Source organism: Tiliqua scincoides, chromosome 2 (assembly GCF_035046505.1).
Source record: "Tiliqua scincoides isolate rTilSci1 chromosome 2, rTilSci1.hap2, whole genome shotgun sequence".
NCBI lineage: Eukaryota > Metazoa > Chordata > Lepidosauria > Squamata > Scincidae > Tiliqua > Tiliqua scincoides.
In genome coordinates, this window is record NC_089822.1 from 5,800,514 (window position 1) to 5,928,468 (window position 127,955).

Here is a 127,955-nt window from a genome sequence, read left to right on the forward strand (position 1 = left end):
CAGTGGCTCTGCTTCTCAGGTGACCCACTGCCTTGCTCTCCCAGCTGTTGGCCCCACTCAAAAGATTGTGTCTTTTTGTTGTGGTAGCTTGATGGCCTTTTCCATATGCCAGAGAATGTCTGGTTTGTGTTTCTTAAGGGTACCGTTGCTTTGTTTTAGATATGGCTTGTTGGCTGGTATGCTTCCCTTTTCTGTTGGCACAGATAGGCAGCAGGAAGGAACTATCTTTTTATGGGATTGAAATAATCTCCAAATCAGATTTGACTCGGGGTCACTGGAAGTTGAAATAATTTTCCCTTTCGCCTCTCGTCTGAGGCTCTTCCCGCCCCCGCCCCGCAATCAAATGTAGGTCACTCTCATCACACTCTACTGTCTCCTTTGTCTCAGTTGAGACATGAACTGGATCCACAGCTGCTGCAAAATGTGAAGTGGGAGAGCCCTGGGATGGCAGAACTGTGGTCAGATTGTGGCTGGAAATTCAGGTTTGAAACCTCACTCGAATTTGAATTCCGAGAACCTTTATTGGCATACAGAAACCTCACTCACAGGGGGGGTTGTGAGGACAAAAAGGAGGGGAGCAGCTGTGTACACTGCCCTGAGCCCTTTGGAGGAAGGGCGGTATAAAAATGTGAAAAAGTAAAAATAAAAAGAATAAAGATCACTGACTAAGCCACCATACCTCACAGGCTTGTTGTGGGGATCAAGGCAAAGGGGGCCAAGAAGAGTTGACCCATCCATGCAGTCACCTAATGCAGGTTGCATCAGTGGCAGATTGGAACATGTCGGGGGGGGGGGGATGTGAGGATTTGCACTGTCTCTGTAGATGAAACCAGCAGTCTCATATTTCTTGATTTCAGGGAATCGTGGCAAGTTTTTGAGGGGTTGTTGGTTTTTTTGTAGTGCAGAAACAGCAGACCCTAAGTGGTGTCTGGTGGTGTTCCAGGTCGTTCCGCCCTGTGCCCATGAACACAGGCCTGGTCAACTGGGAAGAAAGGTGGGCTAAAAATGTTGCAGATGCCACTTTCAAATTCTCCTACCCTGGAGAACTCCCTCCAAGCAGAAAACTTGTATGGGAGGAGGGGAGCTATGCCAAAGCTTTTGCTTTGAATTTGATAAGTTCTGTTTTTCATTTTGTACTGAGGTTTTGTTTTGCTTTTTAAGGGGAGAATGTTACAAAGCAAAACAAAACTGGACACCCCCGCCCCACGCCCCCCACACGCAATCTAAAGCGATGCAGTCCCTTCTCCCCTCATTTCACTGCAAACAGGTCTGGAGCTGAACCAGGACTATGTGCAACGCCCAAGCATTCTGTGGCCATACAACTTCTGACCCGGAGTCATTCTGCAACCAGCACACATTAGTATATAAATTGTTGGGGGTGATGGGCAGGCCCAAGGAACTATTCCGGGTACTGAAGGCTCACCCCTTGCTAGCTGGAGATTTTCTCCAGTTCCTGAAATGCACCAGATTTGCTGAGAAGCACATTTCTTCAACCTCAAAGATATAAAATGAATTCAAGACAGCTCACCATAACAAATTCTAATTATGCATCATAAGTGCTAATTTTCAAGGGTGAAATATAAATGTGATTATTAATGTGGCTCTGTCTAGTACCATTCATTTTTAGTACATGTAATCCCCCTTCCTGTGATCCATCTTCCAGGTGACTTGCCCAGTCCATGGTTGAACTGCCTGGACAGGCTTGTTGACTCCCTGTGCCACACAGCAGGTGGCTCTGTCAATGCCCTGCCTGTTGTTCAGCAATTTGGGCAGGACGCTTCACCTGCCAAGCCAAGCTCCACGTGGGCCTTGTGATTTTGGGTGGTGGGCCAGAGTCCGGCCTGCTGGCTGTAGGTTTCTGGCTCCCAGTCTGTGTTGACCACCAGCAGCTCTCCAGGGTTTTGGACACCAAGAGGTCTTTCGCAGCCCTCCCTGCAGAGATTGAACCAGGAAATTTCTGCACACCCAGTGTGTGCTCTCCCACTGAGCTGCAGCCCTTACTTTAAATGGGTTAAGCAAGTCACCTGGAAGGGGTCACAGCCACATGTACAAAAACAAAGAAAGGACTGTGCTAGATGTTCTGCACAGCTGCTTCACCAAATGTCTAGAGGCTGTTCTGAGGCTTTTGGGAGGCCTTAGAAGGTCATTTCCAGTTTATCATAAAGACCAGAAGTGACGTTTAAAAGCCGTAAAAGGCCTTCAGGAGGCTGGGGAGGGCCACAACTATACTCTGGTTGCCTCTGGAGGGTCCATGTTGGACCAATCCCACAGGTTCGAGACCCACGGATAGTGAAATCTGCGGGTTCCGAATCCGCTGATACAGCGGGCCCACTGTGTATTTAAATATTTCCTTATGTGTAGAAGTGTTTGAAAACTGTATTATTTACCTTACTCAGAAGTAAGCCCATTGTGTTAAGTAAGAACTAGACTGTAATCCTATCTTGCTCTCTGGAAACATACACCTCCTTCAGTGTATGGTTTCGATGTGCTTTTCAGTCCCCAGACTCTTATGTATCAAATCTCTGCAACTGATGAACTGGCTGCCAAGAGTCCTTCTGTCGATATCTTTACCCCATTATGAGCAGAACTGTGGCACAGGTGCAGCAATGGGGTACTTACCTGGCTAATATGCTTTGACTGCAGCTGTGCATTGCCTTCAGCAAGCTGCTAGTGTGGTAGTGCTACCAGGCAGATGACCAGCTGGCTCCAGAGGCGGGTCACAGACCAGTAGATCAGCACTTCAGACCCCCAGTTCCTTCCCAGACCAGTGGAGGAGGCAGTCACTGGGTTTGCCATATTGGAGTCCTCTGCTGTGCTTCCTATTTATAACATTGTGGCCTGAATTTCTTATTAATATAAACTCACTAGATGGCGCCAAAGGTAGCCACAAAGTTTAAAAACCTAAACTGAAACCTGCAGTACAAGAGCTAGCTTCCCAGTAACCACAGGAGCACTGGAATTCCAAACATGTTTAGAGCACTGTTTCTCAAACTGTGGGACAGGACCCACTAGGTGGAGCCATTCATTTCCATATTTTGTTTTTAGTATATTAGACTTGATGGCACCATGGTATGTGACTGCATTTGGGGAGATCTGTACTTTTAACAGACTACAATGTATATGCTTTCAACAATGGTAGTCAGTGGAGCTTGCTTCTGGGTAAGTGTTGATGGAATTGCAGCCTAGGATTGTTAAAAAATTTTCCTGCTTTATGATGTTACTTCCAGCTATGACATCACTTCAAGGTTAATGACATCACTTCCGGTGGGTCCCGACAGATTATCATTCTAAAAAGTGGGTCCTGGGCTAAAAAGTTTGAGAGAGTCGAGCCCACCTCAGCTCAGTAAGGAGAGTGACTGTAAGAAGATTGATATTCCTCTCAATCAATAATATAATGCTGGACAGAGGCTTCTGGCTGTGCACACATTTATTTATTTATTAGATTTGTATTCAACCTTTCTCCCCTAAGGGCACCCAAGGCAGCTAACAATCAATTTAAAATACAAACAAATGCATTTAATTGCCCTGTAGTTATTGCTGGTCCAACAGCTTCTGCAGGTTTCTGTAGAGCTATGGAAACTTGCTGAATGTGTTTGACCAAAAACGAGAGTAGGACAAAAAAACACATGTGCATGCCACCAGTATGAAGAGATGACAGACTCCAGAATGACACTTCTGTACTTATATCTAGCCATCATCAGCTTAATGATGTCACTTCCAGCCCTCAGCAAACACCATGAATGGTATTTGGCCCACTGTACGTAATGCATTTGACACCCCTGTTTTAAATCATTGCAACCCATTCTAAGAGTTTGAGCTAAAATAGTGATGTCACTCAAGGAAGAAATTCACTCAAATGAAGATGCTTGAGGTTCATTGTTGTGTGGTCTAGTTTGAGTGAGGTGTGGCTCAGAAAGGTGTCACAGTGAGCTCCTCTAGCACTTCAGAATTGCCCACTGCTGGTTGGCCAATGTGGGAAGCAAAGTCTTAGACAAGATGGGCTGATCCAACAGGCTCTTTTAACCTTCCTCTGCATTTCTACAAGTGGGGAAAGATATTTAAAAAAACAGTTTGGCCATACCATTCAGTTCACCTGCATATCTGATGCGAGAGGCCAGCCCTAATAAGTCAAGGCGAGTTGGCCTGTAGTTTGGCCTCAGTTCTTAGTATCTGATCCCAGATAGACTGTGGGCCCAATCCTATGCCTGTCTACTCAGAAGTAAGTCCCATTATTGTCAATGGATATTACTCTCAGGAAAGTGTGGATAGGATTGCAATCTATGGGGATCAAAATAAAGAAATGCATTGTACTGTAAGTCCTATTACCAAAGGAGAAGGGGAAAATGTGCAAAGTCTGCTTTAGGCGTCATGGGCCTATTGAGGACTCTGTTAAGCAGGGGATGGGGCAAAGGACAGACACCTGATGGTGAGGGCTTTTAAATGCTTCCTCCCTAGGCATGAGTTTGCTGTTCAAGGAGGGGCATCCCCCAGATGAAAACATCTGCTCAGCTTCAAATTACACATGATATTCAGCATCAGCTCAGGCTTTTTTTTTTTTAATCAGTTGCAAGGGGGGAGGGAATTGGACTGGGACCTTAGGGAGGGGGTTGTCCCACAGGTGTAACTAGGGTGGAGTCTGAGGGGGGCATCTGCCCTAGAGCTTATGCCAAAGTGGGCACATGACTGCCCCTCATGCTCTGTCCTAGGTACAGAGGAGGCACTGGCAGCTTCACGCCCCCCCCCCCCCATTCTTTCTCCTTCCAAGGGGATCTTCCACAGGAGAAGACATGGAGGCATGGAGAAAGAGAAGCTGGTGGCTTCATACACACACACACACACACACACACACACCCATTCCTTGGCCTGTGGAGGCTCCCCTTCAAGGAGCTGCAACAGCAAGCATTCCCGCCTCTCGGGAGAACCCAGAAGTGACATTATGATGATGTGACATCACTGCCGCGGGTGCTGGGGCATTGATTTACATCTCTGGGTTGCAATCCCAACTCTTTCCTGATGCAGTCTCAATTCAAATCAGTCCGCACTCCCCCATCACCACCACACACAGTTGCTTATTGTCAGTGGCACGGAAAAGAACACCCTGCACCCCACCTCTCCTTATTTAACACCCTTGAGGAGATCAGGGGATGCCGTCTAAAACCCCTCAGCTTTCAATCTACTCTCCCAAGCCTCTCTAGGAGATAAAGCTCTCTGAGCGCAGGGACTGACCGGATCCTGACTGGAGGGCACTTACGTGTTTCATGCGAGTGCAACATTACTGCCTGTCACATCACATCCTGTAGCCAGTGAGGCTCATTTTGGACAGCTGACAACGTCATGTTGGAAAATAATCTGTTCACTAGCAAGACTTGCATCCTTTGTCACAGCTCTCTTTTCACCTCTGGGCTCTTGTGGGATGTGACAGCAATGTGCAGGTGTTTCTGCAAGTGCTGAGACCAAATGCACACTGGTTCAGCCTAGCTAGCTACGTTTATGCTACTGGGGTGTGTGTGAAGGAATCAATCTTAAACTGTTCTGATTGGCTACTCAAAAGCAGGAAGCTTAACCCAGGCCACTGGATCTCCCCTTGTCCACAGCCAGATAAATGGACTTGACCGACAGGAGTAAAACTCAATGAGGTACCGGTGTTTTCTGCTTGGCCCTGTGTACCAGGGATGTGCAGTGGGTGGGGAGGCAGGTGAAGCAGATCCTCCCCACTGGAGTCCTTCGAAAAGCACTGCCACTATGTGCAGTGTCCAAGCACTCACAACCCATGCATGGGAGCGCGGAAGGAGAAGGGGGGAGCAGGAACAGATGAGTTGTTGCGGTGGCGCTTTTTGAAGCAGGGAGGCTCTGCCTCACTTGCCTCCACACCCACCACACATCCCTGCTGTACTAATGGAGCCAGGTGCCAGCCACACTGGCACACCCAATAAACACCCAAGTTCTATACTCATCCTTCCTGATCAACGTGCGGGTTCCTGGCCTCTTAATGTTAGGCTGCACTCACTTATTAAGGCAAGCCAGCTCCATGTGACTATCACACAAAAGCTTCTCTATTGGGGTGATAAGCCCCTGTTCCCCACAGTTTGGACAGGGGTGGGGGTGGAGTGAGATTCTTTCACATGGTTTTGCTTACGAGAAAATGTATCATTTTATAACTGAATGACTTCTTTTTAGTTCCTGCATTCTCAGTTACTGTTATGTTTAATTGAAAGCTAGACATGGGATCTAATAAAGCACCCAACTAGTTCCACACCCCCAAATGGGGCTTAGCCTTTGTGAACTTAAGAACATAAGGTGAGCCCTGCTGGATCAGACCGTGGGTCCATCTATTCCAGCTCCCTGAATCTAACAGTGGCCCACCAGGTGCCTCCGGGAGCATTCAGGACATCTAGATACTGGTATCCTGTTGCCACTGCCTTCCACCTGGCATTCAGAGGTAGGCTACCTCTAAAACCTGGAGGGTGCGTACAGTCATTATAGCTTGTAACCTGTGATGGAATTTTCCCCCCATAAATCTGTGAACAGATTTCACAAAGACATCTAGGCCAAGGGCCATCACAATCCCCTCTGGCTAGGATTTCCACATATTAATTATGCACTGGGTGAAGAAATATTTTCTTCTGTCTGTTCTAAGGCTCCTAATATGCCATTTTAGTGGACACCCCCTGATTCTGGTATTGTGCGAGAAGGGAAAGAACTTCCCTTTATCCACTCTACCCACCCCCTGCATCATTTTGTATGTCTCAATCATGTCCCCCTCAGGCACCTTCTCTCTAGAGAGCCCCAAACACTGCAGCCTTTCCTAGTCAGGGAGGTTCTCCAGCCCACTCATTATTTTGACCACCCTTTTCTGCACGTGCTTCTTGAACAGCTGCCTCTCCTGCCAGTTGTAGCCAAGGCCTTTTGAAACTGAGGGGGCTTTCAGAAGCTGTTTGTGACATCGCATGCTGGGTGGCCAAGGGTCATAGACAGACATTATGTGGTAAGGGGGGCCTAAAGGGGCAAGGAATTGTTGCAGAATTGCTAGAATGTGAAAACAAGATTCAAGTCATTTAAATGGTATTTTTTCAAGGTCCAGCTTGGACTATGTTGGCCATGTCCTTTGGGAATCTGTCCACCCCTGTGGGTGCTGGGTGGCCCAGCAGAGAAGACTGTTCAGAGATGGATGCAGGTTCAGATACATTGCTGAAGCTTGGACGAGGGATAAAGTCAAGATCATGCCAAGATCACAAGGGCACCGCCTACATGTTCTGCCATGCACAGGTGGAGCATGGGCCAGAACAAGGGGCAACATCAAGGAACAGATCATCTGGTGGGTGGTTTTGTTCCTGGAGATAGGGGAGGCCCAACCGGATCTGTTGCCGGAAGCCACTGCTGACTTGCCACCACTGCATGTCGGCTCTCCTCAGAATACCAGGAAAGAAAAATGCATCAATCCTTTTTGACAAAACAGGAAGTGCAGGTTATATTGGGAGGAACCAGGGTGTCCTGCACCTCCTGTTTTATTTAATAAGAGAACAAGGAAGGAGAGAGCTGAGTGGATAGGGCAACAGATCATCTCTGCCTTGGCAGGGACATGGCAGCAGTGATCCGCTTCTCTACCCACTCACCTAGCTCTTTCCCTGAACAGTTCCTTAATTTAAAGCAGTGTTTCCAACCTGGGGGTTGTAACCCCCCAGTGCAGGCATGAATGTTCGCTTTTGGGACACAGCCCCCTTAAGGAGGATAGCGACCAGACCAGGGACCCACAGGTGCTGTTTTCAGCACTTCCGGGTTTCACCACCACTGCAAACACTAAGGAAGTAAAGAAATAAAGGTAAGCAAAGAAGGTGGGGTTTGTTTTACTTACCCCGGATCACTGGTGGCGGCAGTGAAACTTGGTAGTGCTGTGTTAATTGCACCTACGGGTCCCTGGTCAGGACACTACCCTCCTTAAGGGATAGTGCCTGCCTGACCAAAGGTTGGGAACCACTAATTTAAAGGGACCACACACAAGGAAGGAGCAAGGTGAGTGGGTAGAGAAGTAGAAGAACCATAAGGTGGAAGATCCAGAAATGGATCCATAAAGACTATCCATTTCTTTTAGATTGTGAGCCCTTTTGGGACAGGGAGCCATTTAGTTATTTGATTTTTTTTTCTGCAAACCACTTTGGGAACCTTTTTTTTAAGTGCTATGTAAATGTTCTTAAAAATAATAAGGTGAATCAATGTGGCTTTGTATGTGATGGGCTGGAAGGAGGTGGCAAGGGTGCATCCAACTAGTGTATGTTGCAGACACCGCCCTGCATGGCTCCAATGGCGAGTGGGAGGGGCTGCTTACACAGCGCATTGTGGCACTTGCAATACTTGCTGTGCCATCCTATCCTGTTGCTACACTGCTAGGTGCACCCCTGCCTCTTGCCACTTGGCATAAGCCACAGCATCTGCATCATGGGTGGGCCAGCCACAGAGGAGGGAAAGAGAACCCAGGGGCATTCTGAACCCCTTTTCCTCTCCTCTCTGACCTGAGATGTGTGAGTGGGTTAGCCAGGGGCAGTATTACTTCTTAATGGGAAGTTGGTGAGAATCTTGCTTCTATGTGCTTCCTTCTGTCTCCATGAGTAAGAGGACTTCTGTCCTTAAAAAAAAAGAAAAAGAAAAAGACAGAGTTGAAATACAGAGAGTGGCCTGGAATATTTTTGGCTGGATCTACTCCACCCACTCAAACAGGCTGTGAAATCCCCTGGAGTTCAGTGGGCGTAAATGAACCAATGCAGATTATTAAATTGCTTAACTCCTCCATTCACACCAACGTGAATGAAAAATGCTGAACGCCGGCTGGCTTCTACTCCGTTCCCCCCTCCCCAAGAGAACTGGAGAATATAACCACAAAATTTTTCAGAAGAACAATTCAGGCTCCCACTTCCATTTATTTCTTCTTGGTGACCACAGCTCCCGACGTGGCAGTTTCATGACAGCAGCCGCACCCAGACAGCAGCAAACCAGCACTTGGGCTGTAAGAATGCAGGCTCGCTGTGTTCCATACGGATTTCTTGCAAGCTCCATCGCATTGATTTAATTTCCGGGAGTGAATCTCAAAAAAGCAGCCATTTATTCTGAGCCACTTGCCCTGGCCAGGCTGAGGCGAGACGGAATAATTCCCCCTCCAAAGACAGCTGCAAGCTCTGTAACATATCCCAGTGTATAAGGAACATAAAGAAATTTGATTCCGAGTTGCAAGAAATCTATTGGAAATCTGTTCCAACAGCATATCCACTTTCAGCCACAGAAAGAGCCCCTCTGAGGACATTTTCTGTTTACCCTTTGTGTTTGCCTGGGCTGCAGTTTTTCCAGGATGGAGAGTGTCTCTCCCCCCCCCCCCCCCCAGCCAGCTGAAGCAAAAGGCTCCTAGAACCTGGTAATTCCTACAATGATGCAGGGGGTGGTTCTAATATTTTAAGACATTGGCTATGTTATCTACTCTGGAAACTCTGCCCTCTAATCCTAACTAAGCAGGACCACTCTGTGATTATTTTGGAAGTGTGAGAAGGTGGCACTCTGCATTTGCCCAGGGGCACTGCTTTCCTTCTTTATTGAGTATTTAAAAAAAAAAAAAAAAGCATGCCAACTTTCTGCTCTAGTTCGCATGCAATGCAGGTCAACAAAATCTCATAAGAGTCAATAAAATGAAAATATAAAATAGCAACAAAAATGAAACTGCTGCGGGACCCCATATCAGTGGATCCCGTATCTGCAGTTTCACTTACTCATGTTTCTGCAGAGGACAAGTGCTACTTCTTCCAGTCTTCTTTCAATGTAGCAAGACTGCTTCACATTTATAGAGAAATTCAAAATGCTTCAAAAACACAGTGCTTGCACCAACTCTGTAAGGCAGATCAGTATTTTTATTTCAGGTTTTGAGAGTGTGTGGCCTCCCTGAGCCTCAGATCACCCTCCGTATGTGACTGGAGCACAGCTCTGGTCGTGTTTAGAGGGGGGCGAAGGGCGGCCCTGGAAGTTGTGCCCCAGGGCAGCCCACCTTCCAGCTACACCACTGGGGGTAGTTGAGGCTGGAGGACAGCAGCTTCCCCACCTCACGGATTCACAGCATAGGTGAGATTTGGATCAGGGACTTCCTGGCTCATTACTTAGGGCTCAATCCTAACAGACTGCTGGGCCATTGGCACTCATGTTTAGGTGGCACAGCAACCTCTCTGGTGTTGCAAAATGTTATGTGCTATCGCGTGTAACCAGGCCACTACTGGAAATGGCAAGCGGCAGTGGCCTTCCAGGATGTTTCAGATCTGACAAAATTTGTTCCTTTGTACTGGTCTCAGTCAACAGTCAAGAAGTTGGGGATCTGAAAGACCCTCTAGACACAACATGAGCATTTCTTGATGGGCACTCCTGACAGCTGCAGGTGTGTCAATTTGGGGTTGGGGCTGTGGTCTGTGGGGACTGGGCCTCCATCTTTTGTTCCATGCCACAGACCTAATTTGCGATTAGGTATGGAGAAGAAACTTGTCAGCACAAAACTACCTGATGATTTCTCCTCTAAAGAAAACATAGTTCTACAAACCCCCCCTCCCCCATTTTTAAAGTTGCCGAGGATGTTTGAATGAATTGGCTTCCTTCAATGCCATGGATTCTTCTTGAGGAAGATGCTGGAATCCACATATAAGGGGGCTACGCCATACCCCCAAAACTAGAACTAATCGGGCAAAACCAACATCATTTTTCAATTCAGCATCCCAAATATACGCAAGAATGGGTATAACTTTTAAGGCAGCAAAATGTTGTAGGCCTGTAATGACAGCAGCTTCAGGTGGGGGTGTATACCTCTGGAAATTGGCATGAAATTTCCTCCCTCTTGGCTGCCAAACCCAAACTGCCTTTCCCCCAGCTACATTTTGAAAAAGATGTTGGGAGTTCCAATCATGGACAGTCCAGCATCAATACTTTTGAAAAGAGAAGGAGAACAAGAACTGTGTTCCCAAGAGGCTGTTTTCCTTTTCATCTGAGCAGTGCACAGATACTTTGTGTCAAGATAGAACTCTGTAAAGTTTGCAAGGAACGTATATCAGGCCCCTGCACTTCAGTCAGTAGAATCTAACTGCTTTCCACTTGATTGACTGTTTTGTCACCTGAAATCCTATCAAGCCAGCTCAGGTTCAAGTGAAGTTGGGTCAGAAGTTGGGTAAGGGGCAAGCAGCACAAATACCATTAAAAATATGTTAGGCACTTTTTGTTCATGTTGTACCCCGTCAATTTGCCTGTCAGGCAAATCATGAAAAAAGCTCTGCTTTGATTTGTTCAAGATGGTCTTAAAAAGAACGAAAAGTGGAAATTTGTACTCCATGAACCCTGCAGTCATACAAGAAATTTCCAGCAGTTATTAATATATAACAACCTTTGAGGTGGAAAAAAACAAAACATTTGAAACACCGCTAAGCAGCCATTGCAGGGGGAAAGCGAAGAAGGGAGGGGAAAATCCATTTCTAATTAAAATTGTTGTGGAATTCCAAGGAGGCAAAATTTAATTATATAAACTGGATACTATCCAGGCATTCAGCCTAAATGCCTCTAACCTAGTGAAATGTGTCTTGGACTTTTTAATCACAGCCATGAGGACTTTGGGGCAGGACCCAAAAAGCCGCAGGTAGTTGCTTCTGACCACAGATCAGGGAGTCAGGGTGCTGGCTTCTGAAATAAAGCACTCTGGTCCCTGGGGTAGAACCTAGAGTGGGTCCAGTGGTGGAGCCTGGAGGTAGAGCCTCTTAGATTTTGGCAACTTCCTGGCAGGAGTCTGGAGTGAAAGCAGCCTGTCCACTTAATGTGCGCAGAGACACAAAAATGTGTAAGAGGGAAAATCTGACCTTACTCTGTGCTTTTCTGGTAATTGGGTTGCAAGCAAAAAGACAAAAACCAGCCTGGTGCCTATCTTTCTGGTCAGTTTTTGGGAAGTTGGACAAGTCTTCTTAATGCTTCCACATGTTTGAAATAGGACTGACCTGAAATATCCCCACTCCATTTTGCCACCTGGTTTCAGGTGGTGAAAATGGAGGGTATATCAGGGACATGCCAAGGGGGAGGAGACAGGTGAGGCAGAGCCTCCCCACAGAGTCCTTCGAAAAGCGCCACCCCCATGTGAGGTGCTCAAGCACTCACAACCCATGCCTCTGCGCTTTTCAAAGGGCTCCAGTGGCGAGGCTCTGCCTCACCTGCCTCCCCACCCGCCACAATTCCCAGTGGTATATTACTACCAACTGTGTTGCTCTGCATGGCTGGCGGCCACCATGTTAACTTCCCAATGCCACTGATGCTATTTCTCCTGCCAATGATGCTATGTGTCAATGTAGCATCATTCTCAAGGGACTTATAGACAGCCACCAACCACCAAATGTGCCCCACACCGTCACAAAATTTGCAACTGCAAACAAAAATGATCAGAAGGTGGTGGTTTCAGGGCAATCTGCTCCCCCCCCAAATGAAAAGCCAAAAGTTCTCAACAGAGAATATTGGCATGATTACGGTTTGATACACTTTTCAATGTTTTGGAGGAATCTGGACACATAAGAGCATTAGGAAGACTCCTGTAATGCTACATGCCAGAAATCCTCTTGTAGGCAGTGACAGATCTAACTTCCATGCATGTTCTATTCCCTGTTTCAACCAGTTACAATCACACCTTGCAACAATGAATGCCATTAGTAACCTATGTGTTGTGTGAACAAATACTTCCTTCTGTTCCTACCTGAGCTGTTAGCAATCCTGAGACTGTCCATCATTTTATATACCCCCATCTCATCACCAGGGATGGGAAAATTCAGCGGGGCTTGACTCGAGTGGAGTCTAGAGTCAGTACCCCCGTCCCGCGTGACTCAACTTGAAAAAGAGTCATAATGGGGGCCCTTTCTAAGTCGCCCTTTAGTGACTCTAAAGGACTTGAGTTTCCCCCACCTTAAAAAGCCCACCACAGAAAAAATGGGGCTGCTGCTGGGCTGTGTGTGTGGGGTGTGTGTGTGTTAATTTTAAAGACTCCCCTGTAGTTTTCATCCAGAACATACTGACTGCTCTTTCTTCTCCTGCTCTGCAGCATCTTTTTTGAGATGGAGTAATGCAAACTTATTGAAATGTTCTAAATGTGGGCCCATATAGGGGGGAAGACATAGCTCAGTAGTGAAGTGTATGCCTTTGCATGCAGAAGGTCCCACATTCAATCTTCAGGCCAAAAGATCTCAGGAGCAAGGATGGGAAAGCATTCCTGCCTGTGACCTTGGAAAACCACTGCCAGACAGAGTGGCCAATACTGGGCTGAATGGAGCAGTGGTGTTTCTCAGGATAAAGCATTATGATCCCACAAGGCATTTTGTCTTCCACCTCTTGGGACTTACTCCCAGGACAGTGTGTATAGGACTGCAGCCTTTGTTTCCCTGGTATGGAAGAGGTCAATGATTTCTATATTGCTCTTCAAAGCAGTGCACAACCATAAAAATACAATATAAAATGCAATTAATAAAAACATGAAATAAAACCGATTAAAACAATGAACAGTTGTTCATTGTCCACCCACTTCCCAGCGTGTCGGGCCTCTCTTTATCTTATTTGCAAGAGTTCAAGCTGTGTTCACGCTGAATTCGGATGGCTTCCAAAAGAGGCGAGCTTTTCCAGCCACTGTCAGACACAGCCTCACTCTTGCAGGGTGAGCAGGGCTGCCGAAGGAACTACTCAGGGCTAATTTTAAACTAAATCTGTGCCTTTGGCATCTGACCGAAATTGAACGCTATGTTGATGGATCGGGTTGCTGACGAAAAGCATGCACAGATGAACCTGGAAAAAAAAAACCCTGAGAAAGACACCCAAGACAACTGACGCGCAACAAGAGGGTATCTGAAGTCACCAAGAGGCACGAGCTCCTGGCAGTTGGTCATTAAGGAAGGGCGAAGGGCTGTGATCGAGCCCAACATGTGTCATTAGGCATCTGAGGAGAGACAAGTGCTCAAATGTGTCAAAAGCAGCTGTGAAGGATGATGTGGCCAGCAAGTGCAGGACGCAGCAACGGTGTCCGGAAGGAGGCTGTTGAGACTCTGGATGGCCTTAGAAACAAGCAGTGGTGTAGCTTGAGGGGGTGCAAAGCACTCAATTTTGCAGGGAGCAGCACCACAGTATGCAAAGCGCCCCTTCTCCTCCCCTTTGGAGCCAGGCATGGGGGGCCACTTGCACACTGCAGTGAGGCTCCCTGCAAAACTTAGTGCTTTGCACCCCCTCTAGCTATGCCACTGGCACAGGATGCTGCCAGAACTCAGCGGGGTGGCTGGGAGTTCTGCTCCATGAAATGTCAGAAGCACCTGCCCAAATGGTGCTAGTTTCTGTCCTCTCTAACAGCCTGATACTGTTCCCCCCAGCAGCACAGCACAGATACTGTTCCCCCCAGCCAAAAAGAAGCATGCTGCATCTTATGGGGGGAGGGGTGAGCAGACGCCTACAGGAAGTAAGTAGAAACTTTGATACTTACCTTCTGATAGGCTGCCCAATTGCCAATGGGTCTCCTCGGACATACGCCACCTAAGAAGGAAGTTCTGAAAAGGAGGAGATAAGATCTGGCATGGACCATTGCCACTTGTTCCACTGCCTCCTCCCTGCTCCTGGTTCTTCCCCTTCCCTGCCCAGAAAAGCCCCCGTTTCACCCACTCCCTCACCTGTCCCTTCCACCTCCTATCTCCACGACTGCCTTACCTGTCCAGGCAGACAGCGGCCTCACTACCGGTCCATGTGTGTGACTGCCAGTGACTGCACTGGTGGTATGGTGTCAGCAAGTGTGCAGGTGTGGTATCACTTGTGGTGTTGGCAGGTGTGAAGGTGTTACATGACACATCCCAGGATCCAGGCACCTCTGCTGCTGGGAAATGTCTTCCACCCATGGCACATGGGCTGTTATTGGGCTGTTAGTCTGTTTGGGCTTACAGCTTCCATAAGCAAATACTCGGAACTTACTGCCCTGTAAGTGAGGCGAAACAGAAGGGCCAACAGAATGGCTTCCTTACCCCATGTTCGATGACCTGAGAACCCATACACACTTGCCAATGGTTAATACCACCCCCACCACCATTAAGCACCTAAATAACCAGGCATTATACTGCCAATAGAGAATTCTGAAACAATGGACTATGCTGCAGGTTCCCAAGCTTGTGTGTTTTCCAGTCACAAAGAAGGAAATTTTTAATACCTAATGATAATGCAGGTAAGCCTAGCATAGGGGGTGGATTGTGATGGAAAGGAGGGGGTTGAATGGGGCAGGGGAAGGGCGGAGAGGAGATGGGGGTCAAGCCCAGGAAGGAGGCAGGTTTGGTGGCAGATTCCGAATCCCAGCCCCCTTCCTAGGCCTGACCCACGTGCACAGATTAATGCAGACTTGTGCAAGCGATATCACGGGTGATACCAGGTTTACCCATTACACCATTACAGGTGCTTGCGCTCACCCCGGAGCAAGGAGACAAATGTCCCCTTACGCCAAGGAGAACTCCAGCAGCCAAAAATCCCCCACAGATGCAGCGTAGCCCACACATGGTGTCACTGCATTGCCTTGCAGGGATTTAGGTAGGATTGGGCTGTAAGTGGGTCACACTTCTGAAAAATAAACTAGGCGAGATTTTAAACATATTGTTTAATCCTATGAGTTTGTAGTTAATTTTTTATTCTTGTAGATAGCAGTTGTGGAGTACAGATCTAGTATAGAACTATAGTGCGGGAGGAAGAGGAGGGGTATTTAACTCTTTGTCCCCACCATGATCCTGATCAGATTGAGCCCCCCCCCCCCCAAATGGCTGCAAGCACACACAGGATTGAGTGATTTGTTGAAACTAAGTCCCATCTAGTCTGACCTTAAGTAAACCTTCTTGGGATTGAGCTGCATTCCTTCCTTCCTTCCTTCCTTCCTTTTTCTTCGCAGTAGAAAATAATCAGGTGCATTTGGGATAATTGGGATAGTTGTCCACAGCAGCAGAGCATCAATATGTTGAATATTGAACCTAGCAGATTACCCCAGCATCCTGCTCCTGCTCCATTTCTGCCTGATGCAGCCCTCCATTTCTGCAGGCAGTAAAGCAGACAAGCCCAGCTCCCTAGAGCGGGGAGGAATCCAAGAGTTGCGTTTGGATGTGCCTCAAAAGACTGCAATCCCAAGCTGTACACCTAGAAAACTGTAGAACATCTGGAATTTATCTCCAGTGGAAATTGTTTTTATGAGGTAATAATCTCCTGTGGAGATCTCCTGTGGGGTGTGTAGAACGTAGTGATATAAAGTAGGAACTCCATGAGGAGTAGGATGTAGGGCTTCCATGAGGGGGGTAACCGTTCTGGGGAAAACTTCATAAGGAAGAACAAATCCAAGTGCAACGGTTTTGTTATTATGTGAGCCCTATGCAGATGTTGCTACACATGTACAGGGCATGCGGGGGGGGGGGATGGATGGACAGAAGAATTGCACCAGGTGGGCTCCCCAAGTACCTACATGTCAACCTGCATTTCTGCATAAGAGTCTCTAGGGCAGTAAAACTGTACAAAGCCCCATGTACTCTGAAAACTACAGGCTTACACTCTCTCAATCCTCTTGCCACCTCTTTCATGATGACGAAGAGAGGGCAAACTTTTACATCAGCTTTGAAGTATACTGTAGTTCTGTGTCATGTCCAAATTCAGGAACAATGGCTTCTTTCCAACCTCAGTTAGGAAAACAAACAAACCAGGATCAAGTTGTGCTTTCAGATTATGTGTTATTGCCTAACAGTGACTGAAGGAAATCAGTTCCCAAGTTTGGCTGAAATGTGGAACTGTGGTTTACTTAAAGCAGAAGTAACAGCTTTTCCTCTCCTCCTCTCATGAACAAGGAGGAAAGTGGAGGGGGAACACACAATGCTGTGGCTCACAGTCTTGGCCACATAGAGAGAAACCGTGGGATCCTCTGAAGTGGGCCCTCTCTGTGTACAATTTTTTTAAAACTGCAGCAGCAGACGTCACACAAACTCCTTATCTTTGCAATAGCGTCACACTCCCTTTTTACTGGTGTTAGACCAGTATTTTTCAAACTGTGGGTTGGGACCCACTGGGTGGGTTGCATGCCAATTTCAGGTGGGTCCCCATTCATTTCAATGTTTTATTTTTAATATACTAGACTTGAGGCTACCATGTTTTGTGATTGCATTTGGGGAAATGTTACAGATCTGTACTTTTAATAGGCTATTATGTATATGCTTTTAACAATGATAGTCAATGGGGCTTACTCCTGGGTAAGCCTGGATAGGATTGTAGCCTTGGATTGTCAAAAATTTTCCTGCTTGATGATGTCACATCTGGCCATGACAACACTTCCTGATTAATGAAATCATTCCTGATGGGTCCCAACATTCTAAAAAGTGGGTCCCAGTTCTAAAACGTTTGAGATGAGTTAGACCATATGAGCACTCCCAACATCTGGTGCCGTCTGAAGTACGGATGGCGGCCGCATTTCACTCACCTACTCACTTTGGAAGCATTTTCCTCCTCTCAGAGATCCGACAGACTTATACTTCAATTACATTATGAATGTTCTTGTCCCTGAAAACAGCAAATCACAATGGATGCTCATCCTTTCCAAACCTAAAACTGATTTAAAGCAGATTACGCATCTACAAATTACAGACAAGTCAGTTCTTAGCCTCTGAATAGAAACTCGGACATTTGTGAGGAAGTGGGTTTTTTTTTTCCCTGCTGAGTGCTATGTAGCAAGGTTTAATCATCCTGAATTGGCAAATTCTCCCTTTTTTCATATTAAGATCAAGGAAAAAAAAATAATCCAGATTAAACCATCCACACTGCACATGTGTTAGGCTGCACTATTTAAATCTATCAGATATAGCCAGATGCATTATGGATAAACTAAGCATGGATTAAAGGCATTCTCCAAGTGATCTATGAGGAAGACAACAACAGGAACAGATGATTGGTGCAAGTTAAGAGAAAGCAGAAGGGGAAGGAAAGAAGACAGCCATCTTGGCATGCCACAAATGCAGATTCCTGCAGTCATTATAGTCTTTGCATCAGTGATCTCCAGTCCCCTCTATGCTTTCCATCTGTGTCTCTGGATCAGTACTGCAGTTCACCAGTCAGAATTCAGCCAGAATTCTCCACACTTGTGGATCAAATGGGCAGGCGGCAGCAGGTTTAAGGCAAAAGGACATTCTCCACCAGTGTGGAACTCACTGCCACAGGGTGTGGTGAGGAGCATGTGATATCTGAAATGGTAGGCTGCGTATAAAGAGGCAGCACCAGATGCTGAAGATTAAGGGAGGGATATCACCAAAATGCTCAAGCTTGCGCAGCCTGAGGATGTGGACAGAGTCCTTTGTAGCGAGTGGCTGCTGGATCCTAGATCTGGAAACTATCCTCAGTGCTGATCACTCTGTGTTTGCATACAGTATTGCTGGGCAGGATCAGGTCATCAATTTCAAGCAACATCATCCTAATAATAATATGGATGAAAAAGGGACAGATTAAGGGAAAGATTAAAAGTCCCTCTGCCACTGGTGCAGGACTGATGGCTGAATGATAAGAATGAAAATCCACAGTGATGTTTTAGGCCTTTTGGGGTTGCTTGTGGCTGCTGGGTGGTTTACCTCATGCAAAGTGAACTAGAAGGGGTGGGGGCACTTCAGGATGCTGTCTCTGCCCAGTTTTTCTACCATAAAGACAAATTGCTTTAGCTTCGCTTAGATTTTAAACAACACAGAAGTCAAATCTTCAGTGTTCCACTGCAGACCCTTCAAGTGCCCCCCTTTATTAGGGATTGTTCCTATTTTCAGGTACCTGCCCCCAGTATATGACCTCATTACCACATATGTAAACCGGGTCCGATTTGTTTAATCTGACAAATCAACTATTGGTTGCATTTGCAGACTGGTAATTAGTTTTGAAGGAAGAAGTTCAGTTCCTTTTTTTAAAAAGATGTTCTATAAGAGAAGACAGCTTCAGAAGAGACATTATCTCCCCAAGCATGGCTGGCCTAAGACCTCCTGATGTTAGAGCAGGGGTGCCCAAACCCCGGCCCGGGGGCCACTTGCAGCCCTCGAGGCCTCTCAGTGTGGCCCTCAGGGAGCCCCAAGTCTCCAATGAGCCTCTGGCCCTCCAGAGATTTGTTGGAGCCCACACTGGCCTGACGCAACTGCTATCAGCATGAGGGCGACTGTTTGACCTCTCGTGTGAGCTGTGGGATGAGGGCTCCCTCCACTGCTTGTTGTTTCACATCTATGATGCAGTAGCGGCAGCAAAGGAAAGGCCAGCCTTACTTTGTGCAAGGCCTTTTATAGGGCTTGAGCTATTGCAAGACCTTCATTCATTCATATAAGTTCATCTTTAATATATTCATTTATGTAAACTTATTTAAATTTTAAATGTAAATTGATTCTTTTTTCCCCTGGCCCCCGACACAGTGTCAGAGAGATGATGTGGCCCTCCTGCCAAAAACTTTGGACACCCCTGTGTTAGAGGCACCATGCCAGATGGTGTCCCCCCTTACTCAATGATGTGCCAGCCTCTGCTCTTCCCACTCTCCAATGTTCTAGCTGAACACACGCCTCCCCTCCATTTTTCCTCTTCCTCTCTATCCCGGTCTTCCTTTTTCCAAACCAGGAAGTGGAAGCAGAAAAAGGAGCAGTGGAGGCAAGTCAGTAGACAGAGATAAGCACCCCTACCACCAGTCTGCTACCTGAAGCAACCACTTCAGTTGGCCTCATGGACTCTGCTCCTGAATAAGAGAATGGGGGAAGGCCTCTTTCAAGATCACACTGTTGCCTTCCGCAAAAGCACTTGCTGAAATACAAGTACTTGTATTTGTCAAAAGGAACTGCTGCCCACTTAATTGCAGGTGCCTTTTTAGTTGATCTTTCCTTTAAAAAGAGCTTGCCCCATTGCACAGTACTTTTCTTGGCACAGTACTTCAGCTGGGGTCTTGTTCGATGTGTTGTTTTATGTCACCATCTCCCACGCATCTGTGAGTCTGTCCACTTTCTCCCTCTGAACCGCACTGCCCATGAGCAGAAGTACAGACTGCAAGCTGAGAGGGAGGCTCAGGGGGAGGTAATGCCAAGTTCTAGCTGCCATGGAGATAAAGTTCTGCAAGCAGCTTTAGTGGCTGAATTTCTGCATTCCAGTTTGCTGTTAAAAATACAGAAGCACAGCCAGTTTAAAAAAAAGAAAAGGTGACAACCCTCAGTGCCATGTTGGACTCTCTGCTGAGGGCTGCAGGATACTGGGCTAGATGGGCCCTCAATTGGTGGTGCAGTAGGACTCTTCCGATGCCCTTTTGGACTTCTCCACTGAGCAATCAGTGAGGAGAACTGCATTCTTGTCTCCATCTGTTACTTCCATCCAGATAGCCCAGACAGACATCTGGTCAGACCTCAAAAGTCTATCTAATTGCCTGCTCTGTTTGCAAGAGTGATGAACTGCGTGCCTCTGAGAAGCTCTCAAGCAAGGCCTGAAAGTGGGGGCCATCACCTTTTGCTCTGGTAATCAAAGGTATACTGCATCTAAACTTGGAAGTTCCATTTCACTATCACGGTTAATAGCCACTGATAATGTAGCCTCCGTGAGTTCTGTAGACTTTAAAGATACAGAAAATGTTGGTAATCCTAACTCTGGTCTCTTTTTAAGGCAAACTTGCACACATAACTGGTGCTCTTGATCCCACCCCCCTCCCATAGCAGCTGCTGGGACTTACCCGGGGCAAAGGAACAAACATCCCCTTACCCTGAGGAGACCACCAAGAGCCAAAACTGCCCCACATAAGAAGAGCCCCGCTGGATCAGGCCAAATGTCCACCTAGTCCAGCTTCCTGTATCTCACAGTGGCCCACCAAATGCTTCAGGGAGCACACAAGACACAACCTGCGTCCTGATGCCCTCCCCTGCATCTGGCATTCTGAGATGGCCTACCTCTAAAACCAAGAGCTTGCACATACCTACCATGACTTGTAACCTGTGAAGAACTTTTCCTCCAGAAATTTGTCCAATCCCCTCTTAAAGGCATCTAGGCAAGATGCCATCACTACTTCCTGTGGCAAGGAGTTCCACAGACAGGGTATCCCATAGGATACAGTGGAGGCCTATTCTGCATAGGATACACTGCAGAATAGGGAGTTAGGATTGGGCTGTAAATTGTGTATTCTGAAATACACATGGATAGTGCGAGCTGTGTCAGACCCCGTCTGTGTGCACTTATGGGCACATTCATGCATCTTTCCCCAGTCATTCACCTCTCTTCTCCACAAAATGGCTAATATTATAATGTCGTTGCACAAATCGATGGTAAGGCCACACCTGGAGTATTGTGTCCAGTTCTGGTCGCCGCATCTCAAAAAAGACATAGTGGAAATGGAAAAGGTGCAAAAGAGAGTGACTAAGATGATTACGGGGCTGGGGCACCTTCCTTATGAGGAAAGGCTACAGCGTTTGGGCCTCTTCAGCCTAGAAAAGAGGCGCCTGAGGGGGGACATGATTGAGACATACAAAATTATGCACAGGAAGGACAGAGTGGATAGAGAGATGCTCTTTACACTCTCACATAACACCAGAACCAGGGGACATCCACTAAAATTGAGTGTTGGGAGAGTTAGTACAGACAAAAGAAAATATTTCTTTACTCAGCATGTGGTTGGTCTGTGGAACTCCTTACCACAGGATGTGGTGATGGCATCTGGCCTGGATGCCTTTAAAAGGGGATTGGACAAGTTTCTGGAGGAAAAATCCATTACTGGTTACAAGCCATGATGTGTGTGTGCAACCTCCTGATTTTAGAAATGGGCTATGTCAGAATGCCAGATGCAAGGGAGGGCACCGGGATGCAGGTCTCTAGTTATCTGGTGTGCTCCCTGGGGTATTTGGTGGGCCGCTGTGAGATACAGGAAGCTGGACTAGATGGGCCTATGGCCTGATCCAGCGGGGCTGTTCTTATGTTCATGGTGTTCGTCTGTGCTTGTCTTTTGGTGCGTGTTTTGTCACTTGCTGGTGTGCCCTTTGCACGCAAGGCTGTGTGCCCACTGTGCGCTTGCACAAACCAGCCTGGGTGCCTCTCCGCCTGCCACATCCTTGTGTGTCCTTTCTGCACGTACACGCGTGTGTGCTTCCCTTCTGCTCTGGCTCTTCAGCCCCTATGTGTGAACGCCGAAGCCCAGCCTCCAGTGGGTGTCTGATCTCCTTGTTTGGAGGCTGCTGTGGTGGGGGAGGCTGCTGCAGCCCCTCCTGCTCGGGCCTCCTCCCTGCCGGGGCTGAGATGATATAAGGGCGGAGAGGCGCTGGGGGTGGGGTGGAGGAAGAGAAAGGCGAAGCAGCCGGCCCGGCCCGGCCCAGCCCAGCCCAGGCCCGCCTCCCATTGGCTGCCCGTCTCTTTGTGTGCAGGGCAGCTGCAGGCTCAGCTCCACATTTGAATGTATAGAGGGGCTTGGAAGGGAACCATTTCCATGGGCCATCTGTCTGCCTGGAGCCCGCAGCAGCAGCCTCAGCCTCCCCAGCAGCCTCCCCAGCAGCAGGCAGCCCACGCAGGGAGCGGCGGCGGCGCGGCGGCCGGCCAGGATGGTCTTGGTGCACGTCGGCTATCTTGTTCTTCCAGTGTTTGGCTCTGTGCGAAACAGAGGTATCTCTTTCTCTCCCTCTTTCGGGCAGGCAGGCAGGACCGCAGCGCGCCCCGGCTCGCCGCTGGGGCTGCTGCTGCGGTGGTGGGGATGCCGAGCAGGAGAGGATGCCCGGGAGGAAGAGGCAGGCAGGCTGGGGGGTCAAAGGCGCCTGGACAGAAGAGGCTCCCCTGGGTGGCGTAGCTGGGGGGGGGCGAAGCACTAAGTTTTGCGGGCAGCCTCCCCGCAGCCGCAAAGCGCCAGGCTGCGATCCTATTCGGACTTACCTGGGAGTAAGCCTCATAGGCTACAGTGGGACTTACTTCTGAGTAGGCATGCCTAGGATTGGGCTGTGAGTCTTGCCGACGCCTCCGTTTTGCTCCCCCCGCCCGGGATGGCTCCGAAAGGGAGAGGGAGGGGGCCGCTCGCACGCTGCGGGGAGGCGCCCCGCAAGACTTAGCGCTTCGCCCCCCTTCTAGCTACGCCACTGGCGGAGGAGAGCGAGGATTCACCCTGAACGGGGGGGGGAGGCAGAGGAGTGAGGATCCGAGGATCGCAGGCAGGGCTTCCCAGGGAGAAAGGAGACCCGGTGGGGGGCGAGGGGGGTGATGACCCTGGCAGCCCAAAGGCCACCCGGAGGGGGAGAAACGCACCAGGCAGCGAAGGGGGGGCATCTTTGCATTGTCTTTTAGGAGATCGGATTCCCCTTTGGAGACCCCCCTTCTCTTTTGGATGTAGAATAGCTTCTCCCTGCCTCCCACCCCCTTCCCCCCACTCTCTGGTTAACTCCACTGCAGCCCCTCTGGCCCCCCCGCCCCCCTTTGCCCTCCCCACCCTTCCACCTGACTACCCCCCTTTGGCTTGGCCGAAGAGGAGGAGGAGGCTGGCGAGCAATCGAGCCCCCTCTTAAGGTGGGCATCATTGTTCTCCATGATCCAGGGCAGCCTGGCTCCCCAGCTCGTGGGTCTCCCCCTCCCCCTTCTGAGCTCTGTCCACCCTCCTCTACCTCCTCCTCCTCCTCTCTCTCTTTCTTTTTTCACAGTTGCTTGTCCACTGTGGAGGGCTGTTGAGCGGCCCCCCCAACCCACCCCCCTTTTTTGTTTGGTGTTGAGGCTTGAGAGGGGGTGTGTGCCTTTTTCTCTGCTGTCCCCTTCCACCTCCCCCACCTCTTTGGGCATTTTCTCAGTTTGCAATATTCAATCAAACAACTTATTGGTTCTGATCAGTCTTTTGATTCAAGATGCACCAGAAATTGACTAGAGATCAACCCAACCATAAATCTCAAAATACTGACAATGAGACTTTTTTTTTGCCGATCAGATCTTTAATATGGGATGTGTATGGCCATTGCATTTTTTTATTTTCCCTACATCCCCCTATTCTCACCCATCCCCATTCTCTGCCACCAACAGTGGAAATGAACCTTTTGAACCCCCACCTTTTTAAAATGTTGCCCTCCTTCCTCATTCCTTCAGTTTTCTTTCTATCAGATTCCGGATGCATTTCAGTGTCATGTTTTGTTTGCTTTTTGATAGCCTTTCTTGCCTTCTCTGTAGAATGTTCTCCCCCCCCCCCCCACTTCCTCTGGCCCAGGGTTGATCACACCCCACAACATAATACAGATCAGTCCACTGAAATTTGCAAGAATCAAACAATGTATTTGGTTTTTGTGTTCTCCTCTCTACTGAGATGTGAACCATCCAAGGCCTACTGAAAGATGGTTTAAAATCTGGGCTAGTAGCCTACATATTCTGCTTACACAGGAATAAGCCCTATGGGTTTTTCAATAGGAATTGCCCCCCCTAAACATGTTGCATAATTGCATTTTAGGGCCAAATTCTGGTCTCTGTTAAACACAGGTGAGAAATGTGGAGGGACTTCATTGCCTGCCCTGGAGGATTTCCAAGACACCTGGGTGAAACAGACATCCATGCATTGCCAGCTCTTCTTGCTTTTGCTTTCTCCTGTCATTCAACTGCTCTTACCTTTTTCCTTTGCCCCCCCCCAGCCCTGCTTCCCCTCCCTACTGTCCATGTATAACATAACAGCTTAGTTTGGCTCATTGTGGCATTCTCTTTCCTTTAACTGCAGTCTCTTCTAGTGTGATGATGGGATGATGGACATTTTTGCATTGATCAAAAATCTTTTTTTATTTTGTTTTTTTTATTTGTTTTGTTTCCTCATTGTGTAGATCAGTGAATGGTCAACCTGCTGCCCTGTGGCTTGTAGTTCTCTGCATTTAGCTCTAATGTTGACACCCCACCCTTCTCTTTAACCATTTCCTGTATTCATCTGAGGAAGGCACTGGCATTTAAGCCAAAGTATCCTCTTTCCATCTGCTGCCAGTCAATTAGAAACTGGGGGTGGTGGTCTTGGAAGAAGGGGGAATTTAAGAGATTTTAAACTGGGATGCTGGTGGCCTCCCTCCCTTTCACCTGCTCAGTTATTTTTACAAGATCTGAAAATGCAGGGGATTAAAAATATAAAAAAAAGCAAGTGCACCATTACTCAAAAATTATGCACCTTGTGAAATACAATGATACTGATGAAGTCATGATCTTCATCAAGATTTTAAAGCAACTTGGCAGGGTGTAGTTGGAAATTCAGGTGCCATAAGAAAGGAGGGGGGAAATAGTTGTTTTCTGTTGTTAGCAGAAACACCAGAACAATAGATCTGACCTCTCTTTGGGTTTTATTGGCTGCAGAACACACCCAATGAGAAACTATGATCCTGGGTAGGAGGCATTTGATCTGTTAAAAGGAGACCTTAAAAAGCCACCTGAGACTTTCTGAGAGAGGATACTCAGGCTTAAAACTGAAGTCCTAAACCACCAATCTTCTTGTGAAAAGAAAAGAAAAAAGACAGAGAAAAATGGCAGACAGATTGTATGCTCAAACCTGTTTCTCTTTAGCTTCATTGTAGTAGTCTAGGAAAAAAAAACAGGCCATTTCCAAATATAGCTCTAGTTTTATAACGCCATTTTTGTATCTTCATCCTGTTTAGCTAAATACATTTGCACTGTAAATTCCTGTTAAGTGGATTCATTTTGCTTTAGTTGTGTAGAGGATGCAGTACCTTGGGGTTCACACACCCTCTCACCACCCAAAACTCCACCCTAGCCCCAATTAATGGATCTTGGTTTCCCGTTCAAATTACCGTTGGTGATTTTAAAAAATCCATGCAATTAAAAAAATAATAATAATAACCTGCGAGAAGGCTCTGACAATGGTCACTTTGTTTCTTTGGGGGACCCCAAACCCATCCATGAGTGAATATATTCTTCCAACGGTTAAAGATTATGCCAAAGCTTGGCGACATGCATAAAAGGGTACTGCATCTTTGTACATTGCATATTGCACGGACACACACTACATACACACACCCTCTTTTCTCTCTCCTGGCCAAAACTGCACCCTCTCCAACAGTTGGCCTCCATCTGTTTTCTTTGAAAGCTGAACCAAACCCAGCATCTCCAGCTGCCTATTAGAAACCAGCCGATCCAAACATCTTTCTCTAAACCCAAAATTAGACCAGAAACACTTGGCCACCAATTAACACACCTCTCGGCTGGCGATTTTGATTCAGTCCTGGTGGGGGCGGGGAAGTCGACATGACACCAAAATAGGTCTCCAGAGCGAGCAGATGATGCTCAGTAGCAAAATGGTTTTCCATTCAACAGGGATAACATTTCTTTTCTGCTGTGCTGAATTTTTTACTTCCTGTTCTTATTTTGTGGGTAAATTTTTTTCTGTATCGAATATCCTTTGGTTGTGTATTTCTTCACCTTTTTTCTTGTACTAAAACTGAAGCATGGTCTGTATTTTTTTACATTACCTAGTTTCTGATGTAAATCTCTCTGTAGAGACATACCCGGCTGAAATGTAATGTGCAGTAGCCTATACATCTACTCATTGTATGCTGCTTCTGTTCTGTTGCCCCTCCACGGCATGGTGGGCCTGTGCCTCTTGTATTGTGTGCATGACCAACATTGTTACAACACAGTTCCACTAATACTAATATACAATCTCTCAATAAAGAAACTAGTTTTCCTATATTAACCTAGTGTGCTTTTTCTATTGCTGTTTTTCCCCCATTTATTGTTGTATTCCTGCTGTTTTAGATTATTTTTCCCCTGCTTTCCTGCCCCCAACCCACCCCTTCCCCCATTTGAATGAATGACATTTTTTTTTGGTGACACCGATATGGGGCGGGGGGGACTGTTCAGTGTTCTCTATCCCATATCTACCTTCCAACATTAGCCTGTGAATATCCACTCTCTAGATACACATCCTATATTATCATCACTGTATCTATGTGGAGATGAATCTCGATTCCTGTTTTGACTGTTGCAAAAGAAATATATAATATATCAATAATACACACACTGATGTCAATTCCAAAATGTTAAACAATGGAAAAGATTTGCTGTTTATTGCATTCCTGTTAAAGGTTACATGTTGATCATAACAGCAGGCTGCTAGAGAGGGCAGATAGCACCCAAAATGCACAGGGATGAAAAAGTCATGTTTTTAACAGGAAAAAAGCCGCGGATCCTTGAAAGATCTTGATTTTGCCTTTTCCTGAACCCAAACTCTTTTGGTCTGACTGAGCTTGATTGCCCAGTCTTGTAGATGAGAATGCTTAAGTGCCGGTCTCTAACAATGACCTTGGAAAGACAGTTGGAGGGTGTGTGCTTGCATGGGGATGTATGCACGTATGGGGGAGAGTGGTTTGCAAATGGTTCTGTCAGATGCTGAAGTTTGCGTCCCTGCTCTGTCATACATAGCCATAGCCAACATCTCACAGCCCACGTCCTTTCAACCAGCTGATAGGGAGAGAAGCAACTAACTTGCTTTTAAATCTAGATGTGCGCACAGTCTTCTCTACGTTTGCCACTGAACCAGCTTTTAGTCAACTGGGTTTGGTGTTTTAATAAAAATGCAGGTGCTAGGAAATGATTGTACAGATCTGGACTCTCTCTCTTCAAAGCCCCTTTAGCAGGCTGTATTCCAGACATTTAGTGGCAGCCGAGGAGCATCATTATATAATACTTTGAACATGCTAGCATTGCGCTGCCTGCAAGCCAGAAAAGAGTAAGATATGTCAGCGGGGCAGAGAAGAAGAAAGCCACTTGGTTCCCTGCCACAAGTGGGCCATGGGAGGGAAGATGGCAGGTTGGAAGGCTGATCGTTCCCCAGTGTGAGATTTGCTGTTTATTTAAAACCAGCATGAGAGGTGAGATCAGCAGTCTTGTGGGTGAAAGAAAAAGCAACTGGATAAATTAGACTGCCCCATTTGGGGGCATCCTATGCCTGACCAGGGCACAGCGCCCCCTTTTCCTTCCAGCCACATTCTTCTGCTTCACGTACTTTTCCATGTACCCTCCCAGTGAATTGTTTGGCCATTGCTTCCCTCCTCCTTTGACCATATGCAAGACACCCCCCCCATCGCTCCTCCCCTCCTCTCCCCCCTTCTGAATGTAGTGTCTGCTCCTGAGTCCTTTGTTCTTTGCGCTATCCTATGCCAGTTCCGGCAGCTTAGCTGTTTGCTGTGACACCATGCTCATGTTCACACATGTAAAAGAGCCAGGCTGTACTTCCTTCAGCTTGCATGAAGGGAAAAAAGAAAAAAGAAGAAACAGCCCATGCATGCTTTCTGGGGAGGGGCAGTAGGGACTGACCATCATTTGACACTGTGATTTTAATTCCCTCTCCTTCTGCCCACCCTTCCACAATCACAATGTTGCTTTTTCCTTTGGGGGAATGGCAAACTGTAATGGTAGGATCTACCCCAGGGCGTATTTGGGGTCTGACTCTGGTCAAAGGGAAATACGTAACACTGAAACAGCTGTTTCCCCCTCCCTAGCTTTTGTTCAGAGAACAGCAGTTTCACTGCATCAGTGGTCTCGTCCCAGAGATTAATGCCCACGCAGATCAAAACCTGTTCATTTGCTGCGGCTTGGAGATAGTTTTAGTGCTCTAATAAGACCAAAAAGCTGCTGGATTAATAGGAACTCATGCTAAGTCATTTGTCATCTGTGGACTTCGCTTGACCTATCTTGGTAGAAGCACATTCTTAGGAGAGCACAGGTGTTCCTCCGCCGCATCTCACCATTAAACAACCAAAGGCCTCCATAGTTCATCATCCATTCAATGCATCTGCAGTTGACTACCCAGTCACCTTGGACATACCTCTTTGGCAAGGCCACCTGCATAAAAAGGAGTTGCCCCTCTTCAGTGTTAAATGTTTTGACATGCATAAACTTCTGCTCCTGCAGTGGGTGTGAATGCTCACACAATGCTGCTTTCTAGTGTGTGTGTGGTGTTTTGTGCAGATACCAGTGTGTAGTGATGGGCTGCCTTAATGTGGTCAGGATGCCACGCACCTGTGAGTCACCAGGATGTGGGTTGTGGTTGATGAAGATAATACTGTACCATGTATAGGGCAAAGGCAGAGCCAAGGGTATTTTGTTCATCTGTACGTTATGCCAAAAGTGTGGCAGAATTTGGCGTCCTGACATTTCAATTTAAAAACAAGGCGCTAGTCATCTTGACTGGAGTGAAAAGGTTGAAAGCTTGTCTGGTAAAGGCTCAGAAATCAATTACCATTCAGTGGGCGGGTGTCCAGTTGCCTGATCTTCCTGTTGGAGATCTAAAATTGGAGATCTAAGACTAACTTTGACCTTTTCATACTTTCTGCCATGGTAGACTTCACCAAGGAATTCTAAATGCTTTCGAAAACCTCTGTTTAGCAAGAATACATTCTGCAAAATAAGTAAAAGATCAACAAAACAAACAAGAAACCCTTGTTTCCCAACATTTTATGCTGCCTTTGCTCATAAATCCTGTTTTCAAAGTCTTTTAAATTTTGTATTGGTGCAACGATCGCACAACTCTGGGTTGAGGTAAGTCTGGCTGGTGTGGTGTGGTGCACTTTGCATTGGGAACATAGTCCACATTCACACTGTTGAAATGAATCAGACACGTGCAAGAGCATCTGGGACACCTCCATGCCAACTGGGATTGCATAGGAGATATTCTTGGTGGTTTGTTTGTGTGTGTGTGTGTGTGTGTGTGTGTGTGTGTGAGAGAGAGAGAGAGAGAGACTCAGTATATAAAGCTTTCTTATATACAGTCAGAACACTTGGTCCATCTAGGTCGGTGATGCCTAGTAGCTGCTCTCAGGAGTTTAGATGGGTCTTCCCTGCCTCTACCTAGAAATGAGATGGAACCTGCAGCCTTTTGCAGGCAAAGCTTGTGCCCCATCTCTAAGCAAAGGCTGCCCACAAAATCTTGGCTCTATGAAGTGTTTTCTTGGGTGCCTAGTGCTGGGGAGCTCTTAAACAAAAGGGAGTGATTGGGTCAAGGCAGTGGACCCGAGATGTGGGGGTTCTTGAACAGAAAGGAATTTCCAGTGGTTGCTCATTTGAGTCAGATTTCTGAAGATGTCTTCAAATGACTTAAAAAAAAATCCTAGATGTGACAGGGTTTCATTATACTCAGAGCTGTTGCAGGGCTTGGGGCATTCCATGTGATCACACAACTGCATTGCACAAACACCGCATTTTGGTACTGGGGGCTGAGTACAGCACCGCAAAAACTTGTGTTTTTCAAAAGGATGTTTCTAGTCCTCAAGGCTGACAGGATAGGCTCTCAAGCAATGTCTGATGAAATATCAGAAGGCAAGTAGGGGCAAGGGATTGAGCAGGTTTTCAATGGCCATTAGGTGGGCTTTCAGTGCATGCATAGAGCTCAAAGGTAGAACTATGCAGGTATGCAAACGACCTCAGCTTGCTTAATTCATCTAGGGCCTGGGCCACATGTTGCAGTATTTCTTGGTGCAGAAATTGGGTTAGCTTGCTGCAGGTTTTGGATTTATGTATTTTTCGCACTGCATACATAACCTTTTATGTCTCATTAAATCCATGGATGTCATTTCCTAGAGAACTCTTTGTACTGCCAATGCAGCATTCAACACTGTCTTTAGAAACCAGAACCAGGATCACCAAATGCTTCACTCCAATGTCCTAAACGGAGAACTGCTGATCTGAACTTTATATCATTTTGCAGTTTTTGCCCCACTTCCCATTACGTAAAGAATAGAGATGTGTTGCCTGTAACTGATATGATAACCAGGTGACCAACTTCCCCTGGGCGAAGGTGATTGATTCAGGGATTGATATGAAATTTCACACAGGTTTGGCCAAAGGGAAGGGTAGGAGGGCAGCTGAAAAGACCTACTCTGAGGGTAAAAAAAACAACTCATCACACTCAAGGTATCCTCACGCCATGTGGCCATTAGCTGACGGCAGAGATCAAAGAGCAGATGATGCTATCCAATTTATCTCATAAAAATAATATCCAAAAGCAATGAACTCTAGGGGTGGCTGCGATGGTGATGGATGCAATAGTGATAGCCAACTCAGTGTGACATCTGGAACTAGCCTGTTCTCACAACATATCCAGGGTGAACGAACATGCACAAAGGGCAGAAGTTTCACTGAGGCTGCCCTCTCCTAACTAATTAAGCTGAATATTTACATGGAGCCTACAATGAAGTGCTGGTGTCCGGTTTGCATGGGGGAGCCCTTTGAAGACCCTGGCAGTTCTGAACGAACTTGTGCAGAGAGGCAGGCTCTCAGCACGCTCGAGCGAGACATGCAGAGATTGACTGTGGTTGGCATGGTGGAGGGGGCTGCTAGAATAAGCAGCAGCAGGATTCCAGCTGGGCCCTGTGGAGTCCCACAATGGTCAAGAGTGGGGCACATGTTAAAGTGCAGCATTAGGTGGGTGGGAGGGCGGGAGGGAGAAGTTGTGACTTCCTCACTCCATGTACTTCCTTTCAAATTGCTTCTCCTCCATCACAATTTTCAGGTGGAGTTCCAGTCACCCCACTAAAAGAAAAACTGGTGGAGGGGCAACTGGGGAAGAAAGGGGGCGTGTGCTCCTGGGGTATGCAAGGAAGGGCTCTGCTTACTTGTCCATACCCTGCTTGAGGTCGCTTTATGGGCAATCAGTGGTGACACTAACCTGCATGTTTGCAGGCTCATGCCAACTTTGGTCCCAAAAGGAACTGCATAGCAAGGTTGTAGGGTGGGCAAGAAGAAGGGGGAGCTAAACAAGTGAGCGCAGAGAGGGCAATGTATATTTCTGCTTGTCTCCGAGTATGCCCTGGTACACTCGTAGGAAGTTTGCGGGGAAAAGCCAGAGAGGCAGGCAGTTTTAATAACTTGGGTCAACAACAACTCTTTTGAGCGAGGTGTAGACATGCCTTTCATGGCTGCTGGATCGGGTCCAGTTTGTGTGGAGAGCAAGTTTGGCAGTCCTGGATAAAACCTAAACAGAAACTGGTCCAGATTCTGGCAGATTAGAGGTGCCAGGAAGACTTGGAGTGGATCTCTACACCGGCAATTTTCAGTGTTTTGGTTCTCACAGTACACTGATCTCTATGATCTTCTCCATGTTCTTTGCCTCTTGTGATGTCACTTCCGACTTCCTGGAGACTCTTCTGGGTTCTGCAGCTGTTTCTAGGGCAACTGTCTGTAGTATTGAATTTCACCTGCAGCTTTTTAAACCCTTCCATGTTGAGCTGCACCTGCTGAAATTCTCTCTTCTATACAATGGTTAAAGGTAGAAGCACTTTGTCTTCCATTGTACGTATCTGGTCACCTTGGTTGAAAATTGCTGCAAACATTACCATACAGCATTTTCTCTCTCCAGCCCCACAAGTCACAGGGAAAGAACAGAGCACAATCTTTGCTTATGTATTATTTGCGGGGCAACAGTGATGAAGGGCTTGCTGGTGGGCTTTGTGGATCCATCTGCCTGACCTCTGAACCAGATGGGCCCTTAGATTGATCCAGCAGGGCTCTCTATGGGTTATTCTCTGTTCCAAGCAAACCTGATCTTCCCTTGTTGGGGGATAGGAAGGTTGTATGCCAGGGCACAATAGTCACGGAGGCATGGAGGACAGGAGAGAAGTTCCCTGGTATTTCCAGCGAGGTGGAGGGAGATCAAATGGCCTTCATTTCTACTACCCCTCTCTGTATCCTAAAGTTTTCAGTGCTTGGCATTGGGGGTGGTGGTGGTAAAGATGAAACCAGGCTACTCACTTTTGGGCCTGAACTTCACCTGGGAAACTCTAGCAATCTTCCTCCACTTCCCCACAAGTAAGAAATCACAGAGCATAGGTTACATAAGGAATTTGCTGCCATGAGATAGTGGTGATGGCTCCTGGCTGAGGTGACTGTAAGCTGGGCTTAAAGAACTGATGGAGGAAGAGAGGTCTATCACCTCTGCATGGAGCCCTCCTGTTTCAAGGCAGTGTTCCTTGGGGTGCCTGCTGCGGGGAGCAATAGTGGGATAGAATTATTGTTACCCTGCCCTGCTTGTGGGCTTCTGGGAGGCATCTAGCTGGTGATGGTGGAGAAACAGGATGTTGGATTAGGTGAGCTTTTGGTCTGATCCAAAAAAAGAGTTCATCTGATGCCCTTTTCCTGGGTGTTCTCAATGGACTGAGGTGGGGACATATTCTGAACTCTGTGTGTGAATGAATAGACTGACAGATTGCTAGCATGCAGTGCTTCTCCACTTGCACCCTTGTGCAGCTGTCATCAGTTTGAACAAAAAGACAGCACCTGCCTTGTCCATAGTTGAAAACAGATGGGTGATTTGTATGTACCCGTTTGGTCGAAGACACAGTGAGTGCCAGCACAATCCACTGGACAAGCTTTCAACTCGGCTGTGGGGCACACTTTCAGCACTGGAGTCCAGCTTGGAGAAAAGCACCTGCAGGGATAAGAGTGGCAGGCAGGGGAGAAGGTAGAACTCTCTTTGTCCCTTTGGTGCATTCAGTTGCAGCCCTCCACTCCCACCCCCTGCTGTATGTGCAAATAGGGTAGACCCACACTCAGGTCTGCTACCATAATGTGCAGCTTGAGCCTCAGAGGCTAACTGGGTATGACAGTGTTACAGAGCAATCCTCTAGTATGTTTACTCAGAAGTAAATCCACTGTATTCAATAGAGATTACTCTCAGCCTGCATAGAGTTGCAGCCTTAGACTCATGTCTCAAGACTGGTTTGCCTCCGAGTCACTATACAGCAGGAGGGGGGGGATTTAAAAAGAGTGGGATGCACTCCCCTGCCCCAGATACTTATTTGGGCTCTTTTTTCCTGGTGGGGCTCCATGACCAAACTGCCAGAGGGAATAGCCTTTAAATGAGAGCACCCTACAGGAATTTTATCAGGAGGGTACAAAGTTGTGTTTTGGGTTTTGTTTTGTTTTTTGGCCCCTTCCTACAGCGGAAGGGGCAAAACAGAGGGAGGAGATGGTGATAGCCAGAATAGTCTTTGGCTCCCAGATCTACCAAGCTTCCCAAAGTGGTGCCCATGTGTATCTAGCACGGCATCAGCAGCTAGAATCAGTAATACAGAAATCAAACACACTCCTAAGTCTCTCTAAAATATTTTAAGTACAGAAAATCATTGCAGAAAATTAGCATAATCACATTTAGGCTCACACTAGAATGGAAAGTGTCCTGTGTGTAGTGGCATAGCTAGAGGGGGTGCAAAGCACTAAATTTTGCAGGGAGCCTCACCGCAGCATGCAAGGGGCCCCTCCCCCTCCCCTTCAAAGCCATTCACCTCTGTTTTGCTTCCTGCCTGGAATGGCTCTGAAGGGGAGAGGGAGGGGCCCCTTGCATGCTGCAGTGAGGCTCCCTACAAAACTTAGTGCTTTGCACCCCCTCTAGCTACACCACTGGATCCCAGAACATTTCACTGGGCCCCCTTCTTTGGCTCCTGGGCCTGGGTACAAATTACCCCCTTCACACCCCTCTCATGGGCTGTGCTTTAAATACAGACATAAAACAGCAATTACAGGGGGAAAAGAGGAGTCTCCCCACTTCCGTGCATCCATGCTCAGCCAGCCACCCACCCCCCTCACAATTCTACTCTGCAGGTACTCAGTTTGAGCCTAATCTTGTCTAGCAGCAGCCCAAGTTCTGTATGTGTGAAGATGAAAGTCCATTTCTGTGCAGTGCTGTGGGTCTCCTCTTGAACTAGAGCAGTGTTTCTCAATCAGTGGTACCACCAGTGAAACTTGAGTTGGTGACTGTGGTACTCACAGGACTCCTGGACCCCTGCCACCTGGCAGTGAGACCAGGAATGTGACACAATGAACAGCTGTAAGAGGCTCCAAAGCATGCTTTTTCCATGCTTGAAAAAGCCCTACTGTCCACCCTGAGCCTCTTACTGGTGTTTGTGGTATTGCATCTGGCCTCCCAACCCAGAAGCAACTGGCAATGATGTCATCATCAGTTACCTCTGGTGGTACTTTGAATAGGTGGACCATGTGAAGTGGTACAGTGGAGGACAAGTGTTGAGAAACACTGAACTAGATCATCTACACCCTGATAGAATGGAACTGATTCAAACTTTTTCAGGTTTCACCTGGCCTAATGACATCTGTCCCCCTTCTTTGGCTCCTGTCACCATAACTTCTGTGGCTAGATGACAAGGGAGACGACTCTCCTGTCCTGTTAAAACATTTTGCAGACAAGGAAATTTCTCCAGGCGCAAACCTGCCTTAGAAGTGCGAAAGACTGAAATTCCCACTCCTGCACCACTATGAAAAAACACTGGCACCCTCCTGTCATCCTTCTGCTACAAAATAATTGCCGTGTCATGTGCTCTCATGTTCACCTGTTGCTCCCTCCAGACTGGAGGCTGTTCTCTTTACACTGAGGAAGCAAATGCGGAACGAGGGTTGCTGCCTTGTACTGAGTCAGACCATCACACATCTAGGTCAGGACTGGTTACAATGACAGGCAGTGGCTCCTCAGGGTCCCAGCAGGGCTTTTCTCTAGCTGCACCTGGAAATGCTAGGGACTGAACCTGGGGTCTTCTGCATGAAAGCTGCGCATGCTTCCACTGAGCTTCAGCCCCTCCCTCTGCAAATGTGGTAGCAGCAACACTTGAGAGGGACACTCCAGGCAACTGCTATTGATTTCACCTGCTAACAGTTCATGCCCCAGAGGACAAGCCATGACTACCGGACTCTGAGCCATTTCCGTAGCCTTTTCCACACAGTTCACTTTGGGATGTTAAGGGTTGCTACATATTCTTTCAGTGATATCAATATTAGGCTTGAAAACCATAATTTAAAAGCACGTTCCTGTGCACCTCTGAAGTTGCCGACTGTTCATTGTAGCTGTGCCTTTAAGTCAACTTGCTGTAGGCAGAAATGAGCACATCTGCAGCTATGGCAAACTTTGCCTGCTGAATTCTGCAGATCAAGCAGGTCTTAAAGGGAGCAGGCCAGTCTATTTTTTCTGGTCATTTGGCAACCCCAGAGCATTTGGCTGAAGAGGAGGATTGTAGCTTTAAGAATGGCATAGAATGGGGGATTTTGGGAGGTGCAGTGTTTCTAGTCTTGCTGTGGCAAACTGCACTGGATAAAAGTTCCTCCTTTGTTAAAGGTGCAGGACCCCAGCTAGCTAGGACCCTAGCAGGACTCTTCCTCTAGAGTTGCCAAGTTGCAGCCCAGAGATCTGTTGCATTTTTTGGAAATTAACAAGGAATTGGAAAGTGATGGCTTCTCTTTCTTGGTCCTTGAGACAGGCCATTCTCATCCTGCCTGCTGTGATGGCAAATCTCCAGGTGGGTCACACAACAAGCAGGGGAGGAACCAGACACAAAGATGGTAAGCTAGTCATATTCCACTTGGGTTTGGACCAGTTTCAGAAACAGAAGGTAGTATCCAATTCCCAAGGTGCCACTTTTTTGTCTTTGAGTTTCACTGATAGGAAAACTTAAATGGCTTATAACCGCCTGCCTTAGTTCAAACTGACGGATATATGGAAGTCAAATGTTTAGATGTGGGTTGCTCTCCAGGAGATTTTCTTGTGGCTGAGGCAGTAGCATGGCCAGAAGGAGTACAAAGCACTAGGTTTTGCAAGGGTGCAAGCAAACTGGAAGGAGGTAAACACTTGGGGGAGAGATTATAGAGAGGTAAGTGGTGGGTGTGCAGATAAGCTTGCATCTCTACCTGAGTAGTGTGCCTTTCAATTTAAAGGTTGAACCCCTTCCTTCCCCCTCCCAAGTTTACATATGACTAAGGAAGACCTGGGTTTCAATGTATGGATCTGATGCTGTGGTGACTACACAGGCCTACAAAATTGAGGGTCAGAAAAGATTTTCCCAAACTTTATGGTGGTTTGATATGAATTTGGGGTGCCGGTTCCAAAAATGGCATCTGTTTTGCCCTATGCCTTAGTGAATGGTTCAGGCAGCTTCCTCATATGGAAGCCATGGTGTAGGCTTCCTCATGAGGAAGCTGCTTGAACCATTCACTAAAGAGACTTATGCCGTGTCTCTAAAACTAGACGTGATAGGGCAAAATGGATGCCATTTTTGGAATCAGCATCCCACACATACCCAGGAATTGGTGTAACCTTTAAGGAAGCAAAATGTGTGTTGGCCTGTGCTAACATTCCTGCCAGTAGCATAGCTGGGGGGGGTGGCATGGTCATTATTGCTAACGCTGCAACGCACCATGTAAGCAGCTCCACTCACTTGCCATCAGAGCCATGCGGATCAGAAATGGCAATGTTAGGAATAAGCATGACAGGAAGAAGGTTTTGGGGTCCAATCTTATCAAACTTTCCAGCGCTGATGCAGCCACAATGCAGCCCCAAGATAAGGGAACAAACGAACCCTAACACTGAGGAGACTTCTGTGACTGCCCCCCTCCCCACTGCAGATTGCAATGCATGCCTCATTTGCATGGCTGCATCAGCACTGGAAAGTTTAAAATAAATATCATGAAATAGCCCATCTTTCTTCCTGATCTGCTGGTTTTCCAAGTGCAAGGAGGGCAGTCTCAAGATAGCAATGCTGCGTGGTCATGCCTTGCCTCTTTGCTCCTAGAGGCACCCTCTGCCTGCTCACTTGCAGCCGGAAACAGAATGCTAAACTAGTGAGACCCACCTTGGGCTGTTCCAGGAAGACAGCTCTTATTCTGAATTCTGAAAGTGTAGATTGGCTCTTAGACTGCCATCCTCCACAAGATCTTTTTATAGTGTTTAACAAATCCCATTAAAATCAATGGGGCTTATTTGTAAGTAAATGTGCTTAGAGTCAGGCTGTAATTCTCCATCTCCTCTCCCTTTACTTCTTCTGTTTTAGATTACTTTTTGGGAGCATGATTTCCTGGAACAGAGACTACAGGGAGTTCAGTCAGACTCACCTTCAGTTGCCCTTGCTCTGGTACATGTAATATGCCATTATCTCCATCTGAATCCTCCTGGAAGCATTTTTGTGCATTGTACGTGCAACGCTAAATTCTTTCTTGAGGGATTGGTGAAGCCTTCTGGCTCTCAGACAACGTTCAGCCCACATTTGCTGTGAGACTTGACGGTGCAAAAGGTTTATGCCACAGGTCTAAAGCTTCATTTTTGCACACCATGTGAATTCACTGCTGTACCTTTGCACCTCCTGATGCCAAACAGATGCAAAGGAGAACAGGTTTTTGTGTCCATACAACCAGTTAGGTTGCCAAATTATTTTTCCTGGCCCTCTTGCTGTGCCTCTAACAACAGCATAAAAGAAACAGTAGACCTGAGTCTGGTCAGTGTCTGAATGGAAGCCTGCCTTGGAAACCGACATATAGCACCTTGAGTTCCATCTGGAAGAAGGGGAGGTGGGTGAGGAAATGTATTTAAGGAATTACTTTAGTTCCATGCCAGAAAAAGCAATAACCACTAAATGGCCGTGTGTTGGGCAGCTGAGAAGACCCAGCAAGACAAATGTTGGCTACATGATCTATATCTTTCATTCATGTGCAGAAGAGGGAACTTTGGCAGGTGTCACGTTTGGGTATCCTTGTCAATTTTTCAGCTGACCCCCACAGATGTGCCTTTAACAGCAGCCTAACCTTCCTGCATTTGTAGGTGATAATGTGCCACTTCCTGCTGTGAAAAGCTTCACTTCTTGATTCTACCTGCTAACTGGGCAAAAAGGTTCATTTTAACATAGTGTCCTCCTATATTTAGCAGAGGGAAAACAGCTGTCCTTCACCCAACATGGCACCTTTTCCAGTGGCTGTTGCTGCTGGCTTATTTAAAAATCATGGGTCCTTTTAGAAGTGACATGATTACGGGGCTGGGGCACCTTCCTTATGAGGAAAGGCTACGGCGTTTGGGCCTCTTCAGCCTAGAAAAGAGACGCCTGAGGGGGGACATGATTGAGACATACAAAATTATGCAGGGGATGGACAGAGTGGATGGGGAGATGCTCTTTACACTCTCACATAACACCAGAACCAGGGGACATCCACTAAAATTGAGTGTTGGGAGAGTTAGAACAGACAAAAGAAAATATTTCTTTACTCAGCGTGTGGTTGGTCTGTGGAACTCCTTACCACAGGATGTGGTGACGGCATCTGGCCTGGACGCCTTTAAAAGGGGATTGGACAAGTTTCTGGAGGAAAAATCCATTACGGGGTACAAGCCATGATGTGTATGCGCAACCTCCTGATTTTAGAAATGGGCTATGTCAGATGCAAGGGAGGGCACCAGGATGAGGTCTCTTGTTATCTGGTGTGCTCCCTGGGGCATTTGGTGGGCTGCTGTGAGATACAGGAAGCTGCACTAAATGGGCCTATGGCCTGATCCACTGGGACTGTTCTTATGTTCTTATGACAGGATTATTGTGTACTGGACAATGCATTGTGTCTGGGATCAAATGCATCCTTGTATTGTATGTTTGCACCCATTCTTTTTGTGTCTTGGAAATTTGTGTTCCACTATATGTATATTTATATTAAATAGGCCCTCACCTGGTCTCTTAAATGCAAGAAGCACCTTCTGGTCACATCCAGGAGACTTTCTGAGGCCGAACTTGACTTGCTCTGCATTGTAGCCAGGTTCCAAATTATAACACTATTCATATGTTATTCTGTTTGCCAGGGAAGCAGCTTGTCCAGTCTTTCCTGCCCTAGCTCTCCCTTTTCTGAATAGCTCTCTCTGGGTCTTTCTTTCCTGGCTGACCCAAACCCTGGTTTAGCCTGACGTATAGAGGAAAACATGGCTTTCTCCTCCTGGCGTTTACCAAGTCAGGTGACTAGTTCTTAACATCATTTCCCCAAATGAATATCATATCAAATATCATTTCCCCATTTCCCCAAAGTTGTGGTTCAGCTTACATCCCCCCAAACCATTTGTTCCCCACTTTTCCAACCAGTACTGCTGGTTTCTGTGTCCTGAGCAGTCCTGTTAACCTTCCTGCCTAGAGCTGAACTAAAATTTCCAAGAGCACTTTTTTCTAGGCAACCATTTTACAATGCAATGTGTACAATGTAACACAAGTGCAAAATGGAAGAAACAGGCACATTCTGTCACAAGGGGCTTATTGTGTTATCTTTTGTTACATTTACAACCCATTCTTCCTTTAAGCACAAGCTGCTGCATACATGGTTTCTCTCCCATTTTAGCCATACTAACAACCTGTGAGATCATTAAGCCAAGTGACTTGTCCAGTGTGACCTAGTGAGCGTCATAATCAAGTGGTGATTTGAACCTAGCTTTTCCCAGTGTAGCACTAACTACTATTCCACTTTGTTACTTTCCACATCTACTGACTCAGTTGGGATTAACTTGTCACTGGCCCAAACAGTGGTGTAGCTAGAGGGGGTGCAAAGCACTAAGTTTTGCAGGGAGCCTCACCACAGTGTGCGAGCGACCCCTTCCCCTCCCCTTTGGAGCCATTCTGGACAGGGGAAGCAAAATGGAGGCATTTGCAAAACAGAGAGGAGAGGGGCTGTTTGCATGCCATGGTGAGGCTCCGTGCAAAACTTAGTGCTTTGCACCCCCTCTAGCTGTTCCATGGGGCTTGACCTTCTGTCTTCCAACTGAAGGTGAAACTGAGTTTCAGTTAGCATCTTTGTGAAAGACCACATTGTCTTTGTCTTTAAGCTGACTGTCTTCTGGGAGTTGGTCTTCAACTGGGAAAGGATCCCTGTGTTCTACTTGCTGGATGATGTGGGGCTTGTCTACCTCACTGACTGAGAGAAACTCAGAGGAGTTAAACCATTGCGAAGGCTTTCATGAAAACAAGGGTGGTAGGTGAGGGGAGCGAGGCCCTCCCTAGAGAAGAGCTGTCAGCTTCACGGGGATGGGGTTCATTAGATCTGCGGATGGAGAGGCTGTTTGTAGAGTCACTCATACATGCCACTGATCTGATGAGCTCTGCCAGGAGGCATCTGTTCCAGGACAGATAAATTCTGACAAACGGCTTTCTTGTGCAGGATCTAACATGTGAGATTCTTTCAGCGCTAGTGCTGTTTTCCAAGGAGAACCTCTATCTGTCTCAGCTTCCCAATGGCTGCATTTTAGAGGCTGGATTTGGGGTGAACTCGGCTGCTTCTGCTACTAAATCCAGGCCTCATAGCTGACAGTTTGGTGCAGTGACTAAAATTTTGGATGTTAGCCTGAGTTCGCATCTCTGCCTTGAGTGACCTTGGACACATTGCTTCTTCTCAGCCTATTCGACCTTGCAAGTTTTTTGGGAGGATAAATGAGGTGGGGTGAAAGGAAAGGGGCCATTTCTAGCAAACATTTCATCTTTTCTACTCCTGCCCACCCATCTTGCTGATGGTGACACAATCCATGTCACCTGAATTCAACCTTCTTGCAAGAAAAATGGGGTATTTAAGCCATTTCTGCCCAACACTGCATATATGTAACAGGGACCATACGTGTACCCCTGTGTGCTGGGGAAAAAATGGGTTAATTACATGCCAAATTACCTACAGATCACAAGAGTTTAAAATAATGGCCCTGATCCAACTCCATGCATATGCAGCCACTGCATGCCTCTTGCCCCAGTCAGATATACTCAACAATGCTGAACACCTAGGAGAGGTAAGTTGAAGGAGACAAAATCTGCTCCCTCTCCCGAGAGGCAGTGTCACTGCAAACAGTGCATGTATCTGACCCTGACTTCTGCAGGTGTATGATAAAAATGAGCATCATCTCAGATTTTCCTCTGGTTCCTTAGAAGCCAGCCAGCACACAGAATTCACTTGGTCATAAAGGTCCATGACAGCTTGTGGTACAGTTTTCTGTTGCAGCGGTATTGGGGCTCACCAGTCCTAAGAGCTCCTTCTCATACCATATTAAGGTTTAGTTTTAGAATATGAAGTAATACTGTGGAAGACAATGTCTCTTCATGTGCAGAGTGCCTTTCTCCCAACTACTGAAGAGTCACATCCAGAACTTTGCCATACTGGTCTGCTGGTGGCCATTTTGCTGTTCATGTTGAGAAAGCTGGGGGACGGGGATCCCTTCTTCATCTCTTCATCTTCCAAAACTTGGTTGTAAATACTTGCTCCATGGTGACTTCTGGGATGCAGGACAGCCTCCCCCAAGAGATCTGCTTGGCACAAGGCTGCCCATCTTTTGACAACCATTGGAGACTGGCACCTTCCCCAGACTTGTGAATTAGCTTGTGGCTGATTCTCCAGTCTCTGTATCAGTTTGTTTTTCCCTTTGTTCTGGCTTGAGGTTTCATATGATTGAAAGGGTGGGATTTCATATGATTTAGGCTTCCTTACATAAATAAAGCTTAAAACTTGCCCATTTATAGGGCAAATGGCACTTCTATTGTGTGCATTATCTAGGCATCCCTTGGGTGTATAATTCTTTCTTTCAGCCTTGAATTTGCATGGGTCTAAGCCAGCAGTTCTCAGATTCACAGTTTGAGCTCCGCTGCAAGAGGTGGGGAGAGGGGGAGGCAGCAACAGGATTGCCAGGATCCTGTTGCTTTGGAGGGGCGCGTGGGCTTGGTTGGACTCACCACAGCTGACGGCAGCCTTCCAGGGGTGTGGGCAGCCCCACGCTAGCCTCCACAGGGCTCCCCAACATGCGGAGACAGTGAAAATAGCAATTGCAACCCACTTCTGGTTTCGATCTGGGCAGCGCTGGATTCCAGTGGGAATGGTGCTGAATAGGTGGGAAGATGGGTTGCTGGAAAGGGTGGAAGGCTGTGTGGTTGGAGAAGGATCCAAGTCTGTGTTCTGCTTTGGCTTCCAAGCGAGAATATTTGAATTCCAACCCATGCAAAATAACAGCATGAGCACACTGTGCAATGGGACCTTATGTTTGAAGCCAAAATTAATGATGTCACGTCTGGCCATGACATCACTTCCAGGTTAATGACATCACTTCCTGTGGGTCCCAGTAGATTGTCATTCTAAAAAGTGGGTCCTGGTGCTAAAAGGTTTGAGAACCTTTGTCTGTCTATGCACAGATAACAACTGCCTTCCATCTGAGCAGCTGTACTGCTGTGGCTACACACTGTTTTGGGGACCAGGCTGTTTTTTTCTTCCAGGGTTTCTCCTCAAGAAAATCAGTAGTACTGGACAAGTTTCCCTGAAAGTCAGCTTGCCACCCTGGCCAGTCTTCCCCTGGAGTGTCTAGCCACAAAGGAGCTTTGGGTGGGTCCTGATGTTCAAATGCTACAGCTTCTGGGAGAGAAAAAGTCTCCAGGAAGCGCATTTGAACTCCTGTGTTAATTGGCCCTCTCGGTTCACGGCTTGCCATGGCCCAGTGACATCTTCTTTAGCTTCTGATGACTTCCTCCATGGATCATTAACTTGGAAGAAACAGCAAGCAGCTGCTATTTCTCTGCTCGTTTCTAAACCATAGTAGTGGCAACAGCAATTCCAAGTGTGAGCAGGAAGTGGGGTTTGTTCTGTTAGTTGATTTTAGGGTGCTTTACTTTTTTCAGAAGGCTACAATAGTACAAAAACCACTTGAGAAGTGGCCATTCACTGCAAAGGATTTGTACCAGGCTTCAAAAGGCAGCTTGTTCATCTTCTCCAGCAACAATAACTGTCAGTAACAAAGGGACAACAAACAGTAGCGTAGGTACAGGGGGTTAGTAAGGTAAGTATTGCAGGTGCTGCAATGCGCCATGTAAGTGGCTCCTCCCACTCTCCATTGGACCCATTCCATCATTGTTGGAGCCATTCATTCCATCACTGCCCAGCAGGGCCTCTCAGAGGAATTTTATTAGGGGGTACAAAGTTTCTTTTGCCTGGCTTCCCAAGGGAAAGGGGGGGGGTAAAACGGTGGGGGAGGGGGTAACAAGGGTAGGCAGAATGGGGGCAAAACAGGGAAGGGGGTGGGTGGTGACAGCCATAATATGGAGCTCGGGTCTACCAGGCTTCCCAATGGAGGTCTACCTACCTGTGCGGTGTTGGCAGTTAGCTACTGTAATACAGAAACCCCAAAAAACACTCCTAAGTCTCTCTAAGATCTTTTAAATGTAGAAAAATCATTGCAGAAAATTAGCATAATCATCTTTAGGTTCACACTAGAATGGAAAGTGTCCTGTTTGCACCAAAATCTCTGCAACAGCTGTAGCCCCACAGCTGTGTCCCTCAGCTCCTATACACTTCATGACAAGCGGATCTACATGTCCAAGAGCTACTGTAGCAGGCTAGGTTCCTCCCAGATTTGATCCAGTGTTAAGGAGTGTCATGTATGCATTCCTCAGCCCAGTGCAAATGATCTGTGGCAGTAGCTGCTGTAGCCTGCTCGGGGTAGTGCCCTTAGTATCCTGTGCAGGCAGCAAGTCCAGGTGAGATAGAAAAATGAAAGATACCAGGAAATTTATGGGCCTCCTCCTTTGGCTCTTGGCTGCCTTTTTGAGCTGGGCCTGGGTACAAATTAGCCCCTTTACTCATGGGTCCTGCTACTCAATGGTTCCAACAGTGAGTGGGAGGGGCCACTTACACGGTGTGTTATGGTGCCTGCAATACTTGCCGTGCCATTCCCCCTGTAACTATGATATTGACAACAAATACCAGCCCTGGTTCAAATGATCATCCAGATGCTGAAAGAGTGTGGTGGGCCCCTTTCAGGGCCTTCCACTCTCAATAGAATATATGGCCCTCCACTTGTGTGGAGGCCAGATTCTCAGGATTTTCCCTTGATTTCTTGAGGGAGAAGAATCATTTGAGTTGGGCCACTGCTTGACTGGGTGTTCTGGGGACATAAGAGTGCCAGAGGGAATAAAGGGAGACCCCACAGTGTTGACAAAGGGTACCATCCAGAATGTCTTCCTCTGGAGCAAGGACTCTTCTGCCAGAGCAAGCTATGTTGGATGCTATCCAAAAAGTGTTGGAATAAAGAAAATTCCACTGCAAAACCATCTTGAATGCCTGATGGGCTTCAAACAAGAGCTTCTTCAGAGGCAGAAGGCAACTGGTTGTTTTAAGAATGGAGAAAAAGATACATGCATATTGTTGAGTCAGAAGACTCCTTGCCACTCTTTCCAATCTGAGAACAATGCTTGTCTCTTTTATTTCAAAGAAAGGCTTCCTCCAACCAAGTCAGGTGTTCAAGACTGTTTTGCATTAGACCTTTCTGAATAAAAACAGAGTTCTCCCCCCCCCCAGCCCATTGGGTTCCCCCTGTTTTCTCTTTGCCTTTGTAAAAGCTTTGGTTCCCCCTGTTTTCTTGTGGTACAAGACTGCCCCTAGTCTCCCTTGCATTTTCACAGGGGGCTCTGGGATGCACTCTGACAAAGGGGGGCTTTCACACTAGCCCTTTTCTCTGATGTAAGCTCTGAGCAGTTGACATTACAATGTTTCAGCAGGCTAAAGCCCAAAGGGGAATTTGAAATTCTGCTGATTTTAGCAGGATCAATGTTGCAAGATGGTTGCTGTCTTCAAAAGACACTCTCCATGGTGAAAATGGGACTTCTGATTTGTAGGATATTGCTCCATGTCTACAACCCTAGGGGAAATAATGCCCCCCCCCCACATTTGCCTTTGTAAGGGGACACTGCACAATCGAAGCAGGGAGTAGGACACTGTTTTAAGCAGGCTTGCCAGATCTTTGGTTTTGGCCTGAAGACTCACGGAATCAAGGCCCAACTCCAGCCTTTGAGCCAAACAGACAAATCTCTGGGGCTGATAGCCCTTGTCACTCATACATATGCAGTAGGTCCAGGAAAAGGTGTGCATAAAATCATGAGAGTAGCAGTGGAGTGCAGCATTTAAATGTTGACAAAACTGACTCCATCTTGGAAATGTCAGCCATATTGGTTTACGTAAAGATTGTAACAGTATGAATTAACATCCAGAGTTACAGTCACACTTCCACTTCCTTCTGACGATCACACTAGAGCAGCGTTTCTCAAGGTTTGTCCTCCACTGTACCACTTCACAAGGTCCACCTATTCAAAGTACCACTGGAAGTAACTGGCAGTGACATCATCACCAGTTACTTCTGGGTTGGGAGGCCAGATGCGACACCTCAAACACCAGTAAGAGGCTAAGGGTGAATGGGAGGGCTTTGTTAAGTGTGGGAAAGCATGCTTTGGAGTCTTCAACTGCTGTGTGCGGTGTTGCCTTCCTGGCCTCCCTGCTGAGCCACAGTGGTCCCGTAAATACTACCTGGCACCACCTCAAGTACCACTGGCAGTGCCCCTACCACTGGCTGAGAAACGCTGTGCGAGAGCAATGCCTCAGCAGCGCTAAGGAGTCCTAGTGTGGACGCCATCTTGGCATAGGGCCTGACCAGCTCACAGATCCAGAGAGCCAAGGGGATGGCACTGCCTCTCAATCGATGGGCCTCTCGATGGGCCTCGGCTCCAGTGACAGCCTGACCTCTCCAACCTCTGTCACTGGCCACCAATCCAGCATCTGTCACGGGGAATGTTTGTGAACAAATTAAATTAGGAGAACATAATTTCCATGATTTTTTTTGCGAGCAAATTGATTTAGTGACGATGGCGTGAGAACCCCTCCCGCCTCCCCGATGTCGTTTCAGCCTCAGCTGTCATGCAACTTAGCCCTTCGTCTAAGAATAAACCTGAGAGTACTTACAGCTTTGAAATGCTGAAAAATTCATGGCTGCCTGCTGAGTTTCCCAACAGCCAGTAACGTCTGCATGCACAGAGGATTCCACATCATGCCAGCCTGCAGGGGGGAAAAAACCCCTTTAATATACTTTTAGGTTCCTTCTCCATCCCCTCCATTGCCTCCTCCTTTTTCTCTGGTTAAATCCACATTAAATCCTAGCCTTTGATACATGTCTCTTAAAACGTATTCATTAATTCGCTCATAATAAGCCTTTATTAGTCATCTCTTCAGATTATTCCCGGCAAGAAAATTCATCTTTGAATGTCGGAATTGGGTTTAGGGCAGGGCTGGGGCTTTTAGGGGAACAGGCCACAAATTTGCCTCTTACCCCATCAGGGCAACCCAGCGTCAAAAGATGTATCTGCAGCTTTAGGGGGAGTGTGATCACTGCATATGTTTAGCAGCAAATCAAAGTGCCACTTAATCATGAATGCGTTATCTTTTTATGCACAGTCTGCAGTATTATGAATGACTCGTTTCTGAACTGATGCCTGTAGGAAGCTGTTCAAATCCGCCCCCCACCCCCGCACCATCACCATTCACTTCTCTTTTTACAATGCTGGTAAATGCTGAAATTCTGTCCCTAAGTACGCCACTTTACTGCTTGAGTAGTCCCAATAAATCCTTTAATGGGGTAACATTTTATTCAGCGTGAATAAGGATAGTTGCTTCGTAAGACATTACAGCTTCTTGACAGCTCTGGAGATTGGGATGATTTTAATTGCTGTCTGCAGAAGAAACGCTTAAAAAGATACTGTATATTCCAGGAATTTGAAAGCTCACAGTACTTTGCTAACTTCCTCCAAGCGCTGGTGTCACTAGCTGGGTGCGGGGATCGTGGACGACACCGGGTGATACCGTCAGGAGGGGTGACGCTGGAGGCACCAAGGTGGGTGGTTGGCCCAGGACCACAGAAGTGAGTGACTGGTTCATGGTGACCCAGTCAGTCTGGAGGCACCACAGGCAGCTGTCTTGGGTGCACTGTGGTGACCAACTGACCTGCAAAGCCAAGCCCATTTTCACTAGAGGAGGGGACCAAAGTGAGACTGGAAAGGCAGGGCCATGGGAGTAACACCATTGTAATGTAATACTGGGGGCGTGCTATCGTCCTCCAGACCAGAAATCGGCAGGGGACCTTGAAATGAGGAAACAGATCAGGGAGGTGACAAGGAGGGACAGGGTTGTAATCATGGGGGACTTCAACTATCCTCATATAGACTGGGTCAATTTGTGTTCTGGTCATGATAAGGAGACCGGATTTCTTGACGTGCTAAATGACTGTGGCTTAGAGCAGCTAGTCACGGAGCCCACCAGAGGACAGGTGACTCTGGATTTAATATTGTGTGGTACTCAGGACCTGGTTAGAGATGTAAATGTTACTGAGCCATTGGGGAACAGTGATCATGCTGCGATCCGTTTTGACGTGCACGTTGGGGAAAGAATACCAGGCAAATCTCTAACAAAAACCCTTGACTTCCGACGGGCGAACTTCCCTCAAATGAGGAGGCTGGTTAGAAGGAGGTTGAAAGGGAGGGTAAAAAGAGTCCAATCTCTCCAGAGTGCATGGAGGCTGCTTAAAACAACAGTAATAGAGGCCCAGCAGAGGTGTATACCGCAAAGAAAGAAGGGTTCCACTAAATCCAGGAGGGTGCCCGCATGGCTAACGAGCCAAGTTAGAGAGGCTGTGAAGGGCAAGGAAGCGTCCTTCCGTAAATGGAAGTCTTGCCCTAATGAGGAGAATAAAAAGGAACATAAATTGTGGCAAAAGAAATGTAAGAAGGTGATATGGGAGGCCAAGCGAGACTATGAGGAATGCATGGCCGGCAACATTAAGGGGAATAATAAAAGCTTCTTCAAATATGTTAGAAGCAGGAAACCCGCCAGAGAAGCGGTTGGCCCTCTGGATGGTGAGGGAGGGAAAGGGGAGATAAAAGGAGACTTAGAGATGGCAGAGAAATTAAATGAGTTCTTTGCATCTGTCTTCACAGCAGAAGACCTTGGGCAGATACCGCTGCCCGAATGGCCCCTCCTGACCGAGGAGTTAAGTCAGATAGAGGTTAAAAGAGAAGATGTTTCAGACCTTATTGATAAATTAAAGATCAATAAGTCACCGGGCCCTGATGGCATCCACCCTAGAGTTATTAAGGAATTGAAGAATGAAGTTGCTGATCTCTTGACTAAGATATGCAACTTGTCCCTCAAAACGGCCACGGTGCCAGAAGATTGGAGGATAGCAAATGTCACGCCTATTTTTAAAAAGGGAAAGAGGGGGGACCCGGGAAACTATAGGCCGGTCAGCCTAACATCTATACCGGGTAAGATGTTGGAATGCCTCATCAAAGATAGGATCTCAAAACACATAGACGAACAGGCCTTGCTGAGGGAGAATCAGCATGGCTTCTGTAAGGGTAAGTCTTGCCTCACGAACCTAATAGAATTCTTTGAAAAGGTCAACAGGCATGTGGATTTGGGAGAACCCGTGGACATTATATATCTGGACTTTCAGAAGGCGTTTGACACGGTCCCTCACCAAAGGCTACTGAAAAAACTCCACAGTCAGGGAATTAGAGGACAGGTCCTCTCATGGATTGAGAACTGGTTGGAGGCCAGGAAGCAGAGAGTGGGTGTCAATGGGCAATTTTCACAATGGAGAGAGGTGAAAAGCGGTGTGCCCCAAGGATCTGTCCTGGGACCGGTGCTTTTCAACTTCTTCATAAATGACCTGGAGACAGGGTTGGGCAGTGAGGTGGCTAAGTGTGCAGATGACACCAAACTTTTCCGAGTGGTGAAGACCAGAAGTGATTGTGAGGAGCTCCAGAAGGATCTCTCCAGACTGGCAGAATGGGCAGCAAAATGGCAGATGCGCTTCAATGTCAGTAAGTGTAAAGTCATGCACATTGGAGCAAAAAATCAAAACTTTAGATATAGGGTGATGGGTTCTGAGCTGTCTGTGACAGATCGGGAGAGAGATCTGGGGGTGGTGGTGGACAGCTCGATGAAAGTGTCGACCCAATGTGCGGTGGCAGTGAAGAAGGCCAATTCTATGCTTGGGATCATTAGGAAGGGTATTGAGAACAAAACCACTAATATTATAATGCCGTTGTACAAATCTATGGTAAGGCCACACCTGGAGTATTGTGTCCAGTTCTGGTCGCCGCATCTCAAAAAAGACGTAGTGGAAATGGAAAAGGTGCAAAAGAGAGCGACTAAGATGATTACGGGGCTGGGGCATCTTCCTTATGTGGAAAGGCTACGGCGTTTGGGCCTCTTCAGCCTAGAAAAGAGGCGCCTGAGGTGGGACATGATTGAGACATACAAAATTATGCAGGGGATGGACAGAGTAGATAGAGAGATGCTCTTTACACTCTCACATAATACCAGAACCAGGGGACATCCACTAAAATTGAGTGTTGGGAGAGTTAGAACAGACAAAAGAAAATATTTCTTTACTCAGCGTGTGGTCGGTCTGTGGAACTCCTTGCCACAGGATGTGGTGATGGCGTCTAGCCTGGATGCCTTTAAAAGGGGATTGGACAAGTTTCTGGAGGAAAAATCCATTATGGGGTACAAGCCATGATGTGTATGCGCAACCTCCTGTTTTTAGAAATGGGCTATGTCAGAATGCCAGATGCAAGGGAGGGCACCAGGATGCAGGTCTCTTGTTGTCTGGTGTGCTCCCTGGGGCATTTGGTGGGCCGATGTGAGATCCAGGAAGCTGGACTAGATGGGCCTATGGCCTGATCCAGTGGGGCTGTTCTTATATTCTTAACTACAATTCCCAGGAGACCTTGCAGGTCTCTTGTTATCTGGTGTGCTCCCTGGGCATTTGGTGGGCCGCTGTGAGATACAGGAAGCTGGACTAGATGGGCCTATGGCCTGATCCAGTGGGGCTGTTTTTATGTTCTTATGTTCTTATGTTCATTGGCACACTGGGTGACACGAGCGTAGTGAGGCCCTGCCTCCAAGTTATTATTTTCTGCTGCACCCAAAATCCAATGGGGAATTTGAGTGGGTTTTACTAGATGGGATCAGCCACAGTGTCTCTCAGGATGGAATTGAAATCTGCCGCAGGCATAAGGCTACAGTAACTGATATATGTGTTCGGCCATGAGCCTCGCCCATGAGCCATTCACATAACAAATGTGGTGGGGTCTAATTTTTAAACCAAAAGAGGTGTGTGGGTGAGGGGAGCTGAATCCTCTCCCACTTTTCTGTTGGTCACCCCCTGACCCTTTTTCCTTAGCCTGATTTTGATACTGAAACCAAACCAATGCAAAGGAAAAATTCTGACATGCGACAGGGTATGGGGAGATCAGGTGACATCAAGGGCAGTTTGTCTCCCCTTATCCAGGTGCTCTTTTGGATGCTAAAAATTTGACTTCTGTATTATTTTGTGCCTGAAAATTTGCTTCTTTGTGACTGAAAGCAGGTTGGCAGGGGAGGGGAGGAATTCAATTGGTGTTTGATGCAGGAGAAAAGGCTACTCCCCTCCCCTATTTGATGGCCTCAATTGACATTCAGCCTGAAAATTGTTGTTTGTTTGTTGGTGGTGCTGTTGCAAAAGAAAAAGATTTCAGGAGTTCTGGTCATGGAAATCTCAATTCAGCCTACTTTGGACTTGAGTGTCTGAACAAGAATTGAGTTGGAACATGAGGAAAAACTGATGAACCGGATTTGGCCCTGAGCCCAATTTTAATGGTTCAGCTGCAAGGCAAATATATGCAAATATACTGTGTAGGATCTGTGTAGGACAGTAAGACTGTAGAACTCAGCTTGGCTTGGTGCAAAATTTCAATAACTTTTGCTCCAAAATTGTTTGAAGCAAACATATTGTTTGAAGCTCGGAGTGTGCACCAAGCTGGCTGTGAGTGACACCACAAAGCCAGCCCTGTGAGTGCAGAGCAGAAATTGCCAGGAAAGGGTCGATTTGGCAGCATTCCAGGGCCGATGCAGTCGCTTCGTTATCTTGTACGGCAGTTCTCTGAGATATCCCACAAATCTCCAGAGGCTGAGATAAGAAATGGGTTATTTGCTGAGGAGCGATATGGAGAAAAATGTGACATATAATGATGAGAAGAAGACGAGGAGGAGGAGCTGTCAAGGTAGAACTTCAGAAGTGCGAGTTCCAGTTTTGGATTTTAAAAATTTGACTTTCTGGTTTGCATCACGGGATAGAGAAGCCTCTGACACTGTAGTCTACTGCTCTCCTCCCCTCCACACTTTTGTTTTATTCCCTTCTTCGTTTTACAGCCCAGGGAATGGGAGAAGGTGGCAGAATAGTGGAAGTGGGTGGGTGGACAAAGTGGTTGCCCACTCATCGGCAACCTGAGGCGACCATCTCAGTAGGCTGCAAGGTTGGGCCAGCTCTGCCTGTGTCTCTGAAACTGTCAGGTAGGGCAGACAGTACTTGGCTAGATGGATCCAGTGCTACAAGGAAGCACATTATTTTGGGAGGACTCATAACTCAGTGGCAAGCAGCTTTTTGGCATGTAGAAAGTTCCAGATTCAGTCCCTGCCATCGCCAGTTAAAAGGATCTCAGGCTGCCGATCTGGGAAAGGAATCTTTACTGAGTCTCTGACTCAGCACCTTTATGTGTTCATTTGTTGATGTGAGTGCATTGGGGCAGACTAACAGCCATAGGTTTTTGCTGGCTCTTGTGGCTGGTGCGTGCTTGCTTGCTAGCGTATAGGCCTAGCCTAGAGTGGTTGTGACCAGTGAGGCATTGAACATCCTGACTCAAGCTCACCCTGAGTTGAGTTGAATGACTTTGTGCCCTCGTGTGACATATACATCTGCAATACGTGTACATTCTGCTGCTAGCCTTCAATGAAGAAAACGTCAATTTTTTTCTTAAAAAAAAACCACACAAACACATCTGGCAAACAACCTAACATACTCTTTGTCCCCCTTAAAATTCTTCCAATGGACCCAGTCAGTCAACCTATCAGTGCCTTGCTGCCAGATCCACAACCAGAGGAAAGGTTACCTGCTTCCACCCACACTGTGTCTCCAATTTGAATCAGGCCCTCTTCCGTCACCCAGTAGCTGCTTTTTGAAAAAGACATGTTCTGATCATGGGACGGCCACATCACATCTAGGTGCTTTAGGATGGAACCAGGAATGCAGTCCCTTAGCCGCATTCTTTCAACCAGCTTCTGATAAACATGGGTCAACATTTCGAGGAGTCCCTTATAAAAAAGTCAAAATGCCTTCACTTGCCCTGAGCAATCACACCTTTTTCTCTCCTCCTGTTGTCTCCAATACAGACGAAGGCCACTTGCCAAATAATAACACAGGCCAACACATTTTGCTTCCTTAAATGTTACACTAATTCCTGGGTATATTTTGGGTGCTGATTCCAAAAATGGCATCCGTTTTGTCCTATCACGTCTAGTTTTGGAGACACGGCATAGCCTCTTTAGTGAACGGTTCAAGCAGCTTCCTTATGAGGAAGCCTACACCATGGCTTCCTCATGAGGAGGCTGCTTGAACCATTCACTAATGAGGTTATACTATATCTCCAAAACTAAACGTGATAGGGCAAAACGGATGCCATTTTTGGAACCGGCACCCCAAATTCATATCAAACCACCATAAAGTTTGGAAAAACTTTTCTGACCCTCAATTTTGTAGGCCTGTGTAATCAGACACTTAACATTTATAAGGTGCACTTCAAGTATTGAAAGCGCTTGGCATGCATTATCTCCATCAGTCTACAATCCAAAGCATATTTGATACTTGCCTGGCTACAAGTTTCATTGAATTACACAGGACACTTCTGAGTAACCATGTTTAGGGTTGGGCTGCAAGGTTTAGCATGGCTGTGTAAGGTAGCTGAGTACTGTCCCATCTCCATATTGCAGATCAAGGGACCTGAAGCTGAGAGACTACTGCAGCGATTTTTCAATGTTTATCTTCTCATTCACACTGACCTCTATTGTCTTCTCTATGGTCTTTGCCTCTTGTGATGACACTTTCAGGAGACTCTTCTGCAGATTTGTTTCTAGGGCAAATGTCTGTAATAACAAATTGTCTGTCCCCCTTCCTCTGCCTGAGGAGCAGACAATTCATTGCTACAATACAATCTGTTACTACAGATGGTCACCCAAGAAAAGGAGCCACAAAACCCAGAAGAATTTTTCAGCAATGTTCAACACTGTAATCCAAACTCCCGCAGCACATCTGTGGATCTGTAGACCTCCTGTAGCATACCTATGGTTTTGCAGCACACCAGTATGCCATGGCACAATGGTTGAAAATCACTGGACCTTTGACAGAACGTCTGGAGAACCACTGCCAGCCACAGTAGACAATAATGGGCTAGAAGGGCAAAGTACTTAATTTAGGATATCACAGTTTTATATGTTCAAGGGGGTTCCCACAGCTCTGTGCTGTAGTAACCCCACAGAGCCATATAGATAATTCCAACATCAAGAACACTTCTAGTAACAGAGGCTTTTGCTCACAATCAGCTTGCTCCTTTTACACTTGGTAGTGCATGCATGTAGGCAACCTTCAGTCTCGAAAGACGATGGTATCGCGCTCTGAATGGTGGTTCTGGAACAGCGTCTAGTGTGGCTGAAAAGGCCAATTCGGGAGTGCACTTGGTAGTAAGGAGGAGAAATGTAGCCTAACACGACAGAAATGTCTGAGTAGCAAAAGTGTTCTTGGTTGCCAACGTTGTCATAGAAGCTGAGCACCCTCATAATCTGTCCTTTCACGATTATGGTTGTGATGGGTTGCCAATTTCTGTGATTATCTTTGGCCTTTCCAGAACTGTGACTCCACCTCCCTCACAAGAGTAGAGGGAACCTTGGGAAATATTTGAGAATGAAAGATAAGGTGCAGTACCTGTGCCAATAAGAGAGCCCTGAGGCAACCACCCATCCAATCCATTACTGTCTCTTTCGAAGAGCTGAACTCCAATTCACCCTCACAATCATCCCTTGTTTGGATACGGGCCAGATTCATAAGCTCTTCCCCTTGTCTTGTACTATTTGAACAGTTTCACAAAATGCCGCATAAGATGAGACTTTGCTGCTGACTGACGAGGAGCACCAGTTGACTTCACTTATGTTTTTGTTCACATGAAATGAAACACTTTTGTTGTTGCTGCTATCCAAGGAGATTGAGAGTCATTTCGCAGGTAGCCACAGGTTCAGAGGAATTGCCAAACCATGGTTTGCGCTAACTGCTGGGGGTGTGAATGCATTCATTTTGGAACAAACGGAAACCTGAAGCACACTGAGCCCATTCAATTCCTTTTTCATTTCTGACAAAATGAACGGCAGCGAGTCTGAGTGAACCAAATGGCCATGTGCCATTTTGTTCCTTTGGCACTCCCACACATTTGTGCAACTGGAGGGGGGGCTTATCTCTCTTTTTGTGGTCCCTTTAAAAGTCCCTTTAAAGTTGAAAAGGAGCAGCAGCTCCTCCAAGCAGCTATCAGCAGTGGTATTCCTAGGGGTGGTGGCCCACAGGTGCTCCTGGGTTGCCCAGCTGGGGGCACCCCCCAGCTGGGCTACCCCAAGGACTGCCCGCACCAACTGCCTCCCTTTCTGAAGATGTTCTGAGAACCAGCCTCTGGAGGGTCTTAAAACGTCACTTCCAGTTTTTCGAGGAAAGCGGAAGTGATGTTTTAAGGCCCTCTGGAGCCCTTAGAAGGCCAGGGGGTGGCTCTTTCAGGCTTGCCCCAGGATGGCACAGTGGCCAGGACTGCCACTGGCTTACCAGTTGGTTTTCCTTACTTTGAGGGAACAAACATTACCTTACTTTGAGAAGGCCTCTGTGACTGCTGCCTCACCATGGGATGCAGCGTGAAACCCGCTGGCATGGCTGCACCAGCACTGGAAAGTTGGATAAGATTGAGCCCTGAGTCTTACTTTGGAGTAAAATAAATAACACCGTTTTCAAACACATCTGATTATAATTAGCAATCATAATTAGGATGTAACGGAAGTAGCTCTTTGGATCTCTAGCTATGCTTAGGAGATATTGAGCTCGGTGTCCGGACGGCAAAGATGTTCGTTTAGATTGCTACTGACAGAACCCTTAATGCCATATAAGAGAGCTACTGATGGAGACATTTTTCATAGTTATGTTTTATATCATAAGTGAAAGTCAAATCAGACTTGGCCTGTTTATCGACAGGTTGTTTGCCCAGTGCAGAGAGAGAGAGAGAGAGAGAGAGCGCTTTTCTGCCTGGAGAAACAAAATTAGTTTCTGTGTGGCATTAATCTACTGACCTCTGGAGGGGACTGATTGCCTCCCATGGGAAGTTTTCTTCCGCTAGTCTAGACCAAAGCTGGGAGACACAGGAGCTGCTGGTGTGCACTTTTAGTTAGCTTTTTTCAACCCGGGCTACAGTCATGGGGAGGGTTGGGTTACAATTTCCCCCCAAATTGATAATAGTCTTTACTCCCCCAAATCCAACTCCAAGTCTGTTTTGGATCTTATGGCACCACTGGTGATATCATTGAGAGGTTGACAGGGTTCAGTTCCTCCCCCACCTTTCCTATGAGCATCCAACTTTCCCTCGCTTGTCCACCTGCCTGCCTCTGCCCCCCCAAGCTTTCCCCCTCTATGCTTACCTTTGTCATTGCTTTTCCCTTGTTGACAAGGGAAAGGAGGGAGCTGAATCTTCTTTGATGCATGGAATGTCACTACTGTTGGTTACCATATTGTAAGGAGCACTGGGAAAGTTACACTTCCCAAGGCTTCTTGCACCTGGCACACAGTCCTAGGAGTGTGCAGGGCATTGAATATGTAGGAGACAGATCCTCCTTCCTTCTGCTGCTGCCAGACCAGCGAAAATGTTAAGAGGATAAAGTGAGACTTGACATCAGGAGGATGGATAGGGGGAGGCAGGGATAGAGAGAAAGCTTACGTTTCCCTTCAGATTGTAATCCAAGCCCGAGAAGCATTTTGGGGGGTTGTTCAGTTTGACTTGTCTTGAGCCTGCTTGAATTTGTATTGTGAGCTGTGTTTGGATACTGTTTGGAAGGTTTCATCCCTAGATAAAAGGCAGGTGACTATCCAGCCATTTGACCATTCCACAAATACAACACTGCCAAGCATTTCACTGCTGCAAATAGGGAGACACTTGTAACATTCCTCTTGCCATACCAAGAATCACTGTCCAGGTCTCCTTTAGTGGAGGCTCCACTCTGTATACTGCATTCATTCACTCTGCAAGAGCCTGGCTGCCACTGGACTGAAGGGCCAAGAGGTTGTTTGCTTTTTGAGTTAAAGTGATCATCAGAGAAGTCAATCAGGACTTCCTCAGTTCAGATTTCTCCTCTACCATTAACCCTCTAAGTAGCCTTCAGGCCACTCCCCCCTCTTCCCCAGCCCTCCAATTTCAAGGTGGGGATACTAATACTTACTGTATAGAGCTATTGTAAGGATTTCAGCAAGACAATATGTGCAAGACTTTGAACATGTGAAATTGCTCTATGAATGCAAAGCATTTATTATCATGAGAGATGTGGGGTTTTTTTTTGGTTAAAACACATATAAATACAATTTTGTGTTTAAAATATCCGCATTTTGGTGCTTTAAGTTTTTCTTCCAGAATTTAAAATAGATTACTTTTCCAGTTAGAAATAATACTGTGGCTGCATCTGTTGACACTATATCACCTATATAAAACACTTTTAAAGTGTTCAAAATTAATAAAAATGTGAACGTGGAATGAGAATGTGGAATAAAAACACATAACACCACATTTTGCCTTTCAAACCACAAAATCGGTGAAAAATAAAACCATTTTCAAACACCCCTAATTATCACTGTGTAAACACAGTAGTGCTATACGTCGTCACCACTGACAGATCAAAGTCAATCTCTGCAGCTCAAAGGTGGAAAATGACAGCCTGGTGCTTTAATGATCATGTATGTACATTTGTAGGCATGTGCACTAGAGACAAGGTGTGTCTCCTCCTGCGGTGTAGCTAGAGGGAGCAACACCGTAGCATGCAAGGGACCCCTCCCCTTCCCCTTCGGAGTCATTTCGTGTGGGAGAGCAAAAGAGAGGCATATGCCTCCGGGAACGGCTATGGGGAGGGGGAGAGGTTGCTTGCACAAAGTGGTGAGGCTCCCTGCAGAACTTAGTGCTTTGCGTCCCCTCTAGCTACACCACAGGAAGAGAGACCACTGGTCTCCTCTCCCCACCTCCATTCAGAAATTCAATTGCTAGAGACTTGCAGTGCAAGTGTATGCATGCCAACTCAGAAGTAAGTCCCACTGTGTTCAGGATTGCAGTCAAAGGCCTGCAATACACATAAGAACATAAGAATAGCCCCACTGGATCAGGCCATAGGCCCATCTAGTCCAGCTTCCTGGATCTCACAGCGAGATCCCCACCAAATGCCCCAGGGAGCACACCTGATAACAAGAGACCTGCATCCTGGTGCCCTCCCTTGCATCTGGCATTCTGACATAGCCCATTTCTAAAATCAGGAGGTTGCACATACACATCATGGCTTGTAACCCATAATGGATTTTTCCTCCAGAAACTTGTCCAATCCCCTTTTAAAGGCATCCAGGCCAGATGCCGCCTCCACATCCTGGGACAAGGAGTTCCACAGACCAACCACACACTGAGTAAAGAAATATTTTCTTTTGTCTGTTCTAACTTTCCCAACACTCAATTTTAGTGGATGTCCCCTGGTTCTGGTGTTATGTGAGAGTGTAAAGAGCATATCTCTATCCACTCTGTCCATCCCCTGCATAATTTTGTATGTCTCAATCATGTCCCTCCTCAGGCATCTCTTTTCTAGGCTGAAGAGGCCCAAACGCCGTAGCCTTTCCTCATAAGGAAGGTGCCCCAGCCCAGCAATCATCTTAGTTGCCCTCTTTTGCACCTTTTCCATTTCCACTATGTCCTTTTTGAGATGTGGCGACCAGAACTGGACGCAATACTCCAGGTGTGGCCTTACCATAGATTTGTACAATGGCATTATAATATTAGCCGTTTTGTTCTCAATACCTTTTCTAATGATCCCAAGCATAGAATTGACCTTCTTCACTGCCGCCGCACATTGGGTCGACACTTTCATCGACTTGTCCACCACCACCCCAAGATTTCTCTCCTGATCTGTCATAGACAGCTCAGAACCCATTAGCCTATATGTGAAGTTTTGATTTTTTTTCCCAATGTGCATGACTTTACACTTACTTACATTGAAACACATCTGCCATTTTGCTGCCCATTCTGCCAGTTTGGAGTGATCCTTCTGGAGCTCCTCACAATCTCTTCTAGTCTTCACCTCTCGGAAAAGTTTGGTGTCGTCTGCAAACTTAGCCACCTCACTGATCAACCCTGTCTCCAGGTCATTTATGAAGAGGCTGAAGAGCACCAGTCCCAGGACAGATCCTTGGGGCACACCGCTTTTCACCTCTCTCCACTGAGAAAATTGCCCATTGACACCCATTCTCTGTTTCCTGGTCTTCAACCAGGTCCTAATCCAGGAGAGGACCTGCTCTCTAATTCCCTGACTGTGGAGTTTTTTCAGTAGCCTTTGGTGAGGGACCGTGTCGAATGCCTTCTGAAAGTCCAGATATATAATGTCCACGGGTTCTCCCACATCCACATGCCTGTTGACCTTTTCAAAGAATTCTAAAAGATTTGTGAGGCAAGACTTACCCTTACAGACGCCATGCTGATTCTCCCTCAGCAAGGCTTGTTCGTCTGTGTGTTTAGAGATTCTGTTTTTGATGAGGCATTTCATCATCTTACCCAGTATAGATGTTAGGCTGACCGGCCTATAGTTTCCTGGGTCCCCCTTCTTTCCCTTTTTAAAGATAGGCATGACATTTGCTATCCTCCAATCCTCTGGCACTGTGGCTGTTTTGAGGGACAAGTTGCATATTTTAGTCAAGAGATCAGCAACTTCATTCTTCAATTCCTTAATAACTCTTGGGTGGATGCCATCAGGGCCCGGTGACTTATTGATTTTTAATTTATCAATGAGGTCTGAAACATCTTCTCTTTTAACCTCTGTCTGAAGGTCTTGGTCAGGACCTCTTGGTCAGGAGGGGCTGTTCGGGCAGCGGTATCTGCCCGAGGTCTTATGCCGTGAAGACAGATGTAAAGAACTCATTCAATTTCTCTGCCATCTCTCTCCTTTTATCTCCCCTTTCCCTCCCTCACCACCCAGAGGGCCAACCGCTTCTCTGGTGGGTGTCCTGCTTCTAACATATTTGAAGAAGCTTTTATTATTCCCCTTAATGCTGCTGGCCATGTGTTCCTCATAGTGTCACCTTGGCCTCCTGTATCACCTTCTTACATTTTTTTGGCCACAGTTTATGTTCCTTTTTATTCTCCTCATTAGGGCAAGACTTCCATTTATGGAAGGAGGCTTCCTTGCCCTTTACGGCCTCTCTAACTTGGCTTGTTAGCCATGCGGGCACCCTCCTGGACTTAGTTGAGCCCTTCTTCCTTTGTGGTATACACTTCTGCTGGGCCTCTATGACTGTTCATTTGAGCAACCTCCATGCTCTCTGTAGAGACTGGACTCTTTTTACCTTCCCTTTCAGCCTCCTTCTAACCAGTCTCCTCATTTGAGGGAAGTCTGCTCGTCGGAAGTCAAGGGTTTTTGTGAGAGATTTGCCCGGTATTCTTCCCCCAACGTGCATGTCGAAACAGATCGCAGCATGATCACTGTTCCCCAATGGCTCAGTAACATTGACATCTCTAACCAGGTCCTGAGTACCGCACAATATTAAATCCAGAGTCACCTGTCCTCTGGTGGGCTCCATGACTAGCTGCTCTAAGGCACAGTCATTTAGCATGTCAAGGAATCCAGTCTCCTTTTTGTGACCAGAACACAAATTGACCCAGTCAATATGAGGATAATTGAAGTCCCCCATGATTACAACCCTATCCCTCCTTGCCACCTCCCTGATCTGTTTCCTCATTTCAAGGTCCCCTTCCGGTTTCTGGTCTGGAGGACGATAGTACGCCCCCAGTATTACATCGCTCCTCAGGCCTGGTAATTTAACCCATAAAGATTCTATGGAGTCGGACTCACCTTCAATCTCTACTTTGCTGGATTCAATCCCTTCCTTAACATAAAAGGCCACCCCACCTCCAACATGCCCCTTCCTGTCCCTCCTGTAGAGTTTATAGCCCGGGATTGCGGTATCCCACTGATTCTCCACATTCCACCAGGTTTCCGTTATGCCCACTATGTCAATGTTTTCCCTGGTCACCAGACATTCCAGTTCTCCCATCTTTGCTTGGAGACTTTGGGCATTTGCATTTGTACATGGAATGCCCCAGGATGGGCTGCTTATTAGCTCCTTTGTCCCCGCATCCTCTCACTGTGCCAAACCGTCTATCACATCCCATCATGCTACCATTCCCAATTTCTTCTCCTACTCTGCCTTTACCTTGTTGTTCTCTAACCTCCCCATCCTCGTCGCATAGGGATGAGGAATCCCGAACCGGATGCCCCTCGGCTCCTGTCGGCCTTCCCCCACAAGCCCAATGAATGTGGCAGTCTTACTTCTGAGTAAACATGGATAGGGGTGCTATGTGAGAGAGGTAGCCAAACCCCAATGGCACTTTAGGACCAGTGTCAGCCCATATGGGGCTCCCTCCCATTCTCACAGTGGCAGGTGCAGGAACAGGTTTTTTATTTTTAATTTGTGGAACAGCAACATTGCAACCAGTGGCTATAGCCCACGGCGTTCCCTCCCCACAAATAGCACTGCAGGGCCACCTGAAGCATTGAGGGGGTGGGAGCTGGCAGATGATAGCCCTTGGTTGGAATGATGTGTTGCTGTTGGCCTGATGAGGATGAGAGAAACCTGTGTCCACTGCCATGATAGGGGGAGGGGGGTCCAGTCAAATAGAAGGGGGCCTGTGAGATGGTTACCTTGATGCATGCCCCCCATGCCTGGAACTAGTAGCGTAGCTATAGGGGGGCAGCACATTAAGTATTGCAGGTGCCACAATGCACCATATAAGTAGCCCCTTGCATTTGCCGTTGGAGCCATTCTGGGTGTTGCTGCCCAGAATGGCTCAGGGCCCAATCCTATCCAACTTTCCAGCACCGGTGCAGCCGCAATGCAGCCCAGAGGTAAGGGAACAAATGTTCCGTAACATTGAGGAGGCCTGAGGAGGTCTCCATTGAGGAGCACGCACCCCATTGAGGAGCACACACTCCAACATTGAGGAGCACACACCCCATTGGCATGGCTGCACCAGCCCTGGAAAGTTGGATAGGATTGGGCGCTCAGATGGCTGGAGGGAGGGACCACTTACATGGCACATAGTGGCACCTGCAATACTTATCACGCTCCCTCCCGTGGCATGCTACTGCTTGGAACTGGACCGGGGTCCTGTCCCACTTGGAACATATGGGAGCTTGAAAGTCATCACAGTTTCTTGAATTCATGAACTCCCTGGGGGTTACATCAAGGCACATTTGGGCTGCTCAGAAAGCAAGGACTCCATTGAAGCTGAGGTGCCTGATCACATCCATCACGTCAAGTTTTATCCCTCAATGCCAGTCACGGCTGGGGAGAACTTCAGCAACCAAATGTCGAATTCTGATGTTGGCGACGGTGATAAAAAATGGGATTAGCTCTGCCGGATGGATGCCTCTGCGGTTTGGGAACCGGGGATCTGTCCTCCACGGCTGCTGCTTTTAAACTAGCCTCACTCCAAGGAATATACCAGAGAGGCTTGTACATTACTTTTTTTGCTTAAGAAAATATTGAGAGCAGGTTTTTTGCCTAGAGCTATATTCTAGGAGTGAATCTAAATTGGGGCTGAAGCCATTAATGCATTTTATCATAGCCCTGAGGAAAAGAGGACTTCTGAAGTACGGCTCTAAACAGCGAAAGGGCAGAGAGGCATAGAAGGACCCATGGAGCAACAACGGGTAATAGTGCTTGCCCTCGGACAGAACGCATCCCCCCCCAGCCAACACAAGCCATGGCACTGGCCTTGGGGGCTTTTTAAGGCAGAAAAAAATAGAGGACTTATTGTTGACCTTGAGCAAAGCTTGAAATTAACAGTGGGAGGAGCCAACTGTTGATATACAATCAAGTAACATGACGAGTGTTCCATTACTAACTTCTGAAATCCACTGGGGTATACAACAGGGGAGGGCTGTCATGTTTGTGTCTTTCTCGCACACTTACTGGGTGTATTTTCTGTTGAAACTAGACTATTGAATTCAGGTTCCATGCGGGTTTTGCTAATATACCAGAGGGGTGTGTGTGTGTGTGTGTGTGTATCTATGCATATTTTTGTGTACACACACGCACACACCCCTTTTCAGTCTCAAAGGGACTTGTACAGAGCAGCTTGCAACAGCTCAAAATAACAGTGAAACAGTAGACATCAGTATATGCAGTAAGAACATAAGCACAGCCCCACTGGATCAGGCCATAAGCCCATCTAGTCCAGCTTCCTGGGTCTCACAGCGGCCTACCAAATGCCCCAGGGAGCACACCAGATAACAAGAGACCTGCAATGCTTCCTGGGAATTGTAGTTAAGAACATAAGAACAGCCCCACTGGATCAGGCCATAGGCCCATCTAGTCCAGCTTCCTGTATCTCACAGCGGCCCACCAAATGCCCCAGGGAGCACACCAGATAGCAAGAGACCTCATCCTGGTGCCCTCCCCTGCATCTGGCATTCTGACATAGCCCATTTCTAAAATCAGGAGGTTGCGCATACACATCATGGCTTGTACCCCGTAATGGATTTTTCCTCCAGAAACTTGTCCAATCCCCTTTTAAAGGCGTCCAGGCTAGACGCCATCACCACATCCTGCGGCAAGGAGTTCCACAAACCGACCACATGCTGAGTAAAGAAATATTTTCTTTTGTCTGTCCTAACCCACCCAACACTCAATTTTAGTAGCTGTCCCCTGGTTCTGGTGTTATGTGAGAGTGTAAAGAGCATCTCCCTATCCACTCTGTCCATCCCCTGCATAATTTTGTATGTCTCAATCATGTCCCCCTTGAAGCGTCTCTTTTCTAGGCTGAAGAGGCCCAAATGCCGTAGCCTTTCCTCATAAGGAAGGTGCCCCAGCCCCGTAATCATCTTAGTCACTCTCTTTTGCACCTTTTCCATTTCCATTATGTCTCCCTCCCTCCCTCACTATGTAGAGATCTTTGAGGTTGTTTGATTGTCTGTTCATCAGTCTTCGGGGGAGGGCGGGAACATAATTTTTCCCATAGACTGCTATTTTCCTCTGTTGTTAAGGTCTTGGGGCTTTTCGTTTGATTTTTTTTTTTTACTGTATGTTGTGCCATTTTGAGTTTTGCTGAATTCATTGTTTGTGAATCTTGAGTGCCAGTTTGCTAAAATGACTGCATGTTAGCTTCTCTATCTGTCCACGGCTATGCCATCTCATGCCAGACCATGATCATATGAACCAGCCCCTCCATGGATATAGTTGCAGGTTCCTGGCAACAATGTGTGAGACTGCAACTGCTGAAAAAATGCATCCCTGTTATTTTGGGAATAGTTACCATGAAGCAGGCTGCATTCACAGAGGCTTGGCTTATATGCTACAGAATTCCACACAAATGATTCTTCAGGGACAGTTTCATTTTCGGGTCATTCTGTCCCCAAAGCAGCATGACTGTCACCACCCTTATACTCTTTAAGGCACCATTTTTCTTCTTTCTGGTGTTTAAATATCTTTGCAGCTTTATGCTGGTATTCTTAATGGTTCCTGTGCTGCATGCATGCTATCTGAAATATGTTTCTCATCTGATCTTGAAAGCTAAGCAGGGTCAGGCCTGGTTAGTATTTGGATGGGAGACCGCTTGGGAACACCAGATGCTGTAGGCTTATACCATAGTCTTTCGAGACTGAAGGTTGCCAACCATATGTTTAAATGGTTGTATTTGTTATCGTCTCTGCAATCTACCCTGAGAGTTTTTTTTTTTTAAACCTGAAAGCAGGGTATAAACAAAGTAAATAAAAATCCAACTTTATATCAAAGTAATATCAACATGATACAACACACCTACACATTCATAAAAATGAATTCAGTAACCATTCCAACAGCTGTCCAATTAATTTCTGTGAACAGCCCAACACATATTTCAAAAGTCAGTTATGAAATGCCTATGGCCAATATTTCAAGCTACTACTTTCTGTGAATAAATATAGTGGCACCCGAGTTAGTAATGTGCAATAAAACCTTTACACCGATAAGCAGTGAAACCTGGAAATATTTTGTTGTTGGCAACCTTCAGTCTCGGAAGACTATGGTATCGCGCTCTGGATGGTGGTTCTGGCACAGCGTCTAGTGTAGCTGAAAAGGCCGATTCAGGAGTGACAATCCCTTCCACACTGGGAGCAAGTGTAGTGTGTCCCTGGTCTGTCTCCCTGGCTATGGGCCTTCCTTCTTTGCCTCTTAGCCTCAGACTGTTGGCAAAGTGTCTCTTCAAACTGGGAAAGGCCATGCTGCACAGCCTGCCTCCAAGCGGGCCGCTCAGAGGCCAGGGTTTCCCACCTGTTGAGGTCCACTCCTAAGGCCTTCAGATCCCTCTTGCAGATGCCCTTGTATCGCAGCTGTGGTCTACCTGTAGGGCACTTTCCTTGCACAAGTTCTCCATAGAGGAGATCCTTTGGGATCCGGCCATCATCCATTCTCACGACATGACCAAGCCGACGCAGGCGTCTCTGTTTCAGCAGTGCATACATGCTAGGGATTCCAGCACGTTCCAGGACTGTGTTGTTTGGAACTTTGTCCTGCCAGGTGATGCCGAGGATGCGTCGGAGGCAGCGCATGTGGAATGCGTTCAGTTTCCTCTCCTGTTGTGAGCGAAGAGTCCATGACTCGCTGCAGTACAGAAGTGTACTCAGGACGCAAGCTCTGTAGACCTGGATCTTGGTATGTTCCGTCAGCTTCTTGTTGGACCTGGAAATAGCAAATAAAGATATATGAGAAGCAGTTGGAAAACATTGGCTGGGGCCCTTTTATGATTTGTGACTTAGGGCCCCAAGACAATGAAAATACAGAAAGCCCAGAAAAGGAGGTGGAGGTGATGCACCTCCTACTACAACTCCTTTTTCACGTGCTGGGGGGACGTTGCATCAGAATCAGAGGATAGCAGGAGATGGAGGAGGGCTGCGGTGCAGAGATGAAGCCCCTACTTTGCACTGGAAGGTCCCAGATTCAATCCCTGCCACCCACACCAATCAGAGTAGGCACCCCTGAGTGAAACACCACCAAAGGTCTGATAGCATAAGACTGCTTCTTGCCTTCAGCAGTGCTGTGAAAACAACTCCTGCATCCTGATGCTGTTTAAACAGGTCTTTACCACAGCAACTAAACCTGAAATTTCCTTCTCTCACCAACTCTCTTGTGCTGCTCTCATAAGACAAAAAAAGCCAAACCATCCAGCCTGCATTTCCAACCCACTGTGTACATCTAGCAGAATTCTTATGTCTTTAGGCAGTGGCGTAGCTAGAGGGGGTACAAAGCATTAAGTTTTGCAGAGAGCCTCACCACAGTGTACAAGGGGCCCCTCCTCTCCGCTTTGGAGCCATTCTGGGTAGTGGGAGCAATATGGAAGCCTATGCCTGACTCCAAAGGGGAGGGGGAGGTGCCCTTTGCATGCTGTGGCAAGGCTCCCTGCAAAACTTAGTGGTTTGCACCACCTCTAGCTACGCCACTGCCTCTAGGAGCTGTATGAGGACAGGCAAATATTCACAAGCTGAAATTTTTCCCACAATGGAAATGCTGCCAGGGAGACTCCTGCACCTGATGAACTTCTACCTGCTGCACAGCACATAGAGGCTCAGGGAGTATCTGATTGTACTTGTGTAATGTTTGTCTAGACAGTCTTGCACAGACCAACCTAGGGAACGAAGCAGTGAACTTCTTAAATAGCAGGTGCCTTTGTGTTGGTTGCAGTCTTCCTTCTTGGCAGTGTTCATGGTCCTTAAGTTTGAAACAGCAAGGTGCACCTTTCAAAATCACTCGCTTTGGGGCCCAGCTCGGGTTCCGTTTGAAGTCCCTGATAAGCAGAATCGAGCCATGAATATGAAGGCCTTTTTTTTTTTTGCAAATTCCCAACCTTAAATTACTGTCTGTCTAAAATGACTGTCTAAAAAGAGAGTAACTCAAGAAGACTGTTCCAATAGGGGATGGTGGGGCTTGAGGGGAGAGATGACAAAGCCTGCTTTGTTGGGAATGGGGGGGGGGAGGCATTTAAATAAAGGATCTGAGAGCAAAATGGTATGTTAGCTTTGAGAAAAGGCAACTGAAAGGTGACTTAATCGGGTTTTCATGACTCCTGATGGCTTTGTTCAGAGATCTAGGGGAACACCCATTAATTTGGTTGGGAAGGTTGTCTTGCAGGGTGAAGAACGCAAGCTGCAGAACGGGAACTTTCTGGTGAGTTAAAAAAGAGGGTTTACCTTACTGCCTGGTAGAGTGGCTATTCAGTGAAAGAGAAACACTGATCCTGAGTGACCCCTGGGCTGCCTCTAAGGGAACATTTTCTGCTATCTAATGACATGCACTGTCTGGGAATGGTGAAAAGCCGGTGCAAGGATATTAGAAGCCTCCATCCTTTGTTCATTCACTTTTTATGATGCATCCACCTGCTGATGTTCCCAAATCATTGGCTTCCCATGATCTTTGTGTTCCCATCCAATCTTTGTTTCAGATCGAAATGGCTGTGATTTTTCTATAGTACAAATGTTATACTGCAGCCCTAGCCTGTCCTATGTTGGCTGACTCAGTGCTGTTAAGGTTTTTCAGGGCTCCCATGTCTTTAAACAGAAGACTTCCTCTTGGCAAGGCTAGCCCATTTTCTCACTTTCTATTGAGCCTACTGGGGTTAGAGGGGGTAGTGATATTTTCCCCTTGACTAGTCAATGTATCTGCCTGCATGTGGAGTGTGTGTGTGTGGGGGGGGGGGGGGAACTGACTGGGATTTTTTATTTTAGTCCTTGTTTTTTTTCCCCTTCTCTTTCTTTAATGGCAAAATTGTACGCCATTTTAATCACACTATTTTATTAAAATTAAAAAAACGAAATTAGAAAAAAAGAAAAGACTTCCTATGGGAACAGAAGCTGACATGGGGCAAGGCTCCCATGCTCTTCAAGGGAAAATCATTCCCTGATATCCCAGCTAGGATCAAAAGGAAGCAAACCATGGGCTGGACTTTCAAACTATCGGCCGCAACTCAGGGATGACTTAGATTCAAGTCGCAAAAGCACGGTTTTCATGACTTGTACAAATTCGAGTCACGTGTGTCAAAAACTTTGACACTGACTTGGGACTCAGGGGTTTTACCCTAAAAATTACATGTGCGTTTACCTGTGTCTGTGCTTGCTTTTTGCAAATTGACTTGTTTTTCAAAGAGACTCAGGTTCAAGTCAAAATGACTCAAAAACCGGCTCTGGATAAGTTGCAACGACCACTGTTATGACTTGTGGGTGACTCGAGTCAGGGGGCAGAGACTCGGGACTCGACTCGAGACTTGGCACTGTGGTTCTGGCACATCTTTGAAAACAATACACTTTTGTTTGAAGTTATCACTGAAGAATCTTTGCTGAATGGCACTTACCTGTGAGTAGATAGTAGAAGTAGTAGTGAGTAGAAGGATCTTTGCCATGGGGAAAGACATTGCTAGCTGATATAACACTAGTTGATATAATATTACATCCTGTGTGGAACCTCTGTGTTAATTCCACTTGCAGCTAATTCAAAAAAACCAATGCCTCAGCAGTGCCAAAGATCTCTGGTGTGGAAGCACCCCAAGATATGCATTTGACACAGCTTACGGGTCCTTGTCAACCAGTTGCAAGCCTTACACTTTTGTCTGCATGCTCCTTAATTGCAATGGGATGCATTTAGGGTTGTATTTTTTTGCCACTCTCTGACATGAATCCTCAGGCCATGTGTGCCTCTGTGAACAGAGGCAGTAGGCTAGGAAGACAGAGAGAGGCTGGGAATGGCCAGTATAATTTTGTCTCCACTCAGTGGCATAGGTAGAGGGGGGCAAAGCACTAAGTCTTGTGGGGAGCCTCACCACAGTGTGCAAGTGGCCCTTCTTCGTCTCCTTCAGAACAATTCTAGGCAGAGGGAGCAAAAAGGAGTCATATGCTTGGCTCCAAAAGAGGGGGGGAGGGCCCCCTTGCATGCTCCGCTGTGGCTCCCTTCAAAACTTTGTGCTCTGCATCCCCTCTAGCTATGCCACTACCTCCACTTCTGAGGTTTTCAATAATATCTGGCTGAAGGGGCTGTAGCTCAGTGGGAAAAGGCTCAGGAGTTGGGAAAGACAGGTGGACTCTCTGACAGGGTGGGCCCTTAGTCAGGTGGACTAACCAGGCAGGCTCCTTACACAACCCTTCAGTTCTAGAACAAGTTTGGTTCTACTAGTTAAAGAAACTCAGGCAGCAAGGCTGGGAAAGACTGCTGGGTACCTACGAAAGCAGCTGCCAGCTTCTAATACTGAGTGAACAGCCCAGTGGCATGCCTTGTGCAGAGCTAAACTACACAACTGAAAGCTCATGAGAGATGACAGCTCATGAACTGCACCATCCCAGGCGGCCAGTCAGGGATTTCACAAATGAATAACTCCCCAAGTGAAAGTGTCCCTATACAAAGAAAGCTTGTTGTCAGGGAATGTTCTACTATAGCTTGTGAACATAAGACAAGTCCTGGTGGATTGGATCGAGGGTCAACCTGTCTTGTCCTGTGTTTCTGACAGTGGCCAGATGGAGATCACTGGGAGCACATGCCTCTTGAGACCAGGTAGTTTTGCTCTGTATGAAAATGCTTGAGCTGTCTGCAGTTCCACCTGTTGATTGCTGGCCTCAAGGGCAGGGGAAATAGGGAATCAGTTGGTCCTTGCAGGGCTCCTAGTCTGAATTGGGTCAATGGTCCCTGAAAAGGGGAAGGTGGGGAGAGACTAGAGATGTCGAGTGGATATGGGAGTGTAGTAGAGTCTCTTGGGAATGGAGAAGCATGTAAGGAGGCTGGGGTCATTCAAGAAAAGTTGTGCTGTGGTTTTGAGGGAGGGAGGGGCTTGAAGGATGTGTCGGAAATTGAAGGCACTGAAAGTGGGAGTGGCATCTGAGCAGCAGTAGAGATAGTACCCTAAACACATGGTTGGGCTAGCATGTTTCCCCCCCCCCACTACTTAATGGGCTGGATGGGGCCTCCATGGAGCAGGACTACAGAATGGGGAATGGAATGAATCCTCTGCCCATGTTTCCCATGGGCACCAGTACGGTAACTGCATCTTGATGCCACTTCCTTGCAACTGGCATTGTGAGGTAGCCTACTTCTAAAACCAGGAAGCTGCATATACCCATCATGGCTTATAACCTGTGATGGACTTTTCCTCCAGAAATCTGTCCAATCCCCTTTTAAAGGCATCCATGATACCATCACCACATCCTGTGGCAAGGAGTTCCAAAGATTAATTACATGCTAGCTAAATAAATATCTTCTTTTTCCACCATGAGTGACTCCCAAGTGGTTCCAAGTGGTTCCATGAGTGACTTCCAAGTGGTTCCAAGCAGGGTCCCAGGTGAGGGTTGGGGGATTCTGGCTCAAGACCGTGACAGGGCAGATGGTTAACTCTCCAATCCAGATTCTGCTCCAATTCCTATTTATTGAAGCAAAAACAAGGATGCTTGCCCCAATACGTGCTCTAAGCATTGTCTTGTTGCACGCTTGAACCCCTTCACTGCTATTCTATGGCTAATGTTGATACTGGCACTCAGTGCATGGAGATAGTACCGCTTCCTTATTGAAAGAAAATGCCAGTGGAAAGGTCACATGTGGCAGCCATAAGCCTTTGCTAAATATCAAGCAAAGAGCCTTCCTTTGTCTGTGAAAAACCAACAATGACATTGGATTTGGAATTCCTGCAGTCATTTGGCCTCTTTCTCAGCTTCTAGGAAGGGCAGCAACAGAGTCAAGATCCCGGCTGCTGGACAGGAGATGCTGAGGTGCCCAGCCAAACCCCTTCTTGCTGTTGACACTGGGGAAGAGGTACCAAAGTCTTCCCTTAGTGGGTACAAGGAGGGAAGCCAATTTGGGAAACATAGGCTACAATCCTATCCACACTTACTTGGAAGTAAGTCCCATTGACTATAATGGAACTAACTTCTGAGTAGACATGCATAGGATTGGGCTCACAGGAAGAGAAGCCTCAGGCAACAGGCATTTGGAAATGGTTGCTGCAGGAATGGCCCAGTGTCACTGAATGTTTGATGGCTCCCTACTTTAGTCTCCTTGACATCATCAGGAAGGTTATAGCTCAGCAACAGAGTGCATGTTTTGTGTGTGGTGGTCCCAGATTCGATTCCCATCATCTTCAGGTAGGGCTGGGCAAGGCCACTGCCTGAAGGCCACTGCCATGCACTGCAGACAATACTGAACTAGACACTGAGCTGCAGAGGTGCAACTAGGGTGGAGCCTTGAGGGGCATCTGCCCTGGGTGATTCACTAAAGGGGGTGCATGACTGCCTCTCAGGCTCAAGCCCTAGTTACAGAGGAGGTGCTGGCAGCTTCACCCCCCCATACCTTCTCTTTCAAAGGGGAGCCTCCATAAGAGAAGGGAAAGGGTGGGCATGAAACAGCTAGCGCCTCCTCCTTGAGTGAGAACCCAGAAGTGATGACACAATGTCACATGATGGGCAGTGAATTACAGCTCTGATGCACTGAACTTCATATGACTTCCTCTTTGCCGATGATGCAGCTGTCACCGCCCACTCTGCCAAAGATCTCCAGCAGCTCATGGATCATTTTAGCAAGGCCTGCCAAGACTTTGGGCTGACAATCAGCCTGAAGAAAACACAGGTCATGGTTCAGGATGTGAACTCACCTCTCTGCATTACAATCTCTGCACATGAACTGGAGGTTGTCCATGACTTTGTGTACCTTGGCTCAATGATCGACACCCTTTCTCTCGATACCGAGCTAAACAAATGCATCAGTGAAGCAGCTACCACGTTTTCCAGACTCACAAAGAGAGTCTGGTCCAACAAGAAGCTGATGGAACATACCAAGATCCAGGTCTACAGAGCTTGCGTCTTGAGTACACTTCTGAACTGCAGTGAGTCATGGACTCTTCGCTCGCAACAGGAGAGGAAACTAAATGCTTTCCACATGCGCTGCCTCCGACGCATCCTCGGCATCACCTGGCAGGACAAAGTTCCAAACAACACAGTCCTGGAACAAGCTTGAATTCCCAGCATGTATGTACTGCTGAAACAGAGATGCCTGTGTTGGCTTGGTCATGTCGTGAGAATGGGCGATGGCCGGATCCCAAAGGATCTCCTCTATGGAGAACTCGTGCAGGGAAAGCGCCCTACAGGTAGACCACAGCTGCAATACAAGGACATCTGCAAGAGGGATCTGAAGGCCTTAGGAATGGACCTCAACAGGTGGGAAACCTTGGCTTCTGAGCATCCTGCTTGGAGACAGGCTGTGCAGCATGGCCTTTCCCAGTTTGAAGAGACACTTGGCCAACAGACTGAGGCAAAGAGGCAAAGAAGGAAGGCCCATAGCCAGAAAGACAGACCAGGGACAGACAACACTTGCTCCCAGCGTGGAAGGGATTGTCACTCCCGAATTGGCCTTTTCAGCCACACTAGACGCTGTTCCAGAACCACCATTCAGAGCGCGATACCAGAGTCTTTCGAGACTGAAGGTTGCCAAAAACAAATCTGTCAGCAATAAACATTACAAAGGAAAGAGTGTTAAGAGCCTTCTTGTGTAGAAGGCTCTGACTTGTGTAATAAGGAACTTGGGGGCGAGAGGTGGCTATTCTGGAGGCCAGTCTGGGCACCTGGGCAGCAGTGTAGGATAGCAGATCCCTACCCTGAGGACTGCTTTGGAAGTCCAGAGAACAGCATCCATGAATAGCGATCTCGGAAGGGGTTTAAAGGCAAAGAAATAAATCCAGTTTGCTAAAATTGACATCCACTAAAATTGAGTGTTGGGAGAGTTAAGACAGACAAAAGAAAATATTTCTTTACTCAGTGTGTAGTTAGTCTGTGGAACTCCTTGCCACAGGATGTGGTGATGGCATCTGGCCTAGATGCCTTTGAAAGGGGATTGGACAAATTTCTGGAGGAAAAGTCCATCATGGGTTACAAGTCATGATGTATGTGTGAAACCTCCTGATTTTAGAAGTGGGTTATCTCAGAATGCCAGATGCAAGGGGGGGCACCAGGATGCAGGTCTCTTATATTGTGTGTTCCTGGAGGCATTTGGCGGGGCACTATGAGATACAGGAAGCTGGACTAGATGGGCCTTTGGCCTGATCCAGCAAGGCTCTTCTTATGTTCTTATGTTCAATCCAGCCATGGGTGAGATGAGTTTCTTGTGCCTGCTGGATATGTTAAATGGCAACGCACAGTGTTCAGAGGTGGATGCAATAAAATGTCCTCAGTGGGATAAAAGAAAAAAGCATTTCTGTCTGAGCAGGCACTGCGAAAGTGCTGTCAGAAAGAGTAAGAATCACAAAGCAGGGTCAGTTCAGGTCTTGGCCACAGCATTGATTCTTCCAGTCTGTAGGAAAAAAAAGACGTGCCTTTAAAACAAACCAGGAGCAAAGGGTATAACAACTTTCTTCCACCTCGATGAGCTTGAGCAACCCCCTTGGAGGCGGCAAGATTATTGCAAGTCTTGGCTCCTCATGAGGTTGACTTGGAATACAGAGGGCTGGGTTGTGTGAACTGGGGCTTGCTACCCTGCATCTGGTACTCCAAACTCAAGGTTCCCATTGGGTTTCAGGGATGACCTTTACATCCTTAATGCAACATTTCTCCAAGTGAGCACCTGGGAGCCGTGGAGCTCCCTGAAACCCCTTCAGGTGCTCCGCAAACACATAAGAACAGGGTGCTGGTGGTCTTGAATTGGAATAGGTGGCAAACTGCAGGGCTTTTTTTCTTGTACCACTGAAGCAACATGGTTAACAAAGGAGAGCTAGGCTGAATTTTGCTACCCAGAGGAATTACAAGTTGTACCACTGACAAGCAGCTAGTCTGGGGACCCAGCCATCTAGTGCAGTTCCATCTGCCCCATGGGCTCCCATCAGTGTGAGCCACTTTCCTTCTAGCAAGGCTCTCCAGGATCTTAGCCAGTCCTACAAGGACATGCTTCCAAGGACTTAACCTGCAGGCTTTCTGCATGTGTCTCATATGTTCTGCCACCAAACTCCAGACCCCCTCTAAAGGGGCTGCTCTTTGCCCATCCTTGTCCACAAATCAATCTCCTAATTGGTTTGGCAGAGCATGTGGGACACACATGTAAGAAATAAGAATGGCAAATAACATTTCTTTCTTTGGGGGGGGGGGGGTTCACAAATAAATAGGGAGGTTGCACCAATATTTGTTATTCCTGTAGACCAGAGGTGTCCAAACTTTTTGACATGAGCGCCACATCACCTCTCTGTGTCGGGGGCCAGGAAAAAAAGAATTAATTTACATTTCAAATTTGAATAAATTTACATAAATTAGAGATGATGATGATGATGATGATGATGAACAGTATTTATATACCGCTTTTCAACTAAAAGTTCACAAAGCGGTTTACAGAGAAAAATCAAATAACTAAATGGCTCCCTGTCGCAAAAGGGCTCACAATCTAAAAAGATGCAAATGAATACCAGCAGACAGCCACTAGAACAGACAGTGCTGGGTGAGGTGGGCCAGTTACTCTCCCCCTGCTAAAAAAGGAGCACCCACTTGAAAAAGTGCCTCTACTTATATGAATGAATGAAGATCTTGCAATAGTTCAAGGCCTATAAAAGGCCTTGCACAAAGCAAGGCCGGCCTTTCCATCACTGCCACTGCTGCATCACAGATGTGAAACAGCAAGCAGTGGAGGAACCCTTGTCCCAGAGCTCATGCAAGCGGTCGAACAGTCAACGTTACACTGATAGCAGTTGTGTCAGGCCAGCACGGGCTCCAGCAAGTCTCCAGAGGGTGATAGGCTCATTGGAGTCTGGGGCTCCCTGTGGGCTGGATTAGGAGTCCCCGAGGGCTGCAAGTGGCCCCCAGGCCGGGGTTTGGGCATCCCTGCTTTAGAACAACAGTGCGCAAAGTGCTGACAGCTACGCACCGGAAATGCGTTCCCCAGTGCAGCCAGCACTTTGCATTCCGGAATGCTGCATGATTGCCAATTCTGAGATCAAGACAACGTGATGCTCGGGTCCATCTTTGTGGAAATCTGGTCACAATGGCCTTTGGGGCATTGCACCATAGATGTGAAAGGCCAGAGCATTGTGTTGTCCCAATCTCAGGATTGGCAGTCGTGCAGCACTTCAGAACCAAGCGTTCCGGAGGGACAGATTCGGCTGAACGCTGAAGACTGAATTCGGCCCTTGGGCCAGGGTTTGCCCTGCTTTAGAAATATAATGTGTGAATCAGCCCCTGGTGAAACTATAATATTTCTCCAACAAAATACTGTTTTGCTGCAAAAAGGGCCACATTTATTAGTAGTTTATTATGAACTATTGTACAATTTATTGTCATAAATGGAGCAGCGGTGTGAGAGTTGCTTATTTATTATTATAAAAAGCTTCCAGTCAGATTGTTAATGAAATAAATGGAGGAAAAAAGGACGGAGGCCTTATTCTGGGAGAAATAAAGTTGAGAAAGAGAGAAAAAATTCCTCCTTTTTATATTTGCCTCATAAAGCAAAATGTTGATCTGGCCTTTTGGCTTCTGTCAGGTGCGATGCGCAATAGACTTGCACAAAATTACCACTCTGTCTATCCAGCCTTGCTGGCTGAGTTGTGCCGTGATTGTCTTGCACTCCTCTTGCAAAATGAGTCATTTGGTTTATTATTGCCTGCACAAACATGCTGCAGACCGGATATTATTATTTCCATGCCCCCCCTCTCCTAGCCAGGCGGCCCTGTGCACGCCTGACGGTGCACGGGCAGGTGGAGGAGTCGCTGATAAAGCTCCAACCTTTTCGAGGCAAGGGTTCTGTCATCCATCATGAGTTAAGTACGCGCTGCCTGGGTCGCTGTCAGAGGAGGCCCAGCTGATGTGCGGGAAGCTAATTAGCATTCCTTGTGCTGCGCATCGGGATTTGGGGAGGTTGCCGGCAGCTGTGCAAACCTGTGTGGAAAAATTCCACACCTGCGAAAGGCTGAAAGGCTTCCCTTCATTGAAAGTGCAAAAGCTGTTCAGAGGATGTGGGAGCTCTGCCGGGACTGGGAAACCAAAGTCCTATAAGGGAAGAGAGAGCTGCACCTGTTGAATGTTTGCCTCTTGCGCAAGGGTTAAAAGGACAGAACCGCTGTTGGGGACGGAAGGTGGCAACTGTAGAAGGAGCTAACATATTGTACAGGGTCCTTATTTTCCTGTATTCAGCACTGCCATATATCTCAGTATGAGAACCAGAGGGTGGCCACAACCAGAATTGTAGCTGGGTGTGGGGGCAGCACAAGAAGTATGACAGGCACTACAATGTGCCATGTAAGCAGCCCCTCCCCCTCACTATTGGAGCCATTCGGCGCACCAACAGCAACACTTGTGGTCTTGTGTGCTCTCTGAAGCATTTGATGGGCTACTGTGAGATACAGGAAGCTGGACTAGATGGGCCTTTGGCCTGAATCCAGTGGGGCTCTTCTTATGTAACACGCAGGCATTGCCATCACAGCCCTAAATGGCTCCGATGGCGAGGGGGAGGGCTGCTTACGTGGCACATTGTGGCACCTGTTGTACTTACTGCTCTGCCTCCCCTCTGGCTATGCTACTGGCCACAACACCCCTATGCAGGCTTAAACAGCCTCAATCCAAATCCACACAATCTCATACCCAGGGACTTTCTGGTCACCCTCTGCATAAGAAAGAGCCTGATGGATTGGGCCTCTGATTGGCACAAGAGAACAGCCCCACTTGAACTGAAATGGACCCAGACTGCTGGTACTTGCCATCAAAAGGGGGGCAGAGCAGCTTTGAAATGAAAGCCAACGGCAGCTGGGTAGTGTCCAGTTCAGGCCAAATCACCTCTGAGGTTATCTAAATGTTGTAGATCATCTGGAAGGAGGAAAAGCACAGTTTGGAAATAAGCATCCAAGAGGACAGACCAGCTGGTCACAAAGAGCAAAAGGATGCCAGGGGGAGGCACATGCCGGCAATGTTTGGAAAAGAACACAATGCACAGGTCTCTGTGTAAATGCCCAATGTCAATACAGATGTAAATGCCAGAAGATGCTAACTCAGAGGGGAGATCTGGGTTGCAAAGGAGCGCATAGTGTAGTGGGCATCATGGGAACCTGCTATGGTGAGGGGGAATGGATAGGATTGGGCTGAGAGACTACAAAAATTCATGTTCAGGCCAGGACAGAGAGAAAAAAATTCTAGATATTGAATGGATCTGCCACAAAACAGTAGGTCTTGGAGCCACCCAGGGGGAAGGGGGAATTTTGAGACATACAAAATTATGCAGGGGATGGACAGAGTGATAGGGAGATGCTCTTTACACTCTCACATAATACCAGAAACAGGGGACATCCACTAAAATTGAGTGTTGGGTGGGTTAGGACAGACAAAAGAAAATAGTTCTTTACTCAGCGTGTGGTTGGTCTGTGGAACTCCTTGCCACAGGATGTGGTGCTGGCGTCTAGCCTAGACGCTTTTAAAAGGGGATTGGACAAGTTTCTGGAGGAAAAATCCATTACGGGGTACAAGCCATGATGTGCATGTGCAACCTCCTGATTTTAGAAATGGGTAGTGTCAGAATGCCAGATGCAGGGGAGGGCACCAGAATGAGGTCTCTTGTTATCTGGTGTGCTCCCTGGGGCATTTGGTGGGCCGCTGTGAGATACAGGAAGCTGGACTAGATGGGCCTATGGCCTGAGCCAGTGGGGCTGTTCTTGTGTTCTTAACTACAATTCCCAGGAAGCCTTGCAGGTCTCTTGTTATCTAGTGTGCTCCCTGGGGCATTTGGTGGGCCGCTGTGAGATACAGGAAGCTGGACTAGATGGGCCTATGGCCTGATCCAGTGAGGCTGTTCTTATGTTCTTAACTACAATTCCCAGGAGGCCTTGCAGGTCTCTTGTTATCTGGTGTGCTCCTTGGGGCATTTGGTGGGCCGCTGTGAGATACAGGAAGCTGGACTAGATGGGCCTTTGGCCTGATCCAGCAGGGCTCTTATGCTCTTATGACCTTAGACTTAACCAAAGGCCAGGCTTAGGAGCTGCAGGGCCCAATGCAGAACAGTTTTGTCGGGGGGGGGGGAGCAGTGGCACCCAGCAGCGGCGTCACTGCTAATTGCTTCGGGGGGGGGCAATTTCAAGCAGGGGCAGGTATGAGGGAGTGCTGTCCAGTGGCAATGCTCTGCTCGCCATCCTGTCCTCGCAATGCCTCGGCTTGGAAGAGTCAAGCTTGTAGAGCATTGGTTACAGAGCAAGGTGCCAGCTGCAACTGTGCGTGCTGTGCTCACTGCCCCAGTGTGGGGCCCCTCCAGATGTGGGGCCCAATTTGGCCAAATTGGTCAAATTGCCCTAAGGCTGGCCCCAACTAAATCCAATGCAGCACCCTAGACCTAGCTTATGAAGTAAATGTCAAATGGACATGGAACCAAGTCCACAGTCATTCTGAGTTGCTGGCATTGTGGGTTGTGCTGCCCCTGCTCGGATCCCAGGTGGCATATGTGAGTGAGCCAGTGCAGAGAATGTGTGAGGCAGTGAAAAGAAAACCAGACACATGGATGGTATGAAATATACACAATCACCCATTCTCCTCCACTACATATGTGTGCAGTTTCCACTTCTATATAATAATAATAATAATAATAATAATAATAATAATAATAATAATAATAATATACAGTATTTATATACCGCCTTTCTTGGTCTTTATTCAAGACTTTATTCAAGGCGGTTTACACAGGCAGGCTTATTAAATCCACGCAGGGATTTTTACAAATTGAAAGAAGGTTCTCTCTTTCAAGAACCACCACATTCAAGATGTTACACTCCGATCTGGTTTAACATTCTGGCCTCCATCCTCCCACGCTCCGAGCAGATGGAACAGCTCAGCTGCAGCTTGCCGGCTGCTTCAAGGTCGCACGGTGCCGGTGGCCTCGAACTGGCGACCTTGTGGATGTTAATCTTCAGGCAAATGGAGGCTCTACCCTCTAGACCAGACCTCCTGACCAGACTTCTCTTAGGCAATGACACAAGAGTTGCTGATATTGGGGAACATCTGATCAGCTTTAGCAGCAACTGTTACCCTGCACATGCCCGATCTTGTCTGATTCTCGGAAGCTAAGCAGGGTCAGGCCTGGTTAGTACTTGGATGAGAGACTGCCTGGGAATACCAGATGCTGTAGGCTTATACCATAGTCTTTCCATGCCTGATCTCGTCTGATCTCGGAAGCTAAGCAGGGTCAGGCCTGGTTAGTACTTGGATGAGAGACTGCCTGGGAATACCGGGGGCTGTAGGCTTATACCATGATCTCGGAAGCTAAGCAGGGTCAGGCCTGGTTAGTACTTGGATGAGAGACTGCCTGGGAATACCAGGTGCTGTAGGCTTATACCATAGTCTTTCCATGCCTGATCTCGTCTGATCTTGGAAGCTAAGCAGGGTCAGGCCTGGTTAGTACTTGGATTAGGGTTAGTACTTGGATTAGGCCTGGTTAGTACTTGGATTAGGGTCAGGCCTGGTTAGTACTTGGAGACCGCCTGGGAATACCAGGTGCTGTAGGTTTATACCATCGTCTTTCAAGACTGAAGGTTGCCAACCTGATCAGCTTTGCCTTGCCAGTCTGACCCAATGGCAAATCTTGCTGGCATTTGTGGTATTCAAAGACTGGATGTCTAGCAGCCCCCGAGTGCTGGAGGATGGCACAGAAGAAGCCATCTATAGCTTTCAGGATACAAATATCCAGTTCAATTTTTTTGTTGTTGTTTGCTGTGTTTGAAGTTGCTTAGAAAGAGTGCCAGACCCGTGGGGGAGACATGACATTTTGAGAACTAAACACTTCAAGCGAAGCCTGTCTAAGAGCCTCTCAAGCAGCTTCCCCACAGTTATATATGAACTAGAAATGATCATTAATTAAAGAAGCCTATATTTTCTATAGCGTTCAAAACAGCAAGTTCTGAATGCACGATGTAGCTTAGCCAGCCTCTTTGTCCCCAGAGGGGAAGGAGGGACACCATGCAGTGACAGAGCCTCTGCCTTTGTACTGGAAAGCTTCCCAGGTTCAGCCCCTCTCAGGAAGCAGGGCTGGGAAAGTCACTCTGCCTGAAAACGGAGAGAGCTGCTATCACCCAGAGTAAGGATGCCTGGAATGGCACCGAAGGGGGCGGGGGTCCCTTGCACACTGTGGTGAGGCGCCATGCAAAACTTAGGTCTTTACACCCCCTCTATCTATGCTACTGTTTGAACATAAAAAGAGCCTTGCTGTTTCAGGCCAAAGAACCACCTAGTCTAGTATCCTGTTTCCAACGATGGCTTAGCAGGTGTCTCTGGGAAACCCAAAAGGGGCACACATAGGCAGGTAGCCCTCATTTGCTGTTGCTGCCCAGCAAGTAGGGTTTATACTCCTCCAGCCTCTGAACCTGGTGGTAGCACAGAGCAGTCATTGAAAGACCTGTCCTCCCTTGATTTGTCTAATCCGGTGGTTCCCAAACTTTTTAGAGGCTGCTGCCTGGTTTATAAATGCCAAGGAGTATAGCTAAAATGGTGATTGGGCACCCCTCACCCCCAAGTAGCAGCTTGTTTAACCCTTGTTGCACTGAGTCTAAACCACCCTGTCTGTTTCACAAACCATCAAAAATTGGGTCCCAGAGCCACAGTTTGGGAACTGCTGGTCTAATCCCTTAAAAGCCATCTAGGCTAGTGGTCACTGCACCCTCTTGTGGTAATGGAATTCCAGAATTGGCTGCAGTGGGAAGAAGGCCTTTCCTTGGTCTATCCTGAATCTCTTGACCATCAGCTTCATTGGGCAATCCCTCATGAGGGGAGGAGAAACACTAATCCCACTCCATTTTCTGCACATCACGCATAAGCCTTAACCATGTTCCCCTTAGTTACCTTTTATTTTCCTAAACTAAAAAACCCCAAATGCTGTAAATTCTAATGTGCATCCTGGCCAATGTATGTTTTACATTAAAAACCAATGTTGGCAGCCCCTTTGCCATAATCCACATTTAGAGCAGTATTTCCTGAACATCAGTGTGCTGCGCATGAGATGGAAAGAACTGAAAGAGCCCTTGTACACAGAGATAGTGTCCCTGCGTGGTTCACCAGTCTGGCCTTGCCTCTTCCCAGTTGGTTGGCAACCTTCAGTCTCGAAAGACTATGGTATAAGCCTACAGCACCCGGTATTCCCAGGCAGTCTCCCATCCAAGTACTAACCAGGCCTGACCCTGCTTAGCTTCAGACAAGATTGGGCATGTGCAGGGTAACAGTTCCCAGTTAGCCTCTGCTGAGTCTCTGCATCAGGTGCAAAGTCATCCACAGTGTTGAGACAAACCAGAATGATGTGCTCTCCAAGGAGGTTGCCAGCCCTTTCTCTCCATGAGTCACAACTCTGGACAGGCACATGCTTGCAATAGTTACTCACAGAGCAGCACAGGAGGTGGGCTGGTAGTTCGTACGTAGCTCAGCCTTGGTATGTAGTTTGTACCAAGGCTGAGCACCAAGGTTTCCAGAATGACCCTGGAAACAATGCAACTGGAGTCCATCAAGTTTCCCAAGATGCCCCGTCATGCCCCAGGCAATGACACAATAGGATGCAATTTCTGGGATGGAATTCTAGGGAAAAAATGGCAGCTGCCAACTGGAAACTTCTGATGGCTGTGAAAAAGGGGAGCTGATGAAAGTGTTGGTGTGCATGCCAAAATTCATTCCAGGCCTGGAGCAAGAATTGGGATGTGTGGAAGAGGTCACATTTATGGTACTGTGCCCAGTTCTCGTTGTCCCAACTCAAAGGAAAGATCATAGAACTGGACAGGTGCAGAAAAAGGCAACTAAGGATGCAATCCTAACCCATTTTCCAGCACCGAGGTAGGGGCAATGCAACACTGAGTTAAGGGAACAAAGATTGCCTTACCTTGAGGAGGCCTCCATGACTGCCATCCAACTGCAGGATGTGGCACATGCCCCAATAGCACCACTATGCCAATGCTGAAAAGTTGGTTAGGATTGCACCCTAAAGTGATCAATGGCTTGGTAAGGCTAATGCTTTGAGAGTTTGCTTTTGTTTTGCTTTCAGTTTAGATCAGGGGTGCCCAAACCCCGGCACGGGGGGCCACTTGTGGCCCTCGGGGGCTCTCAATCATGCCCTTGGGGAGCCCCCAGTCTCCAATGAGCCTCTGGCCCTCCAGAGACTTGCTGGAGCCCATGTTCGCCTCTCAGCAAGAGAACGACTGTTCGACCTCTCACTTGAGCTGTGGGACGAGGGCTCCCTCCACTACTTGCTGTTTCACGTCTGTGATGCAGCAGTGGCAGTGAAGGAATGGCTGGCCTTGCTTTATGCTAGGCCTTTTATAGGCCTTGAGCTACTGCAAGACCTTCATTCATTCATATAAGTTCCACCTCTAATATGTTCATTTATGTAAATTTATTCAAATTTTAAATTGTAAATTAATTCTTTTTTTTCCTGGCCCCCAACACAGTGTCAGAGAGATGATGTGGCCCTCCTGCCTAAATGTTTGGACATCCCTGGTTTGGATGAAGGATAACTGGAGGGCACATGTTTATACAACTGAATGGGGCAGGCGTGTGGACAAGAGGGAGGTATACCTTGGCATAAAAAATTCCTTGCCACAGCATCAGCAACGAGGTGAGGTCCAGCTGCAGCTGAGTGTGCTCTGCTCACTGCCCCAGTGTGGGGCCCCTCCGGGCATGGGGCCCAATTTGGCCAGAATTGGTCAAATTGCCCTAAGGCCAGCCCTCTAGGATCAAATGTGCTGTGCAAATCAAGTGTAAGGTTATGGGCGTGGGACTACTGGGGTGGGCCTTCTTAGACTTGTTTCTATATACTCCATCTTGCAAAAAGCAGTGATCCCAGAGAAAAGCTGTTTTTAAGGGAGATCTTCCCACAGATTCTGACCCAAATGGGGCCACAATCCTCTAAGGCAGGGGTGTCCAAACCCCGGCCATGGGGCCACTTGCAGCCCTCAAGGACTCTCAATGCAGCCCTCAGGGAGCCCCCAGTCTCCAATGAGCCTCTGGCCCTCCAGAGATTGGTTGCAGCCCGCACTGGCCCGACACAGCTGCTCTTAGCGTGAGGGCAACTGTTTGACCTCTCGCGTGAGCTGTGGGATGAGGACTTCCTCCACTGCTTGCAGTTTCACGTCTGTGATGCAGTAGAGGCAGCAAAGGAAAGGCCAGCCTTGCTTTGTGCAAGGCCTTTTTGCAAGACCTTCATTCATTCATATAAGTTCATCTTTAATCTATTCATTTATGTAAATTTATTCAAATTTTAAATGTAAATTAATTATTCCCCCCCCGGTCCCCGACACAGTGTCAGAGAGATGATGTGGCCCTCCTGCCAAAAGCTTTGGACACCTCTGCTCGAAAGCAGTGATTTTCAACCTTTTTCGGCTCACAGCACACTGGCAAGGCGCTAAAATTGTCAAGGCATACCATCAATTTTTGATAATTGACAAGGCATGTCATGCTGCTGATGGGGGGCTCACATCCCCATTGGCCTGACTTATAAATTACCCTCCTCCAAACTCCCACGGCACATCTGCAGACCATTTGTGGCCCAGCAGTGGGCCACGGTACACCAGTGGGCCATGGCACAGTGGTTGAAAATGGCTGCTCTAAGGGTCAGGAGTAAGGTCAATTTGCTATGCTGGATTCTCTCTAACTCTGTATGTGAAGAACATAATCAAAGCCAAGCATTCACAATCTGTCTTTCTAGGCAGCTATCTTAACCACCCTTCCCAGGTAGCTATTACACTAGTTTTCTTTTTCTTGCAATCAGTCATCATCTTTCCCAAGATTGGTGCTTTAAGAGAAAGTTTTTCCACTGCCTCTTGCAACAACACAGGCATCACTTTTATCAGAGCATTTAATGGGGTGCAGCGGGAGAAAGCGTGGAACTCTTTTCAGACTGGAGCCTGAAACAATTGCATGTCATCTGCTTTGTGATAAGTGCTGGACTGATCTGGAGCGGCCAGTTCCCAGTAGACCAAGCCTGTCTCCCATCTGAGCAGATAGCAGGAAGACAAATGAAGATCTCTTTGGTTACTTACTCTGAGCCACTCTGTAGATGACTCTGCTAAAGCCAGACGCTGCTGGTGTGCCTCCGTGATCTAAGAGAGAGAGATATAAATAGCAGCAGTGTTCCTGGACACACACACACACACACACACACACACACACACAGAGAGAGAGAGAGAGAGAGAGAGAGAGAGTAAACTCTTAGAATCGGAAGTCAGAATGCAATAAAAAGGAGGGCTAGAGGCACTGGTTAATTCTAGAGTTAAGTGATGCTCAACTGAATTTGGACTTCCTCTTCAGGCAAAACATCAGTGGAATTAAAAGGCCAGCAAAGAACATAAGATGTTCCCTGCAGGAGCATAAGAACATAAGAACATAAGAACAGCCCCACTGGATCAGGCCATAGGCCCATCTAGTCCAGCTTCCTGTATCTCACAACGGCCCATCAAATGCCCCAGGGAGCACACCAGATAACAAGAGACCTCATCCTGGTGCTCTCCCCTGCATCTGGCATTCTGACATAACCCATTTCTAAAATCAGGAGGTTGCGCATACACATCATGGCTTGTACCCCATAATGGATTTTTCCTCCAGAAACTTGTCCAATCCCCTTTTAAAGGCGTCTAGGCTAGACGCCAGCACCACATCCTGTGGCAAGGAGTTCCACAGACGAACCACACGCTGAGTAAAGAAATATTTTCTTTTGTCTGTCCTAACCCGACCAACACACAATTTGAGTGGATGTCCCCTGGTTCTGGTATTATGTGAGAGTGTAAAGAGCATCTCCCTATCCACTCTGTCCATCCCCTGCATAATTTTGTATGTCTCAATCATGTCCCCCCTCAGGCGTCTCTTTTCTAGGCTGAAGAGGCCCAAACGCCGTAGCCTTTCCTCATAAGGAAGGTGCCCCAGCCCCGTAATCAGCTTAGTCGCTCTCTTTTGCACCTTTTCCATTTCCACTATGTCTTTTTGGAGATGCGGCGACCAGAACTGGACACAATACTCCAGGTGTGGCCTTACCATAGATTTGTACAACGGCATTATAATACTAGCCGTTTTGTTCTCAATACCCTTCCTAATGATCCCAAGCATAGAATTGGCCTTCTTCACTGCCGCCGCACATTGGGTCGACACTTTCATCGACCTGTCCACCACCACCCCAAGATCTCTCTCCTGATCTGTCACAGACAGCTCAGAACCCATCAGCCTATATCTAAAGTTTTGGTTTTTTGCTCCAATGTGCATGACTTTACACTTACTGACATTGAAGCGCATCTGCCATTTTGCTGCCCATTCTGCCAGTCTGGAGAGATCCTTCTGGAGCTCCTCACAATCACTTCTGGTCTTTACCATTCGGAAAAGTTTGGTGTCGTCTGCAAACTTAGCCACTTCACTGCTCAACCCTGTCTCCAGGTCATTTATGAAGAGGTTGAAAAGCACCGGTCCCAGGACAGATCCTTGGGGCACACCGCTTTTCACCTCTCTCCATTGTGAAAATTGCCCATTGACACCCACTCTCTGCTTCCTGGCCTCCAACCAGTTCTCAATCCACGAGAGGACCTGTCCTCTAATTCCCTGATTGTGGAGTTTTTTCAGTAGCCTTTGGTGTGGGACCATGTCAAACGCCTTCTGAAAGTCCAGATATATAATGTCCACGGGTTCTCCCGCATCCACATGCCTGTTGACCTTTTCAAAGAATTCTATAAGGTTTGTGAGGCAAGACTTACCCTTACAGAAGCCATGCTGACTCTCCCTCAGAAAGGCCTGTTCGTCTATGTGTTTTGAGATCCTATCTTTGATGAGGCATTCCACCATCTTACCCGGTATGGATGTTAGGCTGACCGGCCTATAGTTTCCCGGGTCCCCCCTCTTTCCCTTTTTAAAAATAGGCGTGACATTTGCTATCCTCCAATCTTCTGGCACCGTGGCCGTTTTGAGGGACAAGTTGCATACCTTAGTCAAGAGATCAGCAACTTCATTCTTCAATTCCTTAATAACCCTTGGGTGGATGCCATCAGGGCCCGGTAACTTATTGATCTTTAATTTATCAATGAGGTCTGAAACATCTTCTCTTTTAACCTCTATCTGACTTAACTCCTCGGTTAGGAGGGGCCGTTCGGGCAGCAGTATCTGCCCGAGGTCTTCTGCCGTGAAGACAGATGCAAAGAACTCATTTAATTTCTCTGCCATCTCTAAGTCTCCTTTTATCTCCCCTTTCCCTCCCTCACCATCCAGAGGGTCAACCGCTTCTCTGGCGGGTTTCCTGCTTCTAACATATTTGAAGAAGCTTTTATTATTCCCCTTAATGTTTTATTATTCCCCTTAATGAGCAGACTGAAAGTCTATACTGTCTGGCATCCTTGCTTTCCACAGTGGCGAACCAAATGTCTCCGGGATGCAGCAAGTAAGGCACGAAGGCAATGGCCGAGTCCCACTGCTGTTTCCCAGCAACTGGTATTCACAGTTATGCTGCCTGTGAAATATAGAGGTTCTGCATAACCTTCACGCTGTAGGTCTTGACAGACCTCTCTGCCTCCATGGACTTGTCTAATCCCACTTTAAAGCCATTTGCGCTACTGGCCTTCAGCACCTCTTGGGATAGCAAATTCCATGAATAAACTGCCTCAAAATTTTGGTAGGGCTGGTGATATTTCTCAGCCGGATCCCACACATCTGTAGATGGTCACAGAATTGAAAAGAAAGCTCGTGGGGGTAAATAGATATTTCAGGGGCAGATTGTCACTTGGGGGGATTTTTGGTAGGAAGATGGAAGGAGGGAAAAAGTTTCCTTGCCTATATGCTGTGTCCTGACTTGAATCATAGCTACCATGGAAGTTTTTTTCTGAGGAAAGAGGTGCTTTGAAATGGAAGCACACCTTCACACTCCTTCACACTCCACAATTCTAACAGCTGGTGTTATTTGTATATATAGTAATGGTTCATTTTTAAGAGGTTATAAATGTAGCCTTTAACATTTTTTTCGTATTAAATTACAATTTCATTTTAAATTACAGTATTTTTTTCTTTTGCATAGCACTTACCATAATGGAAATTTTTTAAAAATCAAAACATCTGATTTTTTTTTTCTTTCTTAAAACATCTTTTTCAATTGACTTAAAAAATTTTGTTTCAGTTCCTGGCATTCCCATTTAAAAGCCTTGCATGTAGAGTTGTGCTGAATATTTGCAAGTAAGCATTTTTTGGGAACAGTAGGTGAGTTTTCGGGGGGGGGGGGGAGGAGGGAATCTGTTTTGTCAAATTCCCTTTCCAAACTTGGTCTAGAGAACCTATGCCCACCTGAAGCTAAATAGTCCCCCTGACTCAAACATGGCTGGCTCTAGTGGTGTACAAAACTACTGCTGAAACCCAGTACCAGTAGGAAGGTCACCAGTAGGTGGCCTGCTTGTGGGGCTTCAGAGGTTCTCCTTTCTCCCTGCACCAGTCAGCAGCTTCTCCAGCCACAGCAGCACCATAACTTTTGGCAGATCCTCAGCTGAGCAGGCACACCCCAGTCTCCAGCAGCCTCCAGCATTCTCTGTTCTGTTGATCCTCAGTAGTCCGTTTGCCTCAGTTGGTCAGTCAATCAGCAGGTCCATTAGTCAATCAGCAGGTCCATTAGTTTGTTGGTTAGTCAGCCAATCCTCTCTCCTTCCTTCAACCTTTCCTCCTCCTACTACTCACACCATCTCCTTCCTCCAGGTGCTGCTTTTATCCCCTAGGGCCCTGCTGTCTCCAACTGACTGCAGCTGTGCAGCACATTCACTGCAGTCTAAGGCCCTTATGTTAACCCCATGCTTCCCAGCCCTGTGAGCGCAAGGGGCCACTGTTGACACCACAACCTATCTCCTTGAGGGATCTTGCACATTTCCACTGCAGGCTCCATGCTTCTTCATCACAGTCCCTCTTAGCATTTGCCTTAGTGCCACCTAAAAAGCAAACCCATCACTGTCATTTTCTTACTGGCAACAAGGTCCACGCTAATGAGGGATCACATAGCCATCGTGATGACATCCCAATGCCATGTGACCCGTATCCTACCTGGAGGGAAGGCTATGCTTCCAGCTCGCATTCTGAATGGGCAAATAGTTTCATTAGGTTTTGCAGCATCTCTCAAGCCACTGCTCTTCTGTGGGGATTAAAAATGCTGAGTAAAAAACACTCCTTCCCATTTTTGCTCATTCCTAATCTCAAGTAGCAGAATCTGGGAAAGATCTTTGTATAAGTAAGAGGATCACTGTCAGTCAGTAATACTGGGCAGTACCTTAGCTGGGGGCAGTGGCTTAGTAAGTACTGCAGGCGCCACAACAGGCCTTGTAAGCAGCGCCTCCCACTCAGTGTTGGAGCCATTCTCAGGTGCCTGTGTGTTGTTGTCACTGCCCGGAATGGCTCTGACGGCAATTGGGGCGGCGGCACTTACATGGCTTATTGCAGCACCTGCTATAGCTACTGCACCCCCCCTCTGGTACACTACTGGTACTGGGCTAGGTGGACTAGTAGTTTGATGCTGTGCCAGGCCATTTCATCTGTTTACGTCTCTTCTCTCATCCTCCTGCGAACAAACCTCCCTTGCAAGACCGCAGCAATGCAGCATCTCGACAGAGCTCTAAACTCCATCACGAGGAAAGCGATGGGAGAACATTTGCTATTTGGTCCCCAATTAGGGCTCTCTTCTCCCCGCTTTTCATTAGGCAGCAGAACGACTCCTGTGCATCGTCCTTCCCTGATGGTTTCAGGGAGAGTTGGCTTCAAGGCAAAGGGGTTGCCAAAGCATTCTGCATGTGGAATCAGGAGGAAAAGATGCTCTGGGCTGTGTGGGATCATCCGTGCGCTCCCAGCACTGTCATTTGGATGCAGAATACTCTTGCTCTCAAGATAAGGACCAAATAGAGAGGAGTGACAGTTCGCTAATGCTGCATCAGGCACCACCTTGAATTAATACAGCAGAGTCCTTCACTGTGTGAAAGCCTCAGATCCATCTTGGCTTCATTCTCAATGAGATAGTAAACCTGTATCAGTTCAGACTGCAGGGAAGGGGCTTCCATCATTGAATCCTCTTCTCAGGAAAAGTCCCTGCATATAAAAAACAAGGATGGCAGGGAGAAAGGTCCCGGCCTAACGTTTTCCTTTACGTACTAGTTTTCTATGTGTAGTGATTTTTTTTTTTTAATGTAAGGAGCATTCAGTCATGTGCGCCACCACCCCCACAGCCTAAAGTGGTACAATTGAGATAGAAATTCACCTCCTCTCCTCCTGTCTCACCTGACACAGACCTTACACTTAGGCATCCTTTCACAGGAATAACCATTAAAAGAAAAAAGATAAAGAAAATATACAGTATTTCTTGGTAGCATTTCCTTATCTAATCTTCTGGAAGAACCTGGAAGCCATGCTACTTAATTTCAATTTGTAGTGGCACCTATAGGTTCAGTCATAAGGAAAAGGAACTCTGCCCATGCTCAGAGGCCCACCCAGTGGCGTAGCTAGACTGGGTGCAAAGCATTAAATTTTGCAGGGAGCCTCACTGCAGCATGCAAGTGGCCCCTCCCCTTCTCTTCAGAGCCATTCTGGATGGGGGGGGAGTAAAATGGAGTCATTTTGAGTAGTAGGGAAAGGAGGCATAGAAGGGAAAGTAGGCAACTGATGTTAAGGGTTAGGCTGTGCCATTACCTTTGATGACAAAGGGTCCAGATAGACCCAGAGATGGATGAAACAGGAGCCATAGAAAGAAAAGCAGCACAGAACCAGCTGTGAAAGAGAGTTGGGTCTCACAATCACCAAACCACATTCAGACAAGCTGCAGATTATCATTACAGCCACATTTTCGTAGGCCATTTGGTGGACATCTTAACAGTGACATCATGTTTGTCCAGGGTCTGCCCTAGAATTCCATGTCGATTCCTCTGTATCAGCAACTTGTGTCATTTGCTTTGGAAGAAAAAGAAAAAAGGTTATTTTCATAGCAAAGCACTTGTATCAATGATGTACAGACTGTGGCTTGAGAGCCCCGTGAGCAACATATCAAAGAAGAGATCATGAATTACAAATTTATGGATTGATCAATGACATTTTTGTTCACAGGCAGTCTGGGAATTTCTCAGCTGTTGACACAAAACCCTGAGACTTCGTCAGGGACCAGCAGCAAGCATGACAATGTCAGGCAATTGCAATGCACCCAGGAGGGATGCCAAGGTCATTTACACCAGTTGGTTAGGCAGTGGGCCATGCTGGGTACTGGTGGCAGTGGCAGTTGGGGCCTTCTCCCTCAGAACAGGGCTTGGGAGGGGCCACTGACGTAGCTAAGTACTGCAGGCCCTGCTATGCACTAGGTTGCCCCTTTACTCGCTGTTGGAGCCATTCTGGTTCCACACTTATAGGTGTAAGTGAAAAAGTTTCCCCTTGCCTCAAACCAAGCCTCAGACATCCCGAAACTTGTGCTAGATGCAGCGCAGTACCTCCAGCCTGCCTCTTCCAGCGCAAATTCGGATTGCGCTGTGAAACATACAAAATTATGCAGGGGATAGAGGGGATAGAGGAAAGTTCTTTTTCCTCTCACACAACACAAGGAGGGGACGTCCACTAAAATTGAGTGTTGGGAGTTAGGACAGACGAAAGAAAATATTTCTTTACCCATCATGTAATTAGTTTCTGGAACTCCTTGCCACAGGATGTGGTGATGGCATCTGGCCTGGATGCCTTTAAAAGGGGATTGGACAGATTTCTGAAGGAAAGGCCTACCGCAGGCTACACGCCATGATGACTATATGTGACCACCTGGATTCAGAAGTAGCCTGTCACTGAATGCCAGGTGCAAGAGAGTGGCACCAGGACCCAGGTTTCCTGTTGTATTGTGTGTTCCCAGAGGCATGCGGTGGGCCACTGTGAGATACAGGAAGCTGGACTAAATGGGCCTGATCCAGCAAGGCTCTTGTTATGTTTTTATGTTAGAACACCCCAGCTCTCCTCGGGGGCTGTGCATGACAGAGAAAGCTGGGTAGTGATGAGCAAATGGTCTTTCAGAAACATCTGTCAGGTATTTGTATTTTTTTTAATTTTTTACTAAGGACCCCCTGATAAGGCTCTGAGCAACTCCAATGTTTCTGGAAGGCAGAAAGCCATTGTGATGAGAAATATCTAGTTCTTTGGTCCCACAAGAAACCCAAGGCTAGTAAGAAGGGTGTGTATGCCTTCTTAATAATTTTCAAAAAATTATCATTCCAATAAATGTGTTTCTTTTATGACATCTTGTTGGCATCCTTCAGTCTTGGAAGACTATGGTGTCACGCTCTGAATGGTGGTTCTGGAACAGAGTGTCCCCACCAGTGCGCGAAGCCTGGGTAAAGTAGGTATGGAGGATAGGCTGTTACCCATGCAGCAAATCCCCCCTCTCCACGTCGCTGAAATGGTCCAATGGAAAGGCAGAGGCCAATACGGTTGGTTCCAGCGGCATCGCAGGAGTTGCCAGAACGTGACTGTGTTCAGTCATGAACTGCCTCAGGGACTCTGGCTCTGGATTTTGCCTCGAGGTTGACTCCTGAAGCCTTTTCCATAACTGGATGTAGCCACAAGGCAGTGGAGGTCTGGGATCAGAGTTTTCCTTCTCTCAGATGAGCTGCCTTCCGAGGCTAGTGAGTCCCATCTACCTTAGTCATCTCTTACGACAAGTACAGCCAAACTGAGGGCCTATTCTTATCCCCAGCCCCCAGGGGAATTATGACATCTATGTCATCTATGTCATGAATTATGGATGTTTATGACATCTATATTCCACCTTTCTATCACGATGGAACTGAAGGCAGTATACCTGAGGTTCCCAGATGTTCCCATTAAGCACTGATCAGACCTTCTTATCTTCTTCAAAGTGACTGATTCATGTGCCCTCAGATAATGCCCTAGAATCCTATATTATACAAATAAGCTATTTTCCAACTTTATATGATTCCATTGTGCATTGCAGTGTGAGATCACAAGTTTTATTGTCTCTAGCCATTGCTGCAAAGCCAGTACATTCTTTAATGGACTCTGTGTTAAATTCTTTCAAGATTCCATTCTTTCAATGTCCAAGGACTTTATCACCCGTTCTTTAACCAAAGGAAGTGTAGGATTTTCCCACTGATGCTTCTAAATGATCTTAGAGGTCAGTAATAAATATGTTATGAGAAGTTTTGACATACGTCTAAACAACCATCAACTCTCTTAAAAATCATTATTGTCTCTGTCTGGAGAGGAGATGAATAGAAGAGGCACAGATAAGAGTCAAGGAGAACTGAGCCGAATAATTCAGCCACTGTGAGTTTCCAAGAGATATGTATGAGATCAGGCATTAAGCCTGGTGTCAGAGGTGTCCCCAAGTATTTGACGCTCAGAGTGAACTGTTCAAAGCCATGGGTAGACCTGGCCTCCACTTCAAGATCCCCTAGTGGAGGCCAGGGCTACCAGCCATTCAAAACAAAGACCTGCCCTCCACCTTGAGATTCCCCTGGTGAAGGTCAGACCTACTGGCTGCTCAAAGTGAAGGCTAGACCTGGCCTCCATCTCGAGACATCCTGGGGGAGGCCAGGACACCAACCACTCAGTGGCGTATTTGACACCCTAGGCACCTTTGACACCCAGGTCAGACCACCCCCCTGCCCTGCTCTTGGTACACTAATTTTCTCTTGTAATTTTCTCTTGTATGCCTAGGACAGGCTCGGCCTTTTATCAGCCAAATGGGAAGTGGGTGGCCTTCCCTGATTGGCCATGTGCCACCTTGTCTGCAGAAAATCATTTTCTCAGGGATTCATACAGAAGTAGCAGATCTGAGAGATGTCCATCCAAGATGCTCTTTAAACAAACAAGGCTGCAGGCAGATAATAGTGGGATCTTTTTGTTTCCTGTTCAAGACAGATAATATTTTTAGAGTGTTGCAGGTATAATGGCAGGGGCATCACTTCCTGTGGTATAAACCCTCATTTTTTGTTCCACTGTCAGCTCTAGTCGGATCAGTTTTTGAAACATTAAAAATGTTGTCAACTTTCAGTCTCGAAAGACTATGGTATAAGCCTACAGCACCCAGTATTCCCAGGCGGTCTCCCATCCAAGTACTAACCAGGCCTGAAAAGCCACAACCTGGCATATCAGAGACAACAGTTGGAAAGTTGAAGGAGCACCTTCTGCCCGAGGTATCTATGGTCTTTAAACATCTAGGACAGTGTCTCTCAGACTTTGGGCCAGGACCAACTAGGTGAGCCACGGGTCAATTTCAGGTGTGTCCCCATTCATTTCAATATTTTATTTTTAATATATTAGTCTTGATGCTACCATGGTATGCGACTACCATGGGAAAATATTACAGACATGTGCTTTTAACAAGCTACTATGCATATTCCTTTAACAATGATAGTCAATGGGACTTACTCCTGGATAAGTGTGGGTAGGATTGCAGCCTAGGATTGTTAAAAATTTTCCTTTGATAATGTCACTTCCGGTCATGACATCACTTCCGGTGGGTCCTGACAGATTCTCATTCTAAACAGTGGGTCCTGGTGCTAAATGTGTGAGAACCAGTGATCTAGGATCAGTAAATAGTCTGTTTGTATGGTGAGCACTTCAAATCCTTGTAGGGATCCTCAAATTATGGAGCCAGCTACCTGTTGAGGCTTGCCAACTGTGAGATCTTGGCCCTTCTGAATGGAGTTCAAAGATCTGTTTTGTGAGAGCACAGCTAGATGAGTTGCAGAAGATCCATTATTAAAACAGCTTTTAAAAGGTAAAAGTAGCCGTGGTGGAAACGGGAGAAATTGAACTGGGATGGCACTTCTAGGGGTGGTTTAACCCTCTGTTGTTTTCTTTTTCTGGTCAGAGCTGCTGTTTGTCCAGGTGGTGGTAGTGGAAACATACAGCTTCTTAAATTGTATCTAGATGTTTCTGTCTGCAAAACAAGGGTAGAGGAAGGGGGTGATTTAGGGAATGGCATGGGGGAAAGCAGTAGCATAGCTGTAGGGGTGGTGGTGCAGTAAATACTGCAGGCGCCTCAATGCACTGTGTAAGTGGCCCATCCCACTCACCATTGGAGCCATTTTGGGCAGCGACAGCAATGCGCAATGGTGCACTGAGCATCTGCGTGTTGCAATCACTGCCTAGAATGGCTCTGATAGTGAATGGAAGGGGCCACTTACACGGTGCATTGCAGCTCCTGCAGTACTTACTTCCCCCCCCCAACTACACTACTGCGGAGGCATGATAGAGCCTTCATTTCCTGCTAAATAGGGATTGTCTTTTTGTGGTATTTCACACTGTTCCCAAATTCTCAAAACAACTTTCAGCAGAGATGGTGGTGGGACAAAAGAAATGTATGTCCACACCTCAGGCACAAAGTCTCTGTTACTCTTTGAAAAACTGCCTGCCTCCAGTGCTTTCCCTATAGAACAGGGGTCTCCAAACCCTGGCTTGGGGGCCAGATCCGGCCCACAGCGAGCCTCTATCTGGCCCGCAGCCAGCCTCTTGTCCCATCAAAGCCTCTGGCCCACTTGACCAGACACGATTGGAGCTGTGCTCTTGGAGCTTGGATTGGAGCTGTGCCGGAGAGATTGAATGAATGAGCCTATTCATTCATTTATTCACTCATCTAAGTTCCATCTCTAATTTATTTATATAAATTTTATATTTAAATTTTTTTTTCTGGCCCTCTACACCCTGCCAGATATTTGATGCGGCCCTCTGGCCAAAAAGTTTGGAGACCTCTGCTATAGAAGGAGCCAAGAGGGTGAAGGAAAAAGAGTGAGGAGATTATGGATATTTCTGAAGGAGCAGGAACAATGGAGATGGTGTGCTGAGTTCAAGGTTGCACCAGTCTGCACCCTGGCACAGGTGTACGGAGCTGTAACTGGGCTGGAGTTTGAGGGGCACCTGCCGCAGGTACTATGTCATGTAGGGGTCCAGGTTCCGCCCTAGTTAGGAGGAACTGGGGGTTTCATGCGCCTCTTCCATCTGCTGTGGAGGTGGGATGTGCAAAACCGCGGCAGTGACCACCCCCTTCTCCGAGGAGAACCCAGAAGTGATGTCATGTGACATCATGTCAGCACTCCTGGGTGCCAGGGCAGTGCTATACATCCCAAATCTGGAGCAAAATCCCCCCATAGACAGCTCCAGGAGTCAGTTTCGCTCTGTCTTTCTCCCTGTTTTTAATCTGCTCAGCAATTATCGGGGAAAGTAGGCCCACAGGCACGCATGTCCTGACAACCTTTCCAAATTTCCTCACAGCATGGGGAAAAAAAAATGTAGAGGAGCATCAGCAGTGACTGCAATGATGAAGTCTATGGCTGTGCAGAGAAGGGTTTTGCTCTTGTAATAAGACTGCCTGCTGCGTTTACTCCCACAGCCTCTTTCCTCTGCTCCAGTGCTTGCAATTCTGTTTTAAGACCCATTGAATTCTAAGGGGGGCTGTTCTTTTAACTTTCATCCCATTCTAGAGTGGAGGATTTGGTGCTCTCGCCTGATTGATCCAGGCCAAGGAAGGACTCGCTGGTCTCTTTAGGTCTGGCGCTATAAAGCACTGGTTTAGAATAAATCACCGCCTTTCATAAATCTGAGCTCCGTGGTAGAGGACATGCTTCCCAGTTTGCATGCAGAAGATTTATGCTCGGTTCAGTGCCTGGCATCTCCTGTTGAAGGTTCTCAGCTGGGAAAAGCGCCTGCCTGAGATTAAGACTGATGTGAAAGTTGTCAGTTTCGGCTTGGGGACAGGGAAAGGCCAAAAGTAAGAATGAAACCAGCTTACTTTTTCACTACCTTTCTCATGAGAAGTACGTTATCTCATGAGAAGAACCTGGGGGAGTCAAGGGGGGGGAAATGCCCTGGGGTATTGATGGACCTTGCAAGAGTATGGGAGTGGTGGCGACACCTTCCTCACCCCCCCCCCACCTTCCTGGGTCCCATATGGAGACCTTTGGAGGGCAGGGGAGACCATACACAGCCTCCTCCGGCCCTCAGAAGGCCCCGGGATGCAACAGTGGGGGTAGTGGTGGCAGCTTTCTGCAGTCATAAGAACATAATAAGAACATAAGAACAGCCCCACTGGATCAGGCCATAGGCCCATCTAGTCCAGATTCCTGTATCTCACAGCGGCCCACCAAATGCCCCAGGGAGCACACCAGATAACAAGAGACCTCATCCTGGTGCCCTCCCTTGCATCTGGCATTCTGACATAGCCCATTTCTAAAATCAGGAGGTTGCACATACACATCATGGCTTGAACCCCGTAATGGATTTTTCCTCCAGAAACTTGTCCAATCCCTTTTTAAAGGCGTCCAGGCCAGTTGCCATCACCACATCCTGTGGCAAAGAGTTCCACAGACCAACCACATGCTGAGTAAAGAAATATTTTCTTTTGTCTGTTCTAACTCTCCCAACCCTCAATTTTAGTGGATGTCCCCTGGTTCTGGTGTTATGTGAGAGTGTAAAGAGCATCTCCCAATCCACTCTGTCCATCCCCTGCATAATTTTGGACTCTTTTTACCCTCCCTTTCAACCTCCTTCTAATCAGCCTCCTCATTTGAGGCAAGTCCTGGCCCAGGCAGCACAGAGGCCAGGATCATCAGTGGTCAATTCTTCATGATTGTGTCTGTTTTTCCTCTTTGTGCGTGCGTTTGTGAGCACGTGAAGCCATTTTCAGTAACCTGTTAGCGGAGACCTGAGATCAGTGTTGAGTTTCCTTTCCAAACAAATACCCATAACCAATCCCTCAGGCCACAGGAGAGTTGGGACATGTCGTCCAAAATGGGGCTTCCCTATTGGAGATTTTAGTTATATCACATTCTGGAGACTTGAGAGACCAGTTACAAGTGTTCATTCAGTAGAAGAGACCGACACCTTCACCACAAGTGGGTGAAGTGCTTTCACAGCCTGTTTCTAGGCTCACCACTTGCAGAAACAAGAAGTGCCTTTCTGAGGCCTTTAAGACACCCTCTCGAGACCTGGTACTTGGGGCAGTGTACCCCCTGCCCCTTTAGCTATGCCACTGAGTTAGGCATGCACTTTTGCCTTCATCTCTGTTTTCCGCTCACTGCCAAATTATACAGTTGTGCTATTGGCTATTCCACGGGGTTCCTGCACATGATTGTGTTTCCCCCGTGTGTGCATGTTACAGGTATTTCCACAACCACTGTTGCTAACATTGGTGGCCACCTGTTTCGCAGCAGCAGTGTTGGCCGCCACCTGGCATCAACATTTGACATAATCTAGAGGGGGCTAGGGGAAATCGTGGCTACCTATAGGGGCACCCCTCCGATCTCATGTTTCCATCTGTGAAAAACAACACTGTTGTCCACCTTTCCCCACTTTTGTCACTTAACAAATCTTATCAAGCCGCTAAATGAACAAATTTTGGCTCAGTTAGCATGCTGAGGATCTCAGAGAGATCCTTTTACAGTGCGGTGGTTGTGCTGTTCAAGCCCAGTGAGTTAGCGGTCCATTGTCCCATTAGGTAGAACTTAAACTTCAGCCTCCCTTTCTTCCCTTGGACTTGGATAAACCCTGCAGTATGCCTGTGTTAGTAGCCCAGCCAGGGAGCTGTAGTCAGGCCAACTAAGTTACCATCACCTGCTTGGAATAGTCAAGATTCAAGAGGCAGACAAGAGGCATTGGGTTGCAGACTCATAAGAACATAAGAAGAACCTTGCTGGATCAGGCCAAAGACCCATCTAGTCCAGCTTCCTGTATCTCACAGTGGCCCACCAAATGCCCCAGGGAGCACACAAGACAACAGGCACAACCTGCGTCCTGGTGCCCTCCCCTGCATCTGGCATTCTGAGGTAGCCTACTTATAAAACCAGGAGCTTTCACATACCTACCATGATTTGTAACCCGTGATGGACTTTTCCTCCAGAAATTTGCGCAGTCCCCTCTTAAAGACATCTAGGCGAGAGACACTATCACTACTTCCTGTGACAAGGCGTTCCACAGACTAATTACACACTGGGTAAAGAAATATTTTCTGTTGTCTGTCCTAACTCTCCCAACACCCAATTTTAGTGGATGTCCCCTGGTTCTGGTGTTATGTGAGAGGGAAAAGAGCGTCTCGACATGCCAGGCTTGTGTTGAAGTACAAGAGCAGGACTGGGAAAGAAAAAGAAGGTGGGGATGGAACCTGAAGTGTCAGTTGAGCAAATGATTTCAGTTGACTCAAGTGAGTGAGTCAAGTTGTGCAGCTGGGTCTTGCTGCAGTAGCTGTCTGTGGAAGATGAAATTGTGATGTGCTGAATCCATCATCCACAGTCGTGCCAGGAGAAAGAGTCAAAGGAGGAATTTTTTTTCAAATTCAAAATGGCAGGCTGTTGCCTGTCTTCCTTGCCTCTGACCAGACTGGTACCATGGATAGAAATGGATTTTAATAATAATAATAATAATAATAATAATAATAATAATAATAATAATAATAATAATAATAATAATAATAATAATAACAGTATTTATATACTGCTTTTCAACAAAAAGTTCCCAAAGCGTTTTACAGAAAAAAAATCAAATAACTAATGGCTCCCTGTCCCAAAAGGGCTCACAATCTAAACAGATGCAACACCAGCAGACAAGAAAAGACACTGCTGGGGGGAGGTGGGCCAGTTACTCTCCCCTTGCTGAATAAAAGAGGAGCACCCACTTGAAAAAGTGCCTCTTACCAGTTAGCAGGGGTAAACATCCTCACATTTTAAAATCCTCACATTTCTTCCTACACCCTGTGAAAAATATAAGTTCTATTTTTTTTAGCTCTGTGCATGTCTATGTATATGTGTAGTGCAATTTTCTCAGAAAGGCCAGAAGTTTGGTATTATGAATATCAAAACCTGAGAAGAACACTACTCTGGCCAAAAAACTTGTCTCCAGAAGGAACCACCCAGAAGTTTCTGTGAAGTCCACAACAAGGCCATTTAGGTCCAATCCTATCCAACTTTCCAGCATTGGTACAGTTGTAATGCGGCCCCAAGGTAAGGGAACAAATGTTCCCATACCTTGAGGTGGCCTCTTTGACTGACTCCCCACCACAGGATGCACCAGCACAGGAAACGTTAGGCCAGCGCATGTTTGCACCCCCTCGTGTGTCAGCTGGGCCAGCACAGGGATGCGCGCCAGCCACAAAGGTTGCATCCAGCCTCCGCACTGAAGCAGAGAAGTAAAGCTGCAGTGGCTGATGCAGGAGTCTAGGGAGGGTGGGGAGGAGGCAGGAGGGAGGCATTCTGGGGTGGGGGGAGGGTGGGGGGAGGATGTTCCAAGGGGCAGTTGGGGAGCGGGAGGCAGGGCAGGGACCCGGCAGTTATGCCGAATCCCAAACCTGTTTCCTGAGCAGCACGGAGTGGCTCCTCGGACTTGCGTCACCTCCTAAGGTGGCGCAGTTACAAGGAGACCCATTGAAACTGTGGTGGCTTACCAGGGGGTCATCATCATTGGCAACCTTCAGTCTCAAAAGACTATGGTATCGCGCTCTGAAAGGTGGTTCTGGCACAGTGTCTAGTGTGGCTGAAAAGGCCAATCCGGGAGTGACAATCCCTTCCACACCGGGAGCAAGTGCAGTCTGTCCCTGGCCTGTCTCCCTGGCTATGGGCCTTCCTTCTTTGCCTCTTTGCCTCAGACTGTTGGCCAAGTGTCTCTTCAAACTGGGGAAGGCCATGCTGCACAGCCTGCCTCCAAGCGGGCCGCTCAGAGGCCAGGGTTTCCCACTTGTTGAGGTCCATCCCTAAGGCCTTCAGATCCCTCTTGCAGATGTCCTTGTATCGCAGCTGTGGTCTACCTGTAGGGCACTTTCCCTGCACGAGTTCTCCATAGAGGAGATCCTTTGGGATCCGGCCATCATCCATTCTCACGACATGACCAAGCCAATGCAGGCGTCTCTGTTTCAGCAGTGCATACATGCTAGGGATTCCAGCACGTTCCAGGACTGTGTTGTTAGGAACTTTGTCCTGCCAGGTGATGCCGAGAATGCGCCAGAGGCAGCGCATGTGGAAAGTGTTCAGTTTCCTCTCCTGTTGTGAGCGGAGAGTCCATGACTCGCTGCAGTACAGAAGTGTACTCAGGACGCAAGCTCTGTAGACCTGGATCTTGGTATGTTCTGTCAGCTTCTTGTTGGACCAGACTCTCTTTGTGAGTCTGGAAAACATGGTAGCTGCTTTACCGATGCGTTTATTTAGCTCAGTATCGAGAGAAAGAGTGTCGGAGATCGTAGAGCCAAGGTACACAAAGTCATGGACAACCTCCAGTTCATGCGAAGAGATTGTAATGCAGGGAGGTGGGTCCACATCCTGAACCATGACCTGTGTTTTCTTTAGGCTGACCAGGGGGTAAGGGGAAGAGTTTCCCCTTGCCTCCGGCTGAGCCCATTCTGGCCCCAGTCTTGTGCTGGACACAGCGTAGGCCTCCTGGCCTGCCTGTCCCAGTGCAAGATCGAACTGTGCTGCACGTTGAAATGAACTAGAAATAAATGACTTTGCCCATACCAGCATCTTGATCTGTAGAAAATCTGAAACTGCCAATTCCTACAGTCAAATTCAAATCAAATGAGAATATGTTCTGGAAATGTTGCCCTCTAAGCACCTCCTTGCTGATTAGTCAACAAAATTTTTGGGAACTTAATTTAGCAGTTGAACTTGCTCCAGTCTGTAGCCCTAACAGAAAAGCGGAATGTGAGGTGGGGTATCTCCCCTCCTCCATCTTTCCTGTTATCAGCTGGTGGCTTGTGGAGAAGGGGGCAACCTTTCTTTAAACTTAGGATTAATGAAGGTCAAGGAAGGTTGCTAAAGGCTAAGTGGAACTAGGACCACCCAGGATGGATCAGACAAACCTGGGGGAACTTATGAGGACCGAGCTCAGCAAATAGTAGTTGTGAGCCACTTCCATTTAAAACCATTGAATGGGACTCTGTCTTAAGTATGAGCTGGTTTACATATCCAGTCTTATCGCTTAATAGCTGCAGAATCAAGTGACAGCTGGTATGTGTGAAGGAGTTAAAACAGACTAAACGTGCCACAGGCTACTAAAGTTCTTGATCTGTTGTGGCTCCTTCACACATGCCATCTGTCACTTCTCTCCCCTTGGATCTGGCACAATGATTTTCATTGGAGGTCGTTCACATGTTCAGCTGCTGTCCGTCAGACTCTGACTGAGTACAGTAAGAACCCAAACCGTGTTTGTGCATCTGCGAAAAAGCTCTTAACATCTGTTGGGTTGTGCTCTCTGGGCGAGATACAATGATACGTTTGCAGAACAATGGGCTCCTATGCATTCATGCCCGATGCTCAAAAGTCAGCCCATGCTGCCTGATGCTCAAAAGTCAGCCCAGTGGCTACATCCTGCATGCATGCTGTCTCAGTCAATCTTTTAGTGATAGCACCCATCACCTGTTCCAGCATATGCTTTCTTCTGGTACTGGTTCCCTGCTAATCACAGTCACCATTTTGTCCATATGAAGTGCTTTAAAAAGTGTTTTTGTCTATATGCACCTGTGGATCAGGTAGCTACCACCAGATCCATTATGAGTTTAAATATTCGTAGGTGTAGAATATTTGCATATGAGAACAATGTTTCCAAGCAAAGAAAATTCTTTATATGTGTCTCTCTATGTGAGAGAAGAGGCAAGTGCCTCTTTTAAGGGAGCATTTGCCATTGGCAGTCTCAGTGGTGTAGCTAGAGGGAATGCAAAGCACTACGTTTTGCAGGGAGCCTCATGGAAGCATGCAAGCAGTCCCTCCCCCTCCCCTTCAAGGCCAAGGAGCAAAACAGAGATGAACACCTGGCTCCAAAAGGCAGGGGCTGTTTGCATGCCATGGTGAGGCTCCTTGCAAAACTTAGTGCTTGGCACCCTCTCTAGCTACACCACTGGGCAGTCTTGACCTTCCTTTTCCAGAATTGGAAAGCTGGGGATGAAACTCTTAAAATACGTACATCACACACACACACACACACACACACACACACACACACACACACACACACACACACTGTACTTTATCTATTAAAAGTTTTCTGCAATTAATTCACCTTTACAATCAGTGTAGTTATCCATCTAATTCAGGTGTGCCCAAACCCCGGCCCTGGGGCCACATGCGGCCCTCAAGGCCTCTCAATGCGGCCCTCAGGGAGCCCCCAGTCTCCAATGAGCCTCTGGCCCTCCAGAGATTTGTTGCAGCCCGCACTGGCCCGACACAACTGCTCTCAGTGTGAAGGCAACTGTTTGACCTCTTTGCGTGAGCTGTGGGATAAGGGCTTCCTCCACTGCTTGCTGTTTCATGTCTGTGATGCAGTAGTGGCAGCAAAGGAAAGGCCAGCCTTGCTTTGTGCAAGGCCTTTTATAGGCCTTGAGCTATTGCAAGACCTTCATTCATTCATATAAGTTCATCTTTAATATATTCATTTATGTAAACTGATGTAAATTTATTCAAATTTTAAATGTAAATTAAGTCGTTCTTTCCCCGGCCCCCGACGCAGTGTCAGAGAGATGATATGGCCCTCCTGCCAAAATCTTTGGACACCCCTGATCAAATTGCTTGTCTTGAACATTGCAACCCTAATTAGAAGTACACAAGAATCTCTCTGTTTTCACCTATGAAATGTTCAAGGGCATACTCCTATCAAGGAATGAATGGGGTGGACTGGCTCCAAGCTCTTACTCGGGTCTTGCTGCCCACTACCATACCACGTGGAGCCTCTGCAGGTATGTGGAGCATTTCAGCATTTACAGGATGGGCAATGGCTCAGTGGGAAAGCACATGCTTTTCATGCAGAAGATCTCAAACTGTAACCACAAGGACCACGTAGCAGATTATGAGAAAGGTCCCTGCTTGAGACCCCTGAGAGCTGCTTACCATCTTAGTAGACAGGACTGGGCTAGAGGGCAATAGCATAGCTACAGTGCAATAAGTATTGCAGTTGCTGCAATGTACTGTGTAAGTGACCCCTGCCACTCACAGTCAACTGTGTTGCTGTCACTGCCCAGAATGGCTCTGACTGTGAGTGGCAGGGGACGCTTACATGGTGTGTTGGAGCACCTGCAATACTTACTGCACAGCTGCCCCTGTAGCTACACTCCTGCCAGAGGGAGCCATGAGCTGCCCCTGTAGCTACGCTACTGCCGAGGGAGCCATGAACTGATGCTGTGCAAGCCAGCTTTCCCTGCTCAGCCACCTGCGCATTGCCCACTGCCTGTTCATTGCAGGACCTTCCTTGGCCAGCCCTCTCTGACCGGTGTGCTTCCTTGTCTTTCAGGCGCTCCTTTTCAAAGGTCTCAGCATCCTCATGCTACCTCCTGCCGGCACTTCCATTTGGGCCCCCAGCCTCAGATCTCTGCTGACTTCCCCCTCCCGCACGCTGTCCAGCCTCACGTGGCAACCACTCACCAGCACAGTGGCCCGCTGCACCAGCCCCTGCCGCCTCTGCCTACCCTGCCATTCCAGGATGTGACGGGACCCTCTTTCCTACCTCAGGCCCTACACCAGCAATACCTCCTCCAGCAGCAGCTCCTCGAGGCCCAGCACCGCAGACTCATGCCTCATCCCAGGTGAGTACGCACCCTCCAAGACAGCCATAAGAACATAGGAACGTAAGAACAGCCCCACTGGATCAGGCCATAGGCCCATCTAGTCCAGCTTCCTGTATCTCACAGCGGCCCACCAAATGCCCCAGGGAGCACACCAGACAACAAGAGACCTGCAAGGCATTCTGGGAAATGTAGTTAAGAACATAAGAACAGCCCCACTGGATCAGGCCATAGGCCCATCTAGTCCAGCTTCCTGTATCTCACAGCGGCCCACCAAATGCCCCAGGGAGCACACCAGACAACAAGAGACCTGCAAGGCATTCTGGGAATTGTAGTTAAGAACATAAGAACAGCCCCACTGGATCAGGCCATAGGCCCATCTAGTCCAGCTTCCTGTATCTCACAGCGGCCCACCAAATGCCCCAGGGAGCACACCAGATAACAAGAGACCTGCAAGGCTTCCTGGGAATTGTAGTTAAGAACGTAAGAACAGCCCCACTGGAGCAGGCCATAGGCCCATCTAGTCCAGCTTCCTGTATCTCACAGCGGCCCACCCAATGCCCCAGGGAGCACACCAGATAACAAGAGACCTGCAAGGCTTCCTGGGAATTGTAGTTAAGAACATAAGAACAGCCCCACTGGATCAGGCCATAGGCCCATCTAGTCCAGCTTCCTGCATCTCACAGCGGCCCACCAAATGCCCCAGGGAGCACACCAGATAACAAGAGACCTGCAAGGCTTTCTGGGAATTGTAGTTAAGAACATAAGAACAGCCCCACTGGATCAGGCCATAGGCCCATCTAGTCCAGCTTCACAGCGGCCCACCCAATGCCCCAGGGAGTACACCAGACAACAAGAGACCTGCAAGGCCTCCTGGGAATTGTAGTTAAGAACAGCCCCACTGGATCAGGCCATAGGCCCATCTAATCCAGCTTCCTGTATTTCACAGCAGCCCACCCAATGCCCCAGGGAGCACACCAGATAACAAGAGACCTGCAAGGCTTCCTGGGAATTGTAGTTAAGAACATAAGAACAGCCCCACTGGATCAGGCCATAGGCCCATCTAGTCCAGCTTCCTGTATCTCACAGCGGCCCACCAAATGCCCCAGGGAGCACACCAGATAACAAGAGACCTGCAAGGCCTCCTGGGAATTGTAGTTTAAGAACATAAGAACAGCCCCACTGGATCAGGCCATAGGCCCATCTAGTCCAGCTTCCTGTATTTCACAGCAGCCCACCCAATGCCCCAGGGAGCACACCAGATAACAAGAGACCTGCAAGGCTTCCTGGGAATTGTAGTTAAGAACATAAGAACAGCCCCACTGGATCAGGCCATAGGCCCATCTAGTCCAGCTTCCTGTATCTCACAGCGGCCCACCAAATGCCCCAGGGAGCACACCAGATAAGCCCTGTGGCCCTTGGCTTCTTGTCCTGCTGTTTCAAGCAGTGTCCATTTCAGGGATGCTTATGCCAGACTTTGGAGTCCTGCTTTACTGAATATGTTCACATGAACAAAATTGCAAATGTCGGAAACTGTTATCGTTCCAGGGATATGTTTTTGGCCCTTTGCTGATTGGGTAAGGGATGGTGGTGGGGTGGGGGGTCCTGCTCTCTTTCTGTCTTTTGGGAGTTAAAAACACCCTCAAACCAACTTTCAGAATAACTTTTCCTCCTGAAAACGCCTTCAAACTTTTGACACTGTTTTCATTTTTTGCGTGCACAGCTGCAAAATAGTGCAATCGTGCAAATAAAACCATAGTTTTAAAATGGAGAGTTGCATTTTTTTTTCTTTTTGGTATTTCTTTGTTGTATTAGTTCAGTTTAGAATAGTTTTGCAAGATTCGTTCCAACATTCCAAAAGTGCCGCTAGAACTCAAGGGATGCTGGAAAAATCTTGGAACAGAATGGAGAGACCACTCATTCCTGTTTCCGCTTGCACTTGGTTGTGGGTGTGTTGTTCCATATTGCCTCTTTCCGAGGCGAGCCCAGAAAGCCTCAGGCTAAGAAGGGTCTCTGAGAGCAGTGGAGAAAGTTCCGGCTGCAGCAGATGTGAATGGCCGAGTCTCTGATCTCCTCAGGGGCCTTGAGAGCCCTCAGCCCAGATGGACAAGAAACCAGAGGCAGGCTGCAGATGAGCTGTGCTTAGCCTTTTCCAAAACCCCAACTTTTTCTGCAGTGTGCTTTTTAGGCTGCATTCCTAACCACACATTCCTGAGAGGAAGTCCCATTGAACAAAATAGGACTTACTTCTGAGTAGACACGGTTAGGGTTGTGCCTAACCAGTTGTTAGCAATAAAAAAACTGTTATTAGAGAAATAAAAAATAAAAAATAAAATTCTCTATTATTCTCTAATAAATTCTCTAATGAATTCTCTAATTCTCTAATAAATTCTCTAATAAAATTAGAGAAATAAAAAAAAAGTTATTAGAGAAAATCTGGGATGCTGACAAACCTGTGTCTGGAGTGTGTTGCTTTGGAATCAGTATGAGCGTGACCTGACTGGATAGCTTTTCCAGGGCTGGCTCATCCATGAGGTCAGTTGAGGTGGGTGCCTCAGGCCTCCATGACTGCAGCCCCAATGCAGAATGCAGAACATGCCCAGTTGGCATGGCTGCAACAGAGCTGGAAAGTTGGATAGGACTGGGCCCTTAGTTAGCAGCTTGGCAGGTAGGTACCCTTCTCCATTTGCCCACTTGCCTCCACTACTCTTCCTCCTCCTTCCTTTTCCTCGGTTGGAAAAGGAAGAGGAAAAGAAAAGTGTGGAGGAGAGAATGGGCTAGAACACTTTAAGACCTTTCCTCCGCACTTCCTCTGCCGTTCTGTCCCCGTCTTCTAACCCAGGGAGTGAGAGAAGCAGAGGCCGGCACATGACTGGGTAAGAGGGAGCAGCATTTGGTCTGCCATCTTAGGTGCTAAGGCTATAACCAGCCCTGATTCTTCCATACAACAAGCTTGCCTCCACATAGAAAACTGGCATCTCAGTAGGGTGTCAGGCCAAGGTGGAACCCATCTTCCTACCATGCTAGTTTTCTGTTTTGAAAATGTTTTTATATAGATGAACATTCAAGCATGTGAAACCCTTCCAGCACCTGAAATCTGAAGTGGTATAGCCCTGACTCAAGTTTTACCACCTCCGTTAGAACTAGACCTCAGCTGCCAAGTGGGTAAATTGCAGGAGGTCTGGCTCAGTTGGTAGAGCCGCCGCCTTGTATGCCTGAAGATCTGAGGCTGCCAGTGCGAAACAACCGGAAGTACCTGAGAACTGACGACATGCTGATATACTGATGAGCTGACCCTCGGTGTCAGAGAGGAGTTGCCCTCAAGTGGAGCGTGGGAGGTGAAGGGCCAGAGAGAGGCCAGACCAGGAAGGAATCCAGCTGGAACGAGGAGTTCTATGAAAGACTAGAACTATTCAATTGTAAAAATACAGCCTGCCTATGTAAACCACCTTGGATTAAAGTCTGAGGAGAAATCTGATAACCAAAGAAAGGCGGTATATAAATACCTGTATAAATATAAATAAATAAATAAATAAATAAATAAATTGAGGTAAATGGAGCGACTTGATTCAGAGGACAAAGTGAGCTCCAGTCCATGGAAGCTTTTGCCAAAATAAATGCATTCGTTTTTGAGGTGTCCCCAGAGTGCCGGTAGTTCTTGCAGCAAGAGAATAACAAGGCTCCCCCCCCAAATGTATGCAAAATAAGTTGGTTGTTGGCATCCTTCAGTCTCGGAAGACTATGGTGTCACGCTCTGAATGTTGGTTCTGCAACAGAGTGCCCTCTCCAGTGCGCGAAGCCTGGGTAAATTAGGTATGGAGGATAGGCTGTTACCCATGCAGCAAATCCCCCCTCTCCATGTTGCTGAAATGGTCCAATGGAAAGGCAGAGGCCAATACGGTTGGTTCCAGCGGCATCGCAGGAGTTGCCAGAACGTGACTGTGTTCAGCCATGAACCGCCTCAGGGACTCCGGCTCCAGATTTTGCCTCGAGGTTGACTCCTGAAGCCTTTTCCATAACTGGATGTAGCCACAAGGCAGTGGAGGTTTGGGATCAGAGTTTTTTTTCTCTCAGATGAGCTGCCTTCCCAGGCTAGTGAGTCCCATCTACCCGGTGGCTGTTTAGTCGCCTCTTACGATAAGTACAGCCAAACAGAGGGCCTATTCTTATCCCCAGCCCCCAGCAAAATAAGTACACTTGCATAAACACAGCCCATTTGCATCATTTACTTGGGTCTTATTAGCCTGTGATTTGGGTTTTCTGGGAAAAGCAATTGGAGATCTTGGGTGTATAACCTAATCTGGGGAAATGGTGCAGCAGACTCCCCGCCCCTGGTCCATCAAGCTTTGCGAAGTACTCCCTGTGTTTTAGGGAAGGGGTGATGAAACAAGGCAGGCCCTCAACCAACAGCAGCCCTGGAAAGGAGCATCTTTGGTGCCCCGCCTCATTTGTTTAACAATCAAATACTTCCTTGTTTTAATATTTGCAGCTGCTTTTGCAACTTGGATGCATATTCTGCAGCATGCATGCTTTCTCCCTGTCATATAAGAGGAGAAATGTACACCTGTGAATCTTAAATCTGTATTTATTCATCCTGTATATAAGCAATTTTTAAAAAATTCCTGGTTTTTCAGTTTTAAGAATAGCTGCAATGCCTGATCCCAGTGGTGTAACTAGAGGGGGTGCAAAGCACTATGTTTTGCAGGTATCTGTTTGCGCCATGCAAGTGCCCCCCACCCCTTTGGAGCCATTCTGGGCTGTTGGAACAAAACAGAGGTGAATAATTTCATTCCATTCCATTGCATTACATTCAGTACCTCTAGTGGCTGAATGCAATATATCATGTTGGCAACCTTCAGTCTCGAAAGACTATGGTATCGCGCTCTGAAAGGTGGTTCTGGAACAGCGTCTAGTGTGGCTGAAAAGGCCAATTCGGGAGTGACAGTCCCTTCCACACCGGGAGCAAGTGCAGTCTGTCCCTGGTCTGTCTCCCTGGCTATGGGCCTTCCTTCTTTGCCTCTTTGCCTCAGTCTGTTGGCCAAGTGTCTCTTCAAACTGGGAAAGGCCATGCTGCACAGCCTGCCTCCAAGCGGGCCGCTCAGAGGCCAGGGTTTCCCACTTGTTGAGGTCCATCCCTAAGGCCTTCAGATCCCTCTTGCAGACGTCCTTGTATCGCAGCTGTGGTCTACCTGTAGGGCGCTTTCCTTGCACGACTTCTCCATAGAGGAGATCCTTTGGGATCCGACCATCATCCATTCTCACGACATGACCGAGCCAACGCAGTTGTCTCTGTTTCAGCAGTGCATACATGCTAGGGATTCCAGCACGTTCCAGGACTGTATTGTTTGGAACTTTGTCCTGCCAGGTGATGCCGAGAATGATGCAGTATATACCGTGCTGGGAAGTATGACTTTGGGGCTATTTTTAGCCTCAAGAGGATGAGGAACTGCAGGCTGGATAAAATCCTCTGGAGGACTGGATGTGGCCCACCTGTCAGGGTTTGGAGACACCTGGTGTAGAGGATAATCTTCTGTGGTGGGAACATGAAAGCATGAAGCTTTTCACCTGGCATTCCTCTTACACACCTGCTGTCTAAAGTGGTACCATCCAGGGAGTCTTCACATTTTATGTTGGTGATTGCACATACTGGTCTAGGGAATTAAACTTCCACGTACAGAAGCAGCGTGCAGATGTGGGGAGGCCACAGGATTGTCTGTTCCTTCAGTGCTTCCTGGAGGTTCTTGGCTGGCCAGTCTTGGCAGTGGTGTCACTAGAGTTTAAACACCTTGTGCGGAAGGCCAGCACATCAACCCTATGTTGGACCTTCTCGCACACAGTGGATGGAGCAATGCCCTGGATGGTGGGCTTGGTGATAAACATCGCCCCACCCTGCTGGTTTCTTGGCTATAACATTTGATAGAATAGAGATATTTCAACATGGTTTTTAAAATTGCATTCTGCATGAAATTACATGTTGATTGATATACATGACGGTATTATGGTATAATAATGATATACATGACGGTATAATCTTGAAAATACCAAGATTTTCAAAACTTTGGCCACTATGGGGTCACCCCCCCATGCATGTCATCCAGTGTGACCCACAACCCTGCACCTCCTAGCGAAGCCACTGGTCTTGGCAGCAGAATTCTGGACACTCGGTCTGATCCGGCCAGGCAATTGTTATGTAATGCTTCACTTCTTTGTAAGCTTTGTTTGATCTGTGGATGTGTCCTATTGATCTGGGTGCTTTCACCGGAGGTCAGTGTTAATAAGCCCTGCTTAGACAACTGATCCACGCTGACTGACCATGTACCGGGGTGGGGGAGGGAAGCATAAGAACATAAGAAGAGCCGTGCTGGATCATTCCAAAAGCCTATCTAGTCCAGCGTCCTGTATCTTACAGTGGCCCACCAGGTGCTTCAGGGAACACACAAGACAACAAGAGACCTGCATCCTGGTGCCCTCCTGTGCATCTGGCATTCTGAGGCATACTGAGATAGCCTACTTCTAAAATCAAGAGGTTGCACATATCCATCATGGCTTGTAACCTGTGATGGACTTTTCCTCCAGAAATTTGTCCAATACCCTTTTAAAGTCATCTAGGCCATATGCTATCACCACGTCCTGGGCAAGGAGTTCCACACACTAATTATATGGTGGGTAAAGAAATATTTTCTTTTGTCCATTCTAACTCTCCCAACACTAAATTTTAGCACATCTCCTGGTTCTGGTGTTGTGTGAGAGGGAAAAGAGCATTTCTCTATTCTCTCTATCCATCCTTTGCATAATTTTGTTTGTCTCAGTCTTGTCCCCCTCCAGGCGCCTCTTTTCTATGCATGGGAAGGATAAAGTGGATAGAGAGATGCTCTTTACACTCTCACATAACACCAGAAACAGGGGACATCCACTAAAATCGAGTGTTGGGAGAGTTAGGACAGGTCTCGTGCTGTCTTGTGTGCTCCCTGGGGCATTTGGTGGGCCGCTGTGAGATACAGGAAGCTGGGCTAGATGGGCCTATGGCCTGATCCAGTGGGGCTGTTCTTATGTTCTTATGTGTAGGGGTGCTCACTCACCTCCAGTATTCCTTCTCATCCTCCAGCTCTCTGGATTGGGAAAGGAAGAAGGGGACAGAGTGGAAGAGGCCTGGGGGGGGGGGCAAAATTGGGCCTTTTTTCCAATTTGCACCCACGTAGGGTTTGTTTTCATGGCTGATTGAATGTACATAAATCATGGTGGGGTTGGCCCTCATTATCCTGTTCTCCTCTCCATGCACATTCATTCATTCACTGGGGATCAGTTGCCTGAATGGGGTTACAAGTGTTGCCTGCTCAGAACTGAGGTTTTTCTTTGTGAGCATATGGGTATGGAATGATGCTCCCTCGGCTTTCTCCCTCCAATGTTTCCCTGTCAAACTTGTAGGCGGACTCAGGAGCACATGTCTGTCCAACCTCATCGGTTACATCCAAGCTTCGAATTTGGCCATCAACTGCAGACTCCTCAACCCATGGGGCCCCAGCCCAGATATTTAGCTGAAGGAACAGACTGGTAAGTTATTCTGGCTTTGCAAGAGTTGGGTTGACATGCAACATCCACCTTGGGCTTCCTCCAGTTTTCATTCCATAGCTTCTTCTGGATTCAGTAAACCCTCAATCCTCAAATTGACTGAAGTATTCCTCCCTCCCTCCTCCTTCCAGTCTTCTTTTACTAATCTTTCCAAAACCATCCTAACTTCATGTTACCTGTTTTTCACTTTCCTCTGAAACCTTAGCAATGCAATGGCCATGAGGATATAGTTCGGATCTTACTTTTGCTAGGGTGTAGGAGCCACATGGGTTCTGTAGCCACAGTACAGTTCATGGTGTGGAGGTAGAACTTATTTAATGCTTTATGGCCATGCTTTCCCACTGAAAATCATGCACCTGATCAAGTTAATCTTCAAAGTGCAATTTCCCTGCACTCTTGCGCTGGGGTATTTTTAACCTGCCTTTCCAAGCCAAAGTGACTTACAACACTTTTAAAACAGTGTACAGCATCAAAGTCGAAATCTCTTAGAAGTCAGACTTGGGAAGGGCTTTCCTTGGCAGCATCTTCAGATAGGGTTCCGAAAGACCCTACTTAGTGGCCCTGCAGAGCCACTAATGGTCACTGTAAAGATTACTGGACGGGAAGGACTCATGGTTCATATAACAGCGGCTTTATATGAAACTGCAGAAATGTTCTGTCCCTTCCTATCTGCTTTTCCAGCTCTTCCTCCATCCTTCACCAGAGCACAAGTGCCTCTATAATGTTTTTATGGAGCTTTCTCTAATGCACTTAGCATGTAGGTAGAGTGACATTTTAAGTTTCTTGACATTGGTAATAAAACACACTAAAATGAAATGATTTAGCCTAACAGAATACCCAGACCACTCTTTTATTCCCAATTTCAGTCCTTTCCCCTTCCCTACAATAGCAGCAGGCTATTAGCAGCCCAGCACCCAGATGCTCAGACAGGTGAAACTTGGAAGCAGAATAAATGGTGGACGAACACGTAGAGAAGCCAATACAATTTCCTTGTTTTATTAATTTAGCGGCATCAGCCTCACAGGCAGTTTGTAGAGTAACATCATAAAATAGACAAATCCCTGCTCTGATGAACCTTTGGAAAGTGGAAGAGACAACAAAGGGAGGGGAGAAGGAGAGAGAGACTAGGATAACTGCAGATGTTACGCATCTGCATAATGTATTTTGAGTACAATCCTTTCTGGGCTGCCTGTCGTGCGGTACAGTGGCACCAAAACAGCTGTGGCTGTACCCCTCTGGGTCAAGGAAGTAGCCAGAGGTCTCCTTGGGGTAAAGGAAATTGGCTTCCTTACTCTTGGGCCCGTGCGTTCCCTATGGGTCTACTCTGATCTGCACCGGCTCAATTGCTGGGGCAGATTTGAGTAGCCCCGTGTAATGCGGTCAGGCTCAGGATGGGAGTTGGATGCAGTGGAGGCCTCTTCCACTGCTCCCCCCCTCCAGGACCTCATCCCCAACCTCCCTCCACTCAAAAACACTCCCTCCTCACCCCATTCCATCCTCCCCCAGGCTACCCATTACTTGGCAATCTGTTTACCCCAGTCAGTGGGCATAGCATCAGTACTGTTGGAGATCCACTGGCAGAGCACTGGCTTCTGTGTGGCCGCAATGGACTTGATGGCACTTTTGTGACCATGTGCATTTGTGGACCCCCTCCCCCAACCTGCGCGAGCCGGCATAGAATTGGGCTGTGTTTTTGCTCAGGTGAGAACCTCAGGATTCTTTGCATAGAACATGCATGGGGCCATGTATTCAATCTGTAATTGGGACAGCCAAGCTCAGAGAATTCCTGCATGAAAGGAATGATCTTGTCGTCCCCAGATCACGTGAAATTGGCTTCACCGTTTCCATTTCCTTGGCTGTCTTTTGGTGCTTTAAAGCCTCACATGGTTGTTGGATATAATAGTCACAGTCAGGAACTGTTACCCTGCACATGCAAGATCTCGTCTGATCTTGGAAGCTAAGCAGCGTCAGGCCTGGTTAGTACTTGGATGGGAGACCGCCTGGGAATACTGGGTGCTGTAGGCTTATACCATGATCTTGGAAGCTAAGCAGGGTCAGGCCTGGTTAGTACTTGGATGGCAGACCGCCTGGGAATACCGGGTGCTGTAGGCTTATACCATGAACTCGGAAGCTAAGCAGGGTCAGGCCTGGTTAGTACTTGGATGGGAGACTGCCTGGGAATACCGGGTGCTGTAGGCTTATACCATAGTCTTTCGAGACTGAAGTTGCCAACCATTATAACAGTCACACCCTGAACATAACTACTGGGATGACTCACTCTGCCTCCAGGCCCATCCAGTGATGAATATGAAAAGCAGCCATTTCTGTACTAGCAGGAGAGCTGAGCTACAAACAGGAAGAGATGCTTTTTGTGAACATGTTTGGAAATGTTGAAGAGCAGCTCTGCATGGAGCAGTTTTTTTTAGGAGTTGCTTGGACAGGGACCAGATGTGTTTGCCTGTTCAGAGTGAGGGCAATGCTGACCCAGGGAACATCCCCCTCACTCCTAACTGGCCCGGTTTCCTCACAGTGATGCTGCCACATAACCATATCTGTGCAGCATCCTGGCATGGCCTGTTCACAAAGTGGTTTCTGACTGGCTGGGTTCACCCTGGAAGAAGAGACAGGTGGCAAAAGCAGGAGGAGGGCATGGTGGGTAAAGGGCACTACAAACAGGCGCATGTAAAAGGCACGGAAATCTTGGAAAAAGCTGGCAACCCTGGAGCAGACCTTGGGATATGCAGCAAGTCAAGGAAGGCAGGGACTGAGTGTCAGCAACAGGAGGGGGCAGCTTGACTCAGACAAGATCAGCAAGCAAGAGCTTTGTCCTGAAAGCACGGTGGGCTTGTCCAGTCTCATGTTGTGCTGGTTTTCATTTCATTCTTCCAGGGATCTCAGTGTTGATGCTGGCCTGACGCACAACCAGTTCCAAGTGAGGCCGGTTCCAACGCATTATCAGCATTATTTAGCGACACAAAGGATGCACCATTTCCCCAGGAGCACATCCTCAACACAGATGGTAAGCAGGAGGGCATTCGGTGCTGAGGATAGTTTGAAGTCTAGTCTCAATGAACAGCTTACATGGTTGAATATTCCTGGTTTGTTTGCAGTAGTGGGATTGCTAAAACTCCTATTTGGTCGCTTGGAAATAGAGCATTCAACAACGTAATCCTCTCCTCAGACAAGTTGATCTGTGCCAGAAGAGAAATCCACTCCTTCCTCTCTGCTTCTCCCACTTCCCCATCTCCAAATTTATTACTTTTTACATTACTGTACCACCCCTTCCGCCAAAGAGCTCTTTTTGTTCTCACAACAAGCCAGTGAGGTAGATTAGGCTGGGAGATCGTGTCCCAGGATCACCCAGCTTTGTGGCTGAGCAGGTATTTCAACCTGGATCTTCCAGGTCTAAGTCCAACTTCTGAACCACTGCAGCAATCTGGCTCTCTTCTTTTCAAATGCCCTTCTTTTCACCCACTTGTTTGCTTAATTTTCTTGCTACTTTGGTAACAGGGGTGGGGAGGTAAAAAAAAGAGCGAGAGAGAACACTCTCTCCTCTTTGCACTCTGACACCTGGTGTGCAGTTTTGGCTATGAGGAAGGGGCCAGGAGCACTGACAAATCTAGTTTTCACAATGCTACTGACATGCTCTCCCTGTGGGGTGGGAATACTCCACGTGTTAAAAATGAGTGTGCAAGGGACTGTGCCACTTTTGATGGTAAGGGAGGGAATTATGAGAATGAATACTCCCACCCATTAAAAAGGGAGAAAATATTCACCCATGAATACCCCCACCCATTAAAAAGAAAACTCAAATTCCTCCCATGTAGAAAGTTAGCATGTCAGGGATAAAATCCTTCTCCCTGACATGCTAGTTTTCTATGTGGAGAAAGTTTGAGTTTTCTTGTAAATGGGTGGAAGCATTTAGTCACACAATTCCCTCCCTTACCATCTGAAGTGGTACAGTCAAGGGATAGTTTTAGCACATTATCTGATGTTTGTATTGACCTTCTCTTGTTTAGGAGAAGGCAGTCAAAACAGAGACGTCTGTCATCCCTGTCCCAGCCTTCTCGTGAGCTCTGCTTAGGAGCTGACTCAGTGAGAAGCATTCTGTCTGAATGGATCATCAGACGGTTTTTACAAAAAATGAACCTACAGCTGGTAGGATTCTTTCACTCACATGCTTGAGGAAACTGAACAGCCCAGTGCCATTCATTCTTTGAACCCAGCAATTTTCAGCCCGTGTGCCACAGCACATTGGTGTGATGGAAGGTCCATAGGAGTGCCGCAAGAGTTTGGAGCACAGCGGTTGAAAATAGCTGAAAAACTCTTCTGGGTTCTGCGGCTCTGTTTCTAGGTCAGCTGTCTGTAGTAACAAATTGATTGCATTCTAAGGTCTCTGTTGAAATTATTTTGCTGCCACAGAAGGCACGGGTCTATGAATACGGCATTTGGTCCTACTAGTTTGCTTGCTTGATTGTAAGTTGCTTGTATGGGGATCCCAGTCCATATAGGGATTGCAGCAATGGTAGGATATAGCATTTGCTCTCGTCCTGATACAAACTGGGGGCTCCATGTCTAATAATTTCCTCACCCACCACGGAGGGCCACATGAATTTAAAGCCACATCCAGTTTGGCTCTTTGATCACCGTTTTCAAAAATCAAAAGCGCCTTAAAAGATGTTTCTTCTGGGCTACCTCACAGGTTGTCCACGAAATCAGAAACTACCCATATCCTCAGCTTCAGCTACTTGCTCTTCAGGGACTGAATCCAAACAGACACACGTCTGCTGTGAGGGAGAGTTACGAAGTAAGTTCTAAGGAGACCCGGTGCCTTTTCTCTGCAACCTTCTGTATGTTTTTTTTCTTTTTTACTTAAAACAGTTGTGTGTATTTAGCAGGTGACAACCTTTGTTTTCTCTGAGAGGCTAAACCCTATCATGCTGGAACGACCCTCCATGCAAAAAAACATCCCTGCACATAGAAAACTAGCACCTCGGAGAAAGCTAGGCTAGAAGCCCTGTACCTGTGTATTACACTCCGTTCTCTTTATATACAAATTTGCTTATCTGCCAGGAGCAGAATTGCCACCTACCTCTTGTTATCTGTGACTCTGTTCTCCTTATCTGCGAATTGTGCCACATCAGAAGAGCATTTGTATTGGCCCATAGAGAGTTGTCAGAATCTTTTATGTCTGCTTTTGGACTTGCCCCACCATCTTGGGCACCATCTCAGGGACTACAGTGGAACCTTCACAACCCAGGTGATGATGGCCAATGATGAGAAGTCTCTGGAAGGCTACCTGAGGGCTGCTCTAAATACTGGAGCAAGCCCAAGGAAGGAGCCAAGAGACAGGTGGTGGAGGAGGAGGATTTGTGAAGGAACCCCCTCCTCACTGCTGCACTCGTTGGTCCAGCAGCTCCAAAATGAGTCAAGGGATAGCCAGCATGGAGAAATCATCATTGCTACAACCTTTGATGTATCAAGGGATATCCAGTACAGAGAAGGAAGCATCAGATGTCGGAGATGTAGACGAGCTATTGCTATTACTCAACCCCATAGATTTCAAGTTAAGATTCAGGTTCGTAAAGTTCATAGAGTGTATGGGGAAGAGGGTCCCTTGGAAACGTACACCATTTACCCCATAGGCTCAGTGATTCAGTATCCGCTAATTCGGTATCCATTAGGTTTTCCAGGAACCGAACCCTAGCGGATAACGAGAACTGACTGTATCTAATTTATAAGGATGAGCATTTAGTCATGTGAGCACAGACTCAGTGAGTGTGGGGCTGAAGTTGCTGGCCAAGCACTGGGGACATCCTAGATATTGAGGGATTGTAATTCTGTCAGATAAGGAATAATAATAATAATAATAATAATAATAATAATAATAATAATAATAATAATAATAATAATAATAATATAGGTATTTATATACCGCCTTTCTTGGTCTTTATTCAAGACTTTATTCAAGGCGGTTTACATAGGCAGGCTATTTAAATCCCCGTAGGGATTTTTGCAATTGAAAGAAGGTTCTATCTTTCAAGAACCACAACATTCAGATGTTTCTTTCTGATCTGGTTTCACATTCTGGCCTCCATCCTCCCACACTCAGAGCAGATGGAATAACTCGGCTCAGCTTGTCAGCTGCTTCAAGGTCGCACGGTGCCGGTGGCCTTGAACTGGCGACCTTGTGGATGTTATCTTCAGGCAAATGGAGGCTCTACCCTCTAGACCAGACCTCCTGCCCTCCTGGAATTAGCAGGGGGAGTTATGGATGCTCCCAAATTAATTCTAGCTAGAATGAGGGACGTGTGTGCATGCATGTGCCCATCCCAAGTGCATATGGTAGGCCTAAGAATGTTACTTGACTCCAGGCTATCACTGCAGTAAAGCTCACTGCAAGGGCTCCATTCACAGCAAGCCACGGGGCATTGGAGCCATTTCCCTGTTGTGCAATCCCACACCTCTGAGGTGCGTGTGTGAATGCTCAGAGTAGGGCCTGTTGCCTGGGTCTTTACCCAAATCATTGTCTTCTTAGATGGAGCAGACCCACCAAGAAAGCAGTAGTGTCACTGTGTAGAATATATCTGTCCTTCACCTTTTTTGAAAACCATTTTTACTTCTTTATTAGATAACCTATAGGAAGGGTTTGATTTTTTTTTTTTACCTAAACTTGGTAAGTCTCACTAAGATCACTACCAGCCCAGTGGCATGGCTAGAGGAGATGCAAAGCTCTAAGTTTTGCAGGGAGCCTCACAGCAGCATGCAAGGGGCCCCTTCCCTTCGGAGCCATTCCAGGCAGTGGGAGCAAAATGGAGGCATACACTCTTTTGCTTCCAGGGCCTGGAATGGCTCTGAAAGGGAGGGAGAGGGGACCCTTGCACACTGACCTGAGGCTCCCTGGAAAAACTTAGTGCTTTGTACCCCCTCTAGCTATGCCACTGCACTAGTTGGATAAAATGGTTGCATGGACTGCTGGTTGGCCATCTCTGATCTCAGCCTCTGATGCTTGATAAGTTTTCTGCTTATTGCTGGTTATTTTCTCCCTTTCAGGAGCTCTTGCAACTGGAAGACAGACTAGGAAGTGTGAACAGGGGGGCTGTGCAGAATACCATTGAGCGGTTTACTTTCCCGCACAAATACAAAAAGGTATGGACTGGAAGACGACGCCTGTCCCAGAATTTGCATCTGGGGCTGGCCGTGCTTTTTGGCTGGGTAGACCTTTGCCTGCTCAGCAAAGCAATTCTCATGTGTTTTGAGTGCATGGTGCTCCCACACTTGCGTAGTCTTTCCTGTTCACATCAGTGGAGGTGGCAGCTCTGGAGTGAGATGCCTGTGTGAAGTTGCCCCATCTGACAGTCTTCCCCACATTGGTCAGCCAAATAATGGCTTGGCCGAAAGGGAACCAAAATCTTCAGCTAAGCAGGTATACTTTATCTGAACATGGAAGCCCCACTTAGCTGACCTCAATAATCGCCGCTAAGAGGCCTGTTCTCCTCTCTGAATTTATCTACTTCCCTTTTACAACCAACTAAGCCAATGTCACCACATTTTGTGACAGTAAAGTCCATAAAGTACTTACACCTTCTGTGAAGGATGAATTCTTTTTGAGTCTATTCCCCTCCTTCTCCCCTCCCCCCCACCAATGCAGCCATGCCAAAATGAAGTGCTCTATGGCCAGCTGGAGGGGGCAGATTAGGAGGCTCAGGATAGGAAAGGGGATTTATTTCCCCTCCATAAGCCCCTTGACTGCCAATGGGTCTCGTGTGCCATCTCATTGGTTGGCACAAGTCCAAGAAGGAGGAAGGGGAGAGCAGCCTTGAAGTTGCTGCTTCTTTACTGTCAGTCCCTCCTCTGCCCCTCCCCACCTCCACCACTTACTTACTTACTGTGTGGCTCTTTACAAGGGATGTAAAGCAAACCCCCCACCGGAACGCTAGTTCCTGCAGCAGGGGGGAGGGATAGGATTGGGCCATTTGTCCTGAATTTGTCCTGAATTCCTCCCACCATTGAGTCACTTCTAGCTGGACTATGTTGAGAGATGGGAAAAATGACTGCCTGTTTTCTCCATATTTTTTATTTGTTAAATGGGATGGCTCTTAATGCAAGTTGCTGCTTCCAAGTGAATCAGCATTTCTTTTCATGTGGAACCAGGTTGACCTGAGCTCCCAGCAAGAGGCTAATGTGTATCCCTCAGCTGCCCCCCCCTTTTCGCCCCACAGAGGCAAGTGGAGGCATCCATCTCTCTGTAGAATTTGGGCAAGTGTCCTGAAATCTGCTGTGAGGAATCAGTGGCATAGCTAAAGGAGGTGCATAGGTTTTGCACGGAGCAAGCAGCCCCTTCCCTTCAGAGCCATTCCCAGCAGAGGGAACAAAACAGAGGCATTTGCCTGGCACTGAAGGGGAGGGGCCACTTGCACGCTGCGCCGAGGTTCCTTGCGAATCTAGTGCTTTGCACCCCTTTTAACTATGCCACTGGTGTGAATGATGGTGCAGCCGTTTCCCATTCAGATTTCACTGACACATAGGCCTCTGAGAGGTGCCATTTGTAACACGTCTGTCTCCCAACAGAGGAGACCACAGGAAAGCAAAATGGAAAAAGAGGATGGGGAGGAGTCAGACACCGACGAGAAATGCACAATTTGTCTCTCGATGCTTGAAGATGGCGAGGACGTGAGGTACAAAGATTCTCAAGGGGGTTCTGAACCTTTTATATCTTCCCACTTCCTAATGTTTGTATTCCTTGCTTGATCCCTTTCTGTCAAGTCTTCTTCCACTACATAGATGAGACTCAGTCCTCCTGAGCCGATCAGACAGCAGCTTACCTGTGCAACTGGTGGCAAGGCTGAACACTATCTCCCGATCTTGTCTGATCTCGGAAGCTAAGCAGGGTCAGGCCTGGTTAGTACTTGGATGGGAGACCGCCTGGGAATACCGGGTGCTGTAGGCTTATACCATGATCTCAGAAGCTAAGCAGGGTCAGGCCTGGTTAGTACTTGGATGGGAGACCGCCTGGAAATACCGGGTGCTGTAGGCTTATACCATGATCTTGGAAGCTAAGCAAGGTCAGGCCTGGTTAGTACTTGGATGGGAGACCGCCTGGGAATACCAGGTGCTCTAGGCTTATACCATAGTCTTTCGAGACTGAAGGTTGCCAACTATGGTCTGGCTTTGCAGTGAGACCAGTGCTTCTAGGCCTGCCTGCCTGCCTTGCTCCACAAGTCCCAATGATCACTTCTGAGCATAAAGAGCAGAACATGGAGCACGTCCTGCCAACAGTGTAGCTACAGGTGGGTGGCGTGGTATTGTAGGCGCCGCAACGCACCATGTAAGTGGCCCCTCCAACTCACCTTCTGAGACATTCTGGGCAACGACGGCAACGTGTTGTGGCAGTCCAGTCAAAATGGCTGCTGGCAGTGCCACCAAAAGCCATTTTATGACAGTGGAACTCTGTTCCGCCGTCATAAACCCCAATCAGATAGAATTGGGTTGTTATTTTGATAAATGTGCGAGAGCCCAACTTTCCAGCACTGGTGCAGCTGCAGTGCAGTCCCTAGGCGAGGGAACAAATGTTCCCTTACCTTGTGAAGGCCTCCATAATTACCCTCCCACCACAGGATGCAGCGCACACCCCATTGGCACAGCTACAGCAGGGCTGGAAAGTTGGATAGGATTTGGCCCTGAATCACCACAAGATTGTGTGGTGATAAGGCTACAATCCTAACCACACTTTTCCTGAGAGTAAGTCTCACTGAACAAAATTGGACTTACTTCTAAGTAGACCTGGTTAGGATTGTGCCCTTAATAAGACAATTGTGTAGCTGAAATTTCAGCCATTCTAACTTTTGTAAATGATTTTATCTGCCATATTGTTTTTAATTGATATATTTTTAAGTGATGTATTTAACCTGCCTTGGAACATGCTTTTTATTTTTGGACCAGAAAGGAAGCATGTAAATAATTTCATAAACAAATCAATAATGAATTTGCACTTGGAGTGCCTCATATTCCTCTTCCCTCCCACCCCCCACCCCCAGGTTTCCTCCTTATGCAGGCATGTTTGATTGTCCCACATGTTCTTCAGATCACAGCAATAGTCCTTTACCCTTCTACTCATGTCCTTAGATAGATCTACCTTCAGTAAAGTTATAGGTGGGGAATGAGAAGGCAGAGGGGAAGTGAGGCAAAGAAAAAAAAAATCTGAGTTGCCAAATGCTTCAGATCAGAACACAAAAGTCTGAACGGAGGTCAAGAAGTATCACTTGAACTGCTCTGGTGTATCTTCATTCGGAGACTTCTTTGCTGATCTCCTTGCAAGGTCCTCACTTGGCCACAGCTGGGTGGCAGCAGTAGTGTAGTGGAAGGACAGGATGTAGTAAATACAGCAGGTGCTACAATGCGCCGTGCAAACAACCCCCCCCCCCACACACACACTTGCTATCAGAGTTATTTGGGGGAAGCAGCGGCAATGCAGTTGCCATTGCTGTCCTGAGTGGCTCTGATGGCGGGGGGGTCCTGCTTACATGGTACATTGTGGCACCTGCTGTATTCACTGCACTGCCCCCCCGGCTACAGTACCGGGTGGCCGAACAATGACCGACGGCCACTTCCTTCCATTCTAGACACCCAGAGGGCTCTCACACCCCGATCCACCACCCCGCCCCCCCGTTCCATGGATCATCCAAAACTTGCCATTCCTCTCGTCTTCTAGGCGTTTGCCCTGTATGCACCTGTTTCACCAAGTGTGTGTGGATCAGTGGCTGGCGACCAGCAAGAAATGCCCCATCTGCCGAGTGGACATTGAAACACAGCTTGGGTCTGACAGCTGAGAAGAGCCAGCATGGGATGCATCCTCCTTTTTTCGATCCTTACTGGGGCGTACGGCCTCTCACAGCAAAATTTTTTGCCTTCTGAGCCATTTGATTTTTTGAAGAAAGCCTGCAAGCACATGTGCAGATTATTTAAAAAAATAAAAATAAAAAGAAGAAGAAGAAAAAAAAAAAAGAAAAAGAGGAAGAAGAAGACAATTTGGGGGTTATCGTGTCCAGAGGTAGGACGAGATCCAAGTAGGCCAGTCGGCTGAAATGCATGGGAATGCGGCCGGAATGCTCCGAGGAAAGAGTTAGTTGTGAACAGGAAAGTACATAGGGTTCTAGTTTTGGCCTCTCAATCCTGCTTCTCAAAAGGATTGTATATATATACCTCTTGAATAAGTAGAAATGCATTAGGGGTTCTTTAGCTATTTCTATGGATGGCTGCAGGAGCATGTGCGCTTAAGAAATGTTGTCTTTGATGCCCCGTCATCTTGTGGTGGATTCGTTGCTGTTAACCTAACCTGCACCAAGCATCGCATTGGTTTGTATGATTTTGGTTTTTCCATAAGGTTCCTTACTTTGGTGCCTGGCTGAAACATTGTGAGAAAACGGCATTCTTTCTCCTTGCTTTGGTGGAAAGAGAAAAATCTTGTTTACAATGAAAGGGGGAAAAATATATATTCTTTTTCCTTTTCCCTTAGCAGCATTTATTAACTTGGAGTCAATGTTGTGGCAAGCTAGAGAAATGGGGAAAAGAACAAATTGGAACAAAATTGGGGAAAAAACATTAAGGGCAGGAAATCTTCTCCTTCTTATCTGCTGGTGCTGGACACATTAGTTAGAGTGCAAAGCTTGAGTGAAGCGTGCTTCCATCTCCTGTCTCTGAATGGTGGATCTTGAAAAGCTGCTCTCTCTCTCAGACTCCTGACTCAAACACTTCTCCCTGTTGTTAGATTCTGAATGGTTTCAGATGGGACCAAGAATCCATAAACAAAATAGGGGATAATATTAATTTTATGCTCTCCCTTTGTTAAACAGGAAGTATTGTCTTCAAAACAAGATGGCAACCATTCAGTAGGCAATAGTAGCTAGCCAGTACATGTAACTGGTCATTTGACAGGGAGGAGGAAGCATGCTTAATCTGGACTTGTGCATGCGCTGGGTGCTCTTTAAAACCACAGTTCTGCTTAGTTGGATCCCCTAAGCATGAGCTTTGTTCAAGAATAACAGGCTGGGAGATGAGTCTGAAAGGCCACAAGAAATGAATTCTGCCTTCTCTTGACAACAAAAAAAAAAGCACAAGCCCCATTCTCTAAAGCATCAAGAATGGGGCCCAGAAATCACATCTTGCCTGTTCTTCTTTCTACCTTAAATTCCTAAATTTAAATTTTGCAAGTGCAAAATAGGAAATTGTCCATCAGATCCCATCAGCTCTTCCAGAGATTGTCTGTCTTTCAGCATCCTATAGAGTGAATGAAGGAGAAGCACTGATTAAGCCAACCCTTCTGGTTCTTTTCTTTTAGGTCTGTGTGATTTGCAAGGAATAAAATTTTGCAAGCTTAAACTTTTTGTTAGCAGAGTATAGAAAGAGTATGTAAGACAGAAAATAACCAGTACTTCTGAAGAAGAATCCTGCAATTTTTATTTTTAAAGTTACTTTCCCTTCTCCATTTTTGCTCTTTTTCTTATACAAACCTGTAGCTGCTGTAAGAGTGTGATGGGACAAAAGAGACTTGAGTTCAAACATTCATGGAAAAATGTTTTGACAATCTGAATATTCCAAACAGGAAGGAAATTTTGGATGTCTGGAATATTTTACTATTGCACCCTGACCTGGAGAGAAACTCTCATTAGTTGAATCACATTCCATAATTAGCCCTAACAAAGTGAATATGAACGACATTTATGTACATACAATTAAGTTCTGAAAAAAAAGTGTCAAGTGCTTCATATAAGCTGGGAATGTGAGAGCTGACTAAATTTGTAAAAACTCACCAAGGTTTGCTGGGGCATATTCTCTCACAGAGAGTGTGGCCCTACTGAGGCCCATGTGCAGGGAAGCTGACCTCCACTCATGTACCCATAGCTGGGTGGGAATTATGTACATAGCTCCCCAGTTTGATCAGAATGGGAATATGACCACATGGTCCAGTGAATAAAGCTGGAATCCTGTACATCAGCTGCTTGGCAACGGTAGGGATTCAGTCATCCTCCCCTCCCCCCAAAAACAGTTGATCAGCAGAATTCTTGCTTCCTTGACCATGTTCAGTGCATGCGACTCACTACTGCAGATGCAACGATGGATCAAGGTCTATGAACTTCAACTAGTCTGAAACTGATTTTATCAACACAGTTTCCTCCAGAAAAAAATGTTGGGTGTGTGCTGAGCATTCTTCGCTGAGAGATTTCCTGGCCTCTTTTCTCAGCTGCAGTTCTTTGACTGAGAGCCATAACACAGGCTGGGATTCAACTGGCATATATATATTTACAGGTCAGGATTTATCAGAGTTCACAATTTCAATCAGATAGAGATGGTGCCTCCAGATTCTCAGATTATTCATTCGCCAATCCTGCTCAACGCGGGTCCGTCCCCCCCGATCTGTGTGGAGCCAGACTTGGCTGCACCTGAGCCCTCAGCTGCGGTTGCCTCTGGAGGGCTTTCTGAAGACCGCAGAGGAAGCGTGCATCCGCCCAGTGCCTGTGTGGGCTTCAGAATGGCCTTTTTGGCCAAAAATGTGCTACTTCCAGTTTCCCGAGGGGGCTTCCCCAGGCCTCAGAATGCCTTATATGGTATAAAATGCCTTATATGGCATAAAAACATAATTTTATTGACCAAAAAGGCCATTCTGAAGCCCACAGAGGTAGCTGGTGGACATTCACTACCTCTGCAGACTTCAGAAAGCCCCTTGGAGGCAACTGGAGCACAGCTCTGGTCCCCTCCAGGTGGGCTGATAGCAGATTTAATTATCCGTAAAATTTGGCATCCACGGGGGGTCCGAGAATGGATCCCCCGCGGATACCGATGCCTCACCTGTATTCTATTTGTGGGCCCAGCAGCAAGAAGGATTAAAGCCCTATTCACATCACCCTTTTAACACCATGTTGAAGTTTGGAGTTGGGGACATGAAATGGAAGATCTGACTGAAACTACTGACATCTTTTTATTTCTCAAAAAGCAGTCATGGGGGGTGGCGCAGATTTAGATCAGGGCCATAGCAGAGGGTTGATGGGCCGGACTTCCTCTTTCTCAGTGGCGTAGTTATGGGGGCACTGGCGCAGTAAGTACTGCAGGTGCTACAATGCACCTTGTAAGCAGCCCCTCCAACTCACTGTAAGAGCCATTCCGGGCAGCAATGGAGTGGCTCCTTCAGTGAGCAGAAGGAGCTGCTTATACGCTGCATTGCAGCACCTGCAGTACATACTGCGCCCACCCCCACTGCCTGTTCTCTTCCGCAAATCCAAATTGCTCCCTAAACTTATATTAGCCTCAAAAAATTGTGCCCCTAAGTTTTCCCTTCTCTGGCTAATCACAATTTGGATGGGGAGATTTAGGCTGACAAGTAGCAAACAGGGAGAGGCTTAGAAACCCCTCTGCATACATACTGCCGCTGTGATCCAGCTGGGTCTTCCCCACAGCTGTAGGCGTTTCAGTGATAAAACACCCCATAATCGAACGATAGGCCTGTCCATTTCCCTGCCGCAGCTTGCAGCCATGCCAAAACAGCCTAGCTGCATTCTGGGGAGGGGGAGGCTTGTGAGAGAAAATATATTCTCTTAACCTCCCCATAAGTCTCCCAATCACCCGTGGGTCTCCTGAGTCATCTGCCAGCACGTTGGCTGGCACAAGTCTGAGGAGAGAAAGAAGTATGTTGGGAGGCAAGGAAGGGGATAGCCTTCTGGCATGGGATGCACCTACCAGGACACTCCCCCGGCTACCCCCTACACGGATCATTCCTCCCACCTCCTTTGCCCCATTCTGCCCACCCCACCAGCTTTCCTATGCCACCCTGTGGAGTGAGTTGCAACCACTGCCACAATTTCAGAGAGAGGATCCAAAATGGTTACTGAAAGCCCACTCTTTGAAATGCATGGGGGCCTTTGCAATGCAGCATTACAATGCTGCAACAGTCCCTATAGAATTGGGCAATGAAGCTGCAATCCTATACATATACCTGTGATATAGCTAGAGGGGGTGCAAAGAGTTAAGTTTTGCAGGGAGCCTCACCGTAGTGTGCAAGTGGCCCCTCCCCCTCAGAGCCATTCCGGGTGGGAGAGCAAAACAGAGGCATTCCCCTCCCTGCATATTTGACTTCGTTTTTCTCCCATCACCCAGAATGTCTCTGAAAGGGAGGGGAGGGGCCGCTTGCACACTGCAGTGAGGCTCCCTGCAAAATATGGCACTCTGCACCCCCTCTAGCTACACCACTGCTATACACACATAGCTGGGACTATGTTCCATTGAACTCATCAAGGCTTACGTCTATGTAGAGATGTGTAGGATAGTGTCAAAGCACAAAGGATGCCAAGGGAAACCCTGAATGCAAGTATTGTCCTCTTGAAATGATAAATATTTCAGTCCTGTTGCCAGAGGAGGCACTGATTTAAGTGAATGAACACCTTTCTCCATCTCTTCTGCCTGACAACCCTGTGGAGGATCAAAGCAAACAAACAGGGTTCTGCTGTTTATACATCTTTAATGCTCTCTAGGATGACAATAAAAGGAAAAGTGCAAATGTATTTTCTTCCACTCAAAAATTTCTGTTCCACAAAAATTCAAAGAAAAGAATTTTTCCAGTGTAAGCCAGCTTCATCCCTTCTCTCCATTCTGCACTCCTTCCGCACAACAGCATTAGCACATAGCTGCTTCTGTCTCAGGGCTCTTTGTGCTGATGGCATCTCTGAGCAGTTAAAATGTTTGTTAACATTCTGTGACCTCACACTGCACCAGCGCAGGCAATGGCTAGGGTGAGGATGGGGCTTCTTTTAATAAACTGACTTTTTGCAGCAGTGCCATGTAAAATGCTGCTGTAAAATCTTAGCGGTTCAGTCAGTAGCCAGGGTTGGATCGCAGACTGCCAGGAAACTGCCAGACTATGTTTGCTTCAAGTTTTATTTTGGTGTTATGTTCCTGTGACTTGGGAGAGGAGAGCAAACTTGCAAAACAACTACTGTTATTTTTTCCCCAGCAAATCTTTGTGTTCTTTGGTTTATTGATTCCTACAACAATGCTTACCATTGTTGTAATGGTAAGACCCTTAAACAGAATGGACCCTTAAACAGAATCACGATAGTGGATGAGATTTCAGAAACAGAAGTTTTAACACAGAAGATGAATTGGAAGGGGAATGTGGGGACAGATGAGAAATTTGTGAATAGGGGAAAAGAGAGATGTGGGGAAGAAAACTGTCTTGTATGCGCTTCCCCACAATGAGCTTCTTTCCTTCAAAAGGGTAATGGGACAGAATACCTGACCCCCTTCCCCAGTTTCTCTGAATCAGAGAAGAGAGGAGGGTCTCATTGCTTTGGTCTGCTTGGAAAGTAACACTGTGTTTGGGAAGAGAAAGCCTTATAGGGTGTCCAGTGGGGGAGGCTGGACGGCCTTTCAGCTGCATCTTGCAATCCATTGCTGGCCTTTGCTGTTGAATTATATGTTCTCGGACTGGCCAGATGTTTGTCAGTCCAATAGAAAAAGGGCATAAGCACCTTGTACATGCCTAGCAATGGCTGGAAGTGCCCCCAAAGTTCTCCAAGTTCTGGAAGGGAAGGAAGCATCGCTTCTACATACCTGTGAGCTTGAGGCAGGAATAAGAAGAAATGCGGTGACTTTGTGAAGAAGACCTACTGCTTAAAGTGGGAGAGAATAAAGGGGTGATTCTGCCTTTCATTAGGTCAGACTCAGGAATGGACAGGAAGTGGTATGATATCCCAGAGTGCTGATGATGCATGCATCATCATCCAGGCATTCAGTGAAAATGTGTGTGGCAGAGGGGAGCATTGCAGCATCACACTAACCTTTGGGCAGCCCATTTCTGAGCTGCCTGTTGCACTGGGACTGCCACAGCACCAAAACAGCTGCTGTGTGCATCCTGTGTGCAGCAGGGCAACTGCCGCTAGTTCCTTGGAGGAAGGGGATTTCTGTCCCTTTCCCCTGGGTAAGGGAAGTAGCCCCGCAATGGGGCATTTGATTCTTTGGCAGCCCTTGGACTGCCGCAGAATCAAGAGCCTCTGTGTCGGGCCTTGGGGCCCAACATGGAGGCTCTGAATGTGATGGGAAAGAGCTCCGCCGGTCCCACCTCCCTCCTGTCCTGCTCCCTCCCCCAGCATGCCTCCTCCCACCCTCCCCCACCTCCTACCACCCTATA

The 127,955-nt window shown here is 47.3% G+C and overlaps 1 protein-coding gene across 1 annotated transcript; it reads left to right on the forward strand.

The window, feature by feature from the left end:
* The first annotated feature begins 22,421 nt into the window (after positions 1 to 22,421).
* On the forward strand, positions 22,422 to 121,608 carry ARK2C (arkadia (RNF111) C-terminal like ring finger ubiquitin ligase 2C). The gene is made up of 8 exons (XM_066617797.1): positions 22,422 to 22,644; positions 102,940 to 103,231; positions 110,636 to 110,761; positions 113,669 to 113,798; positions 115,482 to 115,586; positions 117,833 to 117,928; positions 119,351 to 119,457; positions 121,491 to 121,608. Exons 1-8 carry the CDS (start codon positions 22,584 to 22,586, stop codon positions 121,606 to 121,608), a joined length of 1,035 nt encoding a protein of 344 aa, XP_066473894.1. The 5' UTR covers positions 22,422 to 22,583.
* Positions 121,609 to 127,955: the final 6,347 nt, after the last annotated feature.

Coding starts and splice junctions, on each gene's coding strand:
- ARK2C (XM_066617797.1), top strand. CDS start 22,584: ATGGTCTTGGTGCACGTCGGCTATCTTGTTCTTCCAGTGTTTGGCTCT. Junction 103,232..110,635: donor AGACTCATGCCTCATCCCAG/GTGAGTACGCAC, acceptor TCAAACTTGTAG/GCGGACTCAGGAGCACATGT. Junction 117,929..119,350: donor TCCCGCACAAATACAAAAAG/GTATGGACTGGA, acceptor GTCTCCCAACAG/AGGAGACCACAGGAAAGCAA.